The following is a 116,342-nucleotide window of genomic DNA, read 5'->3' as shown; positions in this document are numbered from 1 at the left end:
TTAAGGATCTTTTCTTTCAGGAGACCCTCCAGGCTTTTAGTAAAATTTCCCTGCACCCTTGTCATCCTCTGCCTTCTTTTCCAGGTCGACTAAGAGTCATTTACCTCCACAGGGATTGTCTTCCTCTAACTCACAATAGGAAATAATACAGGCCAGTCTCATTTGGCTTGCTGGTTAAAGGAAGACAATGGGCCCTGGAATTTATAAAAGTGGCTGGGAATAAAGCTGGTCAAGTGTACTGAAAGGGTTCCGGTACCTGTTGCCGCTAGCAGAGGAGGGGCCGATATCCCCTTCCAGTGAACTCCCTTGGGAGAGGCCTGATCGCTGCTCTGCCACAGGGGACTGGTACGATGCAGGGGCCTGGTACCCAACCCACTGCCACAGGAGCACTTCGTAATATGCAGGGCGTGTTTTCCCCTGGCCAGCATAAGGGCCGCTGGCCCCCACCATGCCACCGTCGCTGGCTGGAGGCGAGCGCTTTTTCCCGGGGGAACAGAGAGAAAAGGGCTGCCAGATGAAAATGCTTTCCCCCCAGGATCCCCCCACGGCGGGAGCACCTCCACTCATGACCTGCACCCAGCTCCCTGCCTCCACCTATCCAGCTCCCATCTCCTGCGCCCTCTGCTCACCGGGGTTGTAATTGCCTTTTTGATGAAGCCTTGAGCTCGGACCTACTTGCCTTTAGACAGGAGAATCCAGAATGTGCCCTACTCCAGTATGAGATGACCTTCTGCTGGCAGCAGATACTGAGGAACATCGCCAACAAGCCACTGGGGGCCTGTTAGGCACCTTACGAGCATTAGGCTACCGGGTGTCAGCCAAGAGGCACAGTTGTGCTCCTCTGATGTCACATACCTGGGGTACAACATTAGCAAAGGCAGACGGACCCTCTCCCTCAGTCGAATAGAGGCAATCTTACGGATCCCCATGCCTACAACCAAGAAGCAGGTTCGGGAATTCTTAGGGGCAGTTGGATACTGCCACCTGTGGATACCGGGGTTTGCGGAGATCGCTAAACCTTTATACTCAAGTACTTGGGGAACGCAGCTGCTAAACTGAACCGAAGTGGAACAACGGGCTTTTGAGGAGCTAAAGAAAGCTCTCGTCTCAGCACCTGCCCTAGCCTAGCCAGACGTCAGGAAGCCCTTCCACCTCTACGTGAGTGAGGTAAGGGGCATTGCCAAAGGGGTTCTCACCCAGACTCTAGGTCCCTGGAAGAGACCTGTGGCCTATCTGTCTAAGAGACGTGCCTCCGGGCAGTGGCCACCACAGCATTGCTGGTAAAGGAGGCAGATAAGCTGATTTGGGGCCAGGAACTAGCCCTGACAACACCCCATGCTGTGGAAGCCCTCCTTCGAGGTGCTCCGGAGAGATGGATGTCAAACACCAGGGTCACCCAGTACCAAGCTCTTCTCCTGGACCAGCCCACATCCAATTCCATAAGACACTGGCCATCAACCCTGCTAGCCTGCTCCCAGATGATGATTCGGAGGAGCCCATCCATGACTGCAGAGAGGTAACAGACGCAGTACACACGGCTCACCCAGACTTGACCGATGTCCCGCTATCATCACCAGACAAGGTACTGTTATGTACAAGGTGGGAGCAGTTATGTACAGGATGAGATCTGGTAGACAGTGGGCGGTGGTAGTCACCCTAGACCGCCCAAGGAAACCAAGCTGAAGACCAAGTGGCACTAGGGGACTTGGTAACTGTAAGAACTGCCAAGGAAGCCGCCCAAAAACCAGTGGGGCCTTTACAAGAGGAGGAATTGGCAGAACAGAAGCAAGCTACCAGAGGACCAAATGGTTGGTGGACTCTACCAGATGGCAGACTGTTGGTCCCAGAGGCTCTAGGTCGGACTTTAGTTGCCCAGTTACACCAGGCTACCCACCTAGGCGTCACCAAGACTTCTGAACTTCTGCGAGGCAGGTACTATATACCAAGCTTAGATAAGATAATTAAAAGCATAGTCACTAGATGTACTATCTGTGTACAGATAAATGCTAAGCAAGGTCGGGGGGTCCCCCGGGGAATTGGGGCCCAGGGAAACTCCCCAGGAGAGCATTGGGAGGTATAAGTATGGACTCCTTCTCGAGATGGGTTGAAGCCTATCCCACCAGGACAGAAACTGCCTCTATAATGGTCAAGAAATTACTCCAGGAGATTATACCTAGATTTGGGCTACCAGCGGTCATAGGATCAGATAACAGCCCCGCCTCTTTAGCCAAGTATAGCTCAAGTCTTAGGCATGAATTGGAAACTCCATTGTGCATACCAGCCACAGACTCAGGGCAGGTGTGAACAGGACTCTAAAAGGACTTTAACTAAATTTATCCCAGAAACCGGTGAAAACTGGACCAACCTCCTGCCCTTTGCCTACTTACAGGCCAGGTGTACCCCAAACCGGGAGGGGTTCTCTCCTTTTGAAATCATGTTTGGTAAACCTCCCCCTATCCTGCCCAAAGTTAGGGGAGGAATTAAAAGCTAAAAGTCATAACCATTCCTTACTCAAGTCCTTGCAGGCTCTGCAGTATACCCAGAGAGCCACCCATAAGCTTGTTTGAGACGCCCTGCCAGTGCCCACCTCGGACCCTGTACATCCTTTCCAGCCTGGGGACTCGGTGTGGGCAAAGAAGTTCACGACCCAAGGACTCACCCCAACTTGGAAAGGACTATACACTGTTGCCCTGTTGACGGCATCCAGACCTGGCTACACCACTCCCAGTTCCTGCACCAGGAAATGGCTTGGATCCCGGCAGCACCCTGACGGGGGTACGGCCACCAGGAAGGGACCGAGCTGGGCAAGGCTGTCACCTGGGGCCTGTGGAGAGGAGGTGGCCATGGTCGCCGCGGTCACTGCCCATGGCCTGGCTCATCCCCAGGGGTTCTGTGGGCCCGACACGGAGCTGCCTGCGCGGGCGGGACTGTGTCCCTGTTGGCCGAGGACACTGGAGGGGCCTCGTGCTCCTGCCACACGGGGACGAGCAGACACACACTGGGTGCGCGGGCGGCCGGGGGCCTGGACCCACTCGGGGCCTCCCGCGCCGGCACTCGGGAAGTCCTGGCTTTTATTAAATAAGCTCAGGGGACCGTTTTGTCTTTAAGCCTCAAATTGATTTATGAATAAATGGCCATTAGGGGCTGTTCTTAAGACTCGCAGCTCCTCAGGACTCCAGGCCCAGCCACAAGGGACCCACAGGGATCATCTGTCACCCCGGGGAGCCTGATGGGACGCACAGGTAGAGCAGCCGGGGTCACCCCGCAGCCCAGCCCCCGGGGTCCACGCTGTGTGGGAGATGGTGCCGGACCCACCTCGTGCTCCCGTGTGGGCTCCGAGCAGGCTCAGAGGCGAGGCCCGGGCCAGGTCACCACAAGACTTTATTGGAGACGGGGACACAACGCCAAGTGCACTCGGCCCAGACTGGCGCCCGCCGCACACCAGTCTTCGTCCGTCGGCAGCTCTGCCGGCCCTCAGGCTCCCTCCCACCCACCCAGCCACCCTGTGGTCAGGGCCAGCCCAGGGCCCCCGCTGCCCACCCCCCAAGTCCCACCAAGTCAGAGCTCAGCCCCATATTTGTGGGTCCTGCCAGCTGCCTGGCCCACTGGCGATTGGGAACAGCCCTCTCCCTGCAGCAGATGAAGAAACGGAGGCCCGGGCGCCTTGGCCACTTGGACCAGGACCTAGTACCCTTTGTTCTGGGCTCAGTGTGTCCACTGACGTGTCCTCCTGCCGGCACATTGCTCCTCAAACTCCACAGGACAGCTCGCGGTCCTCGCTCGCGTCCCCCTACACAGCGGATGCAACCGGCAGTTCCTGCGGACACTCGTCGCCAGGCCTCCGAATCCGGGGGACAGGCCTCGCGGCTCCCGGGTCTCTGGCCCCAGCTGGGCAGCCAGAGGCCTGTGCGCTGAGGGAGGCAGTGCGGGTGGAGGGCCAGGAAGAGGTGGGCACTGGCGATACCGCTTCTTCCCCCAAACAAACGTAAAACCTATTTACACGCGGCTGCAGATGCAACGTGAGAACTGCTCGCAGCGCTGTCCTTGTCGCCTGCTGACCGCTGTGGTCGTCAGGGTGGAACCCAGGTCTGTCCATCCTCAGGACTCGGAGCTCAGCCCAGCGGGTGGCCTCTGGTTTAACTCAGGTGCATCCGGAGTTCGGAAGGCGAGGCCCGAGGCCACTGGCGATTCCCCAGAGCCTGTCTGTGCTCGGGGAGGAACTTGCAGAATCTGGGGTGTGCACTGCCTCCAGAGCCTAGTGTGGACACCCCTTTCCTGTGGGCTCCTCTCATCGAAGGAGGGAGGCACGGGGCAGGTGACAGGGGACAGCAGGGCCACAGGCTCCCCACCATCAAACTGGGGTTCTAACGCGGCGACCACAGTCCTAGGTGATCTGCACACGTCTGTCTGTCTGTCACTCTCAGGTCCCGGTGGAGCTGCCCCCTCCACTGGCTCTCCCAGCGTCTGTTTTCCTGTGGTCACTCCTGTGTGGCCACCCGCTGACGCCACAGCGTGGGCTCCTCCAGGCCTCGGCCCTGGCCTGCCTCGCTCACGGCAGCCTCCTGGCCAAGTGGGTGCACGGGGCCCGCCTGTGCTCAGCACGGCCTTGTAGGGGTGCCCTCTGGGAAGGGGGGCACTGGCCTGCTGTCCCCACCACGATGGGCTTCATGCCCATTCAGCCAGTGTTCGGCCAGGCCACGTTCCCTGGTGATGCCAGGCCTGGGCTGCGAGTGGGGCTGGTGCTCTTGAGCAGGGAGGGCGGGTGTCTCCAGGCTGGCCGCCCTCACCCGTCCCTCTGCCAGGCCGAGCTGTGGCACCTCAGTTCCTCCGCCAGGCCCTGGCGAGCCCCGAGCCTCCCGAACATCACTCACTGGGCGTTTGTTTGATGACAGATCAGAAAGCACCTGGCACTTTCCACACAGCGGCTGGCTCTGCGAGGCTGGCGGCTGCTGGGGAGGGGCTCCCAGCTCGAGCACTCGGGGTCCCCCCACCTCTGCTGCTTGGCTGGAGGTCCCGCAGCCTATGGTGGTGGTGGGGGGTGGGGCTGGCTCTCTATATCCAGAGGATGGGAAGAGAGGCCAGCAGAGGGTTCGCTTCAGGTCGAGTGTGGTCCTCAAATCCCCCATCCCTGGTCCTGCCTGTCTCTGAGCTGCTCTGTCACTGGTCACACCGGCTCTAAGCCCGTTTCTTGGCCATCTCTGCTTGGAGCTGAGTGCCAAGAGGCGGGGCTTGGTCTTGGCCAGCACCAGGGTGGGCCTTGGCCGCAGCAGATGTCCATCCAACAAACCTTTGCTGACCGAGGTGGCAGCGTGAACAGCCACCAGCAGGGGGCGGCCTCCCCGCGAAGGCAGTCTCTGGGCAGAAGGGCAAACAGCCACCAAACTCCTCCAAGTCCAGCCTCCACCCTCCAGGCCTGGCCCTCGGGAGTCAGGATCCGGGAGTCCCTGGAAGTTGGGGGAGGTACAGCCCCTGCCCGTCCACGCCCAGACCAGTGGTTTGGGACCTGTCCCCTCCTCCCACCAGCAGAAGGGAGTGGGGCAGCGCTCCCGCTTCCCCAGCAGCCAAGGGCACTGGGGACCCCCCAGGCCTGCAGGGACAGGGGGTGGCTGGGTGGGGACTTCAGGGCACCGGCCTCAGCCATCTTGGGGGATGAGTTCTGGCAGGCGCTGAGCCAGAGCCTGGCCTGGGCGCGATGGGTGGCTGCCAGCAGGTGGCCATGGGCACCCTCAGCACCAGCAGCTCCCCAGGGCTCCTGAGGGGGGCGGGGATCTCCAGGCACCATGGGAATGAGGGAGGGGGTCGGGAGGACCAGCGGAGGCGGGCTCCGAACCCCAGTCAGATCTGAGCATTCCTCTGTCTGCTGCTGGGGGGGGGTGGCGCTCCAGGGGTGCCGTCCCCTCCTCCCTGTGCCCCCAAACGCTGGGTGTTTGGACTGGCCAAGTGGAGGGGCTGTCGGGAGCCGGTGCGGACTCCAGGCCCGGAGAAGACAGCCAGCCCAGCAGCCAGAGTCTGGGCGGGTGGAACTGTGGGCCGTTGGCCCCACCCTGCATCAGAGGCAAATTGGGGTGAAGGGACGGGGTGAAGGGACGGGATGCAGGTGATGTGCAGTCTCACCCCCTGGGGCTGTGTGTCGGGGGTGGCCTGGTCCACCCCAAGGCAGTGCGCTCAGCTGGCCGGGCTGGCGACTACAGAGCAGGACCCAGGGCCGGGGAGGGAGGGGGATGAGGGGGAGGTGCGGGCCGGGCGGCGGGCGGGGCGGGCTAGCGGTCCTCCCGGACCGGCCGGATCTTCATCTCGGAGAACTTGAGCGAGTACTGCCAGCCGGTCCAGGAGGACCACTCGACGCCGTCGGCGTAGGAGGCGTGCGCGCCGCGCAGGTACTGCCCGTTGAGGTTGGACGTGTGGCAGTTGCGGTACCACCAGGCGCCGCGGTAGAAGGCGGCGCAGTTGTTGTCCGAGTGGTCGCTGTCGCGGTCCTTGGTGGTGAAGCGCATGCCGCTGTGCTTCAGGAGGGAGTCCCCTGCGGCACACGGGCGCGCTCAGGCCCGTGGGCACGATGCACCCCTGGCACGCGCGTGCACACACATGCCCTCCAGTTTACACGTGGTGTCCATGCAGCTCCCAGGAGCCCACGCGCCCCCCTGGGGTCCCCCCGGCTGTCCCTCCTCACACGCCCTCCCCTGCTCTCTCGCCTCGGCCTCAGAGGAAGACCCAGCCCCGAGGACCGGGGCGCCTCGCTCCGGAGGCCAGCGGGGCCCACACCCCAGGTGCCCCTGGTCTGCACAGGGAGCACTCCAGCTGGGATGCGGACCAGCTGGGATGTGGAGGACGGTGAGGAGTGGAGGGGGAAGCCTTGCCTGCAGGGCTTTGTCCTCCCGGTGGGGAGGCTGGTGGGCCGCCGTCCCCCCCGAAGCTGGAGCCCTACCTGCCGTGCCCGAGTAGTCGGCCACGGTGAGCGGGTACCCGTCCTCCTCGGGGTCCACGGAGAGCAGGCCCACCCCGAAGCTCCGGTAGTGGGCGTAGGCCGTGCCGTTGTCGAAGTCCTCCAGGTCCACGTGCAGCTCGTAGGCTGCCTGGGCCGTCAGCGTGTGGAGCCTCTTGAGCCCTGGAGTGGGGGAGAGAATGCAGAGTGCGGGGGGGGGGGGGGGCTTAGGAGGTGACCCCCAGAACTAGGGAGAAACAGCAGCTAAGCGCATGTGGCTGGTGACAGAAAGGGACAACCACGAGCTGGGGCTCCGTACACAGTAGGCGCTCGATGAATGGAGAGGAAGAAGGGGTGTCCGTGTCTCCTGCTGCCTCCAGGCCTGGCTTTGTACCCCCCCCCCCCCACACACACACACACTCACACCTCCTGGCCCAGCTCCTCCTGCCCTCTCTCTGCCCCTCCGGCCTGAGCTCTCCTATGCCCATCCTGCGATCTCAGGCCGCCTGCCGCCCCCCCCCCCCCCATGCACTCAAGGTGCTCCCCTGCCCGTCTGATTACCTCCTGGTGAAAAGGCCATTTAGCTAAACACCTCGCCAGTGACCAGCACCCATGACGGTTCATCCCTCCTGCCTGCCTTTCCTGGGGGGGCGGGTAGTGATGTGACAGCAGGGTCTCCACCTGGCCACCCTCTCCCTGTACACACCCACCTAGATGGGGGGGGGCAGGGGGAGGTCTCCCCACCTAGAAGCTTCTCTCCCCACTCCCTATCCTGCCCCTGCTTTCATTCATTCAGTTCAGGGTACACTCAGAGCTTGGGGGGCTCCAGCACGTGGATCCTGTGCAGGTCCCGCCCCCCACACACACACACTGTGTGTCACTGAGCCTCAGTTTCCTCATCCACTCCTAGGGGGGGTGAGGTGCCAGGCCGGGCACAGAGGAGGTGCGTCTGAGTGGGGACCGGCCGTGAAGTCCACCCCGGGGCCTGGCCTCTCCTGCGGGAGGCCTGTGTGCTGCCAGGGGCACAGCAGGGGGCGGGGAGCGAGGTCGAAGGAAACAGACATTAAGCAAATGGCAGCTTCAATCACCACCCACCACACGCAGGGGAGCGGGCACACACCGGGACCCCACCCACCAGGACCAAGCGATGGGTGCTGCCACCAGCCACCCCCTCACACCTGCCGCACACCTTTGCTGCCACCTCCTCCCTCCTGCCAGGCCACCCCAGGCTCGCTGGGGAGGGTCCCAGATGCCCGTGCGGGAGGCGGAGCAGGGCAGGTGTGCTGTGGGGGCGAGAGGGAGGTCATGCCAAGGACGGAACGCACTGTTCCGATGCCGCGTGTGCATTTACTGTGTGCCAGCACCCATGGGGGTGACTGCTCGGGGGGCCGGGGTCTGGTTGGAATTGGATGGTGGTGATGGCTCACAACCCTGTGAGTACATACAAGCTGCTGACCTGTGCACTTTGACCCCGTGAATTATATCTCAAAAAAAAACACCCAAACCACCCTGCCGGTGGGGGTCCTGCCCCAAAGGGTCGGGTTCGATTCCTGGTCAGGGCACAGGCCTGGGTTCGAGGCTCATCCCCAGGAGGGGGCCTGCAGGAGGCAGCCCACCCATGTTTCTCTCTCTCCCTCTCCCTTCCTCTCTAGAATCAATACAAACATGTAAGAATTTTTAAAAATCTCACCTGGAGCCACAACCGCCCCCAGATATCTAGGGCCTCAGTTCTGAGGTTTAAGTGGATGTTATTCTTTAGACTTCAAACATGCTGGACACTCAAAATTTCAATACCGAGTTTGAAGGTAGAGAGTAAGTAACAGTAGTAACAACGTGAACCTAAGCTTTGGGAGCCAGCCGTGCGAGGCGGTGGCTGCCATGGGGGGCCAGGCCTGGAGCACCCACCAGCTGGCTGCTCTGGGGGGAGGGCCCCTGTGGTGGGGGCGGGGCTCACCTAGCCAGTGCTCCCCGGTGAGCCTGCCAAAGCCGTCCCGGTAGGCCTCCCAGCCGCGGAAGAAGTTCACCGAGCCGTCTGCGCGCCGCTGGAACACCTGCAACGGGAGGTGGGGATGGAGTGCTGGCGCCACCCACCCTGGCCCCAGGTCTGTCCCCTGCCCCTCCTGTCCCAGCCCCTCCTGTCCCTGCCCCTCCTGTCCCAGCCCCTCCTGTCCCAGCCCCTCCTGTTCCCTGCCCCTCCTGTCCCTGCCCCTCCTGTCCCTGCCCCTCCTGTCCCAGCCCCTCCTGTCCCCTGCCCCTCCTGTCCCCTGCCCCTCCTGTCCCTGCCCCTCCTGTCCCTGCCCCTCCTGTCCCCTGCCCCTCCTGTCCCTGCCCCTCCTGTCCCTGCCCCTCCTGTCCCCTGCCCCTCCTGTCCCTGCCCCTCCTGTCCCTGCCCCTCCTGTCCCTGCCCCTCCTGTCCCGGCCCCTCCTGTCCCCTGCCCCTGCTGTCCTCCTCTCACCCGTCTATACACACACACACACACACACACACACATACACGCACACACACACACATACACACACATACACACACACATACACACACAGGCTTGGCCTCCAAGCTCCTGCTCTTAAACCTCCTCTGCTCTTAAACATCCCCACCCGCCCCCCACGCCGCGGGCAGGGAGGGGTCCGCGGGGGCCTGGGGAACCGAGAGCCCCCAGCACCTCGGGGGAGGGTGGGGGGTCCACAGCCGCTGGGCTGACTCGGTGCCCGATGAGCAGCCCGGCGGCTTCTGTTCCTCGTGTAATAACATTCCTGGTTTGGGAGTCGCGAGTCCCATCGGTTAAATTGCTTTGAAATAAGTACCAGGCTGGTCCCGGCCAGAGCCGCCCGAGTGCGCACAGATCCGCTGACAGGCCCTCCCGCGCCCCACGCCCACGTTTCTGTCCAACAAGCCTTTGCTCCTCGTTCGCTGAGGCCGCAGCCCGGCCGCCGACCCCTCCACCTGGGCCGTCCGAGGGGTGAGGTTTGGCTGCGGAGCCAGCGACCTGCCAGTTTCATTACTAAGCAGCCTGATTCCCGCCGCAGGAACGGAACCGCCCGGTGCAGGTGTGCCCGCCGGTGCTCCTGCCCCTCCCTGGGGACCCTTCAGTCTCAGCATTTGGGCAGCTCTGACCTCAGGCAGCGGGAGGGAGGGCACACCCCTTTTTCTTTTTCTTTCTCCAGGGCCTGAAACCTGGCCCAGCCCTGCCGTGTGAACGTGGTCAGAGGGGCCGCCTCTGCAGAAGGAAACCCGCCAGGCTCCCAGGGTCTGAGAGGCGTGGAGGGGTACTGACAGCTGCAGACTTGCTACCCTGAGCACGCCGCCCCGCCACTGCAAGGCTAATCCAGGCAGCAGCTCAGGGGCTCCCTCCCCCCACCCCCACTCCCGTTCCCCCAGGAGGAGGAGAAGGCAGCCTGCTTGTGTGTGTGTGTGTGTGTGTGTGTGTGTGTGTGTGTGTGTGGTATCTGGAAGGAGGCCTGGGCATTGGTTCTGGACCTGGGCTCCAGAGCACCAGGGAGTTACTCCCCTCCTGAGCCTCAGTTTCCTCATCTGTAGAATGGGATCCCAACAGCACCTCCCGCACAGGCTGTGGCCGTTCACTGAGGAAAAGCTCAGGGCCTGGCACATCAGTCCTAGGAAGATGCCACTGGAGACAGCAGCCCACCATGGCAGGGTCTCCTCTCCTCCCCTCTGTCTCCCTCGTTCTTCCTCCCAGAGCTGTCCCAGGCCCCTGCCATTCACTCGAATGTCCCGCCGAGCACCTCTGCACCAGGTGCCGGCTGGGGAAACCGAGTCAGGGCCCTCCCCGCCAGGGCCGTTGGGGCAGAGGAACAGGGGAGAAGCCTGGGCTCTGGGGACCCCCAGGCAGGAAGCAGGACTGATCGGCGGGGTGAGGAGGGACAGGCTGCTGGCCACGCTTCCCCACGGTGTGGCCCGAGTAAGGCATTTGTCCCCTCTGGGCCCCACTTCCTCTCCCACTGAGAAGCCTGCCTCCCAAGGCCTCAGCTAGGAGTTAACGGCACAGCGGCTGGTATTATTATTGCCATTGTTGTTGTTCTCCTGTTACTCCTGTTAGGAAGTAGGAATTGCAGAGGCGGCTCGGCGTGCTGACCCGGGGCGTGCGCTTTGGATGTGACCCACGCTCCCTGGTGCTGCTGCCGAAACGGGAGCTTCCTGGATGGCACCTGCCCCCCTGGGAGGGACGGCTCCGGTGTTTTCTATCCTGTTTTACTCTATTCCACTCTGACTGAAAAATTCATGCTGGTCACAGCCCGTCACATGGATCTCACCGCCGGCCAACGCATCCCGACCCGTTGCCGCCCGTTGCCGCGGGCTGTCCTCCTCCCTGGGCGCCATCACAGTGACCGAGCGGCCGGCCCGGCTCTCAGACTCAGAGCCCCGGCCTCGCCCTGGAGCCGACCCAGCGCAGCGTGCGGGCCAGTGCCAGCGCCCAGGCGTCTGCTGGTCCCCGGGCTCGCAGGTGAGCGGGGAGGATTTGTCAAAGCGCAGGGCGGACTGCAGCTGTGGCTTCAGTTTCAGGGACACTGGGTGGCAGGCCGTCACCAGGCCCCAAGGCCTGCACGCACAGCAAGGGTCAGCCACAGAGGCAGGACAGAGAGGGAGGCGGGCGAAGAATCGGGTCCCCTCCCCCACCTCTGCTGCCCACAGGACATGGGTCCTGCCTCAGGAAAAGAGGGGGGAAACGTAGGGGAACAAAATAATTATGAGGCAAAATATCCATCGGCTCAGCCCCTGGGGCACCTCCGTTGAGTCCTGCTTCGAAGCGACGGACGGAGAGATGCTGGGGCCGCCACGGCCCCTTGGCAGGTGCCACACGTGGGAAGACAGACAGCGGGTTTCCTTGGTGCAGAGCCTCTGAAGCCAGCCGCCCGGCGCCTTCCAAGTGCCGCCGCCACCGCCGAGGGGACTCAGCCAAGGGAGCCACGTGCTCCTGCAGATGGTGCTGCCGGTTTCAAAGGGAGGACTGGCCGGGCGAGGGGAGGACGGCGCTGGCTGTCCCTGTTTGTCAGACAGGCTCCGGGGAGCCGGCTCACGCTCCCCAGGTCCGGGTCCTTCCTCACCTGCGGGGTCCCTTCCTCACCTGGTCCCTCGGTGCCCAGAGCAGGGCGGCGGTGGCGGCCGGAGCGCGGGAGCCTGGTTCTGGGGTCACCTCAGGCCGGGAGGGGGTTCGTGCTCCCATTTCCCATCCCTCTGCAGAGTTGGGGTGCCTCGAGGCTGGGGTGCTGGACCCACTGAGGCCCGAAGAGGGGGCTGAAGGTGCACAAGTACAGACCGAGGGGATGGAACATTGCTCCCCCACCTGTGAGCCCGCCTGGCCTTCATTGCAGACCCGGGCCAGCACGGCTGCATGTTTAGCTGCTCCCTCCCCGACCTGGGCTGGTCTGGGAGGCCCAGTTTCTATCCGGACTCCAGTTAACAGCACGCAGTGTGGCCATCTAAGTCCCGGCTTGTGAGAGGGCTGCCGTCCCGCCCCGTGCGGTGTCCCTGGGCTCATAGAGGTGACCCTGGCCCTGGGGCAGCTCAGAGCCCAGGAGCCATGGACGCACAAGCCAGCGGTTCAGGGAGAGCCACCTGGGTCGTGGCGGGTTCCCCACCCAGCAGGTTCCTTCCATCTTTGTGCCTCACTTTCCTCACCTGTAAAGTGGGGATGCAGCAGACCCTGCTCACCAGGGTCTGGTGACGGTCAGCTGTGCTGGCTGATACACAGCGTCCCATCGTGGTAACAACTGTGACTGAATTTGCTGGGAGCGCAGAGGAGGACGAGCCATCCACTGGGGTTGGGAGGGACCCAGGAGGGCTTCCTGGAGGAGGAGGTGCTCAGCTGAAAGGCTGATGAGCAGGTCTGGGCAGGTGGTCAGAGTTGCTGAGGCCCAATGGGTGGGCACTGGGCGGGTCCGAACCCTAGAAGAGGGGGTCCCTGCCACCTTAGGAGGGTGCTCAGGAGGCAGCATCGGGATTTTTCCTCGACTCTGATGAAGCCGGTGGAAACCAAGTCCTGGCAGCACTGTGTTGGGGTGTCGCTTGGCGGCCACCAGCCTCTGATTCTGGGGGAAGTGGGGGAGGCTGTGGCAGAGGCGGATTCTCGTTTCTAAAGAACAAAGACCGCAGATGCGCGAGCGAACGCAGCCCTTCAAAGGCGGCCCCTGGGGAGGCTCTGCCCGCGTTCCTGGGACGCAGCTGCTGCTGCAGTCCTGCCTGGACACCTGCCGGCCTTGCCCAAACCCCGGCTCTGCCTCTCCCAGGACGCGTGATCTCAGAGAAGTCACAACCCTCCGAGCCTCAGTTTCCCTCTCTCTACACCATCAGCAACGCCTTTGTTGCCCTGCAGGGACACAGGCGGCACACAGTAGGTCTAACCAACATCTCCTACCTCCCCTTCAGAACCAGCTGCCAAGCGGAGTCCGCCCCGCCTTGTTTTTGACTGCAAATGGCCCCCCTGGGCTTGGCTCCCCGTCACGCTCCCCAGGCTTGGCAGCCAGCGCCTGGCACACACCACTCCGCTGCCACTTACCAAGTGCCAAGGCACCGCCAAGCCTCCACGGGCACCACCCCAGCGACCTTCAAAATCTGAAATACCCCAACTGCTCTGGGCGGGGGCAGGTGGGCCAAGGGCAGGTGGGGGTGTTGTCACAGCCATGGTCAGGCTCCAGGACTCCCCGGAGCATGTGCAGGTGCATCTGGGGGACACAGGGGCCCCTGATGTCACAGCAGGTTCCCTGGGCCACAGCCTCTGGGACAAGGAGGACTGGCCGCAGCCCTGGGGGCTCAGGCTGGGGGCGGCCGGGAGCAGCTCATCTCTCCCCGAGCTGATCCCACTGCCGGCTGGACTGGCTGGTGGCTCCTTTGATGTTTTCTAAGCCCAGGAAGGATTTGCCTCCCACCCTCCCTCCCGGGCAGCTCAGGCAGAAGGGAATGGGGCTCGGAGGGAGGGGAAGGGAAGGGAAGGGAGGGCTTCTCCCTCCGTGGAGCCATCCGGGGGCTCTGAGCGATGGCCTCGCACAGCATAGAATGCCTGCAGAGCGCCGTCACCGTGCAGAACGGGGCTTTGGGCCACTGGGCTCTGGCGCTGGGGACCCCGCAGGGGCTGAGATGCAGTGGGAGATGCGAGGCTGAACCCAGATGATTTCTGGGGCCCCGGCTGGTCATTTTGCAGAGACGAGGGCATAGCAATGGGGCCCGGGTGGCAGCGCCCGACAGGCAGACCTCCTTGAGGGCAGGCTGTGCCTTCCAACACCCAGACCCGCCCAGGCCCTGGGCACGGCCACTGGGCTCCCAGGCCTGCGAGGAGGCTGAGCCAGACAAGAGGCCACCCTGCTGGCCAGTGAGGAGGGGACGTCACACAGCGAGGGGAGGGGAGCTGGAAACCAACCTAGTCCCGTGCACCACCTTCCAAGTGAGGAGATTTCGCCTCTACTTATTCGCATCTTCCCCTCAAGGACACTGCAGGTGGCGCGGGTCCCCGGTCACCCCCCCTCCGGCCCCTCACAGGTGAGCAGCCTGCAGAGGACTCTGTGTCTCCCCACCGTGAGCGGCGCTATACCGCCCCCATTTAACAGACGGGAAAAGCGAGGCTTAGAGAGGCGAAGTCACGCTGCCGGGAGATGCCAGGGGTCACTCATTGGGCAAGAACTTAGCGCGGACGGCCAGCAAGGACCACGGGGAGCCCTGAGCTACAGCGGCCACCAGATGATGGGTGGCTGCCGTGGCGCCCAAACCTGGCCGGGCCCAGACAGGAAACACCTGTGGCGGGTGCCAAGGAGCGGGAGGGTGGACGAGCGGTCGGGAGGCCTCCCACAGGACGGGGTGGCTGAGCTGGGCCCAGCGAGGGAGGCCCGAGCCCAGGGTCACAGGTTGGCGGGGGTGGGGGGTCCTTCCTGCCTTCCCCCCTTTTTCTGGGGCAGGGCTGGGGGTGGGTGCTCACGCCAGGTGCAGACGGGGCCTTGATACTCAGCGTGACCGTGTGTGGCCGGGGCCGCGGTGGCCTCCGTGAGCGTGGAGAGGAGGCTGGGACTCAGCCAGAGCAGCGGCCACATCGGCTGAAAGGCCACCTGGAGGCGTGTCTCTCTGCCCCTGTGGCCCTCCCACCCCACGGAGCCATGCCCGGCCTCCTTCCCACGTGGTGGCTCCCAGTCTGCGGCAGGGATCCCGGGCCCACGGAATTCACGCTCCTGGAACTGCTCCCACACCCAGCGCACCTCTCGGCCCACGGCCCTGGGCCCTCCCTCCTGCCCTCAGGAGAAAGCCCACCTCCTCACCCACCAGCGCAGCCCACACTACTACCCCCCCCGCCCCCCCGCTTGCCTCCCCGCCTCATCTCCAGAAGCTCCATACCCCAGCCGAGCGGGAAACCGTGCTCCCAGGACAAGCCCCCCACTGCCTGCTGGCCCCCCACGTGTGTTCCCTTCGCCTGGGACACTGTGCCCGCCTCATCCCCCCGCACCGGGGCCCCATCCCCGGGCTCTCCTGGCCGCCCCAGGCTGGGTTCCGGGCTCTCCTCTGGGCTCCCCCTGCCCCCAGCCCCGCAGCAGGGTGTCCAGCTGCCCCAGGCCAGGAGCTCCTGCTGGCCCCCTGGCAGTGGCGGGGCTGAGATCAGTGAGCGCCGCTGTGCGACCTTCAGTTCCGCAGCTGCGGGAGGCTGAGCCTCAGGCCTGGGTGTGCCCGGCTGGCTGCTCATTTGCTGGGTGCCCTTGGACAAAGCCCTTGCCCTCTCTGAGGCCGCAGGCCGGCTGCCCGGGGTTGGAGGGGCGGGGCGGGGCGGCGGCACATACACCGTGAAGCGTCCCTGAGGCGGCCACCGGCTGAACCCCCCTCAGCGCCGGGCTCTGGCTCCGGGAAGCAGCTTGGTTGGCGTGTCCACCCCAGCGCCCTGCCCCCCCCGCCCTCCCCCCCCGGGAGCGCCTCCAGGCTCGGCTGCTGGACCGGGAACCTGATGGGGGGGCAGCCAGCCCCCTCCCACCAACAGTGGGGTTCTGAGCGCTTCCGCGTGCAGGGGGCGATCCCTACAGATGCCCAGAGGGACCTGGGAAAGGGTGTTTTTGATGGAAGCCCAAATGGATATTAACGTTTATTGGCGCCAAAGCATTTCTCAGCAGAGCTGAGCCTTTCTCCCGGGCCAGCCGGGTGTCTGAGTGGGAGGCCGAGGCCCGCCTCATCCCCTCCCCTCTGAGGCCCCGAAGCCAGTCCAGGAACTGCCCCCTCCGGCCCAGGAACTGCCCCTCCCACCCAGGAACTGCCCCTCCGGCCCCCTCCTGAGTGCCCGCCCGGGAGACTGGCTCGGTGCAGGGATGAAGACAGGGTGCGGCGGCGTCTGGTCTTTCATTAAGTCTGTCCGAACCTTAACTCTGATTTTCGGGCTCTGGCTGGTAGTTGGTGCGGTTCTTCCCGCTGAGGGTCCCAGAGGCAAACACCATAACTCAGATGCTCTGAGTTAGGAAAACAAAAGCGCTCTCAGCTGGTAAATCTCTCCCCGGAGCCCGAGGAGGTGCCGAGGTCCGCCTGTCTGTCTGGGCCTGCGGGGAGCCTCGGCGCTCTCCCTCAGGTGAGTAATGCCCCCCTCCCCCACATGGCACCGAGGCAGCGGGGTTGCACCCGGTGACCTGGCTGGGCCTGGGGCTCTCTTCCTGGCCGGGGGCGGGCTGGGGGGGGGGGGGCAGCTGGTTTCCCGGCCCGGCCTCCCTCCAGTCCACCCCTCTCTGCTTCATCAGCCTCTCTGGCTGCTCGTGGGTAAGGCCTGGCAGTGAGGCAGGCGGGTGTCCCCACTTCACAGCCGAAGAAACGGAGGCTCAGAGAACAGGTACCTGCCCACGCTCCCACGGCGGGCAGAGCCACGCCAGGCCTGCGCGTGACGTCAGAGCTCCTGGGGCAACGGCCACGCTCCCGCCCCTGGCGACAGTCACGGCCCTGCCCGCCCCCTGCCCGTCCGGACCCTTCTTCGCGCCCACATCCCACCCAGGAGGACCCAGAGGCCCGAGGAAGGCAGCCGGCTCCTCGCCAGGGGACCCCAGTCTCTGCTCCCAGCAGCCGCGTCCCCTTTAATCTCCTCCGCGCGCGAGGATGACGCGAAGGAAGGCCAGCGTCCACACACATCGCCCTGGACTCCCGTCAGCAACAGGTTCCCCGGGGACCCAGCCCCACCCTCTCTGCTGGGACCCGCCGACAGGTAAGGGGTCTGTCGTCTGCCCCGAGCGGCCCCGAGGTCAGCTCACCGCCTCCACGCGCAGGTGTCATGGCGGGGAGCCCCTTGGTGAGAGTACAGGCAGGGCCGTGGGGCCGGAAGGCACTGGGCGGGGCCGGGCCAAGGGTGGGAGGCTACTCAGAGCACCGCGGCTCAGGGCCTTGGTCCCCCCAGCGGCCCCGTCAGGAAGCCGGTCACTCACCGTCCAGCCGCCGCCGTCCGTGCGCATGTCGCAGTAGACCTGGAAGCCGGCGGGGTCGTGCGTGGGGAACACGGAGTAAACGCCGTCCTCCTGCTGCCCGCTCAGGAGGACGTCCAGGCAGTCACGGGGCCGAGAGCCTGAGACGGGGAGCCGTCAGGGTGGCTGGCCGCCGCCAGGGCCCCTGCCCGCCCCGCTGTCCCAGGGCCTCTGCCTTGTCTGTCCACCTGGTGTCCCTTGGGCTCCAGAACCCAGCGGTGGGGTCAGACCTTGGCTCGGCCACTCCCTGGGTGTTCTCGGTTTGGGTGAGTGAGCAACCTCTGAGCCTCGCTTTCCTCATCTGGAAAATGGGCACAATGGGCCCCGGGTGGGGCTGGGGAGGGCTCAGCAGGGGGTGCGGCTGGGGCTCCCGGTGCTGCCGGCAGCAGGAGGCCCTTGGCAAATGGAGCCTGTTTCCTTATCCGCGCAGCCAGTGGGGGATGATGGGGGGGCAGAGCTGGGCATCAGGTCACCCAAGGAAGGCGGCCCCTCACCCCACTCACCGTTGGCGCAGCCCCGGGGCCGCGATCCTCGGGTAGGCGCCCTCTGAAGGTCGGCCTTGACTCGGGGCCGGCTCAGCCCCCGGTCCCTGTGCAGGGCGTCCAGGAGGTCACTGACCAAGTTCACCAGGTGAGCCATGTGGCCTTGGCTCTCGGAGAGAAGCTGTGGGGCACAGGGGGGATCAGAGGGGGCAAAGGCACGACACCTGGCCCATCCCAGGCGGCCGGGGCTGAACAAAGCCTGTGGAGGCAGCACCTGGCCTCGGGGGGAGCTGGGCTCAGACCCTGACTCACCCGTTTCCCACGGTGCGACTGGGACTGACTGCACCGAACCCTGAAACCGGCTAACAAGGCCTCCCTGGCCCAGCCGCTACGGGACCGGGACCTGGACGGGACGGTGATGACTGTGGGGAAGCCCCGCCCAGTGTGGGGCCCACAGCAGGGGACTCGGGACTGGGCGCCTCTTTACGTGAATTCTTCAGGCACCTTCCAGGTCCCCAAATTCCCTCACCCCACTTCTCCTCTGATCTCCGCAAGGCCTGGAAGGCAGAGGGCTGGATCCGCACACAATAGGGGGGACCCTGGACTCCCCCCCAACACCCCCCACGAGCCCTGCTTTGACTTCACGGCTCTCGGATGTCCAGCGCCTCCCCTCACCCACAGCTGCCAGGAGGGAGGACTGGAGTTGTCCTCTTCTTGTTATAACTGGGGAAACTGAGGTCCAGAAGGAGAGGCCCCCGATCGAGAATGACCTCAGGCCCCGTCCCCATCACTGTGCGGGGCCCAGGGTGAGGGCAGTGGCTGGGCCCAGGCTCCGGGGCTGAGTCTGGGTTTTGACTCAGGACCTGGGAGTGCAGCCGACCCTCCCAGACCTCAGCTTCCCCCCCCCCCTCCCCCCCCACGTGAGCCGGAGTGATGGGACCCGTGTCTCCGGGTTCGTGGCAGCCTGTGTCGGGGCCTGAGGCTCAGCTGGTGCCCTCGGTATGCTCCCCACCGCCCACACCCCCTTCCCACGACCGAGGCCCAGGGGTGTGCAGCTCAGGGCAGGGCTGTGCCCGGGGCCTCAGCTGGGCCTGCTTCCGGAAGGGTCTGGGGTCTGTCGCCTGCCCTCCTCAGGCTCCAGGAGGCTGCAGGGCCCGGGCAGGGCGGCCAGCAGCCAGCCAGAGGGAAGGAGCCTGTCACCTGCCAGGTAACAGCCGTTGGAGGAAGGGAAATAGGAGGACACTGGCCGGCAGTTTACTGAACGTGATCCCCGCTCGGCTTGTCCAGAAGCAGGGCCTGCAAAGCTTTTATTTGCTGTCAGCTTCTCCTCTGCTGAGCAGGTGATTGAGTGAGGGCCGCGGCCTGGGGGAGCGACGGGGATGGGCAGGTGGGGCTGCGGGCAAGGTTTCTCCCGCTGGCAGGTCTCTCCCTGGGCACTAGCGTAGACGGCTGGCTCACGGCGGAACCGCAGAGCGATGCGGGCAGCCCCGGGGGTGGGGGTGGAGAGCAGGGGTGTGGGGGGCAGAGATCACCCGGCTCATTGGTTACGTCCCTAGGGTTCTGCCCATGTTTCTCAGACGATGCAAACTCATGAGAAACTCAGGCACGACCCACTCTTGCCAAAGGCAGGGAAGCCCTCGGTTTAGACCAGAAAATGATTAAAGTTAAAACGTACATATAAACATGCCCCGAATTAATGGGGAAAGTCGGTCCCTGCTGGCCGAGCTGCACGGATGCGTTAAGGAGGACTCGGCAGCTTTTGGCGGCAGTGAAAGCAGAATTGCTGGCAGCCCTTAGATGAGGCACTTGCCACGCGGAGCCTCAGTCTGCCCCTCCCTAGAATGGGGCCACGGTCCCTGCCTCCTGCCTGTTGGCACACGGGCGGAACTAGCTCGCGGGGGTCTGTCAGGACTGTGTAAAGGGGCTTTCAGTCGGGGCTCCCGCGGCTGCAACTTCAGATATTTCCGCCGTAACCGTAGCGATGCTGATGCGTAGAGCCAGGGCCGGGGGCGGGGGGCCGGCTGAGCCCTGTGAGTCAGGGGCTCTGGCGCCCTCCCAGGTGAGGACTGTTACTCCGTCTTACAGGTGAGGAGACCCACCCGGGCGGGCACCTGACATGCCCAAGGCCCCACAGCGGGCTGAACCTCCCGGGCCAGGGGCCTCAGTCGTGTGCGCGTGTCCCCTGGTGCGTCTGGGCCGTGGGGACCTGGGAGTTTGGGGTTTGGTCCCGGATGTGCCTTTTCACCAGCGGCTCTGGTGGCTCTGAGGGGGCCGTGGGCACTGCTTTGAGAAACCTGTGCAGGCTGACCGGCTGAGGTCCTGGGAGCGTGGAGAGGAGCTAGCAGCCAGGCGACGTGCTCCGCAGGACACACGCTCTCCGAGACCACCTGGGTCCCGGGAGATGCGTCACATTAAGCGTGGCTTCGAGAAGGACATGTCAGAGGGGCCAGAGACCCACCTGGGCCCAGGAAAGCCATCAGTCTCGCAGGAGCACCCCGGCCTCTCAGGTGGATGGGACACCCCAGGCCCGTCCCCAGCCTCCACCCCGGCCCGAAGGTGAGGCGTTTGTGGGCCAGGCCTGGCTGACCAGGGGCCAAGCCACGTGGAGAGCAAGGTGGGGGACCAGGTCACCCAGAATTCTGGAGGTCCCCTGAGCCCTGCTGATGGGGAACAGGGATGTGCAGAGGGCTGTTGTGGCAGCTGAGCACCCCCCCACCCCCATTACCAGAGAGGGAAGCCGCCTTCCCATCAGTCACCCAGACAAGGTGACGAGGACTGTGAGTCCTCCAGCTGCAGCCTCGGGGGAGGAAGAGAGCCATTGCTCGGGTGCCGTGGGGTGACCGCACGCCTTCTCCTCCCGGTGTCCGGAAGGGGCTGGGGCTGTTGTCAGGGGCGGATCTTGCCTCCTAGTCTCTAAGGACCCGAGTCACAGGGCGACGGGGTGCAGGCAGAGGCTCGGCCGGGTGCCAGGAGGTCAGAGGCCAGGACTGACCTGGCCACTGTACCTGGGGGAACCCCTGCCCCATTCTGGGCCTGTTTTTCCCAATGAAAGTGGTGGGAGACCAATGAGAGGCCCCTAAACCTCGGTCGGAGGCGGGGAGTTCCTGTTGAGCTCCAGGCGGTCAGCATTGGAAACTTCCCCCAGCTCTACCTGGTCGGTGCTGCCTGGGGCCTGGCTTGGCTCAGGGTGTGGTGGGCAGGCTGAGGGGCTGCTGGGTCCCTCACTGGTCCCTCCTTCCCTGGACAGCTGGGCAGTGAAAAGGGTAGATCTGGGGAGTGAGTGCCGCTCTCTCTGGCCATGTGGCAGCACCGGGAGAGGGCTTGCCACTGACCTTGAACCTCAATTTGCTGCTGAAGGTCATGATCAGCCTTCCCAGCATCTTACCTGCACTGAGCCCCTGGAAGGCCCCAGAAGCCCTGACTGCTGGGTGCCAGGGGTGCCACACGAATAAATTATCTGCCCATCTGCAGGAATACCCATAGCCCCTGGTCCCAGGGCATTGGGGGAATCAGTGAGGCCAAGGGCATTCCGTGCCCAGCACAGGGCTGGCACACAGTAGCAATAACCCCACCCTCCCGCCAAGCCCTCCAGCTGGGACCCTGCCCCTTACCTGGAGGAGGTGGGCCTGCTCGCTCTGCAGGGCACCGAGGCCCTGGCCCAGCGCGCCGTGGCTCTTCCGCAGCCCCGCGCACTCCGCCTGCAGCTCCGAGGCCCGGGCCAGCAGGCGGGGCAGCTGGTCAGCCAGCGTGTCCAGCAGCTCCCGGTCCTGTTCGCCCACCAGCTGTGGCTCGGCCTGGCGCTTGGTCAGCGCCTGCAGCACGGAGGCCTGGGCGCCCTCCAGGCGGGCGAAGCCGTCGGCGAGGTCGGGGCAGCGCGGGTCGATGAGGATGCTGAGGCGCGAGCTGTCGGCTCTCTCCACGGTGACCAGGGCACTGTTGGCACCCGCCGGCCCCGTGCTGACCACGGGCGGGAGGGCCGTGCCGGGCGTGTGTGTGTGATTCAGGAAGAGCACGGCCCCGGTGACGGCCACGGCCAGCAGCACGGCCAGGGAGAGCAGCACCGTGCACAGCACGTAGCCACAGCTCGGCCGCTGCAGCCAGGCACAGGGACACAGGGACAGACAGACAGACAGACAGGAGACAGAAGAGGCAGCATCAGGGCAGACCCGGGCCTGCAGCTCTGCCCCTGTGAGGAGGACCGGCAGCCCCAGTCGGGGCCTCTGGACCAGGCTCAGGGAGGGCCCTTCTCAGGGAAGGGAGTCACAGAGACAGAGACGAGAGACAGAGAAGGGGCCACCCCAAAGACAGAGCGAGAGCGAGAGAGCGAGAGACGCCGGACACAGAGTTGGAGAGGATGGAGAGGGAAACCGAGGCAGAACAGGGACTCCAATGCAGAGGGTGACCCTGCCCTGTCGCTGGGCCTGCCCTGCCCCACTCCACCGGCTCAGGGCAGGACCGTCCTCCCCAGTGAGCCCTCGGGGTCTGCTCTCCACAGAGCAAACACCCCGGGGCAGAGAACCGCTCAGGTGGGAAAGGCCCCCTCCTTCTCAGGAGGCCAGGGCTGGGGACAGGGCAGCTGTGACTCCCAGACCAGGAAAAGGATGGAGGCGGCGGGCCAGGGAAGAACTCGAACTGGGCTCTGGACGCAGGGGGCGCTGGCCACACAGGAAGCTGGGCCCCAAGTGCAGCCGGCAGCACCGAGACACAATGGCAAACCCAGACTCACTGGACCCAGTCTGCCACGGCCCAAAGGGAGCTTGGAGAAGGCCGCCGAGCATCTGACCTGACGCCTGGGGAAACAGAGACCCAGAGAGGGCCAGGGGCTTGCCCAGGGTCACACAGCACATTAGAAGCAGAGCTCAGACTAGACCCCCAGCCTCCTGCCCCCTAAAGACTAAATTTCCCCACATTTTCAACTCTCTGGACTCGGTGCATCTTTAAATGAGTTAGTGCACGAGGCGCCTGGCCCGCTCCTGGCGCGATGGGCGCGGGCAGGGAATACCAGTGGCTTTTACTGCCTCCTGGTCAGCGGGCACGGAGCAGCAGGAAGCGCCGGGGTTTTTATTTTCCACTGAAAGTGCTATTTCTGTGTGTGGCTGGTGCCGGGCCCACCTTCTCTCTTTTTTCCACATTTTAACATCTCTGACGCTGGGGTGCATCTTACAGCTGTAACTGACAGCTTGCTGGCTTGCTTAGTGACATAGAGCGCGTCCTCTCACACCACACAACAGAGCTCATTGTGAGGAAATGTGGGAGCGCAAACCGCCTCTTCTCCGCAAACGCAAACGCTGCAGGACTGACTCCTGAGCGTGCTGCCGGCCATGGGGGGGAGGCTGGGTCCGGGGGAGGGCCCGGGGCACGCAGACCCCCAGGAAGCCACCGGCGTTATTGGTGAGATGAGGGAGAGAATTCCTTAGCCCAGCGATTTTCAGCCGGGGTGCCTCAAGAATCCCCTAAACATGCAATGCCTGGCTAGTCAGGGACACTGACATTTTTCCCTTAGATTGTCAAAAAAAAAAAAAAAAAAGAAAAGAAAAATAGACAAGCCAACACAACACTAGCTGTCGGTGTGAATGCCCTGTCTTGACCCATCCATGTGTAGGTCATATAATAGAGTTGCATCTATTGGGCAGGTCGAATAATAAGGTTGTGTGTGACTGGTTAATTTTTGGTACCAGAAATCCTTATATACAAGTATAGGCACCTGATTTTTTTAAAAAGCCACTTTGGGGCAAAAAGGATAGGTAATTACTGTACCATTTGTGTGTGTGTGTGTGTGTGTGTGTGTGTGTGTGTAAATCAATCAAAATTATACTTATTTTTTGTCAGATCAGCAAAAAGTATTTTTTTGGTGTGCCGCGTAATTTTAATAATTAGTTTATGTGTGCCATGAAGATGAACAAGGTTGAACGTCACTGCCCTAGCCTGAACCTGCAGGGATGGGGACACACTGCCCCCCAACTCGCTCCAGGCCTCCCTCTCCACACCTGTCCAGGCCCCAGTGGCGCCATCCACCCCGGGCTCCACACATAAAAGATGGTTTACTGCAGCCAGACCTGCCACGGTGGCTGTCCTTCGGCAGCTCTGCACAGGCTGCGTGCTGCGCCTGACGCACCTGCTCCTCCTGCTCCTCGTCCACTGGCCTAACTAGATGCTGCCTCCTCCAGGGAGCCTCCCTTTTCTGTTTCCTCAGCCCTCCTCCCAGTTGAGGAGGGGCCCCTCCTCATGTTTCCACAGCCTGTGCTGCCCCCTCAGTGGTACTTATCACTGAGCCATTGCTTTGACTTCATCCATTCATTCATCCACACATCCAGCGGCGTTCACTGTGTCCCCATGAGCGAGGCTCCAGGCCAGGCCCTGAGGAGGCTGTAGTGGAGAGCTGTCCTTGCCCTGCCCTGAGGGAGCACTTGTCCCATAGGCTGTGATTGTTAACCGTCTTTGGGGGGCACGGATCCCTTTGGGGGGGATAAAGGCTGCTGGCATTCGGGGGCCGCCAACCCCAGGCCCAGGAGATGTGCCCGGGACCAGGAGCCCCCCGAGGGCAGGCACCTGCTCGCTGTCTGGCACAGAGGGGCTGGCTGTTGGGTGGATGAAGAGCAGGCAGACTGGGTCATTCCCCTGGCCACACTGGCGTGGGGAACATGTGGAGGCCCTGGGACCTCTAGGGCTTGGCAGGGCAGAGCCCCATGACATCCATGCTGAGCCCTGGACCCCGCGGCAGGGCACCTCTGACCCTGTGGCCGCCTCCGATGGCCTGACACAGATGTGGCAACGTCCCAGCCCCCCAGTCACCGTGGTCAGTGGCCTCCGGACCGGTGGGCACCGCGTTGCACTGCTGTCCTCTGAGTCTGTACCGTGTTCCTGCCACTGGAACCTGCAAACACTTCCCTGCAAGGGGGGCTCATTTTGCAGATGGGAAAACCAAGGCTCAGAGAGAAGACGTTGCCCATGGTCACTCGGAAGGCAAATGGCCCAGCCAAAGCTTGAACCCAGGGCCGGGTGACTCTGGCATCTCACCATCCGTGCCCAGGCTGCTCGCTGAGCAACCCCACAGGGTCCCGCCCTCTGCCTGGGGTGGGACCGGGGTTTGCGAGACAAAGCTCTGTGTCACCAGCAGGTCTTGGTCAGGCCCCTCCCGGGTCCCCAGGACCCTCCCCGTCAGCTCAGAGCCATTCCTCCCACTGACGAGCACCTACGTCCAGCCGGCGAGGCAGAGTGGCCAAGTCCCCGTGTCTCCAGGACCCCGGCCCTCTCGGCACCCACTCTGCCCAAGCCCAGGTCCCTGGCCGGAAGGCAGGGTCATGAGGAGAGGAGGGGCTCAGGAAAGCTGCAGGGGGTTCCCCCGGGGGCAGGGCAGCAATGGAACTTGGAGATGAAATGCGCCACTCAGCGGAGGAGAATTAGTCTTCCGAGATCACCTCACACATGAAGTGCTGCGCACTTATCGGCTGCCACGTACGTGCCTTGCAAAGGAATCTGCCCGAGATAACATGGGGGCTTTGGGCCTGAGCACCAAGCGTGCCGCGGGGTGCGGCCTGAGTCAGCCTTGGCCGTGGGGGAGCGGGCATGCACCCTGCTGGCTGCCAGGCGCGGGGCGGGGCACACAGGCCCCCCTTCCAGTGGGGAGGAGCGGGAGGCCGGGCAGGTGTCCCCGGAAGTGGGCAGGAGAGGAGCCCCGGGTTCAAGCTTCCTGCTGCCCCAACTGGAGGGACATGGTTTTGTCCCCTGTGTGACCCCCAGTGCCAGCCGGCCCACGGCCAGGCTGCTCGGGGAGTCCTGGCTCTGGTGAGGACGAGATGGGCTCGTGAAGCCCCAGAGGTGCCTCAACTGCGGGCGGCATCTGTCCCGCTGCCTCCTGAGCCCCCAGCCTCCGGAAGTGGACATGGGGTGCAGCAGAGGGAGGGGTCTCCGAGGAAGGGCCTCACAGCCCAGCCTGTCCAGCCGCCACCGCCTGCTCCTTGTTACCGAAGGGAACTGGTGACGGCTGCGCCTGTGGCCTGAGCCCAGGCTCCTGGTACCAGGAGGAAGGAGGGTGCTTCCCTCCGGGAGAGGCCGGGAGGCCGAGGCCAGGCACAGCGCTCCCAGCCCCGCCTCCCAGGGGCAGCCCGGCCGAAGGCAGGCTGTTCAGGATGGAGACACGCTGTGGGGCTTCAGCTGGGAAAAACCGGGGCGATTGGTGTGTGGGCCGGGGCTCAGCAGGGGCTCCCTGGTGGGCTGATGGGGTCTGTACTGTGTTCCTGCCGCTGGAACCTGCATATAACCCCCGCAGCGGGGCTCATTTTGCAGACGGGAAAACTGAGGCTCAGAGAGCAGAACACTTTGGCCAAGGTCTGGGAGTCCCCGTCGCCTCCCCCAGGAGCCCACCCCTGGGCAAACGGTTCCTGATTGGGTTTGGACTCTGAGGCCCTGGCCCTGGAAGAGAAGGAGCTCAGATCCCTAGAGTGAGGGGCTGGTTATTCTGCTCAAACTCTGGGTCCCAAAGATTAGGGGAGAGGGCCTGCAGCTGGGAGCTGGGAGGTCAGGTCCCTTTTCCTGGTGGGCAGAGGGGTGATCCGGACACTGACAGTTTGCCAAAGGCGACAGGCTACTGTGAGAGCCACCCCCTGGAGGGTGCACAATGCTTTACGGTTTGCAAAAACACACCATTACTTCATGTGACCCTCCAAGCAGCCCTCATGAAGTGAGGGGGGTGCAGGGATTGTGGATCCATTTTACAGATGGTCAAGTCCAGACCCGGATGGGGAGTCACTTACCCAGACTCACACAGCATGTCCATGGCCCAGATGAACTAGAAGGAGGGCCCCGGGGAAGGAACAGGCCTGGAGGGAAGCTGGGCCATAAAGGCTCTCCCTTTCTTTTAAAAAAAATATCTTTAAATTGATTTTAGAAAGAGGGGAAGGGAGAGATAGAAACATCGATGAGAGAGAAACATCGATCGGCTGCCTCCTGCACGCTCCCTACTGGGGATCCAGCCCGAAACCCGGGCATGTGCCCTGACTGGGATTCGAACCAGTGACCTCTTGGTTCATGGGATGAAGTTCAACCATTGGGCTACCCTGGCCAGGCAAGGCTCTCCCTTTTGACAAAGGGCCCAGGAAAGGCCTCGCCTCTTATTCGAAGCTTCAGACAAGCCTGGAGCGGGCACAGTGCACAGCCGCCTACATGCTGGGGCACGAAGGAGCTGGGGGTGAGGCAGTGTTTGATCCCGGGCCACAGCCCTCAGCTGCCTCTGATGCCAAAGGGCAGGCAGCTGGACCCTGGCCTGGCGCAGCTGGAGTGTGTCCCCCAGGAGCAGCCGAGGAGGCCCTGACGCCACATTCCAAACAGATGCCTCAGGAGCCACCTCCCTTTGAGATACAGCAGCCCTGCCCGGCTCCTCTCCCGCAGCTCCTCCTGGCTGAGGCTTCATGCCATTCAGTTCAACCAATATCCCTCAGCTCCCAACCCGAGCTGCCCAAAGGGCAGGAGCCTGGGCCCTGGGGGAGACCCCAGGCTGGAGGCACAGAAGGAGCATGTGTCCAACAGGAGCTCCTGATAGAGGAGAGATTCAGGGCTAGGGCACAAGGCAGTTGAGCAGCAAAGGCGAAATACCTCTGGGCATCAGGGAAGGCTTCCTGAAGGAGGAGGCATGTGGTAGGTTTTCCCTAAGGGAAGGGTTCTCTGTGTGTGTGTGTGTGTGTGTTGGGGAGCTAGTGCCGCCAACAAGATGAGACAACAGAGGTTTGGAAATGGACAGCCTCGTGTGGAACCAGGGGTTGGCAAACGACAGGCAATCGGTACCTGTAAGGGGCTAATAAAAAGGAAGAATGGCCCAGCGGGGGTGGCCTTGATTGACACGTCTAGAAGGTAAGACTATTCTTGCTAAGAGGGGAGAGAGTCAGATTTCAGCAAGAGAAGGCTATCTGGGGATGGCCTGGGTGTGGACCCGACCTAGCAGGGAACAGACCACCCAGGAGGCACGGGGAGCCTGGGGTCAGCCTGGCTTCTAAGCCTTGCTCTCCCCGCTAACGTGCTCTGTGACTCGCCTCTGCCACTCTGAGCCACCTGCCCTCTGTGCCTGGGGAATGCGCATCCTGCCCAGTCGCCAGGCTGCTGTGGGAAGTGGGCTTTGCCAACGGTAGAGCGCGGGAACCCACACCAGGGCAGTCGCTCCAGGCAGAATGAGCAGTCGCTGCTGCCAACACTGAGGGGCCGTGGCGGCCGCCCCTGCCGCCCCCCTCCTGCCGCGAAAACACGAACTGTTCCTTCCCCAATGACATCTGTCTGGGAGAAATTTGAAATTTAAAACGGGCAGCCCCATTAATTCCTCTCCTTGGTGAGCGGGCCTCCTCTCGCTGTCCTGCCCCAGTCCCTCGGCGGCCTGGCCTGGGGCAGCCCCAGGGCTGCGCCTCCCCACAGCTCCTGCTGCCAGCCCCTCTCTGACCAGCCTGGAGCTCTGCCCTCACCCTCTCCCGGTGCTCAGCCCCGGGTCCCCTCCAGGCCTGTCCACTTCCACTGCCCCTGAGGAGACCGCAGGGAGGGTGGCCTGGACAGACCTGGAGCTCACAGGCCCTGGTGGGAGTCCCCGCAGAGCTGTGTGGCCGCAGCAGGGGCAGCGTCTCTGAGCCTTGCTCTCCGGCTGCAAAGCTGGGGGCTCACTGGGCAGCATTCCCACAGGAGGCAGATGCTTACTGATCCTCTACGGTGTGTTTGGGGGGAGGGGGAGCTACAGTGTGAGGATTCAGAGGAGATGGGTAGGGGGTCAAGTCTTGGTCCTGAAGCTCAGGGGACCGTGCCAGGCACCTGGCACAGGGTGGCACTCAGCTTAGTAGGTGGTTAAGATGCCCTTGTAGAGGTGACGAAACAGACTCGGGAGAGATCACTCAGCCAACCACAGGGCTGGTCCCCTTGTGAACTTAAAGGGCCCCCAGACACACGCGCACACCGGGGACTGTTGGACGCACAAGGGGGCCCTCCTGCAGGGGTACTGCCCCATCCCGAACCCCAACTTCAATCCTCCTCCGGAGTAGAAGGAGAGGAGGGCGCCCGCCCTTCCCCAGGCCTCCGAGCCTGGCGGGGATGCCCCCCAAACTCCGCCCGGGAGCTGGGCGTCCATCATCCCGCCAGTCGCAGCCGCCACCGCTTGGCCCGGGGATGTCCCCACGCCCCTGGCCCGCGCCTACCTGAGGCTTGTCGCGCGGCTGGTCCTCAAGTTGTGACGCGCCGCCCATGGTCTTCCACCGCTCGTTGACCATCTCCCGGCAGGACGGCCGGGCTGCTGGCTGCGCCGAGCGGCTGCCGCGCGCAAAGGATCCGAGGTGGGCGCGGGCTCCGGGCGCCTCCCGCCCGCCCGCCGGATCGCCGCCTCTGTGCCCCGCGCGGGGCGGCCCGGGCCAGCGGGAGTGCGTTTGCAGGGGTGTGTGTGTGTGTGCGCGCGCGGTGTGTGTGTGTGTGTGTGTGTGTGTGTGTGTATGTGCGCGCGGTGTGTGTTTCGGGTGAGAGCGGGAGCGCGAGAGCCGCCCGCCTGCCCACCGCTCCGCGCCCGCACCTCCCCAGCGCGCTCCTCTGCCTCCGCCCTCCTCCTCCCTCCTCCCTCCTCCCTCCTCCTCAGTCTCCGCGTCTTTTTTTTTTTTGTCTCGGACTCTCTGCTTTTTATTGCTCCCGGGTCTCCCTCTCTCTCGCACACACACAGACACAGACACACACACACACTCACACTCACTCACACGCACACACCCCGCAGGCTGCGGTGGTTACTTCCCACCCCCACGAGGCCAGGATAAAGGAGGCAGAACGGGCCCAGCAGGAGGGCAGCCCGGCCCTCGCCCGCCCACTGGGGGACCTGAGCGCCCCGGGGCGCCCCCTCGCAAACTTCCTCCCCGGCCGGACTGGCGCCCACTCGCCGGGCGCCGGGCGCGGTGCCGGGTTGGTCCCGTGGGCGCCCTCGCCCGGCCGTCGGGCGTCCCCGGGGAGCGCTCTCCAGGGGCGCGAGGCGCACCCCGAGACCCGGGCTTCGGGGAGGGGGCGCGGCCAGCCGGGGTCCTCCTGCTGCGGGAATGCGAGGTCTCGTTCCGGGCCCGGGGCTAGTGGGCCGCGCCGGGAGCCTCTGGCCACCCGGGACCAGCCCTTGGGGACCCAGGCGCGCGCGGCCGGCCCTGGGGGCGTCTCGGCCGAGTCTCAGACGGGCATCCGGGCGCTCGCGCGAGCAGGGCCGCCCGACGCCTCCGAGCTCAGGCGCCTGCGGCCCGAGTGGGGGTCCCCGCCGCCACGACAGCAGCCCGTGCCGCGGTGGCGAGGGCGAGCCGACCCGCGCTCTGCCCGCGCTCCCGGCCCCTCGCCCGCGCTCCCCTGCGCGCCCCCCGCCGTCTCAGCCCCCGCCTCCCTCTCCGCTGGGCCCGGAGGGATTTGTGCCAGGAGGGGCCTTCCTAGTCGCCCCCTCGCACCAGCAGCACTTTTAAAAGCCTTGCATCCGCCGGGAGTAATTGACAAGCCCTTAATTTGCCTCGTTAACGAGCTGCTATTGTGGCTTCTGACCGGGAGCCGCCCACGCGGCCCCACGCGGGTCCGGGCCGCCGGGTGGGGGGTGGGGAGCCAGGCCGACTGCCCCTCCCCCGCCCCTCTCTGTGGCCCCTTCTCTTCTGCTCCCCCAACTGCAGAATAGACCCCCGTCTCGCCCCCACTTCTCCCCAAAGCTGTTTTCCGGCTCCCGGGGCGTCTTGGCCCGCCACGCTGTTCCCTGGCACTGTCTTCGTCTCTCCCCCACTGGCTGCCAGTCTGTCGTCCCATCTTTGTCCCTCTCCGCGGTCCTCTCCGCGCCCCACACTGGCGGACAGGCTGCGGGGGGAGGGGTGGGGGCGGGGCCAGAGAGCTGGGGCCGAAGAGGGTGCCCTGTGCCCCATGCCACCTGAGTAGCTGTCATTCACCCACACAAGCTGCGTTCACAACCCACCGGCTGTTTGTCCGCAGCCTCCTCGTCCTTCGAAGGCTGCCCTGCAGCCTTGCTGCTCTGGCCACGGAGGCTGCCCAGCCAGCTGGCCAGGACCCCATAGCACTGGCTGGGTCAGGGGACGCGAGTGGAGCCCTGGCCCCCGGCTCTTTCTGGGCCCTGTGCCTGTGGGTTGAAGGGGCTGGCAGGTGACTAGAGGGTCATTAGGGCAGAGAAGTGTGGTGGGAAGCACAGGCCCTGGCTGTGTGGCCTGGGGCCAGCTACTCTGCCTCTCTGAGCCTCGGTTTCCCCATGTGCACCAAAGGGTTAGCAGCACCCTCTTCAGAAGGGCTCCTGGGGAGTTCTGAGAGTGCACGGGAGCCCCTGAGCAGGGTTCAGACTCTCCCGCTGTGACCTTGGGCAGCTTTCCTGTCCTGGCCAGCCTCAGTTTCCTCACTGAACAAGAAATCGGAACCTCCCCTTCTCAGTGGGGACCGGGAGGTGCAGCATGCGGACTTCCTAGCTGTGATTCCAGTTTGAGGAGGACGGGCGTGAACTCCAGCCCTGACGATGCACAGACGGAAGAGCAGCCTGAGGGGGACGAACTGAGATTCTGAGTGGGGGGGGGCGGGAGGAGTGGGAGCTGGGGGGGAGTGGGAGCTGGGGGAGAGGGGCGCTGGAGGGGGAGGATCCTAGGGCCAGCAGAGGTTCTGAGCATGTGCCCCAGGGAAGGCATCCTGAAGAAGAAGGAGCATGAGCCAGAACACGTACAGAAGTGGGGGCATCTGGGTGTTAGGGAAGAAGGCATGGCGGGCGGTGAAGCCGCAAAGCAAAAGCTGAGAATGAAAACCAAACAAACAAATAAAAAACCAAGCCGAGATTGGGGAGTGACCCGGCGCTGGCGGGAGGATCTGCTCCCAGGCCTGCAGAAGGGCAGTTGGACAGGTAAGCGGGGGCCACCTAGCGGCCCCTCCTGGCACTGTTTGCTGTCAGGTCGTCTCACCTGTTCAGCCTCAGGTTCCTCCCTTTCCTGGCTGCAGGGTGCGGTGAACACGTGTCTGGGGCGGTCTTCACCCATCACACCCCCCGCCCCCCCAGCTCAGCACCCAGAAGAAGAGCCAGGTCTGGGCAGCTTTAGCGTGAGCCCGCAGGCTTTTGGGCAGCGCTTTGCACGCGACACTTGTCTGACACTCTTGGGGCATTTTCTGGGAAGAGGCACCGGCCACCTCTGTTCATTGGCCCTGAGATCATCGTGAGGAAGAGCTCAGCTGACTCCACAGAGGAACAGGGCCCCACCCTCTGACTTCTGTTTGCCAAAGCTGCTGGCCCAGCGCCCAGGGAGGAGCCCGGATGCGCTCAGCTGGCCGGGAGGAGCAGGACTCCCAGCCCGCCCAAGACAAGGCATCAGGGACCCGCCAGGACCTCCGGGCTGCCCTGGCACCCCTGCCCACTCCCTGCACACCCGCTGCCCCTCCTTCCCTGGCCCACCGATTCTGTGTTCCCACCTTTCCTGCCGAGGGCCACCTAGACATGATGGCCCACCAACATGTTTTGTTTAAACCCCAGAGAGGTCTGCGATCCATCTGCTGACCCTTTAGAGCCAGGACATGTCCATCATAGGTCATCAGCTGGCCAGCAACGGCTGCCCTTGGACAGGTGCCCACCACAGTTTGATGGAGGGCATAGCTGTGAGGGTCCGGATGCAGGCATCTCCCTTGGCAAGGCAGGGGCACGGGGCGGGCAGTGCGGCGTGCCAGCATTGGAGGGATGGAGAAGAAGAGAGCCGATGAAGGAGACGGAACGAGTGGCCAGGGGTGTCAAATGACAACATTGAGGGTGCCTGCCCTTCGACTGGCTGTGATCTGTTGAGCTTCACCCCTACACCCAGCCCTGTGCTAGGCACCCTGCATCCTCCCAGCCACCTTTGTAAGTGGGAGGGAGGGTTCTCCCCATTTCATGGACGAGAAACTGACTCGGAAAGGTAAGTTACGTAACGTGGGCAATGGTGCCATTAGTAAAATGATATAATTAATAGCTACCATTCGGAAAGCATTTTCCATGTGCTGGTTACCTTTCATTAACGATATATCTATTTCATGCAATCTTCGCTGAGAACCTGTGGGTGTTATTAATATCCTCATTTTATAGATGAGGCAACTGAAGCTCAGAGAGGTTAAGTAACTTGATCAAGGTCACACAGCATTGGGTGGGGCCAGAATTTGAACCCTGATCTCTGCATGGCCAGAGCCCATGGCTCTTCTCACTGGCCTCCTTCCTCTTGGTTGGCGAGAGCTGGGCCCGAGCCACTCAGTGAGCGCTGCAGAGCAGGCGTGCAGCGGTGCTCGGCGAATGTTAAGTGTGCTTGTCTCAGGGGCTCTGGGGGATGAGCTGGTCAGGAGGCGGGGACCTCTGGCCCTCGGCCGCTCAGCCCCTGCCCTACACTGTGAGGGCACTCGGCCCTCTCCGTAAAGCTGTCTCAACTTAACGCTGACAGACGCATTTATCATTAAAAATAAATTTGTCTGGCTTCCGTGGCAGGGAAAGCTACTGTGCCGTGATTCAATGGGCTTGTCAGCCTCGCTGTTAGGCACGGGGAGCTGAGCGACTGGACGGTCTCCAGTGCCAGCGCCTCGTTTTCTGCAGCTGGAGCCAGAAACGTACCGTGGGCTGACATTTAATTTAGAATCCAACATACCTTGACATAAACCCATAATACAAAGGCGGGGGCGGCTGGGGGGCTGCCAAGCCCAGCGCCGGGCGCGGGGAGTCCAAGTGGCAGGATGGGCTTTTTTCCTGCTTTTATTTTTTATTTTGCTTTGTCAACACTGAGTGGGGCTGACAGACGAGAGGCCGTGCTCAGAGGAGAATTAGCGCGGGGGGAACGCCTGTGTGAGGGGGTGTGCGCGCTTTCTGTGTTGACGGGCTGTGCATGGGCGGTGGGTCTGCTCCCCGGTCCACTGGGCTGCGGTGTGTGGCATCTTGTGGCGCGTCCGTCGGGTGGCACCAGGGAAACGTGCCCAGGCCGGGTCCAGCAGGCTAGGACCGGAACCCGGAGCAGGATAACAACCGGATGGTCAAGCCAGCACTGCCCATGGGTCTTCGTGTCCCCGGCCTTCCCACAGCTCCCCCGACACAGAGTTGGTGCTCAATAAAACAGAGCAGGAGGGAACGAGCTATTGGAAAAGCCGGAGTGCCGGCCTGGGTTTTAATTCAGCAGCTCAGTGATTCAGTGGGCTTGTCACCGGGCGGACTCGTTGGGTGTGAAAAGCTGAGGCTCAAGGCTGGCCGAGGAGGGGAGGGCAGGACTCAGGAGGGAGGCGAGGAACCCTGGGGGTTCGGAGGCAAAAGCAGCCGGAAGGGGTGGGGCTGAGGGGGGTGGGAGAGGAGCAGAGGGAGCAGGAGAGGGAGAGATGGAGCCCACCCAGCCCCGCCCTCCCATCCTGGCTGGGAGCCGTTGGTCAGCCAGCCGGGAATGCGGGCGCAGGTGACCTGGGCTTGAACGGTTTAGCTGTCATTTCACGGAAGCCTCCCCTCCCGCGTGCCAGGCTCCCTGCGGGCAACTTGGATTTCGTCACTGAGATGTTCAGGAGGACCCAAGAGGCAGCTCTGTGACGATCCCATTTCACAGACAAAGAAACAACTCGGGTGTGTGAAGGTCACGTCTCTTGCTCAAGGTTATACATCGCATAGACACGGCAGCTTGAATTTGAGCCCCGCAATCTGATTCCTGAACCCACAGCTGCAGAATCGGGGGACCTCTACTCAGCTAACACTTGGGTTACAAGGGTTTGCTGTGAATGTCCTAAGTGTGGCCACACCCCAACCTCCGCGCGGCCAGACTTTCAAAACTGGCCCGTGCATTCCATCCTCCTCCTGTATCCTGTGCGCTGGGAGGCGTGTACCCACCGGAGGTCCCTGGGTGCCAACCCTGTCCGTCACTGTCTCCTAGGGCTCTCACCCGCGGCTGTGTCCTCGAGGCTTCGTCACTGCGGGTCCGGCGTGTTCTGCTGAGTGTCCTCCCGGGAGGAGTGGCGTTCCTTTCCCCTGGGACCTGGCGGCGCTCTGCACTTGGGCCCCTCCACGCCCTCCTGGGCTCATCAGGCCTCGGAGGACGGGCTGTGGCTGTTCGGTGGTGGCCGGGATGTTGCCTGTCGTTTCCTTTTCCTCCCTGCAGTGGGGCTTATCCCGTCAGCCTTCCCCACGCAGCTTCTCGGTCGCCTTTTCACTTCTGGACCCTGTTGAGTTCCCTCCTCTGTTTTCGTTTAACTATCATTGAAAAGGATGTTTGGCTCTAGCTGGTTTGGCTCAGTGGCTAGAGCGTCACCTGTGGACTGGAGGGTCCCGGGTTCGATTTCTGGTCAGGGCACATGCCCAGGTTTCGGGCTCGATCCCCGGTAGGGGGCGTGCAGGAGGCAGCCGATCAATGATTCTCTCATCATTGATGTTTCTCTCTCTCTCTCTCTCTCTCTCCTCCTCTCCCTTCCTCTCTGAAATCAATAAAAACCTATTTTCTTAAAAAAAGAAAAGGATGTTTGTTATAGCATATTTAATTCTGTAAGGTTTTGTTGGTGTCTCGTCTACCATATCATTGAAACCAGAAATCCTTATTCTCTCATGTCTATTTTCCTTCTTTTAACTTTAAGAAATAATGAAAGTCTAACTCATATATAATCAAATGCACAGATCTTCAGGGTAGAGCTTGGTGAGTGTCAACCGCCACGCGCAGCCCCAGTGGTACCCACCGTTCCCATTCCTATCACCACAGCTTCCTTTCACCTTGTCTTGACCTTGCACACACACAGCGACGTGGTGTGTCCTCATTTGGGTCTGACTTCTTGCCCTCAGCGTTGGGCTGCTGGGATTCATCCACGCCGTGTGGGTATTGGTAGTTTATTCCTTTTTCTTGCCAATAGTATGTCATTCGCGGCTGCGCACTGTTTGTTTAACTGTTTTCCTGTTGATGGGCATTTGGGCTGTTTCCCCGGGGCTGTTAGAACAGTGTTGGTGTGAATGTTTGTACACACGGCCTGGTGCACACATGGACACGTTTCTTGGCCCTCTGTTCAGGATTGGAATTGCTGGGTGATAGGGTGGGAATAAGTTAAACGTTATGAGAAGCACCCAAACTGCTTTCCAGTGTGGCAGCACCGCTTGACACCCCACTCTCAGGCATGGGGTGCGGGTGGCGCATGTCTCACACGTGGGTTTCTCCCAGTGTTCCTTTGGGTGCCGTGGAGTGTAATGGTGGCACTGGTGTGCCTTCCAGGAACCCCTGTCACTCACTCACTCAATCACTCACTCAGTTCATTCATTCATTCATTCATTCACTCACTCATTCCACAAACACTCACTGCAGCCCCAGCTCCCCCTAGTGCAGTGGTCGGCAAACCTCGGCTCGCCAACTCTTTGGTCCCTTGAGTGTGGCTCTTCCACAAAATACCACGTGCGGGCGCACACGTACAGTGCGATTCAAACTTCGTGGCCCATGCGCAGAAGTCGGTTTTCAGAAAGGAGACAGACGAAACAAGTGTACAAGACCAGTGTGGATGGGAGAGTTGGAAGGGGTCGACCTCAACGAACGTACCTCAATCAGACTGAGGACGTTTTTAGCAAAGGCCAGCTTAGGAGTACCCTAATTAAGTTAATAACAATGTACCTACCTATATAGTTTAAGTTTAAAAAATCTGGCTCTCAAAAGAAATTTCAATCGTTGTACTGTTGATATTTGTCTCTGTTGACTAATGAGTTTACTGACCACTGCCTTAGTCCATCCGGGCTCTCGGGGTGGGCGGGGCAGCCTGTCTCCAGGTGCAGCTCTACCCACAGCTGTGTCCTCCCTCCCTGTCACACCTGCCAGAAGGGCATGTCAATCACCATCAATCTATTTCCCAGTCCACCCTTTCCCACTTTTCCAATTCCAACCACCTGGCTCCCAACATCACAGGCCGAAGGGCGGTGCTTTTATGAAAAACAGCCCGATTGCTTCCTGGGGCGTCGCATCACCTGGTCCCCTAACCCCACGGGCAGTGAGGGACAGGAGACGCTCCAAGCCCGCATCTTCAGGACAGCAGCCTGCTCATGCATTTGCAGGGAGGTTTCTCCTCGGCATCTGCCTTCACTTGCAGGTGGATTTCTTGTTCTCTTCTGCTCCTTCACCTGGCCCTGCCTTCCCGGAGCCACGGCCTTGAGGGCGGTGGGGGGTGGGGGGACGACTCCAGGTGCCTTCTATCTGATGCTCCAGTTCCTGGAGCCGCAGGTGAGGGTGGACAGAGAGGGCCGGGCAGGCAGACAGGCGTGGGTAGCGCCCACCTAGACTGAGCAAGACAACCTCTCCGTCTCTGGGGATTCGATTCGACCACCTCCCGTCCCCCAACCCGGTGCTCAAGAACTGCAGCTCTCTCAGAACCCCGGCCCCTCTGGACCTGCCTGCAGGCTCCCCTCCCCGACCTGCCGGGCTCCCAAGAAGGGCCCTCATCCTCCCACTCCTCCCTGCCTCCCGCATCTCAAACACCGGTGCGTTCTTTCTTTGTCTTTTTTTTTAAACTTTACTGCTATTATTGACACAGTTACAGATGTCCCCATTTTTCCCCTTTGTCCACCTCCACCCAGCCCCCCCCTTCCCTCTGGCCGTCACCGCACGGCGTGGTCTGTGCCTATGGGTTGTGCATATATGTTCTTTGGCTGATCCCTCACCTTCTTTCAGCCTCCCAGTCTGTTCCATACATCATGCCTCTGTTTCTATTTTGTTTGTCAGTTTATTTTGTTCATTCGATTCCAAATATAAGTGAGATCATATGATATTTGTCTTTCTCTGACTGGCTTACTTCACTAAGCATAATGCTCTCCAGGTCCCTCCATGCTGTCGCAAAAGGTAAGCATTCCTTCTTTTTTACTGCTATTTGGTATTCCATGGTGTAAGTGAACCACCGCTCCTTTATCCACTCACCTGCTGGTGGGCACTTGGGCTGTTTCCAGATCTTGGCTGTTGTCAGTAACGCTGCTATGAACATGGGGGTCTTTTGAATTGGTGAGTCGGGATTCTTAGCATATGTCTCAGTAGTGGGATCCTGGGTCCCAAGGCAGTTCCATTTTTAATTTTTGAGGTAATTTCATACTGTTCTCCACAGTGGCTCCCCCAGTCTGCATTCCCACCAGCAGTGTGCGAGGGTTCCCTTTTCTCCGCATCCTCGCCAGCACTTGTCCCTTGTTGATTTATTGATGGTAGCCATTCTGACAGGTGTGAGGTGATACCTCATTGTGGCTTTAATTTGCATCTCTCGGATGATTAGTGATGTTGAGCATGTTTTCATATGTCTCTTGGCTTTCTGTAGAGAAGTCCTTTGCCCATTTTTGAATTGGATTGTTTGTCTTCCTGGTGCTGAGCTGTGTACATTCTTTATATATTTTGGAGATTAACCCTTTTATCAGATGGATCATTGGCAAATATGTTCTCCCCTACAGTGGGCTCCCTGTTCATTTTGTTGATGGTTTCTGTTGCTGTGCAGAAGCTTTTTAGTCTCGTTTATTTATGTCTCCTTTGTTTCCCTTGCCCTAGGAGATGTATCGGCAAAAATATTGCTAGGAGAAATGTCTGAGATTTTATTGCCTATGTTTTTTTCTAGGGTTTTTATGGTTTCGGGACTTACATTTAAGTCTTTTACCCATTTTGAGTTTATTCTTGTGTGTGGTGTGAGTTGGTGGTCTGGATGTATTTTTTTGCATGTACCTGTCCAGTTTTCCCAACACCATTTATTGAAGAGACTGCCTTTACTTTACTCCATTGTATGGTCTTGCCTCCTTTGTCAAATATTAATTGACCACAAAGGTGTAGGTTCATTCTGGGCTCTCTGTTCTGTTCCATTCATCTATATGTGTTCTTATGCCAATATAGGCTGCTTTGATTACAATGGCCTTGTAGTATCATTTGATAGCAAGTACTGTGATCCCTCCAACTTTATTCTTTTTTTCTTTTCTCAAGATTGCTGCGGCTATTCAGGGTTTTTTTGAGTCCATATAAATTATTGGAATATTTGTTCTAGATCTATGAACTATAACATTGGTACTTTAATTGGAATTGTGTTGAATCTGTAGATTGCTTTAGATATCATGGACATTTTAGTGATGTTAATTCTTCCAATCCATGAACATGGTATATGCATCCACTTATTTGTATCGTCCTTAATTTCTTTCTTCAATGTTCAGCAATTCCCAGGAAAGACTGTGAGACTCTAGGTATGAATGTGTCTGAGGGGGCGGTGGGTGGTTGAGTTCAGCTCAGCAAGGGGAAGGGGCCTTCTCTCTGTGCTCGACTTAAGATGTGATGGTGAGTCCAGCAGCCACATGGATGTGGTACCAGGGCCTGGTCCCCTCAGCAGCAACTGCCTCCTAAGGGTTGAGGGCAGGGCCATGGCCAGGAGCCTGCTCAGGGGCTTGTGAGTAGGACCTGTAGGTATAAAACTTGAGCCACCTGCTCCTGGAGTCTTGAATGCCCAAAACTCCAGCAGTAATCAGAGAACTCTGAGTGAGGGCTGGGGCCAGCCCTGGGCAAGGTCAACCTCTAGAACCACACCTGGTTCATTCTGGGAGCCCATACATAGCTGCTGTCCTCATCTTCATCCTCACCATCACTGTCATCACCATTAACATCATATCACCATCACCATCACCATCATCACCACCATTATCATCACCATCATCACCACCATTATCATCATCACCATCATCACCACCATTATCATCATCACCATCACCATCACCACCATCACCACCATTATCATCATCACCATCACCATCACCACCATTATCATCACCATCATTACCATCACCACCATCACCATCAACACCACCATTATCATCACCATCATCACCACCATTACCATCATATCACCATCACCATCACCATCACCACCATCACCACCATCACCATCAACACCATCACCATCACCATCACCACCATCATCACCACCACCACCACCATCATCATTACCACCAACACAATCACCACCATGTTTTGGGAATAAAAGCTGCGCCTAGAACTATACCCCAAAGCAGGCCCCATCTATGCAGTGTCATGGAGGGTGGAGGCGTAACCCTGGGCAACCACCACTGGGCCCCCAGCTCCTGGCTCTCCCCTGGGGAGCCTGCCATGCTCCCCTGGCCTGAGCTTGGGGTACTTGGAGCCTCCCAAGGAGCGCACCTCTTATAGCAGCTCATGCTGCCGGCCCTGCTCCCCTCTCATAGCGGACCGTGCCGGGTGATGTTACAAACCCCCCTGGTCCTGGGGCAGGAAGAGGACAGCCCTGCCTGAGTCCCTGCTTCACACCCGGCAGTGAAGGAGGCAGACTGTCCCTTCCCTCAGGGGAGCCTCGGTGATGGGAGACAGCAAGGAGTGTCAGGGCCATGGGTGGACTCTGGGCTGTGCAGGGGGACCCAGGGGCCTCCCCGATGCCCCCAGCTCCTGGCACCAGCTTTGTTCCGCTCAGAGCCCCGTGGCTGAGCCCTTGGCTCAGAGCAGGCAGCCGAGCTAATCCTATCGCCGGCTGGTGGCCGCCCCTGGCCAGGAGCGGGAAGCGAGCCACCTGGAAAGCTGGTCTGGAGTCCCCGCTCGTTGTGGACGGCATCACAGTGCCACCGGGGATTGTCCACAGGCGGCTGGTCCCTGGCGGCAGCCCCGGCACCCCAACGCAGGCAGCTGGCCATTAAGGAGACTCATGGGGAGGGCGAGGCGGCAGGAAGGCTCATCAGCCGTCCTGATTGTAATTGTCCGAAGGTGCTGGCCTCCCTCGTGACCACGCCGACCGCGGCTGCCTCTGCGTCTCCCGCGTGGCTTCTCCCGCTGGGCCCGTGCTGGGTAATGTTCTTTTGACATAACTCTATTTAAATTCACATTTCCATCGTCCCCAGAGGAGCCGGCGGAGAGCTGAGCTGCGTGGAATAAGCCGGGAAAGGATTAGCCGGGTGGGTGTGATTTTTCACTCTCCCTCAGTGACGGCGATGGTGTGTGTGTGGGGTGGGGGGGTGGGGGGGAGAATTCCAGAATCCTTTAATATCGGAGTCCACTAGGGGCCATCTGTGTCCGGATGGGAAGCTGAGGCCCACCGCGCCCTCAGCACGTGCCCCAGAGCCCCTTCCCCACTCCTTCCCTGGCTACACCCCTGGGTAGTGGTCAAGGCAGGGCCTGCAGCCGGGCCTTTGTCCTTTTGCTAGGCAGGTGGCGGCTTTCCTTCAAGCCCACAAGCCGGTGCGAACGAAGCCCCCCAGAGGCCCAGCCCCTTCCCTGCTGCTCTGCTGAGCTGGGGGCGGGGGGGGGGGCCGGGAGAGCCCCAACCTGTCATGAGTCACCTTCTCCACAGCACAGCTGGGGCCTCATTTCCTCTGCAGCGGCCCCGGGGGCTGGCCAAGGCCATGGCCTCGCAGGAGCAGAGGCGGCGCAGGTGATGGGGCCATCAGACAGGGCCCAGGCCAGGCCGGATCCGGAACGTGGCTCTCAGGGGAGGCAAAGCCAGATGGGGCTCAGTGGCCTGGGAGATGCAGCGTGGTGAGGGGTGAGGGGTGAGGGGTGAGGGGGGTGAGGGATGAGTGGTGAGGGGTGAGGGGTGAGGGGTGAGGGGTGGGGGGGAGGGGTGAGGTGTGAGGGGTGAGTGGTGAGGGGTGAGGGGTGAGGGGTGGGGGGGAGGTGTATTCTGATGTGGGGCCTGGAGGAGGAGGCTGAGGGCAGGAGAGGAGGCAACAGGCGGGGAGGGGGGCAGGGAGGAGGGAGGGGGGTGAGTTAGGATGCAGCTCCCAGCCTCATAAACGCCAGGAATGTTCAGAGAGGCATCTGGTTTTGTTTTTTTCAACTTCCCCCATTGTCGACAGCTTGGGTGCTGCGGAGGGGGCTGCGGCCCAGCCTGGGTGTCCCCTCTGCCAAGAGGCTTTGCCACCATGGTGACAGCGGCGTGTGCGTGTGCACGGGTGCGTGTGCGTGCGACCTCCTCCTCCTCCCCAGGGGACCCCCTGGCTCAGCCTAGATGTGAGGCTCAGGAGCTGTCCTGGTCTGAGACGGTAGGCGGGGCCTTGGCTGGTCTCCAGATGGGCCCCAGCCCAGTGGGAGGCGCCGGATTCCCCTCCAGGGTGAGGACACCCGTCGTGGGCAGGCGGCGGGGTCGCTCCTGCTGGATCGCAAGGCTCTGGGCCGCTACCACTGTGTTCACTGCGGTCCTTCTCCTACGCTCCCGGGGACCAAAATGTCCTCGCCTGCTGGGGCCCGTGCTGAGTCCCAACCAAGGCCCAGAGAGGCTGAGACGGTTACCTGTGGTTGCACAGTCAAGAGGTGCTCGCCTCACTCCTTGTGCTGCCCCTCCCATTGGGGTGCCCCCCATGACCAGCCTGATGGCCCCGGGCGGGTGGAGGGAGAACCCGCTAAGAGCCGGGCATTCTGCAACCTGGCCAATCTCCTCCTCAGCTGTGCTCCGTGGCCTGCACCAGTCACGGCCCCTCTGGCCTCAGTTTCCCCTCTGCCAGTTGGGTCTGCCTCGCAGGACCCTGTCGGAGGTCACAGAAGGCAGCAGCTGTGAAGTCACTCCGCTAAGCGGTTGCACAGACTCAGATGCTGATGCGGGCGGGTGTGAGGCGGCCTGGGAAGGTGGGGGGGGGGGGGGGCATGCACTCTGTGTCCCTACAACGGGGGCAGCTGAGGGTCCACCCGGTGCAGCGCAGATGTGGGGTCCTGTCCTGGCCTTGCCACTTACCACCTGCGGACATGGCCGCCTCCAGGGCTCCTGCCCCAAGATGCCCGGGAGCCCGGGCAGGTCCTCAGATGGGGCCCAGGAGACATGGAAGGGGTGAGACTGGGCTTTGTTGATATGATTTGGCCAGGAGCCCTGTTATCCTGCCCTAGGCCCTGCTCTCCCTCCAGCCCCCCGAGGGAGACTGGGTCCAGGGACCATGATGGTGAATGGGAGGTGAGGTGGGACTTGACCGTGCATCCAATTCTAGAAGGATCCATCTCAGGTCTAAGCTGCCCAGACCACAGTGGGCTGAGAGGCAGCTGGTCTGACCCTGAGTCCCTGCAGGAAATGTAGTCTCTGTCACCTCAGGCCCCAAGAGGAGGGGTCAGAGAGGAGGGGTCAGAGAGGAGGGGTCAGAGAGGAGGGGTCAGAGAACCAGGCTAGTGTGGTTTCTACTGCCTAGATCCCCCGCCCCCCCGCCTTATGGGAATGGGGGACCCTGGAGCCCTGAGAGGAAAGGGGATGGAGCCATGGCCGTGTGCTCTGATGGTTTAACACAGAGCGGCCCTGCTGCCAGCAGGCGGCCCCACAGGACAGGTTCCTTGGCCCTCGATGGGGAGGCGGAGGCCCGAGGCCTGAGCACCCTCCCCAGAGGCCGGCACGGGACCCTACCCGGGAACCGTCTGGGCTCATGACTGGCTGCAGGGCCGGAGCGGGAGGAGCAGGCCGCCCGAGGCCACGCGGCTGGGCCCACAGACCTGCCTGTGCCCCCAGACGCACAGTGAGAGCCCCCAACTCCTAGAAGCTTCCAACCACTGAGTCTCAAGACCAGAGAATCGTGGGATCGTGCAGTCATGGGCCTCCCAGGATGGTTGAGAGAATTCTTTTTCCAAAACGGAGAGAGAACAAATGGCAAAGGGACTTGGAAATGCTCCCCGATGCGCAGCTGGCTGGTTCCCTCGTGCCATCTTGGAGAGTGGGTGTGGGGCGTCTGGTCGGGGGTGGGAAAGGGGGGGCTGGAGGGACGTTGACAGGCTGCCGGGCCACCGGCTTCTCCCTGAGCGGGACCCAGAGAGGAGACAGGCCCTCCAGATGTCGCCAAGCTGGCTTCCTTCCCTCCTGCTGGCTCCTGGCCCCGGACTGGGCTGTCAGCAGAGGCGCCCCTTCCGGTAACAGTGTCCCGTCAGCCAGACGAGGGCTCAGGGCGCCATTTCAGCTGCAGTCCTCGGTTTCAATGGGCTTCTACGGAGCTGCAGTCACATCAGAGCTGCTCAGGTGTGGGGTGGGGGTGGCTGAAGGGCCCAGGGCCCCTGCTGGCCTCACGGTATCTTCCCTCAGCCCCTGCCTGCAGCTCCCCAGAGTCGCTGCACAGAACCTGAGGTGCAAGCACACCTTTAGCCTGCGGCCGGGATGGGTGCTCTGTAGGTGCAGCACCCACACTTGCGCACATCGGAGGGTCCTGGGTTTTAAGACGATGAGTTGAGCTTATCGGGACATCAGTGGGGCCGGCCTTGCATCCCTGCTCACGGCGCCTCGGGCAGCCTCATAGTATTAATAGTGAAAGGCGGCGCCTTCGCAGACTCAGGCCCGCACGGCCCTGGCAGGAGCTGCGACGCCAAGTGGTCCCTGGGATGCCACGCAGACGGATGAGGGAGCCCTGGCTGCCATGGGCGGGGTGGCTCTCTGGCAGCCTGTCCCCTTCCAGGGGCCTCTCTGGGACACCGTTACAGATGCTTTGTTAAGCCTCATGCAATATGCATGGCCTCAGTTAAACTTTAATGCCCCGCTTTGAGGTGTCACATTTTTCACCTCCTGGGATGGGGGAGGGTTGAGCCGCCAAGAATTGATGTCGCACGAGGGACCCAGCCAGGGACTGGGGAGCCCCGTGCGCGTCCCTCGGGCAGTGCCTGGGCCTTGACAAGGCACCGCGTGGAGATGGTGCCCTATCCTCACCTCTGTTCCCCAGGCGGGAGGGCTCCACGCTAGGCTCCCGCCACTGGGCTAACCTTTCCCTGGAAAGGGCCCAGCAGCGAGTGTTTTCAGGCTTCGCGTGTGCGGCCTTGATTTCTCTTTACATCCCTTTGGAAATGCGAGCCCTGTGCCCTGCCCACAGGCTGAATGAGAGCCGGCCGGGGTGGACTTGGCCTGTGGGCCATTCGGGGCCACAGGATGGGCCTGGAGAAGGGGGAGTAGGGCTTTGTGATCAAGCAGACCAGGGCCGGGTGTGGAGACCTTTAAGACAGTCCCCACCTGTGCGCCTTCGTTCCACCAGCCGGAGCAGGTGCGGCCGTGCACGGCATGAGGAGACTGGCCAGCACCGGCTCTCCGGCTCTGCCGCTGTCTCCCCGTTGCTCGGGGACCCACCTCCCTGGGCACCTGTGTCCTCTCTGTGAAGTGGCTGCACAAACAGGGCCTCGAAGTCTGTCGTGAGAATGAAATGGGACGAGGCGGGAAGCACAGACCGGAGCAAGCCAGGACTCTATCCCACAGGCTGCCCAGGACCAGCCAGGTCCTAAAAGTGCCACAGCCACAGGGAAGGAGCCAGGCCAGCATGTCCGTGTCACCACTGGGCACCGTGCTGAAGGCCTCGCCAGAGCAGTCGGGCAAGGAAAGAAATAAGAGGCGTCCAAACTGGAAGGGAAGAAGGAAAATGACCTCGTTCACAGGTGACATGAAAACCTAAAAATTTCACCAAAAAACTGTTGGAAAAAAAGTAAACAAATTCAGCAAAGTAGCAGGAAACAAGATGAGCAAACCAAAAGCAGTTGTGCTTCTATGCCCTAAGAATCCTGTATAATAAAAAGCTAATATGCAAATAGACCGAACTGCAGAACGACCAAACAACCGGTCGCTATGACGTGCGCTGACCACCGGGGCGTGTGCGGAACATGGTGGACTTTGGCCGCAGTGGGATGGTGGAACAGGTGAGCAGGGGCGCCAGACCAAGGCAGGGTGCCAGTTGCTGTCATCGGGGCGAGCCTCTGGTGGTTACTGAAAATTCTTTGCTCCCATGTGCCACAGTCCCGCCCGGCACTTGCACCTGCTGCCGGCACAGGAGCTGCCGCTCACACCTGTTGCCAGTGCCCGGCGCCGGTCCCAATCACTCAGCGCCATCAGTGGGTGCTCGCGGCGCCTGTCGGCCCTGGTCACCCACTGAGGGCTTCTCCACCTCCCCCTGCTCCTGAGGGGTGATCGGTGCTGGCGCCATCAGCACGTGGGAGCAGCAGTGACGGGAGCGGGGCTGCCGGCAGATGGGACCCGGGGCTGCAGAGGGAAGGGCCGGGTGGGGGCACGGAGGATGGGCCGAGACAGGCCCCTGTGCCCACTGCAGCAATGTGGCCTACAGTTCCTTTCAAGGTGCACGAATTCGTGCACTGGGCCCCTAGTAAATAATAAAAAAATTAAGAAAACAATCCCATTTACAGTAGTCTTTACAAAGAATAAGTTGACCTAACCAAGGGGACAGTAAGTAGACTGGTATATTGGAAACCACAAAACATTGCTGAAAGGAATGGAAGGCACGCATAAATGGGAAAACATCGATGTTTATGGATTGGAAGGCTCAATGGTGTTAAGATCAATGCTACGGAAAGTGGCCTACAGGTTCAATGCCATTCCTGTCCTAGCCCCAACAATGTTATTTTTGAAGATGGAAAAACCTATCCTAAAATTCATATGGAACCTCCAGGGACCCCAGGTAGCCAAAACCATCTTGAAAAGGAAGCACAACATTGGAGGACTCACATCTCATTATTCCAGAACCTACTACCGTGTTACAGTCATCAGAACAGCATGGTGCTGGCATACAGACAGACCAGGGACTGGAACAGAGAGCCCGGACACAAGCCCTCACGCACAGGATCAAAGAACTTGGACAGCACTGCCGAGGCCATTCAGCGAGGAGGACAGTCTTCAACCAACGGAGCTGAGAAAACGGGATCTCCACATGCAAAAAAAAAAAAAAGAAAGAAAGAAAGAAAGAAGGAAAGGAAGGAAGGAAGGAAGGAAGGAAGAAGAAAGAAAAGAAAGAAAAGCAAGTTGAACTCTTACTTAACACCACACACAAGAACTAATCCAAGAAGGGCCAAAGCCTAAGCCTAGAACACCCTTAGGAGGAAACCGAGGGCAATGCCTTCAGGACGCTGGACTTGGCGGTGACGTCTTGGATATGACACCAGAAGCGCAGGCAACAACAACACGGCAAAGTGGACTTGATGAAGAATTTTAAAATGTGTGCATCAAAGACATTCCGTGCGCTGGGGTGAAGGGGGGCGGTGACCACACGCTCCCCTGCCTGAGGCCGAGGACCAAGGACAAGACCGTGGCTCAGGGAGGCAGAGGCCCGGCAGTCAGCGCTTTAGCCAGCTTCCTGGGGACTCACAGCTCTCCTCCTGGCCCCCCTGGTTCTCTCCCCATGGCCCCCCTGGATCACTGAAGGTCTTTGGGTGTCCCCCATGTCCCTGTCCCTGTCTCTCTGTGTGTCTCTGTTTCAGTGCCGGGGGAAGTGCCTCTCAGTCTGCGTGTGTGTGAGTCTGTTAAGTATTTATCTGTCTGTGTCTGTCTCCTTCCCTTTCTCTGTGTTTCTGCCTGTATCTCTCTCTGTGAGTATCTCCCTCTCCCTCCCCTCCAGTGCAGTATCGATCAGCCTGGCTTATTAAGCCCCATTATTTCTCAGAACATTTGCCTTTGAAATTCCAGCAGATGGGCCGAGGCCTCGGCCAGCGCCTGGGGCTGCCCAGGCCACACAGGCCGCCGGGGGCTCAGCCAGAGGGGCTGCCAGGTCCACCACCCACTCCCCATTTGTGCAGACTCCAGCCCTGCCTTCCCGAAGTCTCTGCCAGCCTGTCTCCCAGGCTGTGGGCAGCGCTGGCCTGCCGCAGCGGTGGAGGACGAAGCAGCCTGCCTGCTGGCTGGGAGGCGCCCTGTGGGAGGAGGAGTGTGCGGGTAGAGTGGACGGGCCCACCATGGCAGCCCGGGGCCCATGTACCATTTGCCCGAGTCTTTACCACCTGCAACCAGTGTGCGGATGTGCTCAAGGGCTCCAGGCCTGACTCAGGCAGGGGACCAGGCATCCGGCACACGGACCTCAGAGCGCCCAGACCCCCAGCACAGGCGTCAGGTGCAGCCAGGCCTCGGTGCAGGAAGACCCTCAGCTCCCAGTGGCACTGCCCTAGGAGGGGCAGTGGCTGCTCATGGAGCGTTTTGACTTGGGTGTGGACCCCAGGAGAGGGGCAGCTTGGTCTGTGTCCTGGCTGTGACGGGCGGAGAAATTCAAACCTATCTTCCTTGACTTGGGGCCACCCATGGTGTCGATCAAAACCAAGCATCCCTTCCTGGCTGCATTCACTCCATGACTGTTTGCTTAATGCCTCCTCTGTGCCAGACGGGGCCAGACTCTCAGAACCACAGTAACAGGGCAAAGGCCCCAGGGCATGGAGCCAGGCTCCTGTGGGCAGGTGGACAGTGTGGCCTGAGGCAGGAGGGGCGGGGCCTGGCAGAGACCAGAGCATCTGGGGAGGGGTGTGAGGGAAGGAGGAGTTGCACATACACACATATGCATGCACGTGTGTGTGCACACAACACACGTGCACATGCAGGCACACAGAGATATGCACGTGTGCGTGCACACTCACATACAATGTGCACACCTGCATGCAATGTGCACACACATGTGCATATGTGTGCACATGCACGCTCACACGCAGCATATACACCTGTGCACAGAGATATACACGCACATGTGTACACACACACACACACACACACACACATGTACACCCTCTTCCTGGGCCCTGGTCCTCACGCTTACTGCTTAGCACCTCTTAGATGTCTGAGATGCAGCCTGAAGGAGACATGGGAGGGAGCCGGGCTAAGGTCCCAGGGACCAGTGTGGAGGCTGCGGCAGGCGTGTGGCGTGCTGGGGACTGAGAGGTGCCCTGAGGTGGAGCATCTGTCCCCCGCCCCCCGGGGAGAGAAGTGTGGAGAGGCGGGGAGGCTCGGGGCCAGGTCCATGAAGCTCCGTCCTCGAGGCGTTGGAGAGCCTGTGTGGACGGTGTGAGACTCACGTTCGGAAAGATGGCCTGGTTGCTGCGTGGGGGACAGACACGTAAGCAGCAGGAAGGGGGAAGAGCCCTGGGGAGACCAGGCAGCCACTCGAGGCCCAGAGACCTGGGCTGAGCAGCCGCAGATGAGGGAGAGGCAGGGAGCCGGTGGGCAGGACCTGTGGCCGCTGTGTCTTTTGGAAAAAATCAGGCTCCCAGGGAGGGAAGGGAGCTGGTGTGCGGGGTGACAGGACTGGATTCGAGTTCTGGCTGCCCCATGTCCAGGCGGCACGACCTGAGGCAGCGGCCTCGGGCCTTGGGGCCTGTCTGCTTGTCTGTAACATCCCTGTCCGCACGGAGGCTGGGAACCAGCCCGGACCCAGCGGCTAAAAGCACAAGGACCTCCTCACTCACACCCCTGCCCACCCACCGGGGCCCCAAAGCCACACTCGCGGCAGCTCCAGCACCCAGGGCCTCACCCATATTCCATGCTCTGCAGAGCGGCCCCCCTCCGGCCGGTCCCGCTGGTCAGAGAAGCCACATGTGCGACTCTCACTTTGAGGGCTGGGCAGCGAGGGCCCAGGGCTGCTTCCCGGAGTCTCACCTCCTCGAGGCGGAAGGATGGCAGGGACGGTGCGGAGGCGCCGTGATGGCGTGGTTGCGTGATGGCGTGGTTGCGTGATGGCGTGGTTGTGTGGTGACGTGGTTGTGTGGTGGCATGGTTGCGTGATGGCGTGGTTGCGTGATTGTGTGGTTGTGTGGTGGCGTGGTTGTGTGATGCGTGGTTGCGTGATTGTGTGGTTGCGTGGTGGCGCGGTTGCGTGATGGCGTGGTTGCGTGATGGTGCGGTTGCGTGATGGTGCGGTTGTATGATGCGTGTGCTGATGCTCAGTGCAGGCAGGAGTGCCTCCCAGGAGGGGTCCCGCTGCACCTCCCCTCCCCTCCCCGCTCCAGTTTCCTCCTCTTCCCCTGGGGCCTGAGCTGGGCCGCCTCTCCCAGCCCGGCCTCCCGCAGGTCTGAGCACCGTGACCTCCCTGGCAGAGCCTTTCTCTACAGCCACCTGTGTGTGTGTTTGCGTGGCCTGCGAGGAGAGGGCCCTGACCCAGGAGCACCTGATTGTCTAGTGGTTCCTCCGCGCCTGGGAGTCTCCGTGTCCACACGCCCCGCCCGTCCACGCCCTGGGAGTCCCATTGCGTAAATAATACCTGAGCCACTGGGCTGCGCTTTCTGTGGTGAGACCGTATGTTGGAGCGTGAGACGGTACACGGAGTAATATGGCGCCTAGGACAGGCCCTGGGCCCCCAGCAGGAGCAGGGGGCTGGGAGCAGAGGGCTGGGAGCAGGGGGCTGGGAGCAGGGGGCTGGGAGCAGAGGGCTGGGAGCAGGGGGCCGGGGGAGCAGGAGCTGAGGGGCCTGAGGGAGCAGCTCTGTGTGAAGCTCCCCGACAGGCGCGGGGGCCCCATCAGAGCCCAGGGCCTGGTGTCCGCAGGGGCTGGAGGCCTGGCTCTGCCACGGCCCAGGTGTGCAGCTTAGAGCACGTGTGGCAGGAACCCGGGGTCCCGTGCAGTCCCCTCAAGTCCCCTTCCTGCTGCTGCCACGCCCGTGACCACGTGACCACTTGACCACGGCCCGTCCCGCTCAGCACCCCAAGGCTTCCTGTGGCTTCACTGAGGCGGAGAGGCCCTGGCCTGTGAGCTAACCACTGAGCTGCTGTGCCTGCCTCGGAGCCTCAGCCCCACGCTGGGTCCTCTCCCTCTGCCTGGGCTGGGAGGGCCTATGGGACCCAGGGACTTGCCCCACGGCATCCAGGTTTCAGGAAGTCCCTTGCCCCCACCCCCTGGGCCTGGCTTCCCTCCCACCGTCCCACCGGCCACTTCTCAAACCTGCAGTTGAGGTTTCCTGCAGAAAAACCTCCTGGAGCCGCTCTGGTTTTTATTAAGTCAGCAGCCCATGGTAGAGGGTGTCTGTTCACCTCCCGCCACCTCCTCGCTGCCCCTTTCATCCCAGGGGGAAATCCCAGTAAGATGACTAACACCAGCTCAGCCCCAGTTACCAAGACAACCTTCCCTACTGGCGGGAAGAAAGGGGAGGCTGGAGGGCCCCCCACCCAGTCCACCCTCCCAGCCCTCCCCTCTGCTGGGGCCTCCAGAACAGGCCCAGCTGCGGTGGGCACTGCGGGCAGCCCGGCCGGCGTGGGGATGTCAGCCTGGTTGAGGCTGTGCCTTTCATCTGAGAGCCGCGGCCTTCACAGTGGATTGGATTCTCTCGGGTTCCCAGAGGTGAGATAATGGAGGAGGGAGTGACGAGATGGAACGGAATCCTCTCCACTGTGGAAATCTCAGTCACGGCTGCCTCCTCCTGCCGCCTCTGCAGCCCAGGCCCGGATCTGGGGCCGGCCCTGGGGACGGATAGTGCAGGGCTGAGAGGAGGGGCTGAGGCTCAGTCATGGCCGCCTCCTCCTGCCGCCTCGGCAGCCCAGGCCCGGATCTGGGGCCCTGGGGCCGGCCCTGGGGAAGGACAGCACAAGGCTGAGACGAGGGGGCTGAGGAATCGACAGGCATGGCTCCACCTTTTTTAAGCTGTGTGACTTTGGGCAAGTTACTTAACCGTTCTGAGCCCCAGTACTGACGGGCTAATGATTACTGCCTTCAGGGGGTCGTTGAGATGTCGAACAAGAGAGTGCAAACACCCTGCCGATAGACAGCCCTCCCGTGAGCCTGGCGTCTAGGCAGCGCCCAGGGATGGGAGGTGCCGGCATGCATGCCAGCTGTGTGTGCTGCCCTGGCCGCAGCCTCCCAGGCGGAGCTCAGGGGGCAGCTGGCGCAGGGAGGGGACTGAGATTTGGGCAGAGCCCGCTGGGCACCAGGTCCGCTCAGTGCCCGTAGCCACGCTGCCCAGGAGGGAGCTCAGGACCCTGTTTGGCTTAACAGGCGAGGCTCTGAGACTGAGCCCCTGCCCACAGCGCTTGGCAGCGAGGCCAGGCTGGGTTCTCCTCCTGGCGGGCGGGACCCAAAGCCCCAGGTGTCCCTCGGCCTTGGAGGGGCCCAACGCCGTGTGGCTCCTGACAGCAGGGGTGCAGGGCCCACAACTGGCACACGTGGGGGGCTCCTGTCGCCCTGCACCCCTCGGAGAGGCCATGCCCCTCATCACCACCTGTCCTCTGGGCCTGTGCCTGGCGGTGCTCATGCTTTCTACCCGCCTCGCGTCCTTGCGGTGACCTCAGAACGGTGGCAAAGCCCTGGGAGACACGCAGAACCCAATCGCCTGTCTAAGGTGACCCCCACGTGGCAGCTCCGCCTGGGAGGGGAAAGGAAGAGTCAGGACAGAAGGAAGCAGCAAGCAGATGAGCTGATCCCAATCAACTGGGGTTGGGGGAGGGAGCTGTGGCAGGAGGGGGGCCGGTGTCAGGCAGAGATGAGCACGAGGGGCTGGGGGACGCAGCCTGGCCAGCCAGGAGCCCCCCGGAGTCCAACGCTGCAGGGCTGCATGCCCATGAGGTGGCGGGTAGGAGTGTGGGCACCCCAGGCCAGACATGCTTGTCTGAAGACATTCACTTAGCTGAGAAGGTAACCCCCAAATCTCTGGGCGTGACAAAATCAGTTCTGTGCTAGGTTAGCACCTTTCAGCCCTAAGAAGGTTTAGAATTAAGAACAGACACATTCGCCCGGCTGGTGGGGCTCCGTGGTTGAATGTCAACCTATGAACCAGGAGGTCACGGTTCGATTTCTGGTCAGGGCACACGCCCGGGTTGCAGGCTCAATCCCCAGTAGGGGGCGTGCAGAAGACAGCCAATCAATGATTCTCTCTCATCATTGATGTTTCTATCCCACTCTCCCTCTCCCTTCCTCTCTAAAAATCAATAAAAACATATTTTTTTAAAAAGAGAAAAGGCTCTTAAAAAAAAGAACAGATATATTCAAGAGAATCACAAGGATAATATTAATATCTGGTGATATTAATAAGTATGTGCGAGTTGGCGGCTCATGTATTCGTAAAGTTCAGAGAATGTGGCTGATGAAAGGAGCAGGCCGGCTTCGTGACTCGAATTAAACTGTGACGCTGAGCCCTTGATTAGGAGGTGGGACTGTGAGGTGCGTGCTCATGAGGGTGTGAGCAGTGTGGGGGTCAGCGGCCCTCAGCCGGTGAGCCACGTACTAATAATGGGCTTGAGTCTGCAGAGAGGCCGCCTCGCGGTCACACCACTGAAGTCCTTAAAGAGTAAACCGAGTCAATTCCATGTGTTTCTGCAGTTTAAAATGTTTGAAGGGGCTGGATGAACTCGTTTTGGAAATGGGACCAAATGGCCCTTAAAGGGATTCAACTGCGCTCGCTTTATCTATAACAATTAAAGAGTAATAGGTTAATTAGACTGGACAACCTTCGGACGAAGCCGGGGCTGCGAGGGAAGCCCAGGTCCCGGGTGCCAGAGGGGAGCTGGTGCCGGCAGCCGGGGAGAAAGAAGGCCTGCTCTCGCACGCATTTTGTGCATCAGGCCTCTAGTGAACATAGAAGTGGAAACAGCAGTCAGCTCTGGGAAGTGAACGCAGAAGCCTAGGAAAGAACGGCATTTTTGAATATATAACATTCACCAACGAAATGTTAATATTTAAAATCAAAGTCATTGTCTGAACTGTCTTTTCTATGCCCCGAAGCCACCCCAGGGAAGTCTGTCCACTCACAAGATTCATTCCTGTCTCCATTCAAAGCGTATCCTTCTGTGCACCCCTGCCATGTCCCTTCCCAGGAGGCAGGCTCTGGGGGTGGCAGACTCAGCTGTAGTCACGGGTTTGTGTTAACAGGCCAACATCTGGCTTCGGTGGGAAACACTTGGTCCTCTAACGGTGGGGGCTGCCCGAGGCCCTTCCCATTCAATGGGGAGTATGGTGGGGGGATGATTTGTCGAGTTCCAGCGATGTCCAGGAAGTGTTGGGGTACCGAAAAGCTCGCACTGCTATGGTGCTTGTTACACACAGGGATGTAGATATTCACTCGTGTAATTGCCACAAAGACCCATTTCACAGATGAGAAAACTGAGACACAGAGCTGGTGACTGGCAGGGCTGGGACTTGGCGCAGAAGAGTCGGGCTGTGGCACCTACGCTCTCCTTCAGCATCTTTCCAGATCCTCCCACCACCTCTCAGAGGTAGACATTATTGTCCCATTGTGCAGAGCAGTCGACTGAGGCTCAGGCATCTAGAACCTTGCCCAAGGCCGCATGCCCAGCACAGGACGGAGACTGGACAGCTTCTGGCCTCCCCAACGTCCAGTTGGGAGGTGGAGTTTGAACAGACAGTACTGGGTGGCTTTTTACTCATAGTCAAGGCCCGTGTTTTGCAGGCGAAGGGCAGGGGCTCAGGGTGCACACAGCAGGAGACCTGGGCTGGGCTGGGCTGGGGACAGAGGAGGCTGGGTGGGTGCAGGGACCAGGATGGGCCTCACAGGGAGGTGTAGCCTGATCTTGAACTTTGTCTGAGGTGACTGAAGAGTTCTGAGCACAGAGGTGAGCAGGGTTGGACTCATGTTTGTAGCCACCGTCACGGAAGGACAGGAGGGAGAGACGGGAGGCCAGAGAGGGGCTGCGGCGGGTGTCCAGGCAGGGCCCGGGACCTGGGCCAGCCCGGTGGCCTGCAGACGGAGCCAGGTGGGCACGTGGGGAGGCAGCCTGGACAGGGTTTGGCAAGAGTGAGTGGAGGGAGGCCGGGCATGTATGACCCCTTTCCTCGGGGAGCCCCGGGCCTGTCCAACCCAGGCCTCCCACCGGCCTGGAGGCGGCTGCCCGAGGGACAGAAGTGTGCCCCCCGGGCCGACTGGCACCCCGGCCTGCCAGGCCCCCCAGCCTGGCCTGAGATGCCCTCACAGCGACCTGAATGGCTTAACCGCCCGCAGAGGAGCCGGTAATTCGGCCTTTGTGTTTGCTCCCCGGTGAGCGCCTTGAATCTTTCATCCTGGCTGCTGACTGTATCAAAATTCCCGTGGTAATTGGATCAGGTGCAGCGCTTTCCATGCGGATATTAAATCAGGCCTCTGCCCGCGTCCAGAGCCATCCGCTTCAGAATATAAAGACGCGGGAGATGGCATTACCCAAGGTATTTTTCCTCCTTTAAACGCTCTCCCCCCCTTAGTCAGAGCAGCTCTTTATTTGTTGCCAAATAAATTGGGTCGCGCTCCCCTCCCCCCGTTATTAGCCAAAGGAGGGAGAGATCCTGTGGGTGGGAGAGGCAGAGCAGGGCCCCAGGGAGACGGCAGGGCTGAGGCGGCAGAGCCCAGGCTGCCCAGGTCTGTCCCCCCCCCCGGGACCGTGGGCTCAGGCGGAGTGGTCAACAGTGTGGGCCACGTCCCTCCCCCCAGCCTCTCCAATGGGCCCCTGGAGGGCCGCGTGGTGCTGGGGGATCAGCGTGGATGGGGGCCCCCTCCGCCTGCCTCCAAGGTGGAGCATTTGACCGGCTACGAAACACTAGAAGAGAAGCTCAAGGGCACAGCCAGAACACTGCGGGGAGTGGCCAAGAAGCTCAAGGACATTTAGTTGTTAAAAAAGGAGGGGAGCCCGGCCGGCGTGGTTCAGTGTTTTAGTGTCAACCTATGAACCAGGAGGTCGTGGTTTGATCCCCGGTCAGGGCACATGCCCGGGTTGTGGGCTCGGTCCCCATTGTGGGGAGTACAGGAGGCAGCAGATCGATGATTCTCTCTCATCATTGATATTTCTCTCTCTCTCCCTCTCCCTTCCTCTCTGAAATCAATAAAAATATATTAAAAAAATAAAATAAGAAAGGGAGGGAACAGTATTAAGGTCACATCAGAGGCCAAGCCAAAGCGGCTGCCATTGGGACAAGACAGGGACGGTGGTTGCATAGCAATGCAAAGGCACGAAATGCCACCAAGCGTCCGTTTGAAATGGTAACGTTTAGGTGAATTTCACCTCCATTTTAAAGAGTGGCTGTGTCAAAATGCTGTGCCAGCCGCTACCGACTCCTTTTGATCGTCCAACCAACATTGACTGAGCCTCTGTTCTGTGCCAGGCACTGGCCTAGGCCCCAGGGTGCGGCTGTGAACAAAATACAGGTCTGGCCCTCGGAGAGCTGATACCAGGGGTGCAGGGACAGACGACCACGTGGTGAAAGTGCTGGGGAGAAAAAGGAAGTGGGGAAGGAGGTGAGCAATGGGGTCGGGGCAGGTGTCCTTGAAAAGATGACATCTGAGCAGCAACCGAAGGAGGGAAGAGCACCCACGGCATCAGAGAGCTGAGGAGAGCAGCGGGGGAGGCCCCAGGACAGCAGGGCCCATCAGCATCTCAGCTTGTACTCTTAGCAAGCCAGGTGCTATCCGAGTTCAAGCGGACTGCTGTTGGCAAGGGCAGGGGCCAGTCCAGGGACCCCAAGTGGGTGGCCAATGCAGTCCTTTAGGTAAGAGTTAGTGGTGGACATGCAAATTAAAACCACAGAGGGATTCCGTACACGGCCACGAGAATGGCTAAAATTAAGGGCAGACAAAGCCAAGTGTTGGCATGCACTAGGGGCAACTGGAACTCTCATACAATGCAGTGGGTATATAGAATGGCATGGCCACTCTGAAGACATGCTTGGCAGTTTCTGGTAAAATTAAACATACATCTACACTGTGACACAATAATCCCACTCCCAGCCACATCCCTGAGAAAAATGAGTGCTTATGTTCACACAAAGACACACAGAAGGACGTTCACAGCAGCTTTGTTCACAATATCCCCCCAATTAGAAACAGCCCGGATGTCCATTGACGGGAGACTGGATGAGCACATTGTGGTATATTTACCTGCTACACAGCAAGGAAAAGGGGAAAACCCAGGTACACACAATCACGTGGGTGGATCTCATATAGACTGATGTCAAACACACAAGAAAACAGACACAGAAGTTGCATACTACATGACTGTGTTTTTCTGAGGTTCTAGAACAGGGGTCCTCAAACTACGGCCTGCGGGCCACATGCAAATACAAATATTGTATTTGTTCCCGTGTTGTTTTTTTACTTCAAAATAAGATTTGTGCAGAGTGCAGAGGAATTTGTTCATAGTTTTTTTTTTTAAACTATAGTCCGGCCCTCCAACGGTCTGAGGGACAGTGAACTGGCCCCTTGTTTTAAAAGTTTGAGGACCCCTGTTCTAGAACCTGCAAAGGCATCTACATGACAGGAGGGCAGCTTCCTTTGGAAAGCTGGCAATGACACAGGAGGCAACATCAAGAACTTTCTGGGGTGACAGATGCTCTTTGCCTGGATCCTGGCGGTGTTTTCACATGTGCATATACATGTAAAACATCATCGGCTGTATAGTTATCTGAGTGTTTCACTGAATGTAAATTACAACTTGAAAAAAAACTGGCAGAGAGAGAGGGAGGAGAGAGAGAGAGAGAGAAAGAGAGAAAGAGAGAGAGAGAGAGAGAGAGAGAGAAGTGGCTCCAACCAGGAGCGAGTGTGGTAGGTGGGCAGGCGCCCGGGGGCTGGAGAAACTTTCTCTCCTCTCTGGGCTCGCTGCGTGCGGCCTGGGACCCTGTGATGCCAGCCCCCTCCAGCCCTCGTTCCGGTGGAGACAGCCGGGGGAGCAGACGCCTGCCTCGGCGGGGCAGGTGGCCCGAGAAAGCGGTTGTTTCTTTGGGGGACCCAGCCTGTCTGTCTAATGGGGGCGGGGCCAGCAGCAAGCACCGTGGGAGCAGATTCCTGATTATAACTTCATAACAGGCCCTGGCTATTCGGGACGCACTGATATTTATGGAATAAATACGACGGGATTTATGGCCGTATCTCCCTCTGATGTCCCATCTGATATGCAATTCAATTTCTTTTATTGTCTTTGGGCCTTTGCCATGGAGGAGAATGCATAAATAAATAAATATATGGGCAAATGGCAGCCGGCAGGCCAGGCTGGGGCTGCCAGCCGGCCGTCTCTGGTCCCATATTAGGCCCATCGATCACACATTATGAAGCCGGAGCCTGTCCCCCGGCTGGGACAGGGAGCAGACGAGCCGGTCACTCTCCATTATTTAGGGGCCTCGATTGGCAGGCCTCCCTGCCTATCCTCTGCCCACCACCAGGCCATGGCAGCCCGACTTGGGACCGAGCCTGCACCTCTCTGTCACTCGCTTTCAGGAGCCCGCAGGCCCAGCGTCCCCACTCCTGCAGGTGGCACGTGCCCCTGCCCGCCTCTCCCACGGGAATCCCAGGCCAAGCGGCCAGGCCACGCTTCTGCTTCAGAATCCCGCCACGTCTTCAAAGCCGAGCTCGGGCACCTGCAGGCCTGGGAGCCTGGGGAGGGCACCCTCCCAGGCCTCATGTCCTCATCTGAGAGCAGGGGGGTGGGAGGGCAGCCATTAACCTGAGGCCGCTTCGAATATGGGGGAGTTCTGCACACAGCTCGGGTACAGGACTGGGCCCCGCTCCCCACGCAAGTGACGGCTGGGCACCGACTGTGCAGGGGGCTGAGGGAGTGACAGACCGTCCCTGTCCTCGGCGAGGCCTCATTCTGGGAGGACAGAGGGCTCGGGGGCTGGGCCTGGGGTCTCACTGATCCCCAGGACTGACCCTGTCCCCTGACCCCTGCTCCTCCCTGAGGGATGGGACCCTAGCCCAGCGATTTTCAACCGGTTGCCATGGGAATTTTTAAAACATGCAATACCTGGCTATTTAGTCAGGGCACTGACCTCTTTTCCCTTAGTCAGATTAAAAATGACTACAGCCAACATAAATCTATGTCATAGAGCAGAGCTGCATCTTATTGGTCACGTCCCATAATAAGGTTGCACCTGACTGGTTAGTTCTTGGCACCAGAAATCCTTATACGCAAGCATAGACACCTGGTTTTTAAAAAAGTCACTCTGGAGCAAAAAGTGTAGGTAATTACGATTATTATTATTTTTGTAAATCAATCAAAAGTATACCTATTTTTCGTCAGATCGGCAAAAAATATGATACCTTTTTTGGTGAGCCGCAGAGTTTTAGTAATTAGTTTATGTGTCACACGATGAGAAAGCTTGATAATCGCCACCTTGCCTGTGGGGGGCATAGCTGGAGGCCCTGGGGGCCAGCTCCCAGGCTGCCCTCCGTAGCCACTCAGGGCCCCCCCGCTTCATGCAGGTTCCTGTACCCCACCACTTGAGGGACCCACACCACCCCTCCCTGTGCCCCTTGGGGAATGTGTCCGAGAAGCTGGCCTCTGGCTTCAAGCTCCCACCCCCGGTGACTCCACATCTGTGTCTCCCCGTCCCAGGGGCGCCCTGAGCCCGCGGGCCCCCTGCTGGGCTGCTCAAGGCTCCAGGGCCTGCCCGGGCCTCCCTCCCCATCAGATCCCATGTGTGTTCCTCCCTCAGCTCCACCAAGGCTGCCTCGGCCAGGCCTGCCCCCTGCACCCGCATCCCTCAGTCTCCAGTCTAAGGAGAGTTCTATACCATGCCCAGCCTGGTTCTGCCACACATGCACACACACCACATGCACACACATACACTGCATACCACCCACACCCACACACATGCACACACACCACATACCACACACATTGCATCCCACACACATGCACACACCCTGCATCCCACACACATGTACACACTACCCACACAACATGCACACACCACACAAATGTGCATGTACACACACCACATGCATACATGCAGCCACACATATGCATGCATAGCACATACACCACATGTGCATACACAAACACCACACACATGCACACAATCACATGCCACACACTTGCACACACATCACATGCCACACACTTGCACACACGTACAACACTCACACACCACACACATCCAAACAGAAGCCTGACAGCGCCCAACACCCCCGATGACCCAGCATGTGTTGGACGTGCTTTGGGAGCCGATCCCATTGCAGAGACCTGTCCCTGCCGGCCACGGGGACAGACGTGAGCCGTGGAGCAGGCTGGTCTCTAGGTGCCAGGAAGGGTGTTCCCGTGCAGGGAACGTGTGTACATGTGCCACAGCCCGCACAGCATTCCCTGGGTGTCTGCAGAGGGAGTGCCACAGGCTGCCGTGGGCATCCCAAATGTGGTTTATCCAGGAAACGGGGGTGGGGGGTGGGGGGCGGGGGGGGCGGGGGGGCATGGTGAGGGAGGGGAGGGCCAGGAGGCTGCTAAAAAAATCAGAAAGGACTGGGTTAAATCCTGCCTGGCCCCTCAGCCATGTCACTCTGGGCAGGTTACTTTGCTTCCCCGAGCCTCAGTTTCCCCATCTGTAGCATGGGGCCAATGCCCTCTCCCCAGGAGGATTGCCTTGAGGAGCAATCTGGATGATTTTGTAGTCAGAGGCAGGGATAGGGCCTGTCCCAGTGTGGGGGAGCGCGAGGGGTCACCCCTCCAAGGGAGCGGCAAAGCGGAGTCCTCCTGCCCCACCCATGCCCCTGGCTCTCCGCCTGTGGGGGTTCTCTCTCCACTTCCCTGTCCCCCGGGTGCCCCCACAGCACCCCCACACTTTCCTGGGGGAGGCATAGATTTGGCAGCCTTGCCGTTTTATTTTCTAGGCGCTCCCGCCCGGGCCCCAGCAGGCAGCATAAATCTCCCTCCGCCCAGGCAGAGCAGGCACCCGAATGCTAATGGGCTCCACGGGGTCCCAGGCTGAGAAGCCCGCCTCTCCCTGACATTTGTAAAGTTCACGGTTTCCAACTGGAGCCCCGTGAAGGGGAGGGCGCTCCCACTTGTCAGTTATCCCCATCTTGGGCTTGCCAGCTCCTACCCTGCCCCTGACCTTCACCCCTTTAAAGAGCCAGCACCCCAAGAAGAGCCCACAGGAGCCAGATCCCCCCTCCCCCCAGGGGGTAGAAGACGCTCTGAAGGGTGACAGCTGAGGAGCCCCCTGTCAGCTCCCTCTCCACCCAGCCTCCCATTCCATCTTACAAGTCTCCACTGAGCTGTCACCTCCTCTGAGAAGCCTCCCCTGATTGCCCGAACATATCTACTTCCTTTGTGGCTCTTATGATGATCCGTCACTTCCTAATTCATCAGTTGGTTTCTTGGGTCACTGTCTGTTTCCCTGATTCTCTGGGTAGGCCCCATGAGGTGGTGGACTACCCATTGCCCACACCGTGCCAACCCCAGTGCCCAGCACAGGGCCGGCCCAGAGCAGATGCTCCCTAAAGGAGGGCAGGAAGGAGACAAGAGTGAAGTGGAAAAGAGCGTAGGCTCCGGGCCAGGCGCCCTGGGGCATGAATCCTGGTTCTGTGGCTGACTAGCAGGTGGCCGTGGGAGAGCCTGCCTCTGGCTAAGCCTCAGTTTCCCCGACTGCACTTACTTGTGCAGGTGGAGCACTCAGCCCAGGCCTGGCCCCAGGCAGCCCGTGTGATGGCCACGCTATCCTTGGTGGAGGTTCCGGATGGCACCCCGCAGGGCCATCACAGAGCTGACAGAGGGGCTTGGGGCTAGCTGCAGGGTCCCGGGGGGCCATGGGTAGCCAGCCACTAGGTCCCCTCTTCCACAGTTCTCCACAGCCTTGGGAGACTCCCAGCTCTGACTTCCTCCTCGGCCTGCCTGTCTCTGAGCAGGGGGAGTCTCCCCACTTGACAGAAGGGAAGACTGAGGCCCAGGCACGCACGCTGACAGAGCCGTGGAGCCAGACAGGCATCGTGAGGAACCACCTAGACTAGAAACCTCATGCTGTCCAGGTGGGGAAAGCAAGGTGTCCCAGAGGGGCAGGGCCCAGGGGCGCCAGCGGGGCTCCTTCCCGGGCCTCCAGGGCAGGGCCCCACGGCCTGGGGCGGGGCTTCTTTCCCCTTGTGCTGGTGCCCCCACCCCAGGGCTCCCAGGAGGCTGTGGAGCTGTCAGGTGGGATCAGCAGGGCCCTGGCCCGATCTCCCCAGATTTAATTAGCAGACCTTTCATCTCTGTCTTGAAAAAATACACTATCTTCTGTCTTCTTAATTACCATTCACTAAGCAAATCAGAACAGGGTTTTCTCCCCGCTTTCTTCTCCGAGCAGGTTTTAACCCTCGGTGGGTGGACTGCAGGGAGGGGAGAACGCCGCCTTTGCTTGCAGCCCCCAGCCGGAGGCCAAGCCTCCCAAGGCATCTCCGGTCCCAGGTGTAGGCACAGGCCCCCTCCTCCCACGCCGCCTCCATGCTGGTCCCCTGGATTCCACCCCCATCCCTCTTCCTGAAGGAAACTGGCGTGGGCTCTGCTGCCCCTGCCTTCCCAGCCTCCCTGCCACCACAAGGACAATGGGCAGGTGGTGAGGTCGGCCTTCAAAGCTACAGGGAAACGGGGTCATGTGACCCTGCGCATGGGTTTCAGGTCCTGCGTGTGCAGAGGGGGCCTCTGGCTGCAAGGCATAGCACCTGGGCTGGGGTCATGGCGGGTCCTGCTGGGAGGTGACACTCAGCTGGCTCTTGATGGGGAGCTGGCGGCACGCATGTTATTGCCAGTGTCCCAGGGGGGGACTGCCAGCTCTCCTGGCTCCTTCTGAGCCCCTTTCCTGCAGTTACAGACGTGTTTGTTGCCCGTTGTTGCCCAGATCTGGGGGTTACGCTGAGGCTCTGTGGGTGCACAGACACTCCCACACCTACGGGCCTCACTTTCCTTCCTGACATTGATGGACCTTAGCCCCTCCTTGACGCCTTCCTGGGAGGAGCTGACCACAGGGATGAGAGACACTTGTTCATGTCCTGCTGTGGATGCGTCCTCAGCAAAGCACTTCCCCTCTCTGGGCCTCAGTTTCCCTGTTTGTACAGCCCGTGCCCTAGACCCAAAGACTCACACCGGCCATGCAGGGATGGCCAAGGTGTCCTTGGGCGTCAGGGGGCAGAAGGGCCAGTCCTGTAATGTGGCCAATGTCGCCACCTGGTGGTAGATCCCGGGTGAACATTTACAGCTGGACGGGGCGCGCTGGGCGGGGAAACTGGAAGTGCAGGTTCAGGGGAACCTGGAAGGAGACCTCCAGCAGATCTCCGACTAGGGGGGGCCAGCAGAGGCAGGATGGTCCCCTCGAGGGCTGCTGCCAGGAGCTGGGCAGGGTCAGCGAGCACCCAGCTGGCACCTCGTGAAGAGCCATCATCTCTGGCCCAGCTCCACAGGATCAGCCTTGACCAGCCATGTGGCTCCTGCATATTCCCACACATTCCCCGAGCTACGCGCAGTGCAGGCCCTGGGGAGACCGGCGTGAGGCACACGAGGTCCCTGCCCCACCACGAACTCACAACCCTCAGCTCCTGCAGACCCCCTACAGCGCAGCCCCAGCTCATCACCACGGTGCCAGCACCCAGCACCCAGCCTCTGCACCCTGCTCCCGCCTCACCCTCCAGGACCACCCCCCACCCAGAGCTGCACACACCACAGACCTGCTCACCCATCCTCAGCTCCGGGCCTCCTGCCAGAGTGCCCTTCCCCCTGCTCATCCCTGATGACTCAGTTTACTTGTCCCCTCCAACTCGCGGCAGAACTAGCCACCCCACCCTCCCTGCACCCCAATACCTCGTGGGCCACCTTCTGCTACATCCTGTCAGGCTGTTCATGAAAATCTCTGCTAGATCCTATCCCGTGTTTTCTCTAGCATCTCTCGGTAAGAACAGACGGCTTTTCTCTGTGGATTTACTAACTGTAATGACTGGAGAGAAAAAGGCATCGACTGGGAAGCCTCTCAGTGGTGGTTGTAAGGGACCAGGTACCTCCTTCGGTCACAGATGTCAGGTTGGAATCTCTTTGCTTGGAGAGCAGAGAGGGACCAGCAGCAGAAGCACTTCTTAGAGCTGATGGAGCCATGGGAACCACCCACTTCCTGCTAGAAAGAGGGGTGCAAGGGGAAGACCAGGGGAGACCCTGAGGTCCCCTTTCATCTCAGGACCCAACAGGGACACGTGAGCAGTTTCCCTTTAAGGAACGGCCATTGACACACAACAGCGCTAACGAAGCTGTATCACGACCAAGCTCGAGGCTAGGGGACCCCCATTCCCCGCAGGGCCAGGGAAGGGCCACTGGGGCTGCTCGGAAGCCTGGCACTCCCGGGAGCGTCCGCCAGGTGGGGTCAGAGCCAAGGGACTGAGCGGTGCCGTCCCCGCCGTCGGTCCCTCCCAACCCGGCCGTGGGTCCCGCCCGCCAGGGGAGGAGGGTCCTGGCGCCCCGCTCGGTCCGCGCCCACCGGGCTGAGCCTCCAGAGAGCCAGGCGCGCACGGCCGAGGGGAGCGCAGGGCGCAGGGCGGCGGTGCTGGGACCATGGCGGCCGCGCTCCTGCTGGGCCTGGCGCTGCTGGCGCCGCGGGCGGCCCGCGCGGGGATGGGCGCGTGTTACGACGGCGCGGGGCGCGCGCAGCGGTGCCTGCCCGAGTTCGAGAACGCGGCGTTCGGCCGGCTCGCCGAGGCCTCGCACACGTGCGGCCGGCCCCCCGAGGACTTCTGCCCGCACCTGGGCGCGCAGGGCGGCGCCGGGGCGCAGTGCCAGCGCTGCGACGCCGCGGACCCCCAGCGCCACCACAACGCCTCCTACCTCACCGACTTCCACAGCCAGGACGACAGCACCTGGTGGCAGAGCCCGTCCATGGCCTTCGGCGTGCAGTACCCCACCTCGGTCAACATCACTCTTCGCCTGGGTAAGCGGGGCTCGGCACCGCCGCCATCCGCCTCTGTCCCCACCCCATGGCGGGCCAGAGGCCCCGCTGCTGCGCCCCTGGCTCGGCTGTAAAACCCAGCTATGGGTGGGAGCTGCTGAAATCTCACCTGAGTGCAGCCGGTGGCCCCAGACCCGGCTGGGGAGCCCCTGGAGCTGGACGGTTAGACGTGGGTGCGACCTGAGGCTGGAGTCCTTGACATGAGCTTCGGAGGGGCAGGAAGTCTGCCCCCAGCCCTTTGCAGGGGAGCGCATCTGGGTGCCCCGTGATGGTTGTTGGGGTGAACTGGTCTGCCCCCTAAGGCAGGAGCCTCATCTTGGGGCTTCTCTCCCCTTCGGGGCCTGGGTGAGTCCCTGCGGCTGAGCAGCCCCGGGTGTCCTGGGGCAGGAGCTGAGGCTTTCATCCCCGGGAAGGTCCAGCCCTCCGAGCAGGAGCCGGGCTCATGCTGCTGGTGGGAGCTGGACCGGGTGGCCTGGCTTCTCTGCTCTGCCCGGCCCCCTCCACCCCACCCAGGCCAAGGTGCAGGGCCTAGATCCCTGGGATTCAGGATCCAGAGTCTGGACACAGCCCTTTGCTCCGGGGCCTCCCCCACGGCGGGACTGGGAGTGCCCCTCCCCCCTCCAAGCCCAGCCCAATCCAGGACCTCGGGCCCTGAGCTAAGTATGGGACCCTTGCAGCCTCCACAGCCTTTTCAGGGAGCGGGTGTTTCCATTGGTCCCACTTCCTTATCTGCAGGTCCAGAATCTCCCTAAGCTTTGAAAGTGCAAAGCATTTTTATAACTTATTTTGGCTGCTCAGTGTGACCTGAGGCTGTCTATAGACCTTGTGTGTTCTGCTTAGAGTGAATATGCATACATTTTGCTGCTGAAATCTCCTTCGAGTGCAGCCTGTGGCCCCAGACGCCGCTGGGGTGTGAATACCGTCTGGGGTTCTCTCTCTGAACTCTGAGAAGTTTGGAATTGCAAAGCACATCTGGAGCCAAGCCGTTTGGAGAAGGGGTGACGGGATTGCATCCCCATTTTTCAGACGAAAACAGTGAGGCTCAGAGAGGTTAAGTGTTTTGCCCAGTGGCACACAGCTGCTAGTGCAGTCTGAATATGAACATCTGTGTGCAATATATCCAGGGTCGGAGCAAAAAGTCCTTGACATGAGCTTTGTCAACGGAGCGGGCTCTTCCTAGCCTGGGGGGGCAGTTCCTTGGGGCGGTGACATTCAAGTGAGGTGGGGGCGCTGGGTCCCTCAGCAGAGCATGTGGTGCTCGCTGCGACCCCCAAGAAGCTCAAGTCTCTGGGCCTTGTCACCTTCCCTTAGCCTGTCAGATCCTCGAGGTGGGACTTCTAGATGGGCGTGGTCTCTATCCAGACAAGGCGACAGGAAACCAATGGGGGAGGAAGGCTGAGGGTGGGGGGTGTGGATGGGGCTGGCAGGACCCCAAGGCCACAGGGGAAGGAATCTGGGACGGGATGGGAGGTGTGAGGGAGACAGGCTGTTCCATGACAGAGCATGCGGGTTTAGCTGACGTGTTACATGTGTTGGCGGAATCCAGGGGCGGGCAGAAGGCTCAGCGCGGCACCACCAAGGTGGGAGGGTGGGGAGGTGTCTGGATATGGGGGCAGCTCCCATCTCCCCAGCGCTGGCTGTGGGCGGGGCCCTGTGCTTTGGGGTGTGGCCTCCTTGGACTCTGCCTAGAACGCTTAGCGGTGGCGAGTTCCGTCCCTTCGTAACCAGGGGACCTGCGGCTGAGCCCCTGCCCTGAGCCAAGGCCCTACACACACACACACACACACACACACACACACACTCACACACACACTCACACTCACGCTCACACACACTCACACTCACACACACTCACACACACACACACACACTCACACACACACACACACACACACACTCACACACTCACACACACACACACGCACTAGCGAATCTCACTCTGCGTCTGTGTTCTTCCACTGTGTGTACAGCATCAGCATGGAGGAGGCTCCACAAGTGTGTGTGCAGGGAGTGAGGAATGAATGAATGAATGAATGAATGACAATGTCACCTCCTCCGTCTGTGCTCCTGGGAGTCAGAATAGGGGACAAATGACACAACTCAGGCCCCGCACAGCTGCTGGGGGGCAGACACCGCCCCTCCCAGGCCTCGGTCTCCTCCCTGTAGAATGGGGAGAAGAGCTGCCACCTCCGGGTGGTCGGCCAGGTGCTCACCGAGCTGTGACAGTCCTTGCGTGTGACCCGTCACTCTGCTGAGAGCAGCTCGGGCTGAGGTTCCCAGGGGTGGCCCCTGCGAAGGGATTGAGACACACCAGCGGACTTGGCCCACTTTGGTCCCATTGGCCTCCGGTTTGCTCTAGGCGAAGCCACGGGTTGCATAATATCGGGGGAAGAAGAGGTCTGGGGATGTCACCATGTTCCCAGCCCAGCTCTGTCTTCAGGCGAGGTGGCCTCTCTCTGCCGGCTCCGCGGGGGGAGGGAGAAGGGTGGCCGCTGGCCCTCTCCTTGGGGGAGGGGGGAGGGGCGGGGAGGAGAGGCCCTGCCAGCCCCCTGGTGGAGGTCGCTGCTTTCCCAGCCCCTGGAGCTCAGACATCTGTTCCAGATTGAGGCTGAGGCTGAGCCTTCCTGTCGGGGATGAAAGGCAGCAGCGGGTGTGGCGGCTCCTGGCCCTTCGCTGAGGCCACGGCAGAGGCCGGCTGGGACCTGGTGGCGGCTGGGGGTGTGGGGGGGAGGTGGATGGTCATCAGTGGCAACAGACATGAATCATGGGGCTCTCACCACATGCTAAGAACCCCGCTGAGCTGGCACCCCAAACCCAGCACAATTTGTTCTTTCATAGCAGGGAAACTGAGTCTCTGAGGGTGAAATCAGTTGCCCAGGGTCCAGGCCCCTCCCAGCTGCCCTGCACCTGGGAATGACACTCGTCCCGGGCAGTTACAGGCGAGGGGGTCCAGCTGTGCATCCGGCCGGGGTTGGGAGGGTCTCTTTGTCCACTTTCTTGGATTCCTGGGAACCCCCAGGAGTGACAGGAAGACCCTCGAGTCTCTGTTCTCTGGCAGATGAGCCCTGAGCCCCCAGAGAAGGGGGAAGGTGGGTGGGTTCCTGCCTGCCCACCCTCCAGCCGGTGCCCACGCCCGAGGGCAGGTGGCTGCCCCGCGCATCCGTTCGGGCGTCTCCTGAGGCTGTGGTGTCTGGCCCTCCGAGGCCGGGCTGCCCGGGAGTGTGACGGGACGTATGCTCTGGGGACACACCAGGTGAGGGGCCCTGCTGGGGTCTGAAGGATGAAGGACACCTCAGGGCAGGGACAACACTAACGGGAGGCTGACGCGGCAACAACGGGACCAGCTCTGGGGGCTGAACAGCGGGAGGCCCTGAGGGGCCCGAGGCCAGCGGGGTCTCCTGAGCTTTGGCTCCACTGCGTCTTCCTGTCGAGTGGGCGGCCCTGTTTGCGTTGGCTGAGCCCGGCGCTGGGGGGCCAAGGCCTCCTTCCTGCTCCCTGGGGTTCTGGCTGGAATGCGGGGCCCCAGGCAGGTCCGGGGGTCAGGACAGCAGTCCTGTCAGCCTCTACCCGCAGAAGCAGGCCCCCCCCACAACTCCGTTGACCCCAGGGCCCAGCCGGCTCCGGCTGCCAGGACTGACCCAGGCGCTGCAGGAGGAGGAAGGCCCAGGAAGGATGCAGACACCTCCGGACCCCCCTATCCACCCTGCACTCTGGCTGCAGCCAGCTGCCCTTCACGGGCTGTGAAGGTTCTCTTTCCTCCTGCTCTTGGCACATGCAATTACATCTTCCTATATAGTTTCTCTTCCTGCTTTCTTCTGGATAACCCATAGCTCCCTCATAAACAATTGAGGCCTCCTGTGTGCCTGTCTGCACCAAGCCCTGGTGACGCAACTGTTGACTGTGCTGTCTGCCCCACTTTGTTTAGGGGTGACCTCCTCCAGGAAGCCCCCCTGGATTGGGCAGAGGGCCACCTATGCGTTCCTGCAGCCCCTCACCCTTCCCCGTCATAGTCGGGACTGTGGTGCACTGTGGTTTGGGTTCGTGCGTATTGGTCACGCTCCGAGCTGCGGAGGGGATGCCTGTTTTCACGGCTGGACCCCAGCGCCCAGCGCCGGCACCCCACACAGTGGTGCCCCATAGATGTTGGCCTGGCCAGTGAATGGAGTAGCAGCTAACATTTGATCACATGCGTGCTACATGCCTGGGACTGTTCTACGTGCTTTGCAGGCATGTACTTATTAAAGCCTATTATTGTTATGCACGTTGTAAAAATGGGGAAACTGAGTCACGACTTTCAAGTCGCTTACCCAGTTAATCAGGGGGAGGTCAAGGCCACAGAGCTGGTCAGTGAGGGAGCTGAGATCTGAACCCCAGCACGTCACCACGATTGTTTCCCAGGGAACAAGGGAGTGAGTGAACACATGCGTGAATGGACGGCTCCCTGGCCTTCCGGCTACATCCACACGCCTAGGCTGTGGCCTTCCCAAGGGCCACCGCCTTCCTCCTGGCCCTGCCACTCCCCAGGCTCCAGCCACTTCCCCACCTCCCTCCTCTGCTCCCCCATCTCCTGCCAGCCTACCGCCAGCTGCCTCCTCCCCAGCCCAGGCCCCTGACTTTGCCTGTTGGGATTGTGGTCGATGTTTGGGCCTCAACCTGCATGTCTGGTCCAGTCTCCCACCTGAGCCCCTGACCAGGTAATCCGAGCACCCTTGGATGTCACACACGACCTCAAACTTAGGGCCCAAAGTCAAGGCACCCCTGTTCGTAGCAGTACTGTCCTATAGCCAAAGAGCGGACGCACCCCAGTGTCCCCTGGAGAATGAAAACGCAAAGTGTGGGCTGTTCGTACAATGGACTGTCACTCAGCCTTAAAGAAAGGAGATCCCGCCTGCCATGCCACGGGCGGACCTTGCAGACAGGATGCTGAGTGACATAAGCCAGGCACAGACAGACAGATACTGTATGACTGTACTTACACTAGAGGCCCCGTGCACGACATTCGTGCACAGGGCGGGGGGGGGCGGGGGGGCAGGTCCTTCAGCCCGGCCTGCGCCCTCTCGCAGTCCGGGACCCCTAGGGATGTAGCAGCGCGCCAAGTGGCAGGCAGCCAGGGAGGAGCCCGGATTGGGGCTGGGCGTCCGGCAGCTCGTGCTCATCCCAGCCCGCTGTGCCTGCTGCCGCCGCTGGGAGAGGCTCCCAACGCTGTGGCAGCTGCGTCGCCAGCCGTGAGCCCGGCTTCTGGCTGAGCAGCACTCCCCATGTGGGAGCACACTGACCACCAGGGGGCAGCTCCTGCATTGAGCGTCTGCCCCCTGGTGGTCAGTGTGCATCATAGCAACCGGTCATTCTGGTTATCTGCTGAAACGGTCGCTTAGGCTATTGTATATATAGATGATGTCCCTAGAAGAGTCCAAATCATAGACAGAGAAAGTAGAATGGTGGGCCAGGGCCTGGGGTTGGGGGAGTTGTCGTGAAATTGGTAGAGTTTCATTTGGGGAAGATTAAAGGAGTTCTGGAGGCGGATGTTCTGGCGGCAGTGGTTGCACAGCCGTGTGAATGTACTCAATGCCGGTGAACTGTGCACTTAAAATGGTTAAAATGGCGACTTGCGTGTTGGGCTTTTAAAGTGAAAAAGCGCGGCATCCTCCCCTCCCCTCGTCTCTCCAGGTGCTGAAGTAAGAGCTCAGGAGTCACTGTGACTCCTTCTCTGCCCGTCGACTTCCTCATTGGCCAGATCTCTAGCTCATTCTCTGGAATGTTCTTTGTGTTTGCCCTCCTCCTCGTTGCCCTCAGCCTCTCCTCAGTTCCCTGGTTTATCGGGATGGTCTTGAAAGTCCTGCCACTTCTCTTTGCACACTTGTCGTTTGTATATTTCAGTCACGTCTCAGTTCAGACCGGACCTCAGAATCCTTCTTACCACAAAGCCCTGGACAATAATGTCAGATAAAGTCTGTTCACTCTCTCCAGGGTGGACAATAGGCTTGACGCTCTTGATCTGTATTTGGGGTTTAGACCCTCAGCCCCAAGATGAGAGAAGTGGGATGGGCCCAGCCCTGCTCCAGCCAGGCTCTCATGGTGCCTGGCACTGTGGTCATGGGGGTTCCCCCTCACCTACCCTGGCCAGAGCTGGGGCGGGAGAGGAGGACGGGAGCCGCGGCGGCAGAGGGTAGAGCTGAGGGCCCTGCTGTGCCCGCCTCTAGGCCGGGGCAGCTCTCTCCACCTGGTTCCAATGCCCGAGGCGGGCCGGGCAGCCGCACCCACGCACTCCCCGCTCGGCTTCCCACCCTGCCCCCTCCAGCCCCAGTCCGTGCTCCCCAGATGGTTCCAATTAAAGGCCTTTGTTTTTTTCCATTTTCCCAAAATAAGCCTCCCTGTGCCGAGCTCCTTCTGCCGGGCCGTGCCGGATGTGGGCCGGCCTGGCTTTATGACTGACTGCCCCGCTCTCACTCCTGACGGGCCCTGGGTCCCAGCTGCTGGGAGAGGACGTGGCTCAAGGTGCTGGCTTGGTGGCCGTCTTCGTGGACACCAGCACCCCCTTCCCGGCAGCCCCTTTCCTCTGAGCATCCACGGAGCCCTGGACGGAGGGGCGCCGGTTCAGAGCAGCGGCTCTGGGGCCAGACAGGCCTGTCGTTGAGTAGACTCAGCTGTTTTCTGCGTGATGTTGGGCAAGTCCCTCGTTAGTGAAACGTGCACCACGATGGGACTGTTTGGGGACGTGTCAAGATACAGTGTGCGGAAAGCGCTTAGCAAGGTGCCTGGCACATAGTAGGTGCTCACTAAATGCTGGCTGTTGGGGGTCAGGGCTTGCAGACACACTTGTGGCCGTTGTCAGCCATGTTGTTGGGCCTGCCTGTCTCAACGTGGTCACTGGATCATAAACTCCTTGAAAGTACAGCTCGTGCTTCGTCCTTCCTCACACATTTGGCAGGCATTTAGTGAGCACCTACTATGCGCCAGGTGCTCAGCACGAAGGATTCACAGCCCCTGTCCCAAGGGGGTCAAAGACTCGTGGGAGAAATAGGGAAGTGTTTACATAACAGGGTGCTGTTTACAGCCCAGTGTTTACAGCCCAGCGTGGCTGGGGGAGCCCAGTGGGGCTCCCAGACCCCCCACTTCAAGGATGAGTAGCCATCAGCCAGGAAAGTTCCTTTGGAGGAGGACGTTCTACACCCGGCGGAGGCAGAGGCTGGGCATGTGGTCGGTTCGCTAAGCCAGTGGGATGAGCAGGGATGTGTGGGAGCCAGCCAGGTGCAGAGGGGAGGGAACAGCATTCTGGGCAGAGGGAACAGCATGCTGGCAGCTGGGGGGTCTGTCAGATCCGTGCACGGCCACGCAGTGTGGCCCCCATTTACATTTGGTCCAGCTTTCCTGCTGGGAACACACCTGAATCAACCTCACCCTGAAGCGCCGTCGGCCCCTGGGGCTTGTAAGGGTCTGGGCTGAAACTGTAAATTTAATGCTTGCTGCTGTTTAGAAGACCTTGGTGTGTGTGGGGGGGGGGGGGGGGTCCTTCCCAGCCTTCAGCTTGCCTTTGGCAGAAACCTTTCCATCACCAAGCGCGGATTAAGTTGCTTCCTGGCTCTTCTAAGGAGCTCTTGCAACAAAAAGTGCCGGCTGAGTCTCTGTGATGTTCCGGCACCTCCTCTCTCCTCCGGGCTGGGCAGGAGGAGGACCAGCAGCCCGATGTTTGCATGAAATCCCAGTGACTGTCTTTTTCCGATCACGATCACGCGTCTAGCTGCCAGCTACCTTTCCGGCGGCTCTAGCTCCCCTCCCCGCGGGAGGCTCCGGCTGTTAGATGTTTACCGGGGAGTGGGGCGGACCTGCCCCCCAATCCTTCCCTGGGCGTGAGTGCACATCTGGGGCAAGTCCCACCTGGGTCCCCGCGGAGCCGGAGCCGCCGCCGCCACCAGCTGCCCGGCCTTGGCGCCGGCACCGCGCCCGCGTCTTCCGGGACTGGGGTTCCAGTGCCAAGCTGCGCGCAACGGAACTTTGCAAAACATCGAACGTGGCAAAGCCGGTCGCTTAAAAAAGATTTTTTTTTAAATGTGTTCTCTCCAGTTTTTTAATTAAAACAAGCTTCACGAGAGAAAAGTGGGGAAATGCAGAACAATTAAGGGAAGACGCCACTCTGCCCTGAGGACAGGCACGCCTTCCGGTTTGCCGTTTCTCTTTCTGCCCCCTTTTTAGGGGCTTTTAAGTATAATGAGATGGTTCTGAAGGGGAGCCTTGTGTCTTTTTTCCCTTCAGCGTCTGGCTTACGCTTCGCACATTGGAGAAGAGTGGCCGCCGTCCCAATGGCTGCATCGTCCCGGAGTTGATTCCCTAACTTACCGAGCCCTTGTGGTGCCAGCGCCCCTCACAGCCACCGCCTCGGCGACCGTGTCCATGCATTTAGGTCCCTTTCCATGTTCGAACTCCCAGAGCGGGGATCCTGGTGCCAAAGGCCAGGAACATTGTTATGGCCCTTCATCTGAGTCACCAAACTGCATTTGCAAAGGGCTGGAATATACACTGAGTGGCCAGATGATTATGACCACCCCATCAGTACTTCATGGACACTTCCAAAAATACTGAATATTGAAAACTTCCTAAGCAAATGCTCTCAAGGTTTTATTATTATTATTATTTGCGTAACTAATTCACTCCATTGTACTGATGGGGGGGTCATAATAATCTGTCCGGTCATAATCATCTGGCCACTCAGTGAATATATGGTATATAGATAGCTATACATGTAGATATTCAAATTTTTCTTTTATTGGGGTAAAACATGTATAACATGAAATTTGCCATCTTAGCCAATTTTAGGTGCCCAGTTGAGTGCCATTAAGAAAAGAGCATTCAGTCCCAGCTGGTTTGGCCCAGTGGATAGAGTGTTGGCCAGAAGACTGAAGGGTCCCGGGTTCAATTCCAGTCAAGGGCACGTACCTCTGTTGCAGGCTCCATCCCTAGCCCTGGTCAGGGCACGCGTGGGAGGCAACCAGTCGATGTGTCTCTCTCACATCGATGTTTCTTTTTTTTTTTTTTTTTTTTTTTTTTTTAAATCTTTATTGTTCAGATTATTACATTTGTTCCTCTTTTTTCCCCCCATAACTCCCCTCCTTCCAGCTCCCACCCCACCCTCCATCCTCACTCCCCACCCACTGTGTTCATCCATAGGTGCATGATTTTTGTCCAGTCACTTCCCGCATCTCCCACACCCCTTTTTCCCCCAAGAATAGTCAGTCTATTCCCTTTCTATGTCCCTGATTCTATTATAATCACCAGTTCATTCTGTACATCAGGTTATTTATTCACTTGATTCTTAGATTCATTTGTTGATAGATGCATGTTTGTTGTTCATAATTTGTATCTTTACCTTTTTCTTCTTCTTCCTCTTCTTAAAGGATACCTTTCAGCATTTCATATAATACTGGTTTGGCGGTGATGAACTCCTTTAGCTTTTCCTTATCTGTGAAGCTCTTTATCTGACCTTCAATTCTGAATGATAGCTTTGCTGGATAAAGTAATCTTGGTTGTAGGTTCTTGGTATTCAGCACTTTGAATATTTCTTGCCATTCCCTTCTGGCCTGCAAAGTTTCTGTTGAGAAATCAGCTGACAGTCGTATGGGTATTCCCTTGTAGGTAATTAAGCCTCTTTCTCTTGCTGCTTTTAAGATTTTCTCTTTGTCTTTTGCTCTTGGCATTTTAATGATGATGTGTCTTGGTGTGGTCCTCTTTGGATTCCTTTTGTTTGGGGTTCTCTGCGCTTCTTGGACCTGTAAGTCCATTTCTTTCTCCAGGTGGGGGAAGTTTTCTGCCATTATTTCTTGAAATAGGTTTTCAATATCTTGCTGTCTCTCATCTTCTGGCACTCCAATGACTCTGATATTAGACCGCTTAAAGCTGTCCCAGAGGCTCCTTACACTATCTTCACACTTTCGGATTCTTTTTTCATTTTGCTTTTCCAATTGGGTGTTTTTTGTCGAATCTTTGGTTTGATTATTGTACTCCTCTGGTCTGCTATTGGGTATAATATTCTTTATTTCAGTCCGTGTATGCTTACTTTCTAATTTCTTTATCGTAGCATCGAGGGTCTCATTAGTTTTCGTGAGGTTCTGCACAAATTTATGGCAAGCCCTCAAAATTGCGATTCTTAGCTCCATATCCTCCATTTCTGTCATGTTTCTTTGTCTCCGCATCTTTTATGCTTTCTTGGTGCCCCCCCTTGTGGTCTCTGTGCGCAGTCTTGTTCTAGCCAAGCCTTAATTGTTGTAGTTAACACTAGAGGGATTTGACCCCCAGGCCGGCTGGCTATAGGAATCAGCTGTATGGAAAACGTCTGCCTTCTGGGGAGGCGCTAATCCAGCCTTTGCCTGAGGCGATCGGCAAATGGCTGTGCGCAGGCTTTGGGCGGGGCGGGATCAACAGGGCGGGCGGAGGGAGCAGTTATGGCCACGCTCAGTCCCGTTCCCAGAGGCTCTGCTTCTCAGAACCCCGGCAGCCGCTGCAAACCTCGGAGAGAAAGTTGCCCTCAGGTTCCAACTGATGCCGGATAATCCCGCTTCTCCCGTTTGAGTCTGGGTCCCTAGAGACTCGCCCGGATCTGGAGCCCAGAGTCTGAGACTCACTCCCGACAGAAAACGACAACCGTGCCCTCAGCCACCAGCCCGCTTTGCGCGCGCACCTTGGTACCTTTGTATTTTCCACTCTGCGCCGCCTCTGAGCCTCGATTTGCTGTTCTCTTTCCTTCTAGTTGTAGAGTCTCTCTTCAGCCAGCCTTCCTGTGGTTCTGGGTGATGTCCGTTCCGTCTTTTAGTTGTATTTTTGAAATGGTTGTTTGCGGCAGCGGTCTCCGGTGTTTACCTACGCCGCCATCTTGGTCTCCCCCTATCGATGTTTCTTTCTGTCTCTCCCCTCCCTTGCACTCTCTCTAAAAATCAATGGGAAAACATCCTCGGGTGAGGATTAACAAAAAGCAAACAAAAACACAAAAAAGAAAGGAGCGTTCACATGGCTGTGCAGTCACCGCCGTCCGTCCGTCCGCAGAACTTTCTCATCTTCCCAAGCTGAGGCTCTGTCCCCTCCAAACACTGACTCCCGCGCCCCCCCTCCCCCAGCCCCTGGCACCCACCGTCTCCCTCTGTCTCTGTGAGTTTGCCTCCTCTGGGGACCTCAGGGACATGGGTGGTGTGTGGCTTTTGGTGACTGGCTGATTTCCCTCGGCGTCTTGTCCTCAGGGCTCGATCCTGTGGAAGCAGGTGTCGGCATTGCCTTGCTTTTTAAAGCCCGCGGTGTGGATGGACCACATTTCGTGTGTCCGTCCTCCGTTGGCGGACACTGGGGTTGTGCGTGTGAGCGATGCTGCTGTGCACATGGGTGTGCGAGTAGCTCTTCGGGACCCGGCCTCCGTTCTTTTGGATGGAGACCCAGCAGTGGGATTGCTGGATCATATGGTCTTTCTATTTTAAAATGTTTGAGAAACTACCAGACTTTTTCTTTGCAAATATACCATTTCACATTCCCACCAACGGTTCGAATTTTTCCACATCCTCACCAACACTTATTACCTTTTTAAAATGAAATTATAACCATCCTAATGGATGTGAGGTCCAATTTATAAAGATATGTACCAGCCTCCGTTCTTTTGGATGGAGACCCAGAAGTGGAATTGCTGGATCATATGGTCTTTCATTTTTTAAAAGTATATTTCTATTGATTTCAGAGAGGAAGGGAGAGGGAGAAGGAGATAGAAACATCAATGATAAGAGAGAATCATTGATCGGCTGTCTCCTGCACATCCTACACTGGGGATCGAGCTCACAACCTGGGCATGTGCCCTGATTGGGAATCGAACTGTGACCCGATTCAGAGGTCGGTGCTCAACCATTGAGCCACACTAGCCGGGCTAAATGCATTTTTGGCTTACAGTATTTTTGACTTGCGATGAGTTTATCTGGACGGAACCCCATCGTAAGTGGAGGAGCGTCTGTGCTTCATTCCTTCTTATTCCCAAACGCTACCCCACTGTATGGAACTCCTGGCGCGGAGCGGGAGTGGTCAGTGGCCCAGGAGGGAAGCAAGGCGGGGTCCCTGGCTGGGCCGAGGGGGTGCTTGGTGGAGGTGCTTTGCAGGAGTGGCTGGTGTCGAGGCTCAGAGAAGCCGGACTGCAATGGGCCGGGGTGAAGTTGCAGACGTGGGAGGGATGGAGCGGCCCTGGGAGGACCGAGTTAAGGTGGGGGTGTCTTCCGCCGCAGGCAAAGCTTACGAGATCACCTACGTGCGCCTCAAGTTCCACACCAGCCGCCCCGAGAGCTTCGCCATCTACAAGCGCAGCCGCGCGGGCGGCCCCTGGGAGCCCTACCAGTTCTACAGCGCCTCCTGCGGGAAGACCTACGGCCGGCCCGAGGGCCACTACCTGCGGCCCGGCCAGGACGAGCGCGCGGCCTTCTGCACCTCTGAGTTCAGCGACATCTCCCCCCTGAGCGGGGGCAACGTGGCCTTCTCCACCCTGGAGGGCCGGCCCAGCGCCTACAACTTCGAGGAGAGCCCCGCGCTGCAGGTGGGAGAGGAGCGGGGCTGGGAGGCTGGGGGGAGGGGGGGGGTCGGAGGGTTGGGACTGGGCTGCGGGTGGGACACGGCGTCCAGGGACCACAGGAAAGTCTAAAGCGGCAGGACACAGGGAGACCCATGAGATCCCAGGGTTTTCAGATTTTATTTATTTATTTTTATTAAAATATATTTTTATTGATTTCAGAGAGGAAGGGAGAGGGAGAGAGAAACATCAGTGATGAGAGAGAATCATTGATCGGCTGCCTCCTACATGCCCCCTATCAGGGATCGAGCCTGCAACCCAGGCAGATGCCCTGACTGGGAATCGAACTCTGACCTCCTGGTTCATAGGTCAACGCTCAACCACTGAGCCCCGCCGGCCGGGCTGGTTTTCAGATTTTAAACAACAGGAGCCTTTGTTGTGTCCAGACCTTTCGTGGGCACCTGATGACGAACTTGGTAGAAGAGGGCGCACAGGCAGACAGATGTCCCTTCCTGGCCCCCCGTGTCAGAGCCTGTGGCTCCCGGGAGCGGGGGGACCACCACCACCTCACTGACCCCTTCCTGTGGGGGTGGGGAAACTGAGGCCTGGGGAGGGGAGGGGGTAGCCCGGGGGCTCGAGGGGTGGGAGGCCCAGACCAGAACCTGAGTGTGCTGGCTCCTTCTACGACGCCGGCTCAGGGCCTCGCTTCCTCCCTCTGTGACCCCACAATGCTGCCCGCCCGTGTGTCCCCAGGGCTTTTCCGAGGGTGAAAGAGAGAGTGTGGGAAGAGCATGAGCTGTGGACCGGAGCCCCGGTGGGTGGTCTACGGCGGCGCCTCCAGCAGAGCTCTCTGCCGCCAGGGGGTGGGTCTGACCGTCCGCACGGGCGGCCACGGGCCTCCGTCCGCAGAACACTGCGGTGTGACTCACACATGTGAGAAACGGGATTTTAAATTTTGTTTCATTTTCATGAATTTTGACTTAAATAGCCTCTGTGGCCATGGCTGCATGTCGGACAGTCAGCTGTGAAGTGGCCGCACGGGGCTTGGCACATAGGGGTGCTCATTCACGCTTTGAAGCTAAAAGTCACCGTCGCTCACCGTTCTTGACGTCCTCCACCCCGCACTCCGGACCGGGGTCTGTCTAGAGTCACCGCGTCCCCAATCACAGTTTTGGCTGCAGTGATTGGAAGTTGCAAAAGCCTGTTGCCTGTGTCCCTGGGGGCTCCAGTTTTGCCCTAAATGACCCTGGAGGCCTCAGGGAGGGCCCCACACAGTTGGGCTGAGGGAGCAAATCCTCTCCCAGCTCCTGCCCCCGGGTCTCGGGGAGATTTGGACACGGTTCCTGTTATCTTAGCAGCTGAGGAAGCAGGCCATGGGCCACAAGCCAGGGCAGGAACCCAGCGGAGGGTTGTGCGGCTGGAGACAGGGGCGGGGGGGGGGGGGGGGGGGAGTGGGCGGGGGTGGGGACAGGTCGTTGCCCTCTAGCCCTCTGGTGTGATGAGGGTGTTGGGGCAGATGCAAGAAGACAAGCCGCCTCGTGGTTAAAGCTGGGATCCAAACCCAAATTCTGCTGTGCAGCTTGGAGCAGAGCACTTACCCTCTCTGAGCCTCAGTCTCCTCATCTGTAAAATGGGGGGACTAATGTCACTGGAAAGGGGACAGGGCCCAGAGCGGGGTCTGCCATGGGCCAGCCAGCAATGTGTGTGGGTCCTTGACTTCGTGCAGGAAAGATCTCACGGCACGAGTCCCGTGGTGTTGAGAGAGCGTTTATTAAAGCTGGAGACAGTGACACAAAGGAAGGAATTAGGGCACAGGAAGCAGCAGGAGAGCCTAGGGGGGCTCTGCTTTAGCTCCCGAGAAATGTCACAGGAAAGAAGTGAGCCAGGACGGGCTGCTGTCAGCCACTGGGTCGTCAGAGAGAAAGGGGGCCTTGGAGGCAGGATCGGGGGTTTAGCCGGGGATGAGCTGCGCTGCCCGCTGCTCCCCTGGTTGTGAGTCTCTTGGGGACCCTTGGCGTTTAGGAGAAGGAGCGGAAAAAGTTCAGGCCCGAGAAAAGGCATGGGCGTGCTCGAGAGCAGCGGTCACCAGCCTTTCGGACCCTCGGACCGCCGGTTGGCGACCACTACTCTAGAGCACGCCGGAGCTGGTAGCCTTTGACTTGAAGGTTTTTCTCTCTCTTCTGTGAGTGAGAATCTCAGGGGGAGGTTTCAGCAGAATACTCATCAGCTTTCCAGGTGCGTTTTTAATCCGCCGATGCATCAGCATGAACGTGGAGGGGAGAGTGGGACGGGTCCCTGGTCGGCTTTCTGCTGCGCTGTATCTGGGTCCGTCCGGCTCTAACCGGGTTTTGTTACTTGTTCCCCGACTTCATCCATCCTTGGGTTCGGCCGGCGCCAGTGGCCTTAACTGGGTCTCTGTTCTCTAGCTCCGACCAGGGTGACGAAGCTCTGTGCTCCCTGCTCAGAGGGGAGGTGTAAACCATTTGCTCTCAAGTGTCCTTGGTTGGGGAAGATAAGGTCTTGAGCTTCACAGGCCAGCTGTGCGTTGTTCAAATTGTTTGGCCTCGTTTACTTATCTCGTCTCGGTTTCCCCATTCCACTTGCCCAGGAATTTCCCAGCTTCTTACTCTCCTGCCTCAGTGACAGTTCCTACTCACAAGGCTCCTGGGAGGCCCCGAGCCAGCATCCCCAGGGAGTCTCGGCCCGCCCGGCCTCTGAATCGGGAGGCACCTTCTAACCAGATCCCTGGATGCACAGGGACCTTGAGAAGTGATTCGGAAGATGGGGACATACAAACTCTCTGAGGTGCCCACTGAGCTTCCCGGGGCTGGGCTTCCCCCCCCCCCCTCCCCGCCGAAGCATCCTGGGCAGCGGCCCTGGGTCCCAGGCGGCGGGCTCACGGGTTGCTGAGCTCAGGGAGCCGCAGAGGCCCGCTGGCCTGAGCCCTGCTGGGGTGAGGAGACAGGCCCTGCCAGGAGCTCCTTTTCTGTGCTAACGGCCTGGCTGCTGCACCAGGAGCTCCTGCACTGAATTAAAATGCTAATTAAAATCCAGCCGCAGCGACCGATTGTCACAAACAGCAGGCGGATGAAAATGTCAGCCTTCACGTGGTTCTCTCCCACCAGCTCTTCCGGGGGAAGCGCTCATTCCGTGTTGATGGAGTGCTCGCTGCGTGGGCAGAGCCCGGGGCTGGGGCTGCAGCGAGTAAAGGGGCCCCCAGTCCCTGCTCCTGGGGGGGGGGGCGGTTCTGTAGGGACAGACATCGCCTGGGACAGGTGACTTGTCTGTGGAAGCCTGATCTTTTAAAAAATATATGTTTTTATTAATTTCAGAGAAGAAGGGAGAGAGAAAGATAAAGACATCAATGATGAGAGAGAATCATCGATCGGCTGCCTCCTGCACGCCCCACACTGGGATTGAGCCCACAACCTGGGCATGTGCCCTGACCGGGAATCGAACCCTGACCTCCTGGTTCATAGGTTGACCTCAACCACTGATCTTTGGCATGTGATGCACCTATAAACCGAGGGCCTGCCCCCCGCCAGGCCTCACTGAGCAGGAGAGAAGGGTTCCGGGACATGCTGTCCCCCAGCCGACCTCTAGAGTGGGGTACAGGAGCCACTGGGAGGAGTCAGGTGACCAGACCCCACTTCCTGCTGCTGACATTGGCCATCCTCCCAAGTCCCTCGTGGGCCCGGCGCTGTGCTGGCCCATGTCACAGATGGGGACAGGGATGGTCCGGGACTTCGAGCAACTTCCCCAAAGTTGCACAGCCAGGCAGTGGCCTGGCACCCGGGTTGGCAAGAGCCCGACACGCAGGCTCCTGACTTCGGCAGTGTCCTTGGAATGCGTCTGAGCGTGGCCTGTCCGTGGGTCCCTGGAGACCCACGGACAGGCCAGCTGGGCCTCCCGGCTGACGGCAGCCCTTTCCCTGTGCCCCCCCAGGAATGGGTCACCAGCACCGAGCTCCTCATCTCGCTCGACCGGCTCAACACGTTTGGGGATGACATCTTCAAGGACCCCAAGGTGCTGCAGTCCTACTACTACGCTGTGTCCGACTTCTCGGTGGGCGGCAGGTAGGTGAAGGCGGAGCGAGCGGCAGGGTGGCTGCCGCGTGGTGTCGCCCACGTGGGGGGAGGGTGAAGAAGCCACTCCGGTGCCCACGGGAGAGACAGGGAGCGGACCCTGGTCCCCTGGGCCCGGCATTCGAAGCCGCCTGGCTGCCCCCCGCCTCCCAGCCCAGCTCCTGCAGCTTCTCCCATCAGCTGCGTCCACCACCACGCGAGGGACATGCTGGCCTGGGCACCACCGTTCTGTCTGCCTCGAAGGCCCTTCCCCCTCCCCCTTCCTCCTCCCCTCTCGCAGGTACTTTTATTCCTGCCATCAAGTGGCATTTTCACAGCACACAGCGCAGCTCCGAGGTCCCGGCTGACATGCGCTCACATTGCAGCCGGACTGAGCGCCTGTGTTGTGTGTGTGGCTGGTGGGCGGCGACCAGGCGCAGCATGGGATGCGGAGCTTTCAAAGCTTTCCTTCCTTCCCCGCGCCCTGATTTTATAAGCAGCCTGCCTCCCAGCGCTCCTGGGGGTGGGCATGGCCGGGCTCCCCCCTGTTTGATGCGGCTTTGGGGCACCTCAGTTCAGGCCGATCCCAAGCCCCACGGCCAGCCCAGCGCCTCGGAAGGGTTGCCACGCTCGGCGCCTTTCTCGCGTGGGGCGTTAGGCTGTGTGGTGGGCCCGGTCCTGGTCCGCAGTCCTCCGCAGCAGCGCTAGTTTGTGTAAGCATCTCCCCTCCCCAGGAACAGGCACTGACATCCAGGCGGTCGCACACGCGGCCGCCTGGGACTGGGTGTGCAAGGCGGGCGGAGGAGCCCGGGAGGCACAAGAGATCTTCAGCATAAACACTCGTCAGGTTCCTCCTGGGAAAGTAGCGAGGAAGACGGATGGGTTCCTGCTCCAGGCTCGAGGTGGCAGCCGGTAATCTGGCGGCAGCCTGTCCCAGGACGACAAGGACCGGAGGCCAGGACAGGCTGTGCGCGGCCAGGACAGGCTGTGCGCGGCCAGGACAGGCTGTGCGCGGCCAGGACAGGCTGTGCGTGGCCAGGGGACCCGCCAAGGCTGGAAGAGGGGAGCATTCCAGCCGAGGGCCACCCTGTGCGAGACCTGGGACGAGAGGACCCTGGGGCTGGAATGGAGGTTCTCAGGGCCGTGGGTACAGTCAGAGGGGAGCTGTGTGGGGGTTTGGGTGTGTGTTTTTAATATAGATATTTTTATGGATTTCAGAGAGGAAGGGAGAGGGAGAGAGAGATAGAAACATCAATGATGAGAGAGAATCATTGATCGGCTGCCTCCTGCATGCCCCACACTGGGGATCAAGCCTGCCCCCCGGGCATGTGCGCTGACCGGGAATTGAACCGTGACCTCCTGGTTCATAGGTCGATGCTCAACCACTGAGCTAGCCGGGCAGGGTTGGATTTTTAAAATGCTCCAACATTTGGCCACTGTGGGGGGAAGAAAAGAGAGAAACGGCCGGAATATTAGGTGGCGGCCGTGGGAGATGCCGTTAGGGCGGGGAAAGCGTGTGGTCCAAAAGCTATTTAGGACGGGAAGTCAGCTCGACGGGGGAGTCACGTCTGGGGGGCAGGGAGCCGGGGGCTCCCATGGTTCAGGGACGCTTGGGGGGCCTTGGAGAGGCAGAGAGTCTGGGAGGGACATGGGGTCCAGCTGTCTGCACTCAATGTGTCAGCGCCTTTCAGGAAAGGCTGGGGCCTGGGAATAAAGGGGAAATGGGGGTGTCTGAGAGGGCCCCTCTGCTCCCTTTCCCTGCCACCCCCACATTGATTCAGGTCAAACCCGGAGGAGGTGTTCTCCAAGGATGGCGGATGGAGTGGGCTCCAGCGCCTGCTGTCAGGGGCTTGGCCCCAGAGAACATCTGGGCCCCAGCTGCCAGAGCCGGACCACCCCCAGGCCTGCAGCTGGCGGGGCGCAGGTGGCCCAGCGGCCTGTGTCCGCCCACAGTGGCCTACACGAATTTCACTCCTTCCCTCGGGGTCACAGGGCCTCATGGGGAAGGGAGGTGTTTGCAGCAACCTCTTGGGAACACGGGTGGTCTCTTGTCCCAACACTGCCTGGTGCCCCCTCGCCTCCGCCAGAAACCCTGGGTGTTACCTGCCCACCCTGGGCTCCCAGGGAGGCCTAGTGAGGAAGCTGTGCCCTGCGCCCTTCCCAAGCCCTGTGTCCCCGAAGCAGAGACAGCGCTGTGGGCGCTGGCCATGGTCAGGCTGCTTCAACGCCCTCGGGGGGCGGAGTGCAGGACACAGCTTATGGGGAGCCACAGTGGCCCGAGCGAGCTGGCCAGGAACTCGGGGTCTGTGCAAAGTAGGAGAACCGGGTTCAGATTCTAGCTCTGCCGCTAGCATCCGTCACTTCATGGCCTGAGCCTCCATTTGTCCATCTGTGAAATGGGGATAGTTACGGTCCCTCCCGCCACAGCAGCGGGGCTCCAGGGAGACCTGGGTCGGGAGTGGCGCAGCGGAAGGCTGGGAGCTGGACGCCATGGCCGTCCTCGAAGCAGCTTGGTTTGGCCGCTTGGGACAGCCCCATGAGTATGGCCCCCAGAGCACCTCTCTGTGCCTGCCCAGCTCCAGCCGTCTCCTGACCTGGGGGGAGTGAAGTGGAGGGGGAGGGGGAGGTGGTAAAGGGCCAGGGCTGCCCTCCAAGGCACAGACTCATTGGGGACTTGGATGAGTTTGCGGGGTGTCCTCTGCAAGGAGCAGCCTCTTTCTCATTGGGGAGAGTTCAAGGAGAAGGGCAGGAGGCGCCTCCCACCCCCTGCACTGCCCTGTGAGCTGGCCCACCTCAACCCCAGAGTCAGAGGCTTCTTGCTGATCTCTCAGCCAGTGGGGGCTCCTCCTGGGCAGAAGCCTGCAGAGGCAGCCTCACAAAAGTTGCCATTACTGACTGGCGGCCTCGGGCAACCTCTCTGCCTCAGTTCCTCCATCTGTGAAATGGGCTAGAACTTGTGACGTGCAATGGGATTAAATGTCAACAGAGCTCAGAACCGATTGTCTGTTTCTGTTGTCCCGGGCACATAGTAGGTGTTCAATAAAACTCATCACTGAGCCGTAGCAGTGGGCCCACCGAGTGCAGGCTTCGGTGATGAACCCCTCCTCTGCCGACCCCGTGGGGCCGCCCGAGCCGGTGCCCTCTCGGTTCTGAGCCCCCGTCCTCCACGTTCTTTCCCAGGTGCAAGTGTAACGGACATGCCAGCGAGTGTGGCCCTGACGCGGAGGGCCGGCTGGTCTGCCGATGCCAGCACAACACCACGGGCGCGGACTGTGAGCGCTGCCTGCCCTTCTTCCAGGACCGCCCGTGGGCGCGGGGCACAGCGGAGGCCGCCAACGAGTGTCTGCGTGAGTGTCCTGGGACTCCGGGGGCCCGGGGTGCAGGCCGGGAAACAAACTCCCCGGGACCCGCTGTGGGGCTGCTTCTGGGTGGGCCTGTGGCAGCTGGGACTCAGCCCCCGCGCCGCTGCAGGGGTGAGGAGGCGCCGAAGGCGGGCAGGAGGTGGGCCTGGCATCGTCAGTGTGCCCCCCACAGCAGCTCCCCCCGACCAAGTCCCCCTCAGTGGAGGTGTTTGTTGTGGGAGGGCGGGGAAGGTCCCCCAACTTGTTCCTTTGTTTCAACTGCTGCAACCGCAGCTGCTAATGAAAGCCAGGCCACCCCGGTCCCAGCCTGCCCCACAGCCCCCGGCGGCCCTGCCATGTTCCCGCCCCTGTGATGTGGCTTGGACCACATGTGGAGAGGACGGGGCCGTCAGCCCTTCTCCAGGGACACGGGGCTGCGCACGCACGGGGTGGGTGGGGGGACCCACCACCTTCCTCCCAGCCTGGTGCCCCAGCCTGTCTCCCCGATCGTCACCTGTCCGGTGAGTAGCAGGTGTCAGCAGCACCGGCTCCCAGCGGGCTTAGCCGCCGCTGGCGGGGGTTTGGGCCCTGGGTCCTCTGTCCTCTTGGGGTCGGGTCACTGGCTGCTGGAGCTGGGACAGGGCGGGCACAGCCTGCTCCGTGGGACAGGGTGCCGGGACCCTAATGGGTTCCTGCTGCCCTCGCTGGCCTGCCTCCACCAGGGAGTCCTCCCACAGCCGAGGAAGCCGTGCTGACTGGCTCACTCGTTCCGAGCCTGGAGCCGTCTCCATGGTGAGGACGCAGAAGGCCAGATGCTGCTCTGGCCACGTCCTCACCCTGTGGTCACATCTTTGTCCTCCCAGTCACCAGCCCGGAAACGGGGGCTTCGTGCCTGACCCCCCGCCGCCCCCGGTCCCAGCAGCCCCTGAGCCCTGAATCCAGCCTGGTCTGCATCCCTCCAGCCCACCTGTGTCCTTCTCTGCAGCCAGGACCCCATCACCCCTCTGGGCGCCCAAGCCCCTTCTTCCCTGCTGGCCCGGCTTCCCTCCTGCCCTCCCTGCCTGCGGCCCTGGGGGCTCTTGAAAGTGGAAGTGTGATTGCATCCCCCTGCTTAACCCCCCACAGCCCCTCGCCCCAAGGAGGAGTTCACCGCCCAGCCTCCGGGTCAAGCCGACCGCTAGCCCTCTGGGCTGGCCCTGCACCCCTCCCTGTCCAGTCACACGGCACAGCGTCCCCACCCTCCTCCCTGCCCATCACAGGACACGCCCCGCACACGCTGGGTGAATCTTCTTCTCTGGTTCCACCGTTTATCTCTGCTCTCACCTCCTGCCTGGGACTCTCCCCTCCCTCCCGTCCCCTCCGGCAGCGGCCAGCTCCTTCCTGCTCACCCCTCAGATGCCCCTGTAGCTGTGACCCTCCGAGAAGGCTTGCCCCAGTCCCCAGGACAGCTGTAGGGCCCCTCCCAGCTCCCAGCGCCCACCCCCTGCAGGGTGTGCACGGGTTGCTGCATCTGGCCGCCGTCAGTGTGCAGTGTGCGCACGGGAGCCGGGACCGTACTGCTCACTGGCTCCCCCGCCCCTGCCCTGCTCACCACAGGAGTCATCACAGAGCCCATCCTTAGCATGTAGGTTGTTTTAAATGAATCAACGAGTGAATGAAGGGTGACGTGGATTTCCATGCTTCTGAGTTACCCCATGATCACTGGGGACCAGGTTCACACAGATCCACAAGAGGTGGCCTGTCTGATTCATGACCAGGTGACTGTCCCTCCTCGATTGCCTCAGAGGGCTCTGTGTTTTGGGATATTTATTAATGGTGCCCCCTCTGCTCATAAAAGTACGCTGTTTTGGAAGATCGATCAATTGGTCTCCATATCCTTGATCAAGCCGGGCCTGAACTCCATCTCTGACCTTCCCCTGAGCTGCCTGCTCATTCCACAGAAGGAGGCTGATTGGCACGGACTCCCGTCCTGCCACATGCCACGGCCGCTGACACCCCCACCTCCTGCCCACAGCTTGCAACTGCAGTGGCCACTCCGAGCAGTGCGTGTTCGACCAGCAGCTCTTCCGCAGCACGGGCCACGGCGGGCGCTGCCTCCACTGCCGCGACCACACGGCCGGGCCGCACTGCCAGCTCTGCCAGGAGAACTTCTACCGCTGGAAGCCCTGGATGCCCTGCCAGCCGTGCGACTGCCACCTGGCAGGTGAGTGGGCCCTGCTGCCCCAGCCACTAGGCTCACCCCATTCCGGCCCCTGATGCCCTGTGCCCTCCCCCCCACCCCAGGCTCCCTGCGCCTGCAGTGTGACGACTCAGGCACCTGCTCCTGCAAGGCCACCGTGACGGGCTGGAAGTGTGACCGCTGCCTGCCCGGGTTCCACTCGCTCAGCGAGGGAGGCTGCAGGTGAGGTGGCCACGCCGTGGGTGTGGGAGCCCAGCAGGGGCACGTGGCGGGGCATTTGGACTGGATGGACGGTTGGATGGATGGTGCATGGATGGGTGAGTGAATAGGTGGGTGGATGGGTACGTGGACAGGTGGATGGAAGGATGCACAGAAGGACGAGTGAGTGGACGGATGAATGGATGGACGGATGAGTGGTGGGTTGGCAGATGGATTGCTGTTCAGGTGAGCGGATGGTCACTTCCTTGACGAGGGGGGAGCAGTGAACCAGGGGCTGCAGGCTCGTGGGCCCGTCTGCCCCCTGTCCTCTCAGGAGTGGGGGAGCGTGGAGGGTTCCTTCCCAGGAGGACGGGCTGTTCCTCTTCTGGAGTCGCTCACCTTTCCCCACGTCCTGTCTCCTTGGCAGACCCTGCACCTGCCATCCCGCCGGCAGCCTGGGCGCCTGCGACCCCCGCAGTGGGCGCTGCCCCTGCAAAGAGAACGTGGAAGGCAGCCAGTGTGACAGGTGGGTGAGCCCGTCTGGCAATGAGCCTGTGGAAAGTGGCCTCAGGCTTGCGCTGGTGCGAGGAGCAGGGGGCAGGGTCCTCGCAGACTTAGGCACCCCCCCTCCTGGCACCTTCCTGGAGCCCATGGCTCTGCTGTCTAGGAAGTCATCTGCAGGTTTTATTACTCTGTTATGCTGTGGCCAGCACCACCGATGGTTCACAGCCTTGAAAATACATCTTTATTTTTCTAGTTCAGAATCCTGAAAAGGATAGGAGAGATCATCTAATCCAGGGACAGCAAATATATGACACCTGTCCCATAACCCTCCCATCCCACACCAGGGCAGACATCACTAATGGAACACTACCACACCCTCCCATCCCACACCAGGGCAGACATCACTAATGGAGCACTACCACACCCTCCCATCCCACACCAGGGCAGACATCACTAATGGAACATTACCACCAGACCCACCCCCACACCATCTCCCACCAGGGCGGGCACACTAGTGGGCACAGCAGTGTTTATCATGAGCCCTGTCGTGACCTCGGAATCCTTCTCTGTGCCCTGCTCCACGGAGCGCCTGCTGAGCTCAGGTCCACCTCTCTGCCATCCCATCATGGTGCACATGCGCATTTAAAACCCAACTAGGCAGAAGGACTTTGCAAAGTTTCCTCCTTCGTGTGTCTGGGGCTCCGAGCTCCGCAGTGGGGTTTCCGTCCTCAGGCGCACGCTGTGTCCCTGGCTCTGGCTCCGAACTCTGAAACCCTTTGCAGCCAGCACAGGGTCTGCCCGGGCCCTGCTTCCCTGGCCACGGGCCCTGTGTGTGAAGTGTCTGACACAGCCTGACATTGCGGACTGTCTACTCCGGGCGTCCGCGCGGGGCCCGTATTAGTTCAGGAAGAAGCCAATGCCAACGCCGAGTGGCAGGCCCTGGCTTTGACTCTGCCCATAGCCTCGTCCACCCATGGCCTGTAGGCTCTGGGGTGGGGACCGGACTCCCTGCTTCATCTCCCGCCCCCCCGAGACCCCTCAAGTGAGGAGGCAGCATGGGGTCAGGGAACCAGACCCCACTGGTTCTCCCATGGCTCTGCCCCCCCACCCCGCATCCTGGGCAGGTCCTCACTCGGAGCTGCCGCCCATTTGAGAGATGGGAGCCCTGCCCACGTTTGTCCTGCGGAGCCTGCGGGCCGTTGGGGCAGCAGCCGCTTCTTATGAATCAGGTTCTGCTGTCCGGGCGGCTCAGACGGGCCCCGGGCTGCAGACCAGGACTCTGTTTGTTCATCGCCTCTCAGGGACCCTGGGAGAAATGGCTGATCCAGGGGCTGGAGTGGGGAAAGGCAGATGAACTCGCGTGTCCTGTTGCGCCAGAAAAGGAAAACAGATTTTTTTTTTTTAAAAAAAAGTGCTTAAAAACAAAAACAGGTCTAAAAACAACCAAGAAAAACAAACAAACAAAAACAAAACCCAGCCCAGATGGGGCCTGAGTCCAGAGGCTGGAAGAATCGGAGCCACAGAAATCCCTCGGTGCTGGGTTCTAACGGAGGCAAAACAAATTCCCCGAGTCCACCCCAGTGCGAAGAGATGAGTAAATAAATACCCGGGACTACGGGCCGCGTCTTCCCTGCAGAAGAATTCCAGATTATTAACGAGGAAGGAAGGAGGGAAAGAGAAAATCGTCCTTAGGATTTGAGTGACGCCGCCGGCAGGCGCTGCTGTGATGAATGGGCGGGACTTTAAGGAGAAACAGGATATCCTTGTTGCCCCCAAACATCTCCCTCAAAATGCACGTGAATTTTATGGCGGGTCAGCAATGTCCACGACTTTTTATTCACCCGCCCCCTCCAGGAGGTGGAGCCTAACTCCCAGGACTTGGCGGTGGGCGGGATTAGTGATTTGCTTTGAGCTACTAGAGTCTGACCTTTTTGTAGCGGAGAAACCTGGCAGGCAGCACGTAACCAAGTGGTGAAGGTCAGCGTGACCAGTGACCGCACGGGGGTCTCGTTTCCCACGATGTGTTGGGGCGAGAAGCCCGCTTCGCCTCCATTTCTTCCCAATAGCCATCGCCTCAGGCTGATCATAAGAAAACACCAGACAAACCCAAACCGAGGGACACGCTACAAGATCAAGCTGGCCAGTGCTCTTCAGAAGTGTCGAGGTCGTGGGAGCCAGGGAAGACGGAGCAGCTGTAGGGATCGGGGAGACTGAGGACGGGACTAAGTGCTACGCGGTGTCCCGGATGGAATGTGGGAGCAGAAAAGACATTTGTGGGGAAGGGGCGAACCCCAGAACAGTGTGGAGTTTCGTCAGGAATGGGAACCGGAGTCCCTGGCTTTGATGGGTGTCCTGTGGTCGTGTCAGGTGTGGCCATCGGGGAAGCTGGCGGAAGCAGCCACGGGACTCTCTCTACTAGAATTTGAAATCTTCCGTAAACCCGGAAAACAATTTGTTTACGTATCCCCAGGGGTTCTGGACTTGCATGAGTCCAGCTGGGATCCCCGAGCCTAGCCATTCACCCGGCCCCGTGGGCATGGCCTGCTTCCATTTCAGATGTCGCCCAGGGACCTTTAACCTGCAGCCCCACAACCCAGCCGGCTGCAGCAGCTGCTTCTGCTACGGCCACTCCAAGGTGTGTGCGGCCGCTGCCCGGTTCCGGGCCCACCACATCCTCTCCGACTTCTGCCTGGGTAAGAAGAGCCCCCAGAGCCGCCTCCGAGGGGCCTCTCCCAGCCCCGGTGGGCGGCCACCCTGCTCTGGGCGATCCTGCAGTGGTGGGAGGGTGGAGAGGGAGGAGGGGCAGCCTCTGGCCCCAGCACAGACGCCCCCCACAGGCACCCATGCCAGCCATGCAAGGTGAGTCCTCTGTGCCCACCGGTGCTCCAATGCCTCCCTGCACCCCTCTGCTCCCTCTCAGCCCTGCCTTTTCCTCAGCCTCCAGCATCCCTTACACTTGTGGGCAAGGTCGGGTACAAGGCAGCCTTCGGGTCCTGTGGGGGAATTTCCAATCCCTCCAGGTCAAGATTGGCCTGCGTCGGCATAGCCCAGTGCTGGGGATTTAGCTCAAGCTCCTTGCCTGCATTTATTGAGCACCTGCTGTATGCCAGGCCGTGTGCTCTCTATATGCAGGGAACCTCATGGAGTCCCCCGCAGGTAGGTGCTCTCCTTCCCATTTTGAAAGATGAGGCACCTGAGGGCCGGAAAAGGTAGGTAACAGAACATAGTTGTTGGCACCAGGGTTTGCCAGCGTCTGAGTTTGTCTCTCAACCGCTGTGCAGGTGTTCTCTCTGGGCCCAGGGCCCAGGGTCCAGGGGCACCACGGTGGCCTAGGTCCCCAACTCCAGGTGGCACAGGTGCATCTTCGGAGCAGGAAAGCGTCAGAGCTCTGAACTCTGCATTAAATCCCAGCCTTGGTGGACCCCTGCTGTGTCCCACAGGGAGGGGGTGGAGGGGCCCAGGGGCGGGGGGGAGGCCTACATCTCCCCCAGGGAGGAAGAGTGTGTCAGCCAGAGACAGAAACTCAGGCACTGATTCCTGGGTGCCCCAGGAGTGGGGGCAGTGCGCCCTCTGCTGGACGCTGCGCAGAAAGCAGGACAGAGAGGGGCTTGGGACCGGGCACAGGAGTCTGGGATGTTAGGGGCACAGGAGTCTGGGATGTTAGGGGCACAGGAGTCTGGGATGTTGGCGTCCCCCGGGACCCCTGGTTTAGCTCCTAAGAGCAGCCACTGTCTGTCCTCACTTTGAGCGAGGCCCTGGGTTCATCCCATTATCTCACCATCACCCTCGGACAGAAGTTCTCAACCTTTTTGGTCTCCGAGTTCCTTTACGCCCTTGGACATTATGGAGGCCCTCAAAACGCTTTTATTCATGTGGGTTGTGTATGTGGATATTTTCTGTATTAGAAATGAAAGCAGTAATTTGAAAGTATCTATTATTAAAAACAATGATAGTAAACGTACAATAAAAAATGACGTCCACCTGGGAGAAGTGACTTTTTAAAAAAATATATTTTTATTGATTTCAGAGAGGAAGGGGGAGGGAGATAGAAACATCACTGATGAGAGAGAATCATTGATCGGCTGCCTCCTGCACACCCCCTACTGGGGATCGAGCCTGCAACCCAGGCATATGCCCTTGAACGGAATTGAACCCGGGACCCTTCAGTCCACAGGCCGATGTTCTACCCATTGAGCCAAACAGGCAAGGGCAGAAGTAACTTTTTAAAAATTAACTTTGTGAGAGAGCGCCCCTCGTTCTCCATTTCTGCGCATCTTCCTGCGGTCTGGCTTCACAGAAGTCGGCTGGTTCTCACCACGGCTCTGCCTTTGTCTGTTGTGATGTCACACGTCTTGTGGCTTCTGGAAAACTCCACTCTGCTGTGAGAGAGAGAATGGAGAATACCAATACATCTTAGTGTTAGTAAGAAGACAGTATGACCTCATGAACCCCCTCAGAGTCTCCGGGATCTCCCAGGGTATTCATACAAACGCTGAGAATTGCTGCTGGGACCATAAGTACGTCATTGCCCCCAATTTGCAGATGAGGAAACGACTTCAGAGAGGTTAAGTCACTTGCCCAGGGTCACACAGCCAGGGAGGAGCAGAACCTCCCCTTTCTGACTTCTTTCCCTTTCTTCACCCCTCCCTCCTCACCCTTCAGGTGCCCCAGGTGTTGGGCCTCCACCCCATCCCCCCTGGCCCCCTGGGGTCACTTGCTCTGTGCTAGACTGTGCGTGGTGTGATGGCTACACTGCCGTCCCCAGGGTGGGTGTGGACTGGACTGGGACGGGACCGGAGGCTGGGTTCCCGTTCACGCTTGACGGCTTCCTAACCAGGTAGCCTCCCTGGGTGCAGGGGGCACATGACACACGCCCCGCGAAGGGCAGGGGCCGGGAGGGCGCCGGCCAGGAAGGTCTCTGCAATCCCAACCCCCCACGTCGGGGTCTGTGGGCTGTGTCTTCATGTTTGCTTAAAGCCCTCGGAGGGGCAGCCAGGCCCAGAGCTCTGACCACACCCCAACCAGGGCCAGGTCCCTGGGCTTTCTAGCTTCTTCTGGGGCTGCCTCCCAGCCTAAGAGCCCGCCCTGGCTCTGGGATGGGGATGAGAGCCGCCGGCTGTGATGTTGGAGGGGGTGGAGGCCGCCCTCCAGCGTCTCACGGGGCCTGCGTGTGTGTTGCTGTCCAGGAGCCGACGGCTGGCGGGCCGGCAGTGCTGGGGAGCCAGAGCGGCCCGCACGGTGGAGCCCCAGGGGCCTCCTGCTGAACCCCGAAGCCGAGGAGGAGCTCACAGCACCAGGTACCTCCAGCCACAGGCAGCAGGACCGCTGGGGCGTGTTTCCTGCCGCTGCTCAGACACATGGCCACCAGCGCGGTGGCTGGAAAAGCACAAGTCTGCCTCTCGGTGTTCCGGACGGGAGTCTGGAGGGTCTCTGGGCTGACATGGAGGTGTGGGCAGAGCGCGTCCCCAGAGGCCTCCGAGGGAATCCGCGCCCGCCTCCGGCTTCCGAGGCCACTGCGTTCCTTGGCGCGGCCTCTGCCTCCGCCTTCGGGGCTGGTCCGCTTCCTCGTTTCCCATCGCTCTGACGCCCACCCCTCTTCCATCCTCTGCCTGCCTCTTCCATCTTTTAAGGACCCTGTGACCATGTGGGGCCCAGCTGGGTAATCCATGTTCATCTCTACTTACAGGCCACTGATTAACAGACTGATCTCCACCTGCCACCTTAACTGCACCTCCCCCCAGCCCACCCCCCGCCATGCAGCATAACGTACTCACGGTCTGGGGGTTAGGACCCAGACACCCTGAGGGCTCGTTTTCTGCCAACCACGTGCCCTACGGTGTGGGCTGGAGCCCCCTGCTTCCCGGTCACAGCAATGCCACCCGGGGCTCCTTCAGGCCACTGTCACGCCCCAGGAAGTCCCTGCATTCTTCCCATCAGCCCCTCACCCGCCCCCCCCCAGGCACTGCACCCCATGCCAGAGCCGTGGGATTCCTGCAGAAGCAAGAATTCTAGATTGTTTTGAACCCTAACCCCTGTCCTTCTGTGACTCCAGCCTCAGCTCACCCAGAGCGCTGGCCAGGGAAGGAAGGCAGCGCTGGGTCCTGGTCCTTCGTGTTCCTTGGATGCCACTGCCTCTTTCCGCTGGAAGCGCCTTCTGACTCCAGTGGAAAGCGTGGCCTCTGGGGGCCGTCGGCACCTGCTCAGTCCCCCACGTGACACGCGTCGCTGGTCCTCGCTCTGAGTCCCACTCCATCTGATGCATGTGGTCCGCGTGGCTCTGCCTGGGGCGGACGGCGGGTGCCTCTGCATGTCCTCTGCTCCCACACACACTCCTCTGTCCCACGGACTCACCTGCGAGACCCCCGGTCAGACGTGATGGCACGGAGAAGGTCAGGACAGTGACCACAGGGCACTAGCCCAGGTGTGGCCGCAGGTGTGGCCGAGCCGCCTGAGCACCTGCAGTGCAGGGGCCTCTGCTTTCCTTCTGCTGTCGATTTATCTTGTCTGGATGTTTAGTGGCCAGTAAAACCAGCAGACATCTAAGATCAGGCTAATTAAGTGGAGACGGTAACAGCCTTCCTCTCTTGTCTTCAGAGAAGTTCCTGGGCGACCAGCGGTTCAGCTACGGGCAGCCCCTCACCCTGACCTTCCGGGTCCCTCCCGGGGGCTCCCCCCTCCCTGTGCAGCTGAGGCTGGAAGGGGCCGGCCTGGCCCTGACCCTGCCCTACTCCCGCCTGTCGGGCCCCCAGGACGCCGCGCAGCCCGGGGAGGTGCAGCTCGAGTTCCAGTAAGTGTCCTGCTCTGTCCTGAGAGGGGGCCGGTGGTCAGGTGACCCTGAGGCCCAGGCATGCTGGGAGCCCCAGCAGCCCGCCTCAGGTTCTGGTTTCACCCCCACTCCCCATCAGGCTGCAGGAGACCTCGGAGGACGCGGACCCGCCGCTGCCCCCCTTCCACTTCCAGCGGCTGCTCGCCAACCTGACGGCTCTGCGCGTGTGGACCCGCCCCAGCCCGGCCGGTCAGTGATGATAAGGGGGCAGCTGGGCCCGGCTCCCGTGTGGAGTCCTCAGGCATTGTCCCCACGTGGGGACATGGTTATTGTCCCCATTTCACCACGAAGGAGTCTGAGGCCCAGAGAGGTTGGGACCTTGGAACCATGGAACCAGAGGGCAGCCGTGGGTGCTGAGGGCAGGGGCTGGGGCCAGGCAGGTGGGGCCTGAGGATGGCAGCTCGGAGCGACAGGTGCGTGGCCAGGGAGGGAGCCGAAAGCCGCTGGTGCCAGCACGTGGTGGCAAGGTCACCGCTGCGAGGGGCCCCCTGCGTGACGGAACCCCCAGACTTGCGCCCAGGGACTGATGGGCTCCTTCGAGGCCAGCCCTCCCTCCTCTCTGAGTCCGAGGCTTGGGGGTGGAACCCAGCCTGGTCCAGCTCCTTCTCTTTGCAGCTGTGGTTGTCTTGCCTTCACCCCCCAGACCCCCCCAAAGCTCCCCTGTTCCCAGGTCACTCCCATGCCCCCTCGCTGAGGCTCCTGGCAGGAAGTTCATTTTCACCCTTTCCAGCAGCTTCCAGCGCTTCCGTCATTCACTCAGCCTCCAGTCAGCAGATGCTTACAGGCACCCACGTAGCCAGCCCGTGCTGGGTGCTGGGGGCGAACTGGAGAGGCAGGTGGACACCCTGACCCTCCATCCACCCGCCCCCGCGCTCCCCCTTCCCACGGATAACGTTCGGGCACCTCTCTCCAGGCCCTTCCGTGGGCATGGCTTAGCCTGACCTTTTAAATGTAGAAATAGGGTCGCACAGTACAGCGCCCGGCAGCCTGCTGTTTGCAGCTCTCGCCGTGTCTGGCGGGTTGATCTCTGTCATCACCCGCGGGAGAGCCTGCCCGTCTGTGGGCACGTGGACCGTTCCGTGGCCCAGATGCTCCACGAAGTTCAAGCAGCCCCGTTTGCAGCCGAGGAGTGGTTTCCGGTTCCCGCCCCGCATGCAGGGCTGCAGGACCAGGACAGAGCGGCCCCTCCGGGCTTCGTGTCCTCGCCCATGTGTGTCCTCGGGACGGACCCCCCAAAGCGGAAATGTGAGGCCGCAGGGGCACGTGTTACATGTTGACATGTGCCGCCGCATTTTCCACCAGGAAGGCTGCACCCCACGTTCCGATGACAAGGGTCCTGCACACTCCGCCCTCCGTGGGTTCGCCAGCGTTCCCGGGGCCCTGTTGTCATATTTTGCCCAGAGATCCCGCTTGTTTCCGTAGGAAGGAGGGTCTGACAGGAGCCCTCCGCTGCCAGAAGCAGCGCCCCCTGATTTATGTTCACACGCGGCCGCTCCTCGCCCCATCGGTTTTTAAATGCCTAACAAGCTGCGGGCAGCGGGCGGCATCATCGCTGTTTAATGTGTATCTTTCATGACCCCCGAGAGAGGACGTCCTCCCGTGACGTTTCCAGTTACATCGACTGCTCGTCCTGAAAATGGCCCCGTTTTCCTTTGCTCTTTATTTGACTGTTTTTAAAAAATGATAAATGAGCCATGGGCTGCCTCTATATCATGGGCCAATAACCCTCAGCCTGTCATGTGTGTGAATAGGAAGGTTTGGGGGAGAAGCATTTCCCTTTCTCTCTCTCTCTCTCTCTCTCCCCCCCTTTGCTCCCAGGCCAAGTGCTCCTGAGAGAGGTCCGGCTCCTGTCAGCCCAGCGCGGCCTCTCCCCGCCGGCCTCCTGGGTGGAGACTTGCTCCTGTCCCCAGGGATACGTGGGCCAGTTCTGTGAAGCCTGTGCTCCGGGTTACAAGAGGGAGACACCCCGGGGGGGTCCCTATGCCAACTGTGTCCCCTGCACCTGCAACCAGCATGGCACCTGTGACCCTAACACAGGTGAGTGTCCCGGCACCCCGTCCGGGCTGCACCCAGAGTGGGTCGGCTGTGTGCTGGGTCGGTGCCCTCCGAACACAGTGCCAATCAAGTGAGTCACCGAGGTCCTCCACGCTCTGGGCACCATGTTAGCCACCACATCACTGAATCCTGCAAAATCCCCCCGGGATGCCAGGGCCTACAGGGTCACCTCTACCTGGTGAGGGGCCTAAGGCGCAGGGAGGCCACATGGCCAGTAGGTGGCAGAGCTGCTCCTCCCACAAGCTCACTGCCTGCGGTTCCTCCCCATTGACGGGAGAGGAAACCCAGAAGGACCTCCCTGGAGGTCACTGGGCAGGAGGTGCTGGAGGGGCTGGACACAGGCCTCTCACACAGGTCGTGGGGGACCAGTGCCCTGCTGCAGCCCGGGAGCAGGCGGGGTCTCAGAAGGGAAGCCCCTGCTCAGCTTTCCGCAGGCCCCGTCGGGAGCTGACAGAGCACAGGCGCCTGGGAATCAGCAGACTGGCCAGGAGGACGCACATACAGCATAGGCGCCTCCGTCCGCTTGTGCCCGTGGCAGGCATCACCAATCGAGCCCAGATGGGGGCTCGTAATCCCTCCCTGCAATGCTCCAGGCAGCCCCTACTGAGGAAGCAGAGCCCACTCATGAGATGGGACCAACCTGTCATCCCTCAGATCCCCTGGCCGTGCCACGCCTTCCTGCCCAGCAAGTCCTCGTGTGTCCAGTGGGCAGGGCCATTGCTATGCACCCTGGACAGAAGGAGGCGTTATGAGTGTGTGGGTGCTGGGCCAAGGCAGGGACCGGTAGAGAGCAGGGCAGGCGTGATGGTTCCCCTTGGATCCCCCCTCCACCGCCACCCAGTTCCCTCTTTCCCCCGTGGCAGTCTTGACAACCAGTCCCTGGCCAGCACCTCTGTCCGCAGAGTCCCCCACTCTGAGCAGACTCCAGGTGCTGTGGGCTGGAGAAGGGGTTTGCAGAATCCCCCACCACCAGAAACCTGTGGGCTGGGGGCCACTGAGGACCCACAGACCCCATAAACGGAGCCTCATGTCACAACCAGAATTCTGGGTCTGTCGCTGTCCCTTGGGCCCCAGCAGTTAGGAGGGCACGGAGGAAGGGAAAAGGAAAACTGCGCAAGACGTTAGCTGTGCTGCCTGCTGCTTCGGTTAGAGCAGCGGTTCTCAACCTTCTGGCCCTTTAAATACAGTTCCTCATGTTGGGACCCAACCATAAAATTATTTTCGTTGCTACTTCATAACTGTCATGTTGCTACTGTTATGAATCATAATGTAAATATCTGATATGCAGGATGGTCTTAGGCGACCCCTGTGAAAGGGTCGTTCGACCGCCAAAGGGGTCGTGACCCACAGGTTGAGAACCGCTGGGTTAGAGGTTTGGGAATAGAATCTAAGAATGATAACTAACAATTATTCTGCGTGCCAGGGACTGCGCAGAGCACTCCGGCTGCATTAAATCCTGGTGGAAACCTTCGAGGTCAGAGCCCAGTGGAGGTTGTTGTACCCATTTTGCAGGTGAGGACACTGAGGTGTCCTCAGTTAGACTATTTGTGCAGGTTCACTCAGTGGACGTGAACCCGAGGAGGACTCTTCATCCCCGGGCCCTGCTGCCTCCTTGGAAGGCTCCCCGCTGTTCTGCTGGACGCGCCTTGTGACCCCCGCCACCAGGAGCCCGCTCCCTGTCTCTGGAGTTTTCTTGGCTCACACAGTGCTAAACAGGTGCTTATCTTGTCCCTCAGGGATCTGCCAGTGCGGCCACCACACCGAGGGCCCGTCCTGTGAGCGCTGCTTGCCAGGTTTCTATGGCAACCCCTTTGCAGGCCGAGCCGACGACTGCCAGCCTTGCCCGTGCCCTGGACAGTCGTCCTGCACGACCATCCCAGAGAGCAGGGAGGTGGTGTGTACCCACTGTCCCCCGGGCCAGAAAGGTGGGTGGCTCTTGCCCTGGGTCCTGCCCCTGCCTGGGCTCCCAGAGTGGGGTCCTGGGTATGGAGTGGGGCAGATGAGGGAGGGCCGGCTTCGGGGTGGCAGGTTTGACCTCTGGGGACAGAGTCCCAGGGCACCTTAGTCAGGGCCCGGCTGCTGTGGGTTCCCAGCAGAACTTGGGCCATTGAGCATACCCAGGTGAGATTGTGAAAACCCCCATGTCTGGGCCCAGGCCCCACAGAGCCTGGCTTAGCGAGGGATGCAGCTCAGGAGTCTGTATTCCTGAGTTCCCTGGCAGATGCGTTAAGGTAGAAAACCTCTGGTTGTACTTGCAGCCTTTAGCCCTGGTTGGTAGCACAGTGGTTAGAGCATCTGCCCGAGAACCATAAGGTCTCAGGTTTGATTCCTGGTCAAAGGCATGTACCTGGGTTGTGAGTTCAATCCCTGGCCCTGGTCGGGGCCTGTGCAGGAAGCAACCCATCGATGTGTCTCTCTCACATCCAAACCTGTCTCTCTTTCTCTCTCTCTCTCCTCCTCCCTCCCTCCTTTCCAATCTCTCTGAAAGAAATCAATGGAAAAACTTATGCTCAGGTGAGGATTAACAAAATGAAAAGAACGCTCAGCTTTTAGAAAATGCCAGCCTCTCCCGATCCTCATTCCCACGCGGACGCAGCCCGCCCTGCACATCCGCGTTTTTAACCAGCTTTGCTGGGATAGCACTCACACGCCCTGCGATTCACCCGCTTCAAGTGTACAACGCAAGACTTTTTTGGTTTATTCTGTTATTAATTTTTTCAAATTATGGCAACATATGTAGCATAAAATTTGCCATGTTAAGCATTTTTTTAAATATGTTTTTATTAATTTTATTTTAGAGAAAGAGGAAAGGAGAGGGAGAGCGAGATAGAAACATCAATGATGAGAGAGAATCATGGATCAGCTGCCTCCTGCACGCCCCCTCCTGGGGATCAAGCCCCCAACCTGGGTATGTCCCCTGACCGGGATTTGAACCGTGACCTCCTGGTTCATAGGTCGATGCTCAGCCACTGAGCCATGCCGGCCAGGCTTAAGCATTTTTAAGTGGACAGTTCGGTGGCATTAACTGCTCTCATATTGCTGTCCAACCATCACCACCTTCCTTCTCCAGAACTTCTTTTACTTCTTCTTTGTGTATTTTCATCCTGACCCCGCGGCCTCCTTCCCGGACCTCACAGCGGCCTCCTGCCCTGGGAGCTGTCCTCTCCCAGGTCCAAGCGGATGGCTGGTTACCTGCGGGGCCTCGGCCTTCATCACCAGCTTCCATCTCCTCCTGCCCGCCTTACTTCATGTCTCTCTCAGAGTCCCGGGGACAGGCACCTGCGTCTCCCCTGAGCTCCGCTCAGACTCTTCTCTTCCCATTTTTTTCTTTTCTGTCTTAGTATTCCTCCCCTCCATTTTCAAGGTTGCCTGCCTTAGTCATGTTAGCTTGACTCCATCTGAACAATGAGCACTGAGGACACGAGGACTCTCTTTCGCAGTGACAGTGGCTGTTAATTAAATCATAAAGCGAGTAATACGCATTGTAACGATTGAACCCGCCTGTAAACGCGTAAAGAGGAACATAACGTGCAGGCGGCAAGAAGACCGTGTGCCCGTCTTCCCGCCACCCCCAGGGGACCGTGGGACTGTGAGGTCTGTGGGTCCCCAGCCGTCTGTCTCATGCAGACATATACAAGACGGGGGCGTGGATGTTCCTTTATTCCCATCTGTGTCCAGAGTGGACCTCCCAGGTCACAACCCACCAAAAGCCTCCTCAGGCACCACCTTTCCTGAGGCTCCCAGGGACCCTGAGGACTGGGAGATGGGGCAGCAACCCCAATTCAAATCCCGGAGGCAGGGCAGGAGCCGGAAATCAGCCGTCCAGCAGAAGGTCAGGACCCCGGGAAGCAGGAGAGGTAACGGGAGCAGGAACCGCAACGAGGAAGCAGCCAAGCTCAGGTGGGACGTGAGGGAGAGGAGGACCAGGAAGAGGGTGGCAGCAACTGAAGATGGTGACAAGGAAGATGATGCAGAAAGTGACGGGGAAGACAGTGATGAAGATGAAGATGATGAAGATAATGATCAAGATGACGATGAAGACGATGGATGATGATGATGACAAAGGTAATGATCAAGATGAAAATGGTGACAGTGAAGAGACCGATGGTCAAGATGGTGATGAAGATGATGATGATGACAAAGGGGACAAGATGGTGATGAAGATGATGATGACAAAGGGGACAAGATGGTGATGAAGATGATGATGATGATGATGACAAAGGGGACAAGATGGTGATGAAGATGATGATGATGACAAAGGGGACAAGATGGTGATGAAGATGCTGCTGCTAAGGAAGGGAAGGTGGTGCTGATCAAGATGAAGTTCATGGATGATGATGAAGAGACTGATCAAGATGATGATGATGGTGTGGTGAAGATGATGACCAAGGTGCTGGTGAGGAGAACGGTGATGACGGCACGGGTGATGGGAATAGGAGATGTCAGCCACTGCTGTTGGCCGTTTACCGTGCCGGGCCCTGTGCTAGGAGCTTTGCGCAAGTCATCTCCCCAAACCTCTCGATAGTCCCGCCCCCCTGTGCAGATGAGGACCCCGAGTCCAGAGACGCACCGTGACTTGCCCAAGACCGCACAGCCAGCTGCCTGCTGAGCTAGGCCCCGCCCCAGGTCAGCTGACCCCGGAGCCCACCCTCACCCCTGTGGATCCGGCAGGCTGGCCTTCCTCGTCCCTGCTCCTCCACACAGGCCTTTTCTTCCCCTAGGACGGCGCTGTGAGACCTGTGACGATGGCTTCTTTGGGGACCCGCTGGGGCTCTCTGGGGACCCCCAGCCCTGTCGGTGGTGCCAGTGCAGCGGGAATGTGGACCCCAACGCCGTGGGCAACTGCGACCCCCTGTCTGGCCACTGCCTGCGTTGCCTGTTCAACACGACAGGTGCTCGCTGCGAGCGCTGTCGGGACGGCTTCTACGGCAGTGCGCTGGCCCCGCGGCCCGCGGACAAGTGTGTGTGTGAGTCCCACCTCCTGGCCAGTCACCGCTCCGCGAGGCTGTGCAGCCTCAGCAAGTTCCTTGCCTTCTGTTTCTTGTCCAGAAAGTGACAGGGTTTGCTCTTCTCCACGCTCTCCCTCAGCCTGGGGATCTGATCAGCTCTGCCCTGTGGTTTTCCTCTTCCCTTGGTCATTAGCGCTCAGCTCACTCTCCACAGGGAGCTCGGGACTGTCCCGATGGCCTCGGTGCCTGGCACCTGTCACATTCCCCCGCCCCTGGGCCCCAGCCGGGCTGTGCTTCTGGCTGCGATGTGCTTCCTTCCCTCCTACTGCCTGGTTAACACGCAGCCCGGTGCCCCCGCTCAGAGGGCCGAGGTGCACACCACCCGGGGAAGGCTCCAGAGCGCTGCAGGGAGTTGCTCAGCGTTTGCCCCAAACTTGCTCCTGGGCCCTTTCTCCAAGTGGCACTTGTCAGCTCTCTACTGGCCTCTTGTTTTATGGGGCCCAGGGGAGCTGGGTCGAGTCCCAAACAGTGGATCCAGGGGTCTGTCTGCTTGTGACCTGCGACTGAGCCTCTGGCTTCTCTCTAGCCTGCGGGGCCCAGGGCAGGCTCACAGAGCCCGGGGCCGCCTCTCCAAGGGTAGATCGCAAATGGGCTGCGATGGGAGCCTGGCCCTCGAGCCTCCTGTCAGAGCAGCGTGGGAGTCTGAGCTGACTGAGCCATCTCCACGGGCTGCCCGTCTTCCCTGCACCTCCTGGACCCCGGAGCTTGGGCGGATGATCTACATGGTTTCCCGACTCCCTCTCCTGCTCCCACCCCCAGCCTGCAGCTGCAACCCCGGGGGCTCGGTCAGTGCGCGGAGACCCTGCGACCCGGTGAGCGGCCAGTGCGCCTGCCTGCCTCACGTCACCGGACGGGACTGCGGCCACTGCAGCCCAGGCTTCTACGACCTCCAGCCCGGGAGGGGCTGCCGGAGGTGGGTGGGGTGAGGCTGTGGGTGCACTGCCCCTAGGTCCCCCCACAGGGGAAGGAAGCAGCAGGGGGCCCCCAGAGAGGGGCCTGGCTTGGAATGTGCATCCCAGGACCACTGCCAGGTACACAGTGTCCTACCCTGAAGGGGGACAAAGGGACAGTCCCTTGGGGGTCAGGCTCACGGCCCTGCCAGCCCAGGATGCAGGCCAAGAGCATTCCTAAGGGATGTCCAGGTGGGCAGGGGGCCGGTTTGGTGTCGGATTTCCTTCTCAGTGACGCGTCGCTCGGTGGCTTTTTGGCCACAGCAGCACCTCAGGCAGTGCCTTTGGGGAACCGTGGACTCCGGGGAATGCCCAGGGAAGCAAACAGTTCTGCTTTGCGTGACTTCTCAGAGCCTTTACTATGCTGAGTGCCTCGTGACTTTCCATAGGGGCATAGTCTCCAAGGGGCATATGTCCCCGCAGCCATCGTGTAGGTGTGGGGCTGCCTCCCAGGGCACAGCTCAGGGGAAGCTGTTGGACATGGACCGACATGGAGATGGGACCTCGGGAGCAGAGGGTGCGGTCCCAAGGCCCCTCCCCAGCGGCAGCAGCGGCAGCTGGGCTGGGAGTGGCCCCGAGCGCGCTCACACCAGGTCCCTCCCTGTCACAGCTGTACATGCCACCCGCTGGGCTCCCAGGAGAACCAGTGCCACCCCGAGACTGGGCAGTGCCCCTGCCGCCCGGGCGTCGAGGGCCAGGCCTGCGACAGATGCCAGCTGGGTTTCTTCGGCTTCTCCATCAAGGGCTGCCGGGGTAAGGAAGCCGGGTCCTTCCTGGCTCCCTGGAGGGTGTGGCCTGAGGTTTCTGAGCAAAGAGGCCCACGGGGAGGTGGCTGTGCCGCAGGAGAGAGAGGTCAGACCCAGGCAGGTCTCAGAGCAGACGCGCAGTGCGTGAGCAGAGGGTGCCGAGGGGCCGGGATCCTGTGGACAGGCCCATGCCTCACCTCTCTGGGCCTCGGCTTCCTCCCTTGTGCAGTTAGATTGAGTGGCAGTTCCTCGGATGTGGGAACTCGGAAACAAGTCGGCATCTCGGTCATCACCTCTGACCTCTGACCCGGTCTCCGGGGAAGGACCCAGGAGTGTCCTTGAGCTGCCCAGGGGGGTCTGGAGCAGCCAGGTGTGAGGCTGCACGGTCTGGGGCTCCGGTGTGGGTGGCTCTCAGGACACTCAGCGCCATCTGCCTGTCCTCCCCACCCCCACCCCGCAGCCTGCAGGTGCTCCCCGCTGGGCTCCGCCTCGCCCCAATGCCACGAGAACAGCACGTGCGTGTGCAGGCCCGGCTTCGTGGGCTACAAGTGTGACCGCTGCCAGGACAACTTCTTCCTCACGGCCGACAGGGCGGGATGCCAGGAGTGCCCGTCCTGCTACACCCTGCTGAAGGCGGAGGTGAGGCCGCCCCGCCCAGCCCCGCCCAGCCCCGCCCACCTCCAGCTCCGGGCTGGGCACTGGGAACTGCCCGTTCATCCACAGTTCTCAGGATTTCCAGGGCCACCGGCTGCCTCCTCCCCGTGCCCACCCAGCCCCCTGGCCCATGCCAGCCTGGGCCAGCCCCCACCTCTGCCCTTCCCCAGCTCCTCAGTGGACAGCAGCTCTTGACCCATTTTCTTGCCGACCACCCCGGTCTCACACTTTCTCAAGGTCAACGGGAATGAGGCCACAGACGGCCCTTGGGGACGGTCAGGAGGGTGATGCCCACGCTGGGCACAGGGAGAACTTCCAGCAGGGAGGCCGTGTGGTGCAGGGTCAGGAGCATGAGCGCGGGGCCCCTCCCCAGCCCTGTCAGTTGTCACGTGCCCAGGCAGCTGGCGGTCTTGCTTCAGAGTCTCTCTCCTCCAAAATGGAGCGAGTTCAGGCCTGCGACCCCTCACCTGAAACCCGTGAGGCCAGCTTTTGGAAGATGGTGCCGTAGACAGAAAAGATGACCGAAGCCGAATATTAGGCACCACCCCCATGGCGCCTGGGCCAGCCCCCCACCAAACCCAGTGGTGCACCCGCAGGAAAACAGCCGAACATGCACAATGAGGGGGCAGTAATGCCACAGGAGCATCCTTCAGGATGGTTCTGCTTCCAAATGAGTTCACGGTTATTTAACCCGATTTTGCCATCAAATCGGAAACGGAAGGCCTTATGGTTTTTCAGAGCCTTTTGAACTTTTGAATTGAGGAGGGGCTGAGGCCCTGCCACCCTTGCCCCTTAGGGTGGTTACAGGGTGAACGTGAGCCGGTGTGTGGCCGCCGGTCGCCCCCAGCTGGCTCCCAGCAAGCGCTCTGTGAATGTATACAGCCCGGGTGATTATAAGAGCGGTGCTGGGAGATGCTGCTTAGCATCCTCGCGCCGCCAGCAACTTCCCAGGCGCCCCTGCTCTGTGCCAAGTCCTGGGCAGACAGCAGGCCAGGCAGGAAGTCTCCTGGGCTCCCCTTCCCAGCCCCCTTCCTTGGCAGGACAGAGCTGTGGTGGGCTGAATGCCTGCAGGTGCTGTGGGTGGGGGAGGGAAGGGGCAGCTCCGAGCATGGGGTGGGCAGGGCTTGTTCTCAGAGGTCTAGTGTGTCCTTAGCCGTGAGGCCCAGGGACCCTCAGGGAGGGCACCCCAGGCACAAGTCGGCGGGGGGGGGGGGGGGGGGCGGGGTTGGGGGGGGAGAGGGGCGGTGTCCAGGCTGTGTCTCCTTCCTGTCCCCTCCAGGCTGCCAAGCTGAAGACCAGGCTCACCCTGATGGAAGGGTGGCTGCAAGGGTCTGACTGTGGAAGGCCCTGGAAACCAATGGACTTTCTTCAGGGAGAGGCCCCTCGGGGGGACAGCTACCAGGGCCACCACCTACTGCAAGGTACAAGGGGAGGCCGGGAGGCAAGGGGAGCGCTGGCTGGTCAGATGCCCCCTGCACTCTGGTCTCCGATGCTTGGAGGGCTCCCAGCTCAGCCCCAGGAGAACCCACTTGCTGGGAGAGCCTGTCTGACATCCCTGCCACTGTGGGCTCCTCCCACGACACAGTCCTGCCTCCCCATGGACCTCTCCTCCAAGGCCCTTGCTCAGTGGTACTTTCTTAATATCAGCCTCTTTACTGTAGCATCGGTCCCGCCCCCGGGGCCCCACCCAGACTGTCAGCTCAGCGAGACTGTAAGTCTGGGTTCATTCTCTAATGCACGCACTCAGGGCGCTGTCCCAGGTGCTGAACAGGTGTCTCCCTGGCGTAGAACACAAATGAGTAGATATGGAAAAAAGACTGTTACGAACGCCAGGTGGAGTTTGGCCTGACACACTGAAACTTTGGGAGCCTTGAAGGCAAATTGATTACTTTGTGAAATGTCATGTTGATAAATACCCATACTCCTTTAGCAGCCAGGCACAGGTGAGCTGAGCACGGTTAGTAAAACCAATGATCAGAACAGGGAGCTGCGTGCTGCAACACCCATTCTGAGCCCTGTTGCCACTTGCACTGCTGACTCGAGGGGCTTTTACTGTGGCCCCAGGTTTGGGAATGTCTTGTGGCTCTAGAAGGTCTGGCTTCTGCCAGTTCCCTGTCTGCGGCTGACTTCCTGTGTGCGCGGGACCTTGGGTGCCTGGGCCTCAGCCTTTGCATCTGTAAAATGGGAAGGCTCTTCCTTGGGACCTGACTGGTGGTGCTCAGGCCTGGTGCTGGCAGCAAGCTGTGCCCAGGAAGAGCAGAGGGCACCGATGGGGTCCCCCGAGGGTGGGGGCTTCAGTGTGAAATCTCGGCTGCTCTGTGACCCACTGGATTGCGGGCTTTCTGCAGGGTTCCGGGACGCCTTCCTGGTGCAGGTGACAGGCCTCGAGGGTGCCGTGAAGGCTGCCCGGGAGCAGCTGCAGGCGCTGAGCAGGGGGGCTCGCTGTGCCCAGGCCGGAGCCGACAAGGCCTGCATCCAGCTGGCAGACCTGGGAGTGGCACTGGCGTCCTCGGAGGAGGAGATCCTGCACGCAGCCACCGTCCTCGCATCTCTGGTACCCAGGGAGCGCCCTCCCCACCCTGAGCCCGGGCACCGTGCCTGTGGCCCCGGGGATGCCTCCTTTCCCTTTGGGGAGGCTCAGTTCCTCCCCGGCCAAATGGGAGGCACAGAGAGCCTCCTCCGCTGGTCCAGTGAGGTAACGTGCCAGGAACAAGGCATAGCCAAGCAGGCAGTGAGTGAGTGTCCGCAGGGGGTGGGGGTCATGACGCACTTCCATGTTCCAGGGCTCTGCTCCCCAGATGCTGACTGAGAGCAGCATTTCTGAAGTAACTGGTGCTGCCCGGCTCTGCCCGGTCACTCAGCCAGGCGTGGCCCCTTGCCCTGCAGGGCTGGGCCATCTGTTCTCCTCTTTTCCTCTTTTCTCTAAAGGTGGTTCCTCAGGAGGTCCCCGGCCAGCTCACCAACTGGAGCCAACTGGCCACAGAGGCCCGAGCCCTCGCCAGGAGGTGAGCCCAGGGCCCTGGGAACATGGTGAGGTCCTGCTTATCCCTTATGAAGGGAGCCCAGCCCTTCTTCTAGGGGTGCCAGGGTCAGGGTCAGCCCCACAGGTGTCCCCCCTAGGAGTTGGAGTCAGATGAGGACAAGCGCTGCCTGGTTGGGGGAAATGTCGCCCCCATGGGAAGGATCGGTGTGAGCACCTCTGAGATGCCAGGGATGGGGCTCAGAGGCACCTTGGCCAACCAAAGGCACCCAGGACATCCACTGTCTTTTTAAAATAACAGCTTTATTCAGATAAAATGTGTGTATCCTAAAATTCACCCATTTAAAGTGTACAATCCAATGTTTTTGAGTGTATTCACAGAGCTGTGCAACCAACCCCACAATCATTTAAAACATTTCATCACCCCAAAACAAACCTGTACCCTCGCGATCACTCCCCATTTCTCTTCAACCTCCCCAGCCCCTGGCGACCACTAACCTCCTTTCTGCCCCTATAGACTTCCCTATTCTACACATTTCCCATAAGTGGGATCACACAGTCTATGTCCCTGGCTTGTGGTTTCTTCCAGTTAGCAGAATGGTTTCAAGGCTCGCCCAGGTGTAGCATACCCAGTACTTCATTCCTTTTCACAACCAAGTAACGTTATTGTATGGCTATGACGCGTTTCATTTACCAGTCGTCCATCGACGCACGTTGGGGCTGTGTCATCCACTGCCTTTAAGAAGCAGCTCAAGGTCCTAAAAAGCCAGAATCTGCCGCAGTCTTCCCCTTTGCCTGTACTCTAGGGACCTTAGACCCATTTCACAGATGAGAAAACAGATTCAGAGACGTTAAGCAACTTGCTTAAGAACACACACCTTGCAAGTGAGAGAGTCGGGATTGAAACCCAGGCTCTCTTGACCACCCTCTTCTATGCTGCCCTCATTAGGGTGACCATACAACTGATTGTCCAAGGTGAGATTTCATGGGTGATACAGGGTCCTTTCCTCATTCTTCCAGGACAACAGGTATACACGCTGTGTAACAGGGACAGGGGTGTGCCTCCCCTTCCTGTCTGTCTTTGTCACGTGTCAGGCAGAGAGGGCGCTGTTCTCTGGGGTGGCAGGAGGCCCAGGCCGTGGGGGCTGTGGGTTGGGGCCAAGGCCCTCTTCCTTGTGAGCCCTGGGCCATGGTCGGTGGGTGTTTTCATTCAGCCACAAGGACACTGCTGCCAAGATCACGGCCACTGCTCAGAGGGCTCTGCGTGCCTCCAACGCCAGCTACACGCTTCTCTGGAGGCTGGCGGAGGGCAGCGTGGCTCTGGAGGCCCAGCGGGAGCTGGAGGACAGGTGAGCCCTCCCAGGAGTGGGTGGGAGCTTGCTTTGCCTCCGGAATCGACGGGGCCTGGCCAGAGGCTGTTGGTTCCGGATCTGGCTTCCTTTCCCTGACAGGCTATGGGGTGGGTCAGGATGTGCGGGGTCTTGGGCCCGATTGCTGGTGTCACAGGGACCCACGCATGCGTGGGGGTGCAGCTCAGCCTCTGGAGAGAAGGACAACAACCTGAACGAGGCGGACCCTCTCTCGCCTGCAGTAACCCCAGCCCCACCCCATGTCCCTGAGACAGCTCCTCTCCGCCACCCGCTTCCATCTTGGCCTCTACTTCCCTGCTGTGGTGGCCTCTTTATATCTCTCTTGGTCAGAGGGTCAATGGAGACCCACCAAGATCTGCCTGAGCCCCAGGGGGACTTCCTAGATGGGAGAATCTGATTGGTCCGGCTCAGATCAGATAGCCAGCCCTGAGCCAATCAGCATGGCTGGGGTGACCCACTCCTGTGGGGGCTCTGGCTCTCGGAGAAGGGGTGAGGGATGGGAGGGAGCCAGGTGGAGGTATCTACCCTAGCAGTGCCCATGGTGGGAGGAGCTGGGTGGGGTGGGTAAGGGCAGCTGGACAGGACAGGAGAGCTGTTCTAGTTGGTTGATTACAGCAGCTCAGGGCTAAAAGGCCACAGAGCGGTCATGCAGCCCAGGGCTCGCCATGTCCAAAGTCACCCAAGGGCACAGCTGAGCCCAGACCCAGTCTGGGCCGCTGCCCCTTTCCCAGCACCAGGCATCCTCCTCCTTACGATTCACCCAGAGGAGCCAAACATTTGCAAAACGTGTGGTTCTCAAGTGGACTCCAAGTGTGAGCCCTTCAGAAAAGCGTGATTGAATTGAGTGAATGAAGAAACAAGAATGTGGTCCTTCTACTGCCGTTTCCATTCATTCGAAATCGGCAGAGTGGTGGCCAGTTTCTGAGGCCAGCTGCTGGTCCCCATCCACAGAGGGAGGGGAAGCGGGGAGAGGCGTTCGAACATCCAGGGCTGGGGGAGGGGTGCAGGACTGTGATGGGGAAAGGAGGCCCTGTGCCCTGTTCCTCGGGCCACCTTGACTCTGTCTCCCCTCAGGTACCAGGAGGTCCAGGTGGCCCAGAAGGCTCTGGGCATAGCTGTGGCAGAGGCGCTGCCCGAAGCGGAGGGGGTGCTGGCCGCCGTGCAGCAAGTTGGCGCAGACGCAGCCCCGCACCTGACCTCGCCGGCCGCCCCTGCAGCACCGGTCAGCTCGGCCGCGCTCCGAGCTCTGCGCGGGGTGGGACAGGGAGAGCGTGGCAGCTGGGAGACCAGCGGGGCCCAGGGAGAGGCAGATGCTGAAGCTTATTTTTAACCGTCGATAAACAACAAGATAATCCTCCTCCAGGCTTGGCAGAGTGCCCGCCTGGCAGAAAGCAAGGGCTTGGCCCATCGAGGCTGTTGATTTCAATAATAACATGAAGGCGGGCTCTTCCCCATCACAGCGCCTTAGCAACAGCACCAGGCAGACTTGGGATGGATCCCAGCTCCGCCGCTCCAGCCGTGACCTTGACCTGGCCCATCTCTCCCTGGGCCTCAGTTACTTGTCTGTCAGGTGGAGCTGCATGTCCACGGGGGGTTGGGGAGATTGGTCAGTAATGCATAGGTGACCCTCAGTGGGTGTCGGCCTTGTCCCTCTGTCACCCTACGTGTCTCACCTCTGGATAAATTAGCTCCCTTGCGTCTTCTCAGTAACCCGGCCATCCCAGAACTCGGGAACTGAACTTTGAAAAAAGCTAAGCTTGTAGAAATGCATTTGGGGCGAACCATGGGCAAGACGGACCGGCCCCGGCTGCTTACGGGGGTCTTGGCTTCTCCCCGCGTGTGAAGGGAGATGCGGTAGTGATGCCTGTGGAGAGAGACGCCGCTAGCAAAGCGTTCGGCCCTGAGCGCTGGTTTCCCGATGCTGCCGAGGCGGCTAGGTAACACGCAGCACCTGCCGGCGATGCTCCTCTAGACCCAGAAAGTCCAAGTGGCAAGTGCACCAGCCCCAGGTCTCAGCTGAGTGACTGTGGACCTGGGGAAGGAGCTGCAGGTCAGGGAGGTTAGATGGTTTGCCCGAGGCTGTGAATCCGGCCTCCAGAGACAGGGCTGACCCTACTGCTGCCCGGTGTCCACATGCCCCTGGTGCCTCTCACCCAGGAGAGGTCTGTCCCCAGGCCCTTCCTGCCAGGTCCTGCCTGAGCCCCCATCTCCCTGCAGCCTCAGAATTCCCGGGCCCGGGACCTGAGCCGGAAGGTGCAGGCCCTGGAGAAGACGGTCACATCCAGGGAGCGTGTGATCACTGCGGCTGCCCGGGCCCTCCAGGCCACCGCCCGCACCGCGCTGCGCAAGGCGGAGCCCCTCACACAGGTGGGCGTGTCCTTTGGGGCAGGCACCTGGGGGAGGTCAGGGCTGCCAGGGGTGTTCTGAGAGCCGGGTTTCAGGGGACGGAGGGGCAAAAACCAGAGTTGTGCTTTTCATCCCTCCAGTGCCTCCCCGCAAACTCTAGAGAACTCACAGCCAGCCAGGGCAGGAGACAGATAGACAGAGAGGGCAGGAGACAGATGGACAGACAGAAGGCAGGATGGACAGACACACGGCAGTACCCAGGGCCACACCCATCACCCTATTCAGCATTAGTTACAACTGGGATGGGTTCTCTTCATTTGTTCTTTCATTCACTAGTTCACCTGCCAGTATTTCTAGAGCAACTACTCTGCTCATATTGCTAAACCACACAGGTTAGCATTTGCAGCCCAGAAAGGGAGGCAGTCAAATGAGGGAATTCATCCATCAAATCCATATTCTTTTTTAAAAATATTTTTTTTTATTGATTTCAGAGAGGAAGGGAGAGGGAGAGAGATAGAAACATCATTGACCGGCTGCCTCCTGCACGCCACCCACTGGGGATCGAGCCGGCAACCTGGGCATGTGCCCTGACCAGGAATCGAACCCTGACCTCCTGGTTCATAGATCAACACTCAACCACTGAGCCACGACCGTGGGGCCAGACCCATATTCTTTTTCTGATCTTGCTTAGCGGCGGGGGGCGGGGCGGGGGGCGGGGGGGAGACACTGATTTTCTGTGGTGAAAGCTGTACCACACACAGATTTGCTCCGTGAGGCACAGCGGCGTTCTGAAAAGAAATCGCTTGTCCTTCCTGCCCTTCTCTGTCCTGTTTGTTTTCCTGCAGGCTTTGTGGGGCAGGTAACTTCTTGGGAGAGATATTCGAGACTTAACATTTGTGTAATAAAACAGACCAGGTATTCTTGGCGAACATCATCACTGTCAGAGTTTAGGTGACATTTGGGACCTAGTCTAGTGGGGTTTGGTGCCCAGCTGACCGGACTCCAGGCAGTGCACCCGCACGCCACCTACCAGCCTTCCTCTTCCCTTTCCAGCTGCAGCAGGAGGCCAGAGCCGCCCGGACCCGGGCTTCCTCGTCCGTCCAGGCTGCCACAGTGACCGTCATGGGAGCGAGGACCCTGCTGGCTGACCTGGAAGGTACGCAAGCCTTGCTGAGCCCAAGTCTTGTGGACGCACAAATGCCCATGACAGCCAGCTGGATGGGCTGGGCTGCAGGGGATAGGAGTCCAGTCACGTAACCAGGCAGACAAATGCCTCTGTAGGACCTCTCCCCATCTCACACATTACTCACCAGGGACTTGCCCACGTGGCCATCCCTCAACAGACCACATGCAGAGCCCTCAGAACCAGGTGGGGACAGAATCTGACGCCATCAGTCCTGGTCTGGTCCATTCTGGCCAGGGCTCCCATTACCTGGGACACACGTGACTTCTGTGGTCCAATGCGGGGAGGGGCACAGTTCTTTAGAAGGGGGTGTGGGTGGATGCCAGTCCAGGTCTCTCTCTGAGCTTTAGGAAAGTGAGGCTAAGTGCTCCCGTTTTACAGATGGATAGACTGAGGAGAGGAAGTGCTGTCTGAATAGAAACCAGCCAGTATTACAGTGCTCACCTCGGTGTCCCCCTGCATCGTGGGCTCCTGTGATGTCCTCTTTGCTCCGCCCCCTCACCCTGCATTTGGGAGCTGGATAAGGCAGGGACATACTCCAAGAAGTCAGGCCTCTGCCATCATCTCGGTTCCTCGGCCTCCCTCCCCAGCCCCACCCTCTGCCCAGAAGCCGTGGGCCCAGACCCTCTGGGCAGAGGGTGAACTGGGAGTGCCTCCTATTCCCTGGGCTCCTGTGTACGCTGAAGTCCCATTGGTCAGAGGGCTTCCCTTGGGAAAGGCGTGGCCGTGTGTGCTTGTCTGGATTCATGTTTAGGAGAATGTAAACGGGATGATAAATAAGGATGGAATATTGGGACTTCAGGACATTATAAGGGCATTGCAACCCTCTCACCAGACAGGAGACCCATCCACCCGTAGCTAGCTTGCTTCCGGTGGTGGTGTGTCCCTACCTCACGAGGTATCAGCTTCTCATTGTTGGGTGGTTCTAAGAGTAAGAAGATTCCTGCAGGACCAAACGGAAATGCGCCTCCCTGGCACTGCGTCGTCACCCCCTGGGGACCCACTCAGACCTCTCACCCCAGCTTCTCTTCCCCACTCCCACCCCTTTTCAGAGACACCCCCTCTTCCCACCAGCCGCCTGGCCTCAGCTGGCATTCAGGATGGAAGGGAACTCAGCCTTCCCCAGGGCGCGCTCAGGGCCCCTCGCCCACACTGTGCTCTTCCAAGAGAGGGTTTGTGTTCAAACAGGTTTAGGAAACGCCTTGTGCCACAGGCCGTACAGGGCACAGCTTAGAATAGCAAAGGCTCTGAGAAGTCCTGCAAGGGAGAAGCCTGGTTCAGTTTATTTTCTCTTCATTGGCATTCCTCCCTGACATTGATGAACACCCTGAGGAGGTCACACACATCCCATGCATCTCTGCCTTTACTCGTGTTGTCTGAGGGTCCGGGGCTGGTCAGGCATCTGCAGGCTCTCAAGCCACGAGCTGGGCCCTCCTGACAGCCTCGGCCGGGCTTGCAGGAATGCAGCTGAAGTTCCCTGGGCCCAAGGACCAGGCTGTGCTGAGGCGGGAGGCAGGCATCGTCCGCAGCAGGCTCCTTGCGGATGCGAAAAAGAAGGCCAAGCAGGCGCAGAGGATGCTGGGAAACGCGGCATCTGTGTCCTCCAGTGCTGAGAAAAAGGGCAAGGAAGCTGAGCTGTTGGCCAAGAACAGCGCCAAGGTCAGGGACACGGATGTGATGACGAGGGTGTCCCCGTGGGAGAGCTGCCCCTGCAGACCCGCCCCGCCCCTGGATGCAACGCTGAACATGCCACACGTCCGAAGGGCTCATGGGTCCTGGCTCTGAGCTCTGGCGCTTCACATGGGTGATTCCTCAAGACATGGGTGTCATTGCTGTCCCGGGGCGGCTGAGGGTCCGGAGGCCCAGCTGGTTCCGTAATTTAAATCACGTAACAGGGACACACACAGGTCTGTTTGGCCTTATTCCCTAAACCTCCAGGCTGTTCCTTTTTCACTGGGGCCCCGGTTCTGGCTGATCTGTGACCCCTGTTGGCGTTACCCCCACAGTGGTCTCACCTCTAAAGGATGGACTCTGTTCACCCTCTTGCTGCCCTGTCACCCCCCATAGCTCGCCAAGGCCTTGCTGAAGGAGGGGGAGAAGGCACGCGGCCGTGCCAGGAGGCTCTCCAGCCAGGCGCGGGCCACGCTCCGGCAGGCCTCCCAGCAGGTGCTGGCCTCGGAAGCACGGAGACAGGAGCTGGAGGAGACTGAGCAGGTATGTGTGCCCAGGCCGTCACCCTGTCCTCCGGCCCCGGAGCCAGCAGGAGCCCTCAAGTGCTGCCTCCTGCCTTCTCCTGCAGGTGGGCCCCAGGCTCAGCGCGATGGAGCGGCAGATCCGGGAATCACGCGCCTCCCTGGAGAAGGACGTCAAGGCCTTGTCACAGCTGCTTGCCAGGCTGGGTAAGGGGGGCCCTGGGGCCCCTCTAGGATCTTCCTGTGAGCTCTAGAGGGTAGACTGCCCCAGCTATTTTCCCTGTCATTCATTCATTCATTTACTCATTCATTCATTCATGTTGGCACGATGCTTGACCTGGGGATGCAGGAGTGAACAGCACCACTTGGACCCTACCCCTGCCCCTGCCCCTGCCCCTGGGTGTCTCAGATAAGCAGGGAGAACGGAGGCTATAACCCAATCCTGCTTCTCCTCCAAGGCCAGGCTCCTTAGACTCCCTGAGGACAGTGGGCCTCTCCAGGTCTTTGCTGAGAGCAGGACCTGCCCAGCATCCGAGCTCAGCCCCCTCTGCCTCTCCCTTCCCCTGGCTCAGCGCCTGCACTGCCCGCCCTTCCACGAAGCCTTCCTGCCCAGGAAACTCAAGGCCGTAGGGAGCCAGGGCCCAGTGGGATCCTGTGGGATGCCAAGCCATTTAGGGCTTACCTCCTCGTCACCTGGCTGGGCCTTGTCTTCCTGTTGACTGTCACCCATAATGACAAGGGCCAAGTGGGTCAGGCAGCCTGTGGACTCTGTGCCACCGTCACCACCCAGTTCAAATGTGAGCACCGGGCCCCACCCTCTCGTTTGAGTCTTGGGGAGGCTCCAGGAAGTAGCACTACCCCACGCAGGGCCAGGGCTAGACGCCTGCTGCCTGCCCCACTGCCCGCCTGGCCCCTGCATCCTCCCACACCCACACATGGTCTCTGTAAGTGTGCGCTCCTGCTGGGTGGACGTGGCGGGTTGGAGCCCGCAGGCATCATGGGCCTTCACAGACACCACTGCTTTATGGGTGAGGAGACAGGCTCAGGATTCACCCAGGGTCCGCTTTCTAAACAACAGTAATAACACCACCCACAAAAATTCACAGTTGCCCACCTATCTGGGAACATTCCGAGTCTGCACATGAGCTTGGTGGGGTCCCCAGACCAGGCCATCACCACAGTGCCTCTCAGGCCCTCGCCTTCCTGGTGGATTGTGGGCAGTCGGAATCCTGGAAGGCTTGGACTGGGCAGGGTCTCTGCAGTGGGGCCAGGCAGGCTCCTGGGGCTGCAGGGAGCTGGCCCGCACTGAGGCTCTCTGCCCCTCCGCAGAGTCACTGGACACCCATCGAGCCCCAGCCCGGGCCCTGAACGAGACCCAGCGGGCCCTGGAGCGCCTGAGGCTGCGGCTGGGCCCGCCCGGGTCCCTGCAGGGGAAACTGAGGCTGTTGGAGCAGGAGTCTGAGCAGCAGGAGCTGCAGATCCAGAGCTTCGAGAGCGACCTCGCCGAGGTCCGAGCTGACAAGCAGAACTTGGAGGCCATTCTACAGAGTCTGCCCGAGAGCTGCGCCAGCTGGCAGTGAGGCTCCGGGCCGGGCGCACCACACCCGCAGGTGTGCCCAGCGCCTGCTGCTGCGACCTCCCCAGTGAACACCCTCCGAGGCCATGCCGTGGCCCTGCTCCAGCAGGAGTCATGTGCATTCACGGTTCCCCCGGCGTGTATACTCAGGTTCACCACGGTGGACACTCCCCCATGCACACATAAACACGCACGCCTCCGTGTCAATAACACAGACATACATGCACGTGGACATGTGTGGACACATGCCTGTGTGTGTGGTGCACACATGTGTGCAAGTCCATCTGTGCACGTACACATATTAGAGTCAATCCACAGCTGCTTATTGAGCGCCACTGTGTGCTACACACCCTCTGGATGCTGGGAGTTGTGTTATGTTAAGGCCACTGTGGCTTTAACATGCCACTCTCGCTCCAGGTGGGCACCTGGGAGGCCGAGGGGGCGTCTGCAGAGGTCTGAGGTGGGTTCAGCAAGAGCCAGAGCCCCAGTCCCAGAGTTACCCTCTGTCCCACTGCAGCCCTCCACCCCCACCACCCTACACACACACACACACACACACACACACGCAGCTCTGTACAACCAAAGGACAGGCAGGCCAAGAAACACAAGATCCTAGGGCGTTCTCGGCAGTGGAGCCTGAGGCCCGGGACTCCTGGGGCCATGGTGCAGCCTGCTGGGCCTGTGGAGGTGGCCCCGCCCTGCGGGGATCATTGCTTTATGTGACACTTTGTTCTCAGGATCCACGAGCCCCTCTCAGCCTGTGGCCTGCCCACAGAGCTGGGCCTCGAGGGCCAGAGGGGGCCTGGATCAGGGGGCTCCGGTTGTGACCTCACTGACCCCAGATGGCCTTTGACCGATGGACACTTCCCAAACCGGCCCTGTGGCTCTGGCCCCGCCTGCCAGGAGGGAGGAGGCCCTGCTGGGTGTGGAGGCCTGGCTGCCTTTCCAGTCTGTCCTGCTGGGAATCCCCCTGTGGCCAGGCCCTGCCCACCTCTGCCCAGGATTCCCTGGCATTTCCTCCTGGCACTCCTCCCCCTGCCCCGGGCCCTCTTCCAACAGATGGCAGGGCCTTGGCACCGGGTGCCCGCAGGGGGCCCAGGCCCCGCCCACAGCTCTTCCTGCCTCCAGCAGGGGGACAGGCAGCGGCACTTCGATTCTGTTTAACGTGGAAATAAAGGACCTCTTTATTAGCCGGTGGTGCTGACTGTGGGTACACACACACACACACACACACACACACACGTGTGTGACACCCAGTGCCCAGGGAGTGGCAGGAAGAACGTGCATGGATCCGCCTCGGCCCACACACAGCAGGAAGGTGGCAGAAGCTGAGCCCACTGGCTTGGCAGGGTTTTCCCACTGGGGGGATTTTGCTGGGACCACAGGCATCTATCTGCCCTCTCCCCTCTGCTCCAGGGGGCTTATCAGGCAAAGTTGAGGGACTGGGAGTTTGAAGGGTGGGGTACAGAGAGCCCTCAGCTGACCTCTGGTTCCGTCTAAAGACACCAAAGCAGGAAATGAACTCCAAGTGTCCAGCAGCAGAGAGGCTAGTGAGGGGGGGGCCTCGGGGCAGGTCCGGGGGGGGAGGGGGGCCTTGCCAGGCAG

General features: G+C 60.4%; 2 protein-coding genes across 2 annotated transcripts; one reads left to right on the top strand and one right to left on the bottom strand.

Moving 5' to 3' along the window:
* Window positions 1–3,534: 3,534 nt before the first annotated feature.
* On the bottom strand, window positions 3,535–29,393 carry FIBCD1 (fibrinogen C domain containing 1). Its single transcript, XM_070430011.1, has 7 exons — window positions 28,983–29,393; window positions 21,432–21,911; window positions 17,842–18,001; window positions 17,303–17,439; window positions 8,877–8,973; window positions 6,926–7,105; window positions 3,535–6,520 (listed from the first exon to the last, which is right to left on the bottom strand). Exons 1-7 carry the CDS (start codon window positions 29,052–29,054, stop codon window positions 6,261–6,263), a joined length of 1,386 nt encoding a protein of 461 aa, XP_070286112.1. The 5' UTR covers window positions 29,055–29,393; the 3' UTR covers window positions 3,535–6,260.
* Window positions 29,394–63,621: 34,228 nt separating this feature from the next.
* Window positions 63,622–115,927, top strand: LAMC3 (laminin subunit gamma 3). The gene is made up of 28 exons (XM_070430432.1): window positions 63,622–64,029; window positions 76,287–76,591; window positions 80,510–80,640; window positions 83,809–83,975; window positions 85,984–86,172; window positions 86,253–86,370; window positions 86,774–86,872; window positions 89,407–89,543; window positions 92,037–92,147; window positions 93,445–93,637; window positions 93,756–93,865; window positions 95,495–95,713; window positions 97,468–97,656; window positions 100,453–100,698; window positions 101,500–101,653; window positions 102,301–102,443; window positions 102,897–103,075; window positions 104,370–104,511; window positions 105,439–105,644; window positions 106,019–106,095; window positions 107,285–107,419; window positions 108,515–108,662; window positions 109,658–109,807; window positions 110,840–110,942; window positions 112,429–112,628; window positions 113,037–113,183; window positions 113,269–113,368; window positions 114,491–115,927. The coding sequence occupies exons 1-28, from the start codon at window positions 63,657–63,659 to the stop codon at window positions 114,739–114,741; spliced, it is 4,722 nt and encodes a 1,573-aa protein (XP_070286533.1). The 5' UTR covers window positions 63,622–63,656; the 3' UTR covers window positions 114,742–115,927.
* Window positions 115,928–116,342: the final 415 nt, after the last annotated feature.

The sequence above is a fragment of the Myotis yumanensis genome, unplaced genomic scaffold (assembly GCF_028538775.1).
Source record: "Myotis yumanensis isolate MYYU_CA2020_CCGP unplaced genomic scaffold, mMyoYum1.0.hap1 SCAF_12, whole genome shotgun sequence".
Taxonomy (NCBI): Eukaryota; Metazoa; Chordata; class Mammalia; order Chiroptera; family Vespertilionidae; genus Myotis; species Myotis yumanensis.
Note: the sequence above shows the minus strand (reverse complement) of the source record. Positions and strands in the feature narration are given on the sequence as shown.

What these genes read in the sequence shown, in the direction of transcription:
- FIBCD1 (XM_070430011.1), bottom strand. Translation starts at nt 29,054, where the DNA reads ATGGTCAACGAGCGGTGGAAGACCATGGGCGGCGCGTCACAACTTGAG. An exon ending in CGGACGGCGGCGGCTGGACG is followed by an intron (nt 8,974 to 17,302) that starts GTGAGTGACCGG and finishes CTCCCGTTGCAG; the next exon opens with GTGTTCCAGCGGCGCGCAGA. An exon ending in CACCGGGGAGCACTGGCTAG is followed by an intron (nt 7,106 to 8,876) that starts GTGAGCCCCGCC and finishes CCCCCACTCCAG; the next exon opens with GGCTCAAGAGGCTCCACACG.
- LAMC3 (XM_070430432.1), top strand. Translation starts at nt 63,657, where the DNA reads ATGGCGGCCGCGCTCCTGCTGGGCCTGGCGCTGCTGGCGCCGCGGGCG. An exon ending in GTGCGACTGCCACCTGGCAG is followed by an intron (nt 86,173 to 86,252) that starts GTGAGTGGGCCC and finishes CCCCCACCCCAG; the next exon opens with GCTCCCTGCGCCTGCAGTGT. An exon ending in CCACCGTCCTCGCATCTCTG is followed by an intron (nt 105,645 to 106,018) that starts GTACCCAGGGAG and finishes TTTTCTCTAAAG; the next exon opens with GTGGTTCCTCAGGAGGTCCC.